The 131,683-nt window shown below is 55.1% G+C and overlaps 11 protein-coding genes, 1 long non-coding RNA gene and 7 other non-coding genes across 35 annotated transcripts; 5 read left to right on the top strand and 14 right to left on the bottom strand.

Annotated features, from left to right (window-relative positions):
* Window positions 1-1,953: 1,953 nt before the first annotated feature.
* RCN3 (reticulocalbin 3) lies at window positions 1,954-14,468 on the bottom strand. Its single transcript, XM_042968717.1, has 7 exons — window positions 14,399-14,468; window positions 13,717-13,964; window positions 11,696-11,898; window positions 10,387-10,559; window positions 5,551-5,611; window positions 2,570-2,769; window positions 1,954-2,339 (listed from the first exon to the last, which is right to left on the bottom strand). Exons 2-7 carry the CDS (start codon window positions 13,956-13,958, stop codon window positions 2,232-2,234), a joined length of 987 nt encoding a protein of 328 aa, XP_042824651.1. The 5' UTR covers window positions 13,959-13,964; window positions 14,399-14,468; the 3' UTR covers window positions 1,954-2,231.
* On the top strand, window positions 9,226-9,310 carry TRNAG-UCC. Its single transcript has one exon. It is a non-coding gene; the product is annotated as a tRNA-Gly (tRNA).
* Window positions 14,469-15,378: 910 nt separating the features above from the next.
* FCGRT (Fc fragment of IgG receptor and transporter) lies at window positions 15,379-25,483 on the bottom strand. 4 transcript variants are annotated; one of them, XM_042970049.1, is made up of 7 exons: window positions 25,465-25,483; window positions 23,893-23,976; window positions 23,120-23,371; window positions 22,126-22,401; window positions 16,871-17,140; window positions 16,027-16,143; window positions 15,379-15,710 (listed from the first exon to the last, which is right to left on the bottom strand). In XM_042970049.1, the coding sequence occupies exons 2-7, from the start codon at window positions 23,960-23,962 to the stop codon at window positions 15,631-15,633; spliced, it is 1,065 nt and encodes a 354-aa protein (XP_042825983.1). In that variant the 5' UTR covers window positions 23,963-23,976; window positions 25,465-25,483; the 3' UTR covers window positions 15,379-15,630. The 4 variants fall into 4 exon arrangements, with proteins under 4 accessions (XP_042825983.1, XP_042825980.1, XP_042825982.1 ...); XM_042970046.1 differs by lacking the exon at window positions 25,465-25,483 and adding an exon at window positions 25,095-25,191; XM_042970048.1 differs by lacking the exon at window positions 25,465-25,483 and adding an exon at window positions 25,038-25,056.
* Window positions 25,484-35,530: 10,047 nt separating this feature from the next.
* Window positions 35,531-37,680, bottom strand: RPS11 (ribosomal protein S11). The gene is made up of 5 exons (XM_007074169.2): window positions 37,574-37,680; window positions 36,791-36,922; window positions 36,537-36,612; window positions 36,145-36,274; window positions 35,531-35,708 (listed from the first exon to the last, which is right to left on the bottom strand). Exons 1-5 carry the CDS (start codon window positions 37,586-37,588, stop codon window positions 35,585-35,587), a joined length of 477 nt encoding a protein of 158 aa, XP_007074231.1. The 5' UTR covers window positions 37,589-37,680; the 3' UTR covers window positions 35,531-35,584.
* Window positions 36,372-36,457, bottom strand: LOC122234403. The gene has a single exon (XR_006212198.1). It is a non-coding gene; the product is annotated as a small nucleolar RNA SNORD35 (small nucleolar RNA).
* Window positions 37,681-44,720: 7,040 nt separating the features above from the next.
* Window positions 44,721-48,493, bottom strand: RPL13A (ribosomal protein L13a). The gene is made up of 8 exons (XM_042968512.1): window positions 48,403-48,493; window positions 46,701-46,773; window positions 46,206-46,271; window positions 45,923-46,024; window positions 45,646-45,731; window positions 45,409-45,468; window positions 45,034-45,156; window positions 44,721-44,836 (listed from the first exon to the last, which is right to left on the bottom strand). Exons 1-8 carry the CDS (start codon window positions 48,415-48,417, stop codon window positions 44,750-44,752), a joined length of 612 nt encoding a protein of 203 aa, XP_042824446.1. The 5' UTR covers window positions 48,418-48,493; the 3' UTR covers window positions 44,721-44,749.
* LOC122234404 lies at window positions 45,254-45,340 on the bottom strand. Its single transcript, XR_006212199.1, has one exon. It is a non-coding gene; the product is annotated as a small nucleolar RNA SNORD35 (small nucleolar RNA).
* Window positions 45,538-45,609, bottom strand: LOC122234401. Its single transcript, XR_006212196.1, has one exon. It is a non-coding gene; the product is annotated as a small nucleolar RNA SNORD34 (small nucleolar RNA).
* LOC122234464 lies at window positions 45,800-45,884 on the bottom strand. Its single transcript, XR_006212246.1, has one exon. It is a non-coding gene; the product is annotated as a small nucleolar RNA Z195/SNORD33/SNORD32 family (small nucleolar RNA).
* Window positions 46,564-46,647, bottom strand: LOC122234400. Its single transcript, XR_006212195.1, has one exon. It is a non-coding gene; the product is annotated as a small nucleolar RNA Z195/SNORD33/SNORD32 family (small nucleolar RNA).
* A 112-nt stretch (window positions 48,494-48,605) lies between the features above and the next one.
* On the bottom strand, window positions 48,606-57,895 carry FLT3LG (fms related receptor tyrosine kinase 3 ligand). Of its 6 annotated transcripts, none has more exons than XM_042968510.1 (8): window positions 57,815-57,895; window positions 57,435-57,501; window positions 56,533-56,643; window positions 56,272-56,325; window positions 55,909-56,052; window positions 55,298-55,436; window positions 52,974-53,161; window positions 48,606-49,651 (listed from the first exon to the last, which is right to left on the bottom strand). In XM_042968510.1, the coding sequence occupies exons 2-8, from the start codon at window positions 57,465-57,467 to the stop codon at window positions 49,439-49,441; spliced, it is 882 nt and encodes a 293-aa protein (XP_042824444.1). In that variant the 5' UTR covers window positions 57,468-57,501; window positions 57,815-57,895; the 3' UTR covers window positions 48,606-49,438. The 6 variants fall into 6 exon arrangements, with proteins under 6 accessions (XP_042824444.1, XP_042824445.1, XP_042824442.1 ...); XM_042968511.1 differs by lacking the exon at window positions 57,815-57,895 and adding an exon at window positions 57,735-57,794; XM_042968508.1 differs by lacking the exon at window positions 57,815-57,895 and having other exon boundaries at window positions 55,298-55,382; window positions 57,435-57,707.
* On the top strand, window positions 56,254-66,526 carry LOC122234036. The gene is made up of 3 exons (XR_006211732.1): window positions 56,254-56,316; window positions 59,804-59,856; window positions 66,501-66,526. It is a non-coding gene; the product is annotated as an uncharacterized LOC122234036 (long non-coding RNA).
* Window positions 63,345-78,658, bottom strand: ALDH16A1 (aldehyde dehydrogenase 16 family member A1). The gene is made up of 17 exons (XM_042968505.1): window positions 78,569-78,658; window positions 73,290-73,392; window positions 72,624-72,750; window positions 71,730-71,908; window positions 71,566-71,643; window positions 70,944-71,125; window positions 70,709-70,861; window positions 70,043-70,228; window positions 69,354-69,449; window positions 69,029-69,165; window positions 68,723-68,828; window positions 68,501-68,631; window positions 68,035-68,202; window positions 67,564-67,765; window positions 64,868-65,053; window positions 64,488-64,610; window positions 63,345-63,937 (listed from the first exon to the last, which is right to left on the bottom strand). The coding sequence occupies exons 1-17, from the start codon at window positions 78,656-78,658 to the stop codon at window positions 63,776-63,778; spliced, it is 2,409 nt and encodes an 802-aa protein (XP_042824439.1). The 3' UTR covers window positions 63,345-63,775.
* On the top strand, window positions 78,635-83,534 carry PIH1D1 (PIH1 domain containing 1). Its single transcript, XM_007074165.3, has 10 exons — window positions 78,635-78,719; window positions 79,595-79,688; window positions 80,047-80,113; window positions 80,459-80,638; window positions 81,752-81,813; window positions 81,902-81,983; window positions 82,429-82,558; window positions 82,804-82,879; window positions 83,166-83,309; window positions 83,412-83,534. The coding sequence occupies exons 2-10, from the start codon at window positions 79,599-79,601 to the stop codon at window positions 83,451-83,453; spliced, it is 873 nt and encodes a 290-aa protein (XP_007074227.1). The 5' UTR covers window positions 78,635-78,719; window positions 79,595-79,598; the 3' UTR covers window positions 83,454-83,534.
* A 3,258-nt stretch (window positions 83,535-86,792) lies between these two features.
* On the top strand, window positions 86,793-97,113 carry SLC17A7 (solute carrier family 17 member 7). Its single transcript, XM_007074168.3, has 12 exons — window positions 86,793-86,854; window positions 90,856-91,108; window positions 92,291-92,409; window positions 92,691-92,805; window positions 92,884-92,971; window positions 93,127-93,213; window positions 93,304-93,446; window positions 94,115-94,264; window positions 94,436-94,568; window positions 95,051-95,161; window positions 95,374-95,501; window positions 95,740-97,113. Exons 1-12 carry the CDS (start codon window positions 86,793-86,795, stop codon window positions 96,031-96,033), a joined length of 1,683 nt encoding a protein of 560 aa, XP_007074230.1. The 3' UTR covers window positions 96,034-97,113.
* Window positions 97,114-97,437: 324 nt separating this feature from the next.
* On the bottom strand, window positions 97,438-100,815 carry GFY (golgi associated olfactory signaling regulator). Its single transcript, XM_042969506.1, has 4 exons — window positions 100,651-100,815; window positions 98,537-99,740; window positions 98,147-98,320; window positions 97,438-97,656 (listed from the first exon to the last, which is right to left on the bottom strand). Exons 2-4 carry the CDS (start codon window positions 99,717-99,719, stop codon window positions 97,457-97,459), a joined length of 1,557 nt encoding a protein of 518 aa, XP_042825440.1. The 5' UTR covers window positions 99,720-99,740; window positions 100,651-100,815; the 3' UTR covers window positions 97,438-97,456.
* Window positions 100,816-102,150: 1,335 nt separating this feature from the next.
* PTH2 (parathyroid hormone 2) lies at window positions 102,151-103,117 on the top strand. Its single transcript, XM_042970083.1, has 2 exons — window positions 102,151-102,272; window positions 102,799-103,117. The coding sequence occupies exons 1-2, from the start codon at window positions 102,151-102,153 to the stop codon at window positions 102,971-102,973; spliced, it is 297 nt and encodes a 98-aa protein (XP_042826017.1). The 3' UTR covers window positions 102,974-103,117.
* Window positions 103,118-103,429: 312 nt separating this feature from the next.
* On the bottom strand, window positions 103,430-103,536 carry LOC122234441. Its single transcript, XR_006212229.1, has one exon. It is a non-coding gene; the product is annotated as a U6 spliceosomal RNA (small nuclear RNA).
* A 380-nt stretch (window positions 103,537-103,916) lies between these two features.
* On the bottom strand, window positions 103,917-131,276 carry KASH5 (KASH domain containing 5). 9 transcript variants are annotated; one of them, XM_042969197.1, is made up of 20 exons: window positions 130,867-131,276; window positions 128,281-128,418; window positions 124,750-124,854; window positions 124,058-124,244; window positions 123,504-123,568; window positions 122,210-122,276; window positions 121,815-121,976; window positions 121,257-121,374; window positions 120,874-120,924; window positions 115,736-115,864; window positions 115,472-115,528; window positions 115,106-115,165; window positions 114,377-114,441; window positions 114,126-114,213; window positions 113,757-113,885; window positions 110,829-110,887; window positions 109,057-109,102; window positions 107,252-107,316; window positions 107,050-107,169; window positions 103,917-106,930 (listed from the first exon to the last, which is right to left on the bottom strand). In XM_042969197.1, the coding sequence occupies exons 2-20, from the start codon at window positions 128,321-128,323 to the stop codon at window positions 106,789-106,791; spliced, it is 1,758 nt and encodes a 585-aa protein (XP_042825131.1). In that variant the 5' UTR covers window positions 128,324-128,418; window positions 130,867-131,276; the 3' UTR covers window positions 103,917-106,788. The 9 variants fall into 9 exon arrangements, with proteins under 9 accessions (XP_042825131.1, XP_042825132.1, XP_042825129.1 ...); XM_042969198.1 differs by lacking the exon at window positions 130,867-131,276 and adding an exon at window positions 129,568-129,599; XM_042969195.1 differs by lacking the exon at window positions 130,867-131,276 and having other exon boundaries at window positions 115,472-115,522; window positions 115,787-115,864.
* Window positions 131,277-131,683: the final 407 nt, after the last annotated feature.

Below are 131,683 nucleotides of genomic sequence, written 5' to 3' on the forward strand. Positions count from 1 at the left end.
TGCCTCAAAAATAAATACACATTCAAAAATAAATAAACATTTTTTAATGTGTATTTATTTTTGAGACAGAGAGAGAAAGGAGGGGAGGGGTTAGAGAGGGAGACAGAGGATCCAAAGCAGGATCTGTGCTGAGAGTGGAGAGCCCAACGTAGGGCTCGAACTCACAAGCCTTGAGATCATGACCTGAGCCAAAGTCAGATGCTCAACCCAACCGATTGAGCCACCCAGGCATCCACCCCCACCCCCGCCTTATTGACATCTTGCATTACTGTGATACTTAGTTATAATCGCTAAGCCAACATTGATACATTATTATTAACTAAAGTGCATTAATACATTAGGGTTCACTCTTTGTGTGGTACATGCTAGGGACTTTGTTGTTGTTTGAGACGGAGGGACAGAGGGACAAAGGTGGAGAGGGAGACAGAGAATCCCAAGCAGGCTCCACACCCAGCGTGGAGCATGACACAGGGCTCACTACCAGGACCCCGGGATCACGACCTGAGTCAAAATCAAGAGTTGGACTCTCAACTAAGCCATTTTGACAAAAGTACAATGACATTTATCCAGCATTAGCATATCATACATAACAGTTTAACTGCCCTAAAAATCCAGGGAATATTTTTTTTTTTTTTTTAGAGGGAGAGAGAGAGTGGGGGACAGAGGATCTGATGCAGGCTCCACACTGACAGCAGACAGCCCGACGCAGGGCTTGAACCCACAAACTGTGAGATCGTGACCTGAGCCTAAGTCAGATGTTCAACCGATGACTGAGCTGCCCAGGTGCCCCAGGAATATATCTTTTTAAGATTTTATTTTTAGGTAATCTCTACTCCCAACATGGGGCTCGAACTTACAACCCCCAAATCAAGAGTCACATGCTCTATCGACTGAGCCAACCAGGTGCCCCACATCATTCTTTTTCCTTGGTGTGACGTCGCCTGGGGGAAGGTTCCACGGCGTATTTACCCCTTCTCCTGTGGATGAGCGCATGGGCTGTTTCTGGCTTGTGGCTCTCCTGGTTAAAGCTGTCACAAACCTTTTGGTGACCTTATTCTTATAGATCCTTTGGGAGCTCTAGAGGAGAATTTAAACCAGTGGGTCACACAGGGCTGCACGAGGAATAAATGCCTGGACCGTCCTGTCCTTCTGCCCCGACTCAGCAGCAAAGACACCGCCGTGTTAGAACCCAAGTCAGCTCACATCTACTCAGGACCCTCCTCGGGCTCCCAGCTCACCGAGTGTAAATTCTGTCCCCGCCTCTCCGGGTCTCTGCCCGTAACTATCTCGTCTCACCGCAAAGCGACCCCGAAGACCTGTCCACGGGACCCTGTACCACCAGATTCCAGCTCTCTGTTTGCTCCTACCTCCCCCGCCTCTCCAGCTCGCTGACCCCATTCCAGCCACACCGGCCTCCTGGCTGATCCACACACACACGGGGCACACTCTGCTGTTCCTGCTGTTCCCTCTGTCTGGCTGGCTCTCCCTCCAGACGTCCCCAGGCCTTACTTCCTCATTCTGTTCACCAGGGAGGCCCCCACCCCCGGGCCACTCAGCCAACAGCACACTGCCGTCCTGTGCTCTCCAGGGGGCTCCAGGAATGCCCTCAAAACCTGCTGACGCCTAGAGCCTCCTCTCCAAACGCCTGTGCCTCCTCCTTCCAGCCCACGGTCCCCCTCCCCCCCAGCTCCCAGGCACAGCCCCCAATTCCTCCCCAAGGCCCCCGTCACCCCCTCAGAGACACACAGACAAGGCCCCGGCACTGGAATTTATTGCCTCCCTGGCAGAGAGGAGGCATTGTGGGGGCCGTGCCGGCCGGCGGGCGAGTCCTGGGGGTGCTGGTGGGGTGCGGGGCGGGGAGTGTTTCTCTGTTGTGGGGTGTGAGGCCCAGATTCGGAGCTGGAATGGTCAGTGGTGGCTCTTGAAGGCTGAGCTTGACACGGGGGGGGGGGGGGGGGCCTGGGCTGGGCTGGGGGGGTTCTGCCAGTGAGAAACGGATGGTCACTCACCCTTTGGGTCTGTGAGACCCCGGGGGAAGGGAGGGGGCAGGGAGGGGCTGCAGCGTCCTGGAGAAGTTTGACCTGGTGGGTCCCTGAGAGCTCAGGGGGACAGGGACACGGGGTGGGTGTGGCCACGTCCCGCAGGTCCAGATGGGGAGGAGGGCCTGGCCACCGGGGCCCCTCCTCCGGTCATCCCACGGGGCCACAAGACTGTAGCGGGCACACTGGGGCTCAGAGCTCATCGTGGTGTCGCGTGAGGTCCTCGCCGTAGTTGGTGGCCTGGCTGCCCACGAACATGTTCCAGTTACTCAGGATCTCGGCCTTGCTCAACCGCCCATCCTGGAGGGAGGGTCAGAGGTCAGCAGGGATGACAAGGGGCCCTGCCTGTGAGACTCCTCTCTGGACCTCTGTGGCCCCCCCAGGTCTCCGTCCCCCTCTCTCTGGCTCTCCGCTCCTCCCTTCCCGCACCCCTCTCAGTCTGTCTGTTGGGGCCCAACAGGGACCCCGGCAGCCCCAAGGCGGGTCTGGTCAGTTCTGCAGAGCCCCCCCCCACCCCCACCCCTGCACACCTTGTCGGTGTCGCTCTCGTGCAGCAAGTGGTTGGCCTCCACCAGTGGCTGGTCCTGGGCGGGGGGCAGCACCCAGTGGCCGACCTCACTGCCGTCCAGCCGCCCGTCCTTGTTCAGGTCGCGGAAGTCCCGGAACTGCTCGCGCTCGGTCCGCACCCAGGCCGGCTCCTCCTCCCCGGGCTCGGCCGAGTACAGGTCCGCTGGGTCGGGCGACAGGGGCGACGTCAGGCGGTTCGGGGCCGTGACCACCGGGGGCTCCGTCCGGTCCCCGACCGCTCCTGACCAAGGGGCCCCGGGCAGCCCCCTTCGCTTTCCCTGGCCTCGGTCTCCTCCTCTGTTTGAATGGGACTAATGGCAACACCCCATTTACAGGTGACAGTCCTGCTACAGGGAAAGTGACTTGACTGATCGATCCTTTCCTCAACTGGCAAACGGTCTGAGGGATACACACGTGAAATGCTGTGTGCCACCCTTAGAACAGCTCACCCCACTTTCAGAACCTCCCTCAAGGGGCACCGGGGTGGCTCCGTTGGGTGAGCGGCGACTCTTAATTTTGGCTCAGGTCATGATCTCCAGGTTTGCAGGTTCGAGCCCCGCACTGAGCTTCGCACAGAGCTGACTTGGGATTCTCCGTCTCCTCTCTGTCCCTTCTCTGTTTACTCTCTCTCTCCCAAAAAATATATCTAAAAAAATTTTTTTTAATTATTAAAAAAAAAAAAAAAAAAAGACTTGGGGCACCTGGGTGGCTCAGTCAGTTAAGCCTCCGACTCTCAGTTTCAGCTCAGGTCATGATCTCGGGGTTCGTGGGTTCAAGCCCCGCATCAGGCTCAGCGCTGACAGCGTGGAGCCTGCTTGGGATTCTCCCTCTCCCTCCCTCTCTGCCCCTCTCCTGGTCACTCTCTGCGTCTCTCTCTCTCAAATAAATAAACTAAAACAATTAAAAAAAAAAAAAGATTTTTTCTCCCTCGCTTGCACAAGCGTGCGCGCTCTCTCTCCAATAAAATAAAATTAAAAAGCAAAAACAAAAAAAGGAGCTGCCTCAAGATTGCTGGAGCCTCTCATTTGTTTCATTTGTTTGGAAATGTTTGAAAAACTTTCCCCCCAGGGGCCGGATTCAGGAAAGTAGTCCACAGATGGATTTGGAAGACATTACAACCGGACAAGTCTTTTTTTTTAAATTTTTTTTTTCCAACGTTTTTTATTTATTTTTGGGACAGAGAGAGACAGAGCATGAACGGGGGAGGGGCAGAGAGAGAGGGAGACACAGAATCGGAAGCAGGCTCCAGGCTCCGAGCCATCAGCCCAGAGCCCGACGCGGGGCTTGAACTCCCGGACCGCGAGATCGTGACCTGAGCTGAAGTCGGACGCTTAACCGACTGAGCCACCCAGGCGCCCCTAAGTCCTTGTTTCTTACAGGGAATGATGACAATGGTAAATGGGAGTTTTGGAGGCATTTTTTGTTTAATTGTGGGGAAAAAATTAAAACTTCAAGAGATTAAAAATATAAACTTAAAAATGCAAAAATAGGGGTGCCTGGGTGGCTCAGTCGGTAGGCATCCGACTTCGGCTCAGGTCATGATCTCCCGGCTCATGAGTTCGAGCCCTGTGTCGGGCTCTGTGCTGACAGCTCGGAGCCTGCTTCGGATTCTGTGTCTCCCTCTCTCTCTGCCCCTCCCCCACTTGCACTCTGTCTCTCTTTCTCTCTCTCTCTCTCTCTCTCTCTCTCTCAGAAATAAATAAAAAGGTCTTGAGAGGCCTGGCTGGCCCAGTCGGTAGAGCATGTGACTCTTCTTGGGGTCGTGAGTTCGAGCCTCATGTTGGGTGTAGAGATTATGAATAAATAAACTTTAAAAAAAAAATGTGTTGGGGCACCTGGGTGGCTCAGTCGGTTCACCGTATGACTCTTGGTTTCGGCTCAGGTAGTGATCAGTTGGTCATGAGATCGAGCCCTGAGTCGGGCTCCGCACTCATGCTGCGGCGTGGAACCTGCTTGGGAGTCTCTGTACGTGCCCCCCAACCACTGCCCCTCCCCCACTCATGCTCTGTCTCTCTCTCAAAAATAAACATTAAGGGGCGCCTGGGTGGCTCAGTCGGTTAAGCGTCCGACTTCAGCTCAGGTCATGATCTCACAGTTCGTGAGTTCGAGCCCCGCATCGGGCTCTGTACTGACAGTGCAGAGCCTGGAGCCTGCTTCGGACTCTGTGGTCTTCCTCTCTCTCTGCCCCTCCCCCATTCATGCTCTGTCTCTCTCTCAAAAATAAATAAACATGAAAAAAACACTTTATAAAAAAATAATAAAATAAACACAAAAAGAATTTTTTTAAAGAAAAAGAAAAATATTTTCAAACTTGAAAAAATATCCATGTTTAACAGCTTTCCCCTCAACTAAATTCTTTGCCCCTCAAGACAGGGGTAGGGGCAGGGCCGAGGGCAAATTTGAGGGTGTCTCAAGACCACCCCCCAAATTCGGAATAACAGGAGACACAGCCTTTGCTGTGCAAATACAAGTTCAAGACAAGCTCCCTGACTTCCCACCCCAACCAATGCAGCCCCTGAGGCCGGATTTTGCAGACTCCAGACCCTCCGAGGAAGGAACCCGGTGTGGGATATTCTCTGCTGTATCCTCAACCGCTACCAGGCAGTAGGTGTTCAATCCACGTTTCCTGGTCCTGGCACACAGTAGGTGCTTGATAAATGCTCTTCTGGTCTGGCACATAGTAGGTGCTTGAGAAAAACTGGGTAGGCCCAGCAAATATGTGTACTCAATAAATGTTTGCTAGGCCTGACACACGGCGGGTGATCGATAAATACATGAGGGGCCCAGCACACAGTAGGTGCCTAATAAATGTCTGGTGGCTACATGAACTCAAGCAGTGCCCCTGCCCCCACTTCAGAGGGCCATGGCTCTCCCACGGGTGGTATACACTGGGCTCTTCGGGAGAAGACAAGCGTCCTCAGGGAGGCGATCAGGTTCAACTCACCAATGTACTCCTCCACTTGGACGTAGCCATCTTTGTTCTTGTCCAGATCTTCCAAGGTTTCCTGGGGAGAGAGGCACTGGGTCAGGCTCTGGGGGAGAGATGTGAGGTTCTCTCCGGGAATTCTGGCTCGGCTGTGCGGCCAGGCATCACAGCAGTCTCGGCACGGTCTACCCGGCCGGGGCTTGGGTGGCTTTCTGGGGTGCACAGTGATGCAGGCCCTACCTGCGAGGGGAGGTGGGGATGGCCAGGGAACCCGGATGTCTTATAACATACAGAACACACAAGGAGATGTGTCCCGCATCGGTAACACTCTTCTCACCCCCGAAGCAGACACTCTCCAAGGGCAGAAGCCTCTTCCCATTTAGCAGAGCCTAGACCCTGGCTCCCTTTTACGTATAAGCAGGACATGGTGGACCGTTGGAACACACAATACCTCAGCTCCTGGTGTTTTTCTCCACTTTGGGTTTTTTTTTTTTTTAGGTTTTACATTTATTTTTGAGAGAGAGAGAGAGCACAAGCAGAGGAAGGGCAGAGAGACAGAAAGAAAGAGAATCCCAAGCAGGTTCCGCACCATCGGCACCAGAGCCCGACGGAGGGCTCGAACCCGGGAACTGTGAGATCATGACCTAAGCGGAAATGAGTCGGACGCTTAACCCACTGAGCCACCCCGGCGCCCCTTTCTCCACTTCTTGAGCAAACAGCTTCTGTTCCCCGCTTTTACATTCAAACTCACTCGCTATAGGACAGTGGCGCGTCCGACACCCCACTACGTTTTCTAGCAGAGACAGCTCCAACATCTTAGGGTGGCCAGAAAAAATATGGGAGGCTCACTTACATTCAACTTTCAGATGAACAAGCAATAATTCTTTAGCATAAGTATCTCCCCACACAGTATTTGGAATATACTTACGCTATAGGACACAGTTACATTTGAACTTCAGATAGGGGCGCCTGGGTGGCTCAGTCGGTTGAGCGTCTGACTTCAGCTCAGTTCATGATCTCGTGGCCCATGGGTTCGAGGCTCACGCCGAGGTTCTGTGCTGACAGCTCAGAGCCTGGAGCCTGCTTCTGATTCTGTGTCTCCCTCTCTCTCTGCCCCTTCCCTGCTTGCACTCTGTCTCTCTCTCTCTCTCTCTCAAAAATAAATAAACACTGAAAAAATTTTGAATGTCAGATAGTTTTTCAACATAAGTATGTCCCAGATATTGTGTAGGACATACTTACGCTAAAAAACGTATTTGTTGTTTACATTATTTGTCATAAGTTCAAGTACAATTGAATGCCCTTTGTTATTTGCTAAATCTAGTAACTCTACGATACGTATATTGAAATTCCTGTTATTTCTTTTTTTAATGTTTATTTAATTTTGAGAGAGAGGGGGATGGAACATGAGTGGGGGAGGGGCAGAGAGAGAGGGAGACACAGAATCCCAAACAGGCTGCAGACTCCGAGCTGTCAGCACAGAGCCCGAATGCGGGGCTCGAACTCGGGACTGGTGAGAGCACGACCTGAGCCAAAGTCAGAGGCCCAACCGACTGGGCCACCCAGGTGCACCTCCTGTTATATCTTATAAGTGACTTTTCTCTGTGTTCCCTTGATATAGTACAGTTGGGGCTAATAGCAATGTTTTGAAATCCTACGTGTGGGGAGGTTACACCTGACATCCGTGAACGTGAAAGATTAAGAGTGGAATTTAGACAGAGGCTTGGCAAACTTTTTCCATAAAGGGCCAGATAGGAACTATTTCTGGCTTTGTGTGCCGGGTAGTCTCTGCTGACCCGACTCAACTCTGGAGCTGTAGCACACGAAGTGTATGGGCCTAGCCTGTTACAATAAAACTTTATTTACAAAAACAAGCTGTGGGCTGGATTCAGCCACAGGTTACATAGTTTGCTGCCCCCTGGTGGGGACCACGGATTCAACTGCTGGGGTTCAAATCCAGGCTGTGCTACTTTCTAGTCTGGGCCATCTCAGGCAAGTCTCACCTCTCTGTGCCTGCGGGTCCTTGTCTGTAAAATGAAGGTGACTGCCCACCCCCACAGGGTTGCCGTGACAATTCAATCAAGGTGATGCTTAGGTAAAGGTGTTTCGACGGTGCCCCTGGCACACAGGACATGGCGATCAGGGTCTGTTAAGTAATCTCAACTCAGGGGCCGCCTGGGTGCCTCAGTCAGTTAAGCGTCCGACTCTTGGTTTCCACTCAGGTCATGATCTCACGGTTTGTGAGATCGAGCCCCACACTGGGTTCTGCACTGACAGCGCAGAGCCTGCTTGGGATTCTCTCTCTCTCCCCACCCTCCCCTCTGCTCTCTGCCTCAATAAATAAATACACGTTAAAAAAATAATCTCAACTTAGGAGAGTAAAGAGGTGTTACAACATTATCTACTAGTGAGTTCCAGAAGGCTGGGTTAACATCTCTCCTCTCTGGATCCTTTTTTTTTTTTTTTTTTTTTGAGAGAGAGAAAGAGAGAAAGAGAGAAAGAACGTGAGTGGGGCAGAGAGACAGAATCCCAAGCAGGCTCTGTGTCATCAGTGCAGAGCCTGACGCGGGACTCGATCTCACGAACCGGGAGATCGAGACCTGAGCTGAAACCAGGAATCAGACGCTTAACCGACTGAGCCACCCAGGTGCCCCTCTCCTCTCTGGATCTTTGTCATCTCCAGAGTGGGCTGGACATCAAGCCAATAAAATGCCCTAGAAATATCTAAAGCCACTGCAAGCACACATCCCAGTGGGTCCAGTGATTCCCTCCAGAAGTTTTATCCCGTAGCTATACTGACGTGTGTGTGTAAAGGGACGTAATGAGCATCTCCCACGGGTCAATTTTGCAGTTTGGCATGTACTAACTCATCTAGTCCCTGTAACCAGCCTTCATGTATGCATATTATCAGTACCACCATTTTATAGATGAGGAAAGGTCTAGAGAGGTTAAATAACTTGCCCAAGATCACACAGCCAGAAAGCTGCAGGGCTGGGATTTGAACCCAGGCCTTCTGGCCTCAGAGCCCTCGGTCCTAACAGGCTTGCCACAGACCCTCAAAACAGCTCTGAAAATGGAAACACAAGACAGGGGTTAGCCGTGGGGACGGGATGGGGAGTAGGGTCGAGGATGACTCACTTTTTTTTTTTTTTTTTTTTTTTAATCTTTTGGGCATTTAAACACATCAGTAAGGTAGCTATTTTAGAAATACACATAATTATATTTGAAAACTAATTTGTGAGGGGTGCCTGGGTGGTTCAGTCTGTTAAGCATCCGACTTCAGCTCAGATCATGGTCTTGTAGTTCGTGAGTTCGAGCCCTGCCTCGGGCTCTGTGCTGTCAGCACGGAGCCTGCTTCAGATTCTCTGTCCTCCATTTTCTCTGCCCCTCCCCAGCTCACGTGCACATGATTGTCTCTCTCAAAAATAAACAAACACTAAAAATAAATACATAAAGGGGTGCCTGGGTGGCTCAGTTGGTTAAGCTCTGACTTCAGCTCAGGTCACGATCTCACGTGGGTTCGAGCCCCACATTGGGCTCTGTGATGACAGCTCAGAGCCTGGAGCCTGCTTTGGATTCCATGTCTTCCTCTTTCTCTGCCCCTCCCCTGCTCACGTTCTGTCTCTCTCTCAAAAATAAATAAACATTTTAAATAAATAAATAAATAAATAAATAAATAAATAAATAAGGGGCGCCTGGGTGGCTCAGTCGGTTGAGCGTCCGACTTCCACTCAGGTCATGATCTCCCGGCTCGTGGGTTCGAGCCCCACGTTGGGCTCTGTGCTCACGGCTCAGAGCCTGGAGCCCGCTTTGGATTCTGGGTCTCCCTCATTCTCTGCCCCTCCCCTGCTCGCGCTCTGGCTCTCTCTCAAAAATAAATAAACGTCAACAACAAAAAAATTAAAGTCTATTAAAGTCTAAAGAAAGATATCCTTCCACTATAAAATGGAGAGGGGATTGGTGAAAAATTACAAATAGAAAGTCCATGTATGGGGGTGTGGTCAGGTTGGGGTTTTCCTGGAGTTCGGCCACAACTGGGGCTCCCAGAGGCATTTCTGGGGAATATGTTTTCTTTCTTTTTTTTTAATGTTTATTTCTTTTTGAGACACACACACACACACACACACACACACACACACACACACACACTACAGCGGGGGAGGGGCAAAGAGACACAGAAGCCAAAGCAGGCTCCAGGCTCCTGTCAGCACAACGCGAGGCTCGAACTCATGAACCGTGAGATCATGACCTGAGCCGAAGTCGAACACTTAACTGACTGAGCCACCCAGGTGCCCCAGTCTGTCTGGGGGATGTGTTTTCTTTAAAAAAAAAAAAAAAAAAAAAAAGTAGTTTTATTTATTTATTTTGAGAGAGACAAAGACGGTGTGAGTGGGGAAGCGGCAGAGAGAGAGAGAGAGAGAGAGAGAGAGAGAGAGAGAGAGAGAGAATCCCAAGCAGGCTCTGCACTGCCTGTGCAGAGCTCGATATGGGGCTCGAACTCATGAAACCGTGAGATCACGACCTGAGCAGAAACCAAGAGTCAGACGCTTAATGGAGCCACCCAGACGCCCCTGGGGGATTCTTCTGATGGCAGGCTGGGGGCCCAGACCCCAAATGTGACCACAGGAAGGGGAAGGCAGAGCCAGGAGAGATTGGACACTGGGAGGTCAGGAGTCGGGCAAGGGAGAAGTTGCCCTCCATTGATCTGTTTGTAGCCTGGGTTCCCTGGGGAAGGTGCTGGACCACCAGGTGACGGGCACTGTTAGGCTGGCCCTGACGTCAAAAGCCTGGGTCTAGGGTGGGGGAGAGGAGAAGATGGGAAGTGGGGAGCGGGCTCCTCGGGCCCTCACTCACAGCAATCACGATGTCCCGCATGTGAGGGAATTCCTCGGGGTGCAAGAAGGCGGTCAGCTCCTCACGAGTGGCCATTGAGTCCCCGTCCTGGTCCGCCACCCGGAAACGCCGCTCATCCCGAGCCATCATCTTCTTGTAGGTTTCGGCGTCCTCTACGTCATGAAACTCTTCACCTGGGGAAGGGGGATATCTCGCTCAGGTGTGCTTTAATGGAGGGAATACGAGGCTGGTTGAGGGAAAAGCCAAAGGGATCCAACTAAGTGGAGTCAGGGCAGGAATACCTCACAGAACCCATAAAAATTAATAGAGATTCATTATGTGTATATAGTATCTACCTTGCGGTGAGAGCTTATTATATGCTCTTTACCTACAAAATCGCATTTAATTCTCACACCCACCCACACACACACAAGTAAAAGGAATTCTTTCATTTATTCTCACTTTGTGAAGGAGAAAATAGATTCCCACAGAGAGGAAATAAGTGGCCCAAAGTCCTAGGGCCAGGAATGATGAACTCTGAGTGGACACTGGCCCTTGGGGCCCCAAGGTCACCCTCTGGTGAAGTAGGTTATACTGACTCGGGCTACAGGACAGAGAGGAGAGGAAGGGCATTTTCAACAAAGGGAACAGTATGAGCAGAATGTGGAGATTTGAAGAGCGTGATGAGTTCAGGGAAACTGAGGGAGATCCACATGGCTGGCCAGAAAATGCAGAAAAAGAAAGCCAGAGCGTTGAGCCAGGCTGGACTGAGTTGCTGGGAATCTCCTTTGGAGGCTCTGGGAAGCCATGAAAGGCTGTGAGCAGGGGAAGGTCAGGGTCAGCCCTGGGTGTGGAAAGCCCCTCTGGGATTTGCATGAGGGACAGGCTGGAGGAGGAGTGTGGAGTGAGGGTCCAGGAGGGAGAGAACATTAGCTGTGGGGGTCACAGGGCTGGGGCATGGCGACAGACAGGAACATTTACCATGTCCCCAGACGGCCAGGGGACAGGGTGAATGGATTTGGGGTTCTCAGGATGAGAGGTCGGAGATCAGTGGTCAGGATGACAGAGTATGACAGGTAGATGTCCCTGGTCAAGGATCCCCCAGTCGCGGGGTTATGGACGTCGCGGATGCCGGAGCGAGAAGCCAGAGATCAGAGACGGGGAGTCTCAGGGTGATGGGGTACTAGAAGTGGGTAGACCCTGCTCAAGGGTCAGAGGTCAAAGATTAGGGATTCTGTTTAATAAGCTAAAGGTTCTTAGGACGAGGCTATCAAAAAAAGTCAGGGTCACGATGTGTGTGGGGAGCGGGAGTCGGGGTCTCGCCGCGTACCGGGCTCGTAGTGGCCATAGGTGGCGTTGCGCAGTTCCTCCCAACCCACACGCCCGTCGCGGTCCGTGTCGTACGTGTTCCAGGCCGCGCTCACCGAGTCCCGTATGTGCCGCTGCTGCGTGTGCGCGATCCAAGCGCGGAGCTCGGCCAGCGACACCCAGCCGTCCCCATCCCCTGCGCGGTCCATGCGGTCCACTATGCGCCTGCGAGTCCGGGCGGGGCACACGTCAGTCCCGGACTCCGCCCCCCAGGAGTCCCGCCCCCACCCAGGCTCCGCCCCTGGAGCAGAGCCACGCCCCCACTCGAGACGCACCCTCAGAGATAGCGCGGTCCCAGAGCCGCCAGCACAGCGAGGGGAGGCACGTGTCAACCCCAGGGCCGCGCCCAGCGCGGGGCTCCGCCCCCTCAATCCAGGCTCGGCTCCCAGAGGCTCTCACGCCCTTTCCGAGGCGCCGCGGTCCCCCACAAGCCCGGGCTGGGGGAAGGACCTACGACAAGCCAGGGTCACACCCTCCACTCCAACTCTGCCCCTAGACCCTCACTGGCTCCATCTGTTTGTCCGAGTCGGGGTGGGGTGAGGGACCGAGGCGCCACACCGCGCCCCTCGCCCGCATGGCCCCTGTCCCAAGACTCTCTCTGAACTCTGATGGCCACGGCCACACTCACCCCTGACCTGTCGCCGTTTTAGGCCCTGCGGGTCTTCGGGGCCATCCCTTCCAACCCGCCCCCTGCCCCGCCCGCCTGGCTGCACCGGCCCATTGCAGGTGCCTCTCCCTACAGCGCCGCCCTGGGCTGCGTCCCGCACCTCTTCCCTACCTCTCCCTGACTGTATCAGGCATTGGCCTAAGACACTCGCCCGCAACCCCGCCGGCTTGGCCTCCATCACTCCCTTCCCGTGCTCCGGCCGGACCACGTGCACCTTGCGGTCTCATATGAAGCCCCTGGAGGCCCTTCCTCACACACCTTCTCTCGGGCCGCTCCAGTCGGATCCCAGGCCCCCGCCACCGGTTTGGGTCCTTGCCCAACCACTCACAGAGCCTACAAGGAGCGCTCCCCTGGGTCTCTGTCCTTTAGCCCCGCAACCCAGCCCCTAGGGTTGACTCCCAGATGGCGATGCCCAGGTCGCCGCCCCCTCCCGATCTGGGCTGTCTCTGCTCTGATCGGTCTGGAGCTGGAGTCCCCAGGACTCACACCCTTCCTCACTGAGGTTCAGGCTATTGTTCAGTCTAGGTGCAAATTCTGCCACCCCCTCTTGCTGTCTGTGTGACCGTGGGCAAGTCACTTAAAAAAAAAAACACAAAACACGAACAAACTCTCTGTGCCTCGGTTTACCCCTGTAAAATGAGGGATAAACACCAGAACCTACCCTACAGCCTGATTGTGGGGATTGCCTAAGTTAACCCTTGTAAAGCACTTAGAAAGGTTCCAGGTACTGTAGCAAGGGCTATTCCAAATGCGTTAGCCTATCGCTGCCTTTCCTCCTCCTACCCTCCTTCACCCAACCCCATCCAAGCACAATCTCCCAGCCAGCAGACCCAGTCACCGCCACTGTCTCCACCCTGGTCTCGTCACCATCGTCTCTTGTCTCCCATGTAGACTACTCTAGTTGATTCCTCACTGGCTCCCTGCTTCTTGCCCCCTACAGCCTGTTCCCCCAAAGGTAACCAGAAGGATTCTGTTGAAACTTAAGTCAGCTCAGGTCCTTCCTCTGCCTAGAGCCCTCCCTTGGCTGTCATCTCATCCAGAGAAAAGGTGAAATCTTCACTGTGGCCCGAAAGGCCCTGGGCTCTTTGTTCTCTCTCTGCCGTGACCTCCCACCTTCTCCTCTTCGGTAGCCTCACTGTTGCTCAAATATCAAGCCTGCTCCTGCCTCAGGGCCTTTGCATTTACAGTTCCCTCTGCCTGGAATGCTATTCCCCCACATACTCACATGGCTCAAATATTACCTTCTCACTGAGGCCTCCCCTGACCTCCCTGTTTAAAAATACAACCCCGAATCCTCCCTTCCATCTCTCTCCTACCCCAGACGGGCTCGGCTTTCCTCTGGGCTGAGCTGGTCGAATTCCTTGGCCACTTCCCGTCCCAGGAAAGCTTCATGGTCGTACTGGAAGTTTCCGTGGGCGTCATCATGAGGGGCCTCGCTCAGGGGGGCCGCCTGGTGCACCCTCCCCTGGCCGTGAGGGCCTGCGTCAGGGGATGGCTTGCCCTGGACCCCACGCCTGAGCAGCAGCAGTAGCAGCAGAAGTGATGGACGCCACATCATCAGTCCCTAGGGAGTGGTGGAGGCTAGGAGTCAGGGGTCACAGGAAAAAGGATAGAGACAGGGCAGAAGAATGTCGGGCCGGCAGGGTGGGGGTGGGGGGGGGGAGTGCGGTGCGTGGAGAGAGCGAAGACAAGACAGATGATAGCAAGCCGCAAAGTTTAGGGCTCAACAAGGGCCGGGGATGGGCAAAAGGGGGGCGGGGTTCTCCGAGGTAGGGACTGACTCTTCTGAGGGAGTCCCAGACTGGTCCCAGAGCCGTTAGTGGGGGTTTCAAGCGGGAGACGTGGCGTACTTCCCACGCCAAGTATGGGATGGGGTCGTGGCCAGAGAGAAATCATGCAGGCTCTCAGGCGTCCTTTGCAGCCTGGACTCGATTCCTCGACCCGAGCGAACCCGAACCGCCCTCCCTGGGCAGGCCACCCGCTCTCGCCTCCCTTTACCAGACAATCCAGCTTCGCTTCCCCCTACACGTTCCGCTCGGCGTTCTCCGTAAAGATGCCCCATTTGGCGGCTCTCCAGCCAGGCCCCGCCTCCAGCAGCTCAGAGGCCCGCCCTCCGACCAATGAGCGCTCACGAAGACCCCCCAAGGGGCGGGGCCCGTGAACTCCGCGGACGCCCCACGCCACGTCCACAGAGAAGAGTGGGGGCCCCCGACGTTCCGCCCGCCAGTTCCCAGGGCCGGCGAGGTGGGCGGCCCCTGGAGAGACGCCAGGCGGGAGGACTACAGCTCCCGGCAGGCCTCGCAGCGACCTGCCCGACCACCCCCAGCTCTTTGATTTCGGGAGCCTCTTGGGAGATTTGCTTTTTCTTTTGGAGGGGGGGAGATGTATTTTTTTAAGTTTTGTTTTGTTTTAAGTAGGCTCCATGCCCAGTATGGGACCCGAGCTCACCACGAAGATCAAGAGTCACATGCTTCATAGACTGAGCCACCCAGACACCCCATGTTTGTTTCTTTGTTTATGTATGTATGTATGTATGTAATCTCAACACCCAAGGTGGGGCCCAAACTCACCACCCGGAGTTCGAGTCTCAAGCTCTCCCAGCTGAGCCAGCCAGGCGCCCCAAGAGATGTATTTTTATCTTTCCCTTTGTCAGCATGGTTTTAGAAAGAAGGGAACCGAGGGGCCAGAGGCATCCATTTCTCTCAAAGAGGAAACAATGTTTCTCTTCCCCTCCACCGAGGAGTCAGGTCAGACTCCAGCCAAGAATTCCTCAAAATGCCTGGTAGAGTGTAGGCATTCAGTATCTGTGAAGCTTATGAATGAAAAAGACATGACTCGGTGTAAAATTGGTATATTCCACGGGGGCAACATGTTGGCATCGAGAGAGTGTGGAAGGTCAGGGCCAACACTGTTTATTCCCCCCACTCATTGTCTTACTACCCCTGGCCTAAAAAGTTGAAATGATAAGAACACAATGATTTGGGCCCAAACTCGCGTTTATATGTGGAGGTGGAAAAGAGTCATAATCATCAGGAGGGGAAACTGAGGCAGACCACAGGAGGAGAAATCCAGAAGGTCATCGGGCCCAGGACTCTTTCTGGAGGCTCAGAAATACCAGGATTCCAGGAGGTCTCACAGCATAAAAGGGGCCTGACTACATTAGCTGGTAGTAGCCAGGATGGGGGGGGAGGGGGGGGTGATCAGGCAGCTGCTGAGAATGCATTTATATCCTAAGAGTCAGCATCCTTGGGCAGGCCAGGAGTGGGCAGGAGGGCCCCTACATCGTCCCCACGGAGAGAGATCCAAGGGGCTGAGGAAAGAGGAAGAGGGGAGGTCATCAGAAGCTCGGAAATCCTCTGGGCTCCTGACTGCCCCTCCCCCACGTGTGTGTATGTGTCCCTCTGTCTGTCTTTCCCAGCCTGTCTTATTCCACAGGTTTCTGTCCCGCTCTGAGTCTCCGTTTCCTCCCTCCAGTCCCCACCTCTCTGAGTCTCTGTTCCTTTCTGTCTACATCTGTTCCCACCCCACCCACCCCACCCCCCCGCCCCCCGCCCAGGACTGCGTCACCCTCTCTTCTGGGGTTTCTGTCCCTGTCTCTGAGGCTCTTCCCTCTTCCTGCTCCACACCTGGCAGCCCCTTTCTCATCCTCCTCCATAGCAGAGCTCCGCCTGCAGCCGCCGCCGTGAGCAGTAAGAGGCCAATGACGATTCCAACCACTGGCATCGAGGATTTGGCTGGTGATTCTGCAGCCAGAGAATGATGTGAGATGCTGAAGGGGCCCTCCAGCCCATCTGCATCAGGCCAGGGGGACTGGGCGGTCTCAGTGCCCCCTCCCCAACCTCAGAGATCCCAGCATCAAGTCCTGGGGGAACGGGTGTGGGGTGTGGGCGGAGGGAAAGCCGGCCAGCTGATGTCCTAGGTCTGTGCAGAACGCCCCCCGTGTTGCCTACAAGAACCGGCCGTAGCGAGAGGGGTCTCCGGCACCCTGGCCAAGGGGACCTGTAGCAGCAGGGCGTGTGTCAGAGAGGCAAAACAAGCACAGGGCAGTAGAAGGTCAGGTTCGTAGAGGACTGGCAGTCGCTGAGCCATAAATGGTCAGCCTCAGTGACGACCGGCAGCAGCAGACAGCAAATGACCAGTCTAGCAGCAGCAGGAGGGAGGGTGGTTCGGCTTCCGGAGGCCCGTCCACACTGGTTAATGAGGGGCAGGACTCGTGAGTTCCACCCAGCAGCAGCAGCAGCAGCAGCAGGCCGGAAGGCAGACAGGCTCGGGGAGGGCAAGCGAGACAGGACAGAAGGCCGCCAGGCTTTGGAGGAACTGGCAGCAGCGGGGCACAAGGCAGTCAGACTCGAGGACGCCGGGCGGCAGCGTGGTGGAAGCCGGTCACCCTCGGGAAGGACCGCGACAGCAGGGGGAGCAGAGGCCACCAGGAGGCGGCAGGCAGCGTCATCGCGCGGCGGGACAGCTCACCCAGCTCCACAGTGAGGGGCTGCGGCAGCCCCGCGTGCTGCACCAGGCAGCGGTAGTGGTGCTCGTCGCCGCTTTTGACTGTCAGTGAAGACCAGGCGTGGAAGGAGCCGTCGCCGTTGGGGCCGAAGTCACCCTCGCCGGAGCCGGCTGCCAGCCCGTTGCGGAGGAACCGCAGTTGGAGCTCCGGGGGGTAGAAGGAGAAGGCGCTGCAGGTGAGCACAGAAAAGCCGGGGCTGCCGGGGCGGGCCTTCAGGCGCATGGAGGGTGGCTCTGCAGACGAACAGGCAGACGGACCTAAGCCTCGAGCCCGGGAGCCCCTAGGGCCAGAGCTGGCGAGGGGCTGGACAGGGACATACCCGGGCCTCCATTCCTTCCAGGACGCCCAGCACGTCCCACCAGGTGCCCTGCCCTGAGCCTGCAGAATATGGTAGGTAAAGGGATCTTCCTGGGGGGGGACCAAGCTATCCACAGTGAAGGTATCCACCTCTCGTCCATGCCTTCCTACACTAGACGCGTACACGACAGGACATCAGTCATGTGCCAGACGCTCTTCTAGGCACTGCGGACACAGCAGTGAACGAGATAGACAAAAGCCCTGGTCTTCGCGGAACTCACGTTCTAAAGGAGGGGAGAGAGGCAAATATGTGTGTGCAAATAAACGAACAGGAAATAGGCTGTGAAAGTGTTGTGATGAGCGAAAAGAAGGCAGATCCTAAGGTCATTAAAAGAGATGAGAGGGGGGCGCCTGGGTGGCTCAGTTGGTTGAGTGTCCGACTTCGGCTCAGGTCGTGATCTCACGGTTCGTGAGTTCGAGCCCCGCATGGGGCTCTGTGCTGACAGCTTGGAGCCTGGAGCCTGCTTTGGCTTGTGTCTCCCTCTCTCTCTGCCCCTCCCCTGCGTGCTCTCTCTCCAAATAAATAAATAAACTTAAAAAAAATTTTTTTTAAGTTGTTAATACAATAAATGAACTGGACAAATTCGTAGGAAATACAACCTTCCAAAACTGACACGAGAAGAAATTAAAAAATTAAGTAGTCCTATAATGATTTCACAATTTTAATCCATAATTTAAACTTTTCAACAAATAAATTTCCAGGTCTACATGACATCATTGGTGGATTCTTCAAAACAACCAAGAAGCAGATCTACATCTAATTTTTTTTTAAGAGTATTTATTTATTTGGAGAGAGAGAGAGCAGGTGTGCAAGCAGGGGAGGGGCAGAAAGAGAGCAAGAGGGAGAGAGGGAGAATCCCAAGCAGGCTCCATGCTGTCAGGGCAGAGCCTGACATGGGCTTCGTCCCACCAACTGTGAGATCATGACCTGAGCTTAAATCAAGAGCTGGACACTTGACTGACTGAGCCACCCAGATGCCCTAGATCCACATCTAATCTAGGAAAAAGGCTCTACTGCAGTTCGGGGAGGTGGGGGGGGGGGGGCAGGGGGACAGGATGGTGGTGGTCTTGCAACAAATTATGCTGGGTCAACTGGAGATCCACCAGGGACAAATGAAACTTGATCCCTTGCCTCACACCATTACCTGCAATCAACTCAAGATGTATCATACAGCTATATATGAAAATTACTTATCAACCAAGCCTCCAGAAGACATAGAATACCTTCATAACTTTGGGAAAAGAAAGACTTCCTAAAGAGAACACACACAAGAGCTATAGATAAAAGATGGATGAGTTGACCTTCATAAAAATGAAGAAATTCTGTTCATCAAAAGGTTTCATCAAGAGAGTGAAAAGACTGGGGCGCCTGGGTGGCTCAGTTGGTTGAGCGTCTGACTTCAGCTCAGGTCATGATCTCACGGTTCGTGAGTTTGAGCCCCGCGTCGGGCTCTGTGCTGACCGCTCGGAGCCCGGAGCCTGCTTCGGATTCTGTGTCTCCCTCTCTCTCTGCCCCTCCCCCGCTCAGTGCTCTGTCTCTCTCTGTCTCAGAAATAATAAATAAACATTACAAAAAAAAAGAGAGAGAATGAAAAGACAAGCCGGACACCGGAAGACACTCTGTTTCCAACAGACCATCTGACAAATCCAAAGGACTCATACCCAGAATATATTAAGAACTCTAATAAGAAAAAAAGATAAAAATTCCAACTTAAAAATGGGCAAAACACTCAAACAGCCCCGCCCAAAGAGCAGACACCTGACTGGCCAGTAATGTGCAAAAGTATACTCAACATCACTAGTCACCACCTCATTTATCTGATTTATAGATATTTATCTGATATATAGAGATACAGATATAGATATATATATATTTTTAGTACGCTTCATACCCAGTGAGGAGCCCAACACAGGGCTTGAACTCATGACCCTGAGATCAAAAACCTGAGCTGAAATGAAGAGTTGGGACGCTCCACCGACCGAAGCACCCCAAATCTGATTTATCTGATTTTGCCAAATCATGTGTAAGATTCTCATTTACCCTGAGAAACATGAAAAACACACCACAATAAGATTCTGCCACACACCCGCCAGAATGGTTACAATTGAAGACAGACAATAGCAAATTCTGGCAAGTCTCTGAAGCTCCTGGAATTCTCATACATAGCTGAGGGGATTATAAAATTGGTTCAACCTCCTTGAGAAAATGTTTAGCACTACCTATTAAGCTAATCCGATGCCTACACTATAATGCAACCATTCCGTGCATGGGTATTCAGTCAAAAGAAATGTAACTACACTTTCGTATCAAAATACATATATAAGAGGGACGCCTGGGGGCGCCTGGGTGGCTCGGTCGGTTGAGCGGCCGACTTCGGCTCGGGTCATGATCTCACGGTCCGTGAGTTCGAGCCCCGCGTCAGGCTCTGTGCTGACCGCTCAGAGCCTGGAGCCTGTTTCAGATTCTGTGTCTCCCTCTCTCTCTGCCCCTCCCCTGTTCACGCTCTGTCTCTCCGTGTCTCAAAAATAAATAAACGTTAAAAAAATATATATATATTTTAAAAAATAATAATAAAAAAAAAGAGGGACGCCTGGGTAGCTCAATCGGTTGAGCATCTGACTCTTGATTGTGGCTCAGGTCATGATCCCAGGGTCGTGGCATGGAGCCCAGCATTGGGCACCACAGTGAGCGTAGAACCTGCTTGGGATTCTCTCTCTCTCCCTTTGCCCCCCCCCCCCAAATAAAGAAAAATAAAAAATAAAAAAAAAAAATTAAAGGCGCATCTGGGTGGCTCAGTCAGTTAAGCATCTGACTTCAGCTCAGGTCATGATCTTGAGGTTCTTGAGTTCAAGTCCCTCACTGGGCTCCACATTCACAATATGGAGCCTGCTTGGGATGCTCTCTCTCTCCCTCACTCTTGCCCCTCCCCTGCTCACACTGTCTCTGTCGCTCTCAAAATAAATAAGTAAACTTAAAAACATTCAGAAAGACATGTACAAGAATGCTCATTACAGCTTCATTCATCAACAGCCCCAAACTGAAAAGAAACCATTCATCGATGAACTGTGGTATGAACCACACAGTGAAATACTACTCAGCAATAAAAAGCCATCAGCTGCTGATACCCAGCAACAGCGAGGAGTCTCATGACACACACACTTGAGTGAAAAAAGCCAGACACAAACGAGCACATGCTCACAGTTCAAATCAGTTCAAAATCAGGCAATGCTATGGTGATAAAAATCAAGTCCGTTGTTACCCTTGGGAGGTATGGAATGGGAGAGGGCACAAAGAAGTGCTGGGGTGCTTCTGAGGTGCTGGGAATGTTCTAGATCTTGGTTCGCAGGTACATGGGCGTCCATAAAGCTTAATCGAGCCATGTACTTGAGGTACGTAAGCTACACCCCAATAAAAAAGAAAAAAAACACTATAGTGAAGTGTTGGACACTGTAGTGATTGAATGGACAAAACAATGGCATGGGGGGACAGTAATGGGGGTGGTATGGGGACACACTTTAACCAGGGTGATAGGGCCCTGCTGAAGGAGCTGAAGTCCAAAATCAAACCGAAAGCATGAGAAGGACCCAGTCATGGCAGGATCCCAAGGAGGAGAAGTGCAAGCAGAGGGCACAGCAGGTGCAAAGGGCCTGAGGAGGAAAAGAACCTGACATTTGGAGGAGGGGGAGAGAAGGCCGCCACGGTTGGGTGTTGTGAAATTACAATGGTGGAAAGCAGCCGGACCCAGCTACCTGCAGAGACTGTAGGCCGTGGAGTAGAGGTTGGATTTTCACGTAAGACGAGAGAAACGCTAATGGACATTTTTAAGCAATGGTGGGCTAGGAGCTCGTTTATGTTTTAAAAAAAAAATTTTTTTAACATTTATTTATTTTTGAGACAGAGACAGACAGAGCATGAACAGGGGAGGGTCAGAGAGAGAGAGAGACACAGAACCTGAAACAGGCTCCAGGCTCTGAGCTGTCGGCACAGAGCCCGACGCGGGGCTCGAACTCACGGACCGTGAGATCGTGACCTGAGCCGAAGTCGGCCGCTTAACCGACTGAGCCACCCAGGCGCCCCTTGTTTATGTTTTAAAACATCATGCCTCCGTCAGTTAAGCAACTGACTCTTGATTTCGGCTCAGGTCAAGATCTCACGGTTTGTGAGATCGAGCCCCAAGTTGGGCTCTGCACTGACTGCGTGGAGCCTGCTTGGGATTCTCTGTCTCCCTCTCTCTCTGCCCCTCCCCTGCACGTTCTCTTTCTCTCTCTCTCTCTCTCTGTCAATAAATAAATAAACAAACTTAAAAAAAAAAAAAGAAAAAGACATTCCTCTGACTGCTCAGGAGACGGTGTACACGGAGGGCCAGGATGGAAGCTGGGATTGCAATATGGGGACACTGACGACGAAAGAGCTCGAATTCCCGCCCTTGAGGATTCCCCAGACATGCGCAGAAGTACAGCTCAGAGTGTGTCTGTGCCCTAACGGGGGTCACACAAGGCATCGTTCGAGTCCAAAGGAAGCAAGTGAAAAGGCTCCTGGGCCACAGGAAAATCTCGCCGGCTGTGACACCAGAGGGACCCAAAGGGCAATGGCAGAGGTGGACCAGATGGAGAAAAGTGAAGCCAAGGAGGACGGAGGAGGCCTGGCCGAAGAGCCTGAGCTGTGGCCAGAGGTCTCTGAGGGCCAGCGGAGTGGGACAGGAGTGGGGAAGGAGTGTGCCATGTAGGGGAGGAGCTGCAATGGGGCGACCGGAGGCTAGGAGGCCAGGGAAGGGGCCGGGGGAGGAAGGGGAGGCCCGAGGTGAGGGTGTGGGGATGGAGAGCTCCGTGGGGGTCAGAGGCGCCCCCGGAGGGTGCTCACCCTTCCACTCCAGGTTTCCGCGGCCTCTCTCCAGATGCCCCAGCAGCCGCTGGGGGCAGGAGTTGAGCAGGAAGGTCCTCTCCTTGCTGACCGCACCCGCCTCCTGCATCCACCTCTTACTGATGGTCTCAGTCTCGGGCCATTCCCCACTCCAGGTGCCCAGCTTGGGGTCAAAATCCATGAAATCCTCGCCATTCAGAGCAAACTTGGCCACGGGCACCGAGGCATTGTCAGGGCCCAACTCACAGCCCAGCAGGCCCTGCAGGGTGTAGGGACCTGGGGTGCCCAAATACAGGTAAGTAGGACCCAGGAGCAGGGGCCCCAGCCCCTCCTCCCTCAGACCCGGGAGTCTAAGCCACCAGCCCCCTCCTCCCTCAGACCCGAGTCCAGACCCCCAGCCCCTCCTCCCTCAGACTGGGGAGTCCAGGCCCCCAGCCCCTCCTCCCTCAGACCCAAGAGTCCAGGCCCCCAGCCCCTCCTCCCTCAGACTGGGGAGTCCTGGCCCCCAGCGCCCTCCTCCCTCAGACCCGGGAGTCTGGGGCCCCAGCGCCCTCCTCCCTCAGACCCAGGAGTCCAGGCCCCCAGCCCCTCCTCCCTCAGACCCAAGAGTCCAGGCCCCCAGCCCCTCCTCCCTCAGACCCGGGAGTCTAAGCCACCAGCCCCCTCCTCCCTCAGACCCGAGTCCAGACCCCCAGCCCCTCCTCCCTCAGACTGGGGAGTCCAGGCCCGCAGCCCCTCCTCCCTCAGACTGGGGAGTCCTGGCCCCCAGCCCCTCCTCCCTCAGACTGGGGAGTCCTGGCCCCCAGCGCCCTCCTCCCTCAGACCCGGGAGTCTGGGGCCCCAGCGCCCTCCTCCCTCAGACCCAGGAGTCCAGGCCCCCAGCGCCCTCCTCCCTCAGACCCAGGAGTCCAGGCCCCCAGCCCCTCCTCCCACAGACCCAGGAGTCCTGGCTCCGGGCCCCCTCCGCCCTCAGACTCGGGGATCCTGGTCTTACCTCCTTCTCCCAAGGCTTTGAGAGCTTCAAGAAAGAGTTCCTGCTTGTTTCTCAGGTCCGTTGTCTCCTTCTCCCAATACCAGGACACCTGGTTTTCCCAGACCCAAGCCCCACACGGCTCGGCCTGGGCCCGCAGGTTATTGTAGCTCAGGTATTGCTGGGGTCCCAGCCAGCCTGATACCCAGAAGGCAGGAGTCCCGGGGGCAGGAGAGGACACAGCGGTGAGGTGGTACAGGAGGGAGAGATGGCTCTCTGCCGGAGAGAGACAGAGGTGAAGAGAGCGTTGGGGGGGATGGACCTAGACTGGGGGCAGGACGGATACCCTGAAAGAAAACAGACTCAACCCCAGAGAGGAGAGACAGACCAGAGAGCGGGGAGACAGAGGCGAGGAGGGCCGGACCCAGAAGAGGGGGGCGGTGGTGAAGACAGATTCGGAGAGAGGGAGACAGACTTGCTGGGGGACAAACTCAGAGTGGAGGACAGATCCAGACCGTGGAGGACAGCCTCAGAAAGAGGAGGATAGACTGGGGGAGGGGGACAGACCGGGGCGGGGAGCAGACCCAGAGGGAGGGCCCCGGTCCCGGCGGGGGGGGGGGGGGGGGGGGGCACAGTCAGAGCGAAGCGAACAGGTGGTTCTCAAACACAGCGACCGAGGGAGGAAGAAAAGTGATACGGTGACAAGTGGCGAGGGGGGTCGTGTCCCGCCCGGGGGAAACCTCAGACTGCTCTTCCTTCGCCCGCTTCCCTCCGACCCGGCAGCCGCGGCCCCTCACCTGCGCGCAGTGTCGGCAGGAGGAAGAGCAGGAACCCGAGCCCCCAGGGCTGAGGCCGGCGGACCCCCATCCTGAGCGGGAGACCTGGGGCGGGAGGGGGCGCGTGACTGCTCCGGACCCCCGCCCCGCCCCGTCCTCCCCCAGCTCCCGAGGGGCTCGGCCACCACGCGCGCCCGCGCCTGTGGGCCCCGGGGCTCCGCGACCGAGCCTGGCCACCGCGCCCTCCTCCTCGGTGAACTTTCACCCTTAATTTGATCCGTTTGGGTTAATTAATTACAGAGCCTGGATAGGCTGAGAGTCCTGTCTCAGAGCTCGGCCCCGCCTCTTCCTCCTCCCCCAGAGCCTGGAGTCCAAACCCCAGCCCCTCCTCCTCAGACTCGGGAATCCCGGCCCCCGGCCCCTCCTCCCTCAGACCCGGGAGTCCAAACCCCAGCCCCCTCCTCCCTCAGACTCGGAATCCCGGCCCCCAGGCCCTCCTCCCTCAGACCCGAGAGTCCGGGCCCCCAGCCCCTCCTCCCTCAGACCCGAGAGTCCGGGCCCCCAGCCCCTCCTCCCTCAGACCCGAGAGTCCGGGCCCCCAGTCCCTCCTCCCTCAGACCCGGGAGTCCTGACCCCCAACCCCTCCTCCCTCAGACCCGAGAGTCCGGGCCCCCACCCCCTCCTCCCTCAGACCCGGGAGTCCAGGCCACCAGCCCCCTCCTCCCTCAGACCCGGGAGTCCAACCCCAGCCCCTCCTCCTCAGACCCGGGCGTCCTTACCCCCAGCCCCTTCCTTTCTGAGACCCAGGGGTCCGCGTCCCAGCCCTTCCTTCCCCAGAACCAGGAGTCCCGGCCCCCAGGCCTTCCTCCCTCGGACTGGGGAGTCCAGGGTCCCCAGCCCCTCCTCCCTCAGACCCGGGAGTCCTCACCCCCAGCCCCCTCCTGAGACCCAGGGGTCCCAGCCCTTCCTTCCCCAGCACCAGGAGTCCCGGCCCGCCAGCCCTTCCTCCCTCGGACCCGGGAGTCCAGGGCCCCGACCCCTCCTCCCTCAGACCCGGGAGCCCCTGCCCTAAGGCCCCCTCCTCCCTCAGACTTAGGAATCCCAGCTCCAGCCCCTCCTCTCTCGGACCCGGGAGTCCAGGGCCCCAGACCGCTCCGCCCTCAGACCCGGCAGTCCCGACCCCCGCCGGTCCTCCCCTGGGCCTGGGCCCCAGCCCTGCTCACGGCAACGAAGTTCCCTTCCCGCCTGCAGCCTTAGCTGGCTCCCGTGACTGGAGACCCCAGTTCCTCTCTCACATCCTGTCCGGAGACTGCTCCCTGACTTCAGGAATATCCAACCCCGCCCCTCAGCTGCCGGGCACACCCCAGGCCCTGGGCCCAGCCTCTGAGTATTTCTCTCTGCCTCTCTCTTGAAACTTTTTTGTTGTTCCCCCCACCCCCCCGCCCCTCTGGGGTCCCTTTCTCTGTCTCTCCCTGTCTTCTTATTTTGAGGTGTCAGCCACCCAGCAGATTCATGACAAAGTTGACGAGCAACACTGTCAGAGTTGCTCCAAACTCTGGAGGTTTCAGTGGGTCCCCTTCTTCCCCTTCTTACCTCCTTGTACAACACCGCCGCTCCCCTCCCCCCCCACCCCCCCCACCTGACTAGCTCTTGCTACAGTGAAAGTTCTCTAAACACTTCTATATTTCCTCCTTGGAACCCGTCGGCGATGTGTCCCCTTAAAGTGGCCCTCCGCTTCTTTCGTATCTTCTGATGGGGCCTCAATAACACAGTCCCAATATACATCGCTGTGGTGCTGAGAGGCCCCCTCCAGTCCCCTGCCCCAGCCCACACTGCCGCTACAATTATACATTGGAATGTCCTCCGCTGTACTGGAATGTTGTGCAGCCTCGGTATGTGTATATGCATACATAGAGAGAGGCTTATTTTAAGGAATTGGCTCATGTGATTGTGCTGGCTTAGCAAGTCTAAAATTTGAGAGGGGTGGCTGGCAGGCTGGGGACTCTGGAAAGAGCTGCAGTTCAAGTCCCAAAGCAGCAGGCTGGAGAGCCGATCTTGCAGATGGAATCCAAAGACAGTCAGCTGGCAGAGATCCCTCTGGCTTGCGAGGGGCGGGGGTCAGTTTTCCAGCTGATTGGATGTAACCCACCCACATTCTGGAGGCAACTCCGCCGTACTCAAAGCCCACTGATTTCAGTGTAAATGTCACCCCAAAACACCCTCACGGAAACATCCAGAGTAATGTCTGACCCAACATCTGGGGCCTGGGGCCCAGCCAAGTGGACACACGAAGTTAACCCGTACACATGGTACATCTGTGTTCAACTTCGCGAGGAAACTGTGTCCGTTTTCCTTTCTCTCCCTGGTCCTGCTAGAAAATCCACTAAAATCCACCCTGAGGGGCTTCCTATGATGCTACTGAAGGATCCTGGTTGCAGGTCCCACGAGAATCCTATTATAGCACCCTTGGTTCTTTCCTAAAATACCCTGAAAAACCCGCCATGCCCAGCTAGCCCCTCTGTGTCCCTAGGGACCTGGCTATGTATCCAGGGGAACATTCCAGCAGTTCCCAGGGCTCTCATTTTAAAGGCCTTGGGACCATGGGGCACCAGGATGGCTCAGTCTGTTCAGTGTCTGACTCTTGATTTCGGCTCAGGTCATGATCTCATGGTTGGTGAGTTTGAGCCCCATGACGGGCTCTGTGCTGACAGCGCGGGGCCTGCTTGGGATTCTCTCTCTCCCTCTCTCTTTCTCTGCCCCTCCCCCACCCCCCTGCGTGCTCTCACTTGCTCTCTCTCAAGCTTACACACACACACACACACACACACACACACACACACAGAATAAAGGCCTTGGGACCAAAAATAAGCAAATTAAATAATAAAATAAAGGCCTCAGGACCATCATGTGATGTTCCTTGGACCCTGATATAAAATGGCCAATGTCTTGGGACAGTGCCCCCCAGGACCTGCTTCACATTTCCTTGGGGCTTGAAAACCTTCGGCCTGGGGTCCTGCTGGTGCCCTACTTTAACACACGCTGGAACTCATGTAAAGGCTCCCTGAGCCCTAACATGATGTCCCTGTAGTCTTACTCTGAGGCCTACTGGGCCATTAAGATGGTCTCGACATCCCATGGCCGTGCCCAGCACCCTGCCACACCGCCACTGGAACCACACAGCCCTGCTACAATAACTCGCTTTAATGCCGTGTCCCTGGCGTCCTGCCGGACCACTGCCAGAGGCCCCTACTTTGCCCCCGGGGTTTCTGATATCTCAGCTCCCCACCCCCATGCTCCCTGGGTCCCCTGATAAAATCCTGAGGCCCAGCAACAACGTCTTCAACAGCCTCTGGCTAATCTCTCCCAGAGTCGGCCACCACCACCCCACCCCCCACCCCAGGGATCCAGCTAAACCAGTCCTGAGCCCTCACCTTGCTGTCATCCACTCCATGAACGCCACAAAGTGCTGTCCGCCCCCGGCCCCTTCTCTCTGCTGCCGGGCCTGTTCTAAGTCCTTCCGTTTCTGTTGTAAGGCTGAGCAGGGCTCCCCGACATCCACTCCTGGATTCTCTCTGTTATTATCTCTCACCAGGCCCTGTCCTATCCAGAACCTCCCCAGAAAGACTGAGATACAGAAATATAGAAAGATGATAGATAGACAGACAGACCCACCAGCAAGAAACGTCCCGCGTTTCCCAGGGACTTCTGTCAAGTCCTTCCCCCACCCCTCCCCCACCCCAACTAGGTGGTGACTCCCCAACCTGGGGAGGGAACCGCCCTCGAGGGACCCGAGATGCCACTCAGAAGGGGCCCTGGGGTCCTGTTACATGGCTGTGTGTCTCCCTTTTAAGTCCCTGGGTCCTACTTTAATGGTTAAAACATCCTTCTAGAGGGGCGCCTGGGTGGCTCGGTCAGTTGAGCGTCCGACTCCGGCTCAGGTCATGATCTCACGGTCCGTGAGTTCGAGCCCCGCGTCGGGTTCTGTGCTGACAGCTCAGAGCCCGGAGTCTGCTTCAGATTCTGTGTCTCCCTCTCTCTCTGACCCTCCCCCGTTCATGCTCTGTCTCTCTCTGTCTCAAAAATAAATAAACATTAAAAATAATAATAAAAATAAATAAATAAATAAATAAATAAATAAATAAATAAATAAATAAATAAAACATCCCTCTAGAGGGGCTCCTGGGTGACTCAGTCCGTGGAGGAGTGGACTTTGGTTCAGGTCATGATCTCGTGGCTCGTGAGTTTGAGCCCCGCATGGGGCTTCCTGGTGTCAGTGCAAAACCCGCTCGGGATCCAATGTCCCCTGTCTCTGTCTCTGCCCCTCCCTCGCTCACTCTCTCTCAAAAATAAATATTAAAAAATTTTTAAAAAATCCTCCTAGAATTCTCTATTGTTTAGGACCCTAAATAATGCCATTAGAGCCCTGGTGACAAGCCCTTGGGCTCCCGCCGCCATGCTCCTGGGGCTCTCCTGCCCTGTCCCTGGGGACTTCCACAATGCCCACACCTTGCTCATCTGCCCTTTAGCTCCTGCTAAATGTCCTATTGATTGTCCCCGTGACACTTCCCAGGGCCCTACTCTAATATTCACTGGGTCCTGTCACAAAAAAGCCGTGGTTCCTGTTCAAATGTCCCTGTGTCCTGCATATTCTCCCCCTGAGCACTCAAAAGGTCCCCTGTGAGTCTTCCCTCATAGGACCATGAGGGTCACCAAAATGGCCTCAAGGTGTCCCCTCTACTTAGGGTCCTTCTAGGACTCTATTAGAATGCCTCATGGGGTGCCCAGGTGGCTCTGTCGCTTGAGCGTCCAACTTCAGCTCAGGTCATGATCTCGTGGTTCGTGAGTTCGAGCCCCGCCTCGGGCTCTGTGCTGACAGCTCGGAGCCTGGAGCCTGCTTCGGATTCTGGGTCTCCCTCCCCTACTCATGCTCTGTCTCTCTCTCTCAAAAATAAATAAACATTAAAAAAATTTTTTAATAAACATTTAAAAAAAGAAGACTCCCTCCATAAAGAGGAAGGAAGGAAGGAAGGAAGGAAGGAAGGAAGGAAGGAAGGAAGGAAGAAAGGAAGAAAGGAAAAAGAATGCCTCATATCTCTACCATTAAGTCTTTAGAGTCCTGCTAAAGCATTCCAAGGGCCTGCTAGTCTGTGTCCCCCAGAACCATCAAAGTGCCCTATGGGCTCTGAGAAAATCCCTGCAGTCTTTCCCCCATGTGTCCCAGCATCCTGCTTCAGTCACCATCCTCAATGGCCCTAGTTCATTGCATTTATTTCCTGCTGCCGCTGTAATTAATAACTCCAAACTCGGTGGCTTAAAACGACACAAAATTTTGATCTTCCACTTCTGGAGGTCAGACGTCTAAAGTGGTCCACGGGACTGGTTCTTTGTTGAGGCTCTGGGAGGGAGAATCCGTTTTCGGGCCTTTTCCAGCTTCTACAAGCTGCCAGCCTTCCCCAGCTCATGGTCCCTTCCTCCAGTTTCAAAGCCAACAATACAGCCATCTTCTCTCCTTTCTGTTACTCTGTGCCTGTCCGTCCATCCACACATCTCTCTGACTCTGATCTCCCCCCTCCCTCTTTTAACAAACTTTTTTATGAATTATTTTTAAGTTTTTTTTTTTTAAGTTTATTTATTTATTTTGAGAGACCGAAAGAGTGTGTGCGAGTAGGGGAGGAGCAGAGAGAGAGGGAGAGAGAGAGAATCCCCAACAGGCTCCACACTGTCGGCGCAGAGCCTGACTCAGGGCTCGAACCCATGAACTGTGAGATCATGACCTGAGCTGAAACCAAGAGTTGGATGCTTAACTGACTGAGCCACCCAGGTGCCCCACGTTTTTTTGTTTTTGTTTGTTTGTTTTTCTTTTTTTAAAAAGTAATCTCTACACCCAACATGGGGCTTGAACTCATGACCTGGAGAACAAGAGTCACATGCTTTTCCGACTTGAGCTAGCCAAACACCCCCTCCTTTTTCTTAAAAAATTAATTGTTATTAAACATGAGAACTAGGGGCGCCTGGGTGGCTCAGTCGGTTAAGCGTCCGACTTCAGCTCAGGTCACGATCTCACGGTCCGTGAGTTCGAGCCCCGCGTCGGGCTCTGGGCTGACAGCTCAGAGCCTGGAGCCTGCTTCCAATTCTGTGTCTCCCTCTCTCTCTGCCCCTCCTCCGTTCATGCTCTGTCTCTCTCGGTCTCAAAAATAAATAAACGTTAAAAACAAAAACAAAAACAAAAACATGAGAACTAATGCTTGTCTCTGCCTGTTTGAGAAACAAACCCGTGACATTGATGTTATTAGTTTCACATTCTACCCAACTGAACTAACCAGCCCCCCAGCCCCCACCAGACCCCTCTTATAAGTAAGTACTCTCCTGATTACATTGGTTCCCCTGGATAATCCCAGGTCATTTCCTCATCTCAAAATCCCAAATTTAGGGGCGCCCGGGTGGCTCAGCTGGTTAAGTAGCCAACTTCAGCTCGGGTCATGATCTCATGGTCCGTGAGTTCGAGCCCCGCATCGGGCTCTGTGCTGACAGCTCAGAGCCTGGAGCCTGCTTCGGATTCTGTGTCTCGCTCTCTCTCTGCCCCTCCCCTGCTCACGCTCTGTCTCTCTCTCGAAAATAAATAAAACATTAAAATTAAAAAAAAAAAATCCCAAATGTAATCATTTCTGCAAAGTCCCATTTATCCTACTGAGGTAACATAATCACAGGTTCTGTGGGATTAGGGCATAGACACCTTTGGGGGACCACTGTCCAGCCTAGCACAGTCACGAAGGATGCCCTTCCTTGCCCCTGCTAAAATATCCTCATTCTGAGCTCCTCCTCCCAGGTTTGGCAGTGAGGTCTCTCAGTTGGCCAGAACATTCCCCATAACGTCCCTGTTTCCTGTTACAACAAAGTCCTCAAGGTCACTTGGTACCCACTGGGAGTCGCTTCTAGGTGTCCCGGGGTCTTGCTGTGTCTTCAGGGGCCATTTACAGCACCTGCTGGCTGTCCCTTCTCATAGTCCCAGGTTCTTGCTCTAATGATCCTGCCTCTATGCCCTCTAGAACCCCTGGGGCCCACTATAAAGAATAGAGTCCCCAGGGGCCCACTATAAAGAATAGAAAGTCCAAGGCAGGACCAGTTACTTAATTTGCGGGGCCCGGGGGCAAATGAAAATGAGGGGCCCCTTGTTCCAAAGTCAAAGACAGCTCAAGCAGAGCATTGAACCCAGTGTGGGTCCCTTCTGAACGATTGCTTCAATCGCGTGGGGAGCTCATCCAGGAGACCTCCTTGGCCCTGGGGACTGTGTCTGCCCCTGCACCGTGGTGCCCCCTACTGACCCCAAGGGACAATCACACATGAGTTCAAAACCAAATGCTGCCTGTTCCAGGTTGGCCTCTCTGAGCCTCCGTTTCTTTATCTATAAAATGGGAACAAGTGTGCCAGCCTCAGAGAGGCTTCAGCGAATCAAGAGTTTCGCATGGGGCACATGGTAGGGCATATGTTCCTAACACTTGTTCCCCCTTTTTGGTTTAAAAATTTTTTTTAAATTTATTTTGAGAGAGAGAGCGAGAGAGAGAGAGCAAGCAGGGGAGGGGCAGAGAGAGGGAGAGAGAGAATCCCAGGCAGGCTCTGGGCTGTCAGCGTAGAGCCCAATGGGGGGGGCTCTAGCTCACGAACTGTGATATCATGAGCTGAGCCGAAACCAAGAGTCAGACGCTTAACCGAGCCACCCGGGTGCCCCACTTGTTCCCCTTAATGTACCCCGCCACCCCACTCCCAGTTGCTGTTAAGGTCCCAGGGATCTCAGACACCAGGCTCAGGATTTGTCTTGCCCACTCTTGCATTCCCAGGGGCCAGCACCGTAAATCTATGTAGAATGAATGGTGGCAGTAACGAATGACCCGGGGCTGATTTGGTCCCTAAGACGTCTGGAATGGCTTTGGTGTCCTGTTAGAATGTTCGAGCAGAAGCTATGCTGTAGGCCTCTGTTATAATATATCATAGAGCTGGGACCTACCAGTATGTTAGATCCCAGGATTTTCCCATGATGGGCTCGGGGCTGTGCTGAAATATGGCAGCGGGGACCGGTCAAACACACCGGGAAGCCACTACAATTCGGTTTCCCTGGACTCCACGCACAGACCTCCGGACCAGTTAAACGAATTCACGAATAACCACCGCTACACAAAGAACGCTCACGGGCTGGCTAGGATATATCCCAGGTGTACTGCAACCATTAACAGGGCCTAGTACAGGACCCCTGAGGTCCTGCTGTTAGAGAATACAAGGGGCTGCAACAGAGTAGCTACCATAGAATATTCCTTGGGGCGCCTGGGTGGCTCAGTCGGTTAAGCGTCCGACTTCGGCTCAGGTCATGATCTCACGGTCTGTGAGTTCGAGCCCCGCGTCGGGCTCTGTGCTGACCGCTCAGATCCCAGAGCCTGCTTCGGATTCTGTGTCTCCCTCTCTCTCTGACCCTCCCCCGTTCTTTCTCTCTCTCTGTCTCAAAAATAAACATTAAAAAAAAAAAAAAAAAAAGACTATTCCAGTGGCCTGCTGCGAGAGTTGCATGGCTATGATACATTGTGATACCGCCAAAAGGTGCCCTGTTTTCCTGTAACAGGCCCGATGCCTGCTGTCATCATAAGCCTAGTACCCTGCTATGAAACTGTGCCTGCAGCTAATTTCTCTGAGAAATGGCTATGCCGTGGGGACCTCCTGCTAAATGCATGCAACAGAGTATTCTAGAAGCATGCTAAAATAGATTCAGGGTCCCATGCCAGCCCTGCTATCATGGGCCTTGGTATCATGGATGCAGGTTGCACAACCATATACTTGATACCTCTGGGGCCCCCTGTCAAAGACTCTTGTCCTTGGACCTTCCTGGAGGGACCCAGGGCCTGCCACCCTAAGATAGCCTGGGGGCCCCTCTCAAATAGGCTCAGGGCTCTGGAATAATTACTTCCGTCACAAGTATGACTTATTAGAATTACTTCTACTCCATTAACACACGTGAGCATGTTTCCTCCTCCAATAGGGGAGAGAGGCAAGAACCCATTTTACAGATTAGCAAGCTGAGGCTCTGTGGTTGCCGGGAAGGGCGAGGTGGATCACCTGCTAACGCGTGGCAGGGCAAGAAATCAGAACAGAGCCTGCGGTCATAATGCTGCCACTTGGAGGCATGTGCTCATGGTCACTTCTTCCGGTTACTCCAGGCCTTGTGACCTTTGAGATTTAAATCCTATAGGATTTAAATCCTTGCGGGATTTAACTTTAATTCGGTTCCTCGACTAGACGTGAATGGAGCGCTTACAGCCTGTCCAGGCGCCGGGGATGCAGAGATCCTTGCCCTCGAGAGTTCACATTCCAGCGGCTACTAGGTAAACAAACATGCAATATCGCACAGGATTTGTACAATAAACATACAAACATGCAAGAAATGGGCCTTATCGGTCTCTGTAGGACAGTGAAGCAGGGAAGGGTGGCTGGGAGGGGACCAGAGGTTTTGCCAGAAGGGACGAGGCTGGTGAGCCTGAGGGCCTATGGTGGAAACCTGAGCTGAGAGCTTCCAGACCCAGGGCACAGTCAATGCAAACGTCCAGGGGAGTGAGCAGGTCTGGCGGAGTGAGGAGGAGGGACAGCGATGGGCACAGGGCAGAGCAGAAGCCCTGAGGCTGTGATGGACTTAGGAGCTGTCTCTGCTTGTCACCCGATTCTAAAAAGGGTAGACGCCGTGGTGACCTCTCTTTGGACACAAGTAGTGCGGATCCAGGGCCTCTCTCCTTGGTCTTTGCCACCTGACCCACCAGGCCCGGCAGCGCTGTCCTTGAACGCACACCAGGCAAGCGCCCCACCTGCAACGATGGCCTCACACGGCGGGGTGCCAAGGAGACACCCCAACGACCGCTGGGAGGGACATGGGAGCGAGGTTGCTGTTGTAAACACGGCAGCCCCACCCCAAACGGAAACACCTGTGGGGGGGGGGGCGGCCTCCGGGAGCAACCTCACCACCCTTTCTGGGTCCCGCCCCCCCCCCCCCCCCCCCCCCCCCCCGCCTCCCCCTCTCCGCAGGGTCTCTGTCCTCCAGCGTGGGGTGGGGCGGGCTCGCAGGCTGAAACTCCGGGGCGGTGCCCCCCTCTGACCTGTCCCTGCCCCTTCCTGCCCTCTTTGATGCGGCCCCACTTCCTCTGGCAGGAACCCCCGCCCTTACTGGGTCTGGGTAAAAAGGAGCCGCTGAGCCGGTCCGGAGAGGCGGCGTCCCTGGAGGCGGCAGCTCCTCTCTGCTCACGGCCCTGTCTCCCAACCCTTGTACCAGTGCTGTGGCTCAGTCCCTGGTACAGGTATGGGGGGCAGGGACGTGTGGACCCCAGCAGCACCGGGCCCCAAGGGGTGAAGCCAGGAGGTGACTCCAGCATCTTCCTCTTCTGTGCCTCCATCCCTGCCTATGATTCGGGTGAGGGTCTCTCCAGATTTGGGAAGTCAATGCCGTCTGCCCCTGCCCCTCCTGCCTCGCTACCCTTAGTTCTATCATCCCTAACTTTGTGTGTTCAAGGTCCGTCTTTTTCTGAAATCTGTCACTACCTGTGGTCTCCGTCCTTGTTCAGAGTTCAGCTGACCCCTGTCCTTATCTCTGCAACTGATGACTCAAGGTCCCTCTCCCTTTTCCCAGTTTTTCTCGATCACAATGCCTTCCACTGCTACCCTCAACCTTTTTCCCTTCCCCGTTTTCCCGATACTCAAGGTCACTGTCTGGCTAGATCTCTTTTCCTGCAATTTTTTTGGTCTTTCCTCGCATTTGCCTGACCCTGTCCCCATTTCTCCCCAACTCCAATTTCTCTCCTTCCCCAAGGCCACCCCAACACGGTCTCACTCCCAGGGGCTCCCTAAGCCATCTCTGAGCGGCCTGCAATTAGGGGCTGCAGAGGTGGGTTCCAGCCTGGCTCCAGCTTGGCCTCACTATACCACATGCCTTCAAAGCCAATTTCCTTGGATTTTCAGGCAAAGGAAGTCTCTAGAACCTTAGGCCTGGAGCTCGGCTACTCACTGAGGGGAGAAACTGCCCCCCTCAGATGAGTTTGCTCATCTGCAAAAGGGGCCTGGTGCTGGCCCAGGAGGGGGCAGTGGGGTGGTGGCGGGGGGGGGGGGGGGGTGGCTGCCAGGCTTCCCTGGGCCACTCCTTCACCCGGGAGACAAGAAATCCCAGGTTGAAGTCAAGACCCCTGCAGTTCAGAAAGAGGCAGCACAGAACTCTGCAAGCCCACCGACCTCCCCCCACCCCACCCAGACCCAAGGGTGGCTGCTTCTTCCTCCCCCCTCCCAAGGAGGCCAGAAAGGGCCCAGACCGGAGTTGAGAACCCAGGGGCCTACGCCCTCACTCACTTCCTCCCCAGAGACTGAGGGGTGAGGGGGGACACGCCCCGACCAGGTAGGAGACTTTACTTACTCCGACACCAAGAGGTGACATGGACCAAAAGGAGGCCCAGAGAGGGAACAACATCTTAACACAGGTTCATATCTTCACCCAGAGAGACGAGAACAGACAGGAAGGATTTGGCTCCCAGTCCCACCCATACATAAGGGGGTCCAGAGGATGAACGAGAACCCCGTGTTCGCATCAACCCCAATTCCCAGGGACAATCCCTCTGGTAAAGGCGCAGATACCCGGAGCCAGGCCCATGATTGGGAAAATAACTTTATTTTCTTCGGGGGTGTGGACAGACATCTAGTCTCAGAACTTCTGGAATTGCTTTTTGGTGCCAGCGGCCTTTGTGACTTTGAGCACGTTGAAGCGCACAGTCTTGCTCAAGGGCCGGCACTCGCCCACTGTGACAATGTCGCCGATCTGGACATCCCTGTGGAGGTGGGCAGGGGCTGTGTCACACGCTGGGCTGCCCCACTCAGGCCATTAGAGGCCAAGGCCTGTCCGCGTGAGCTCCACCAAACCTCATCCCAGTTCCAGCTTCCAATCCCACCTGCCCCCAGTCACTGTTTACGGAACAGAGCGTGCAAGACACTGAACTCAAAGCCGTGCAGAGGACACTCCAGCCCTTCCAAGGAGCCTCTCAGGGCAGAAAATCGCCATCAACCCTCTCCACCTGACACACACAGGGGGTTCCTGAGGACATCTGCTGGCTTCCAGCGGTCTCCTCATACCGTCTCCTATAGTTTCCTGCCCACACGGCAGCCGGAGCGCCCTGTGAGCCCGGGCCAAGTCCCAGGGCCACTCAGACTCGGGTGCAGACCACCCCCGCCTCTCCACCTGGGAATCCGAGGGCCCGCCATGTTCACCTGAAGCAGGGGGACAGGTGCACGGACATGTTCTTGTGGCGTTTCTCAAAGCGGTTGTACTTTCGGATATAATGGAGGTAGTCCCGGCGGATGACAATGGTCCTCTGCATCTTCATCTTGGTCACCACACCTGGGGGGAGGGGACAGATGGTAGGTCAGCCCCCCTGGGAGGGAAGGGGAGCCTTGGGCCGCCCAGAACACGCTGAGAATTGGGATCCCAAACCCTGCTTCTGACATCAGCTGTGCCAAGTGGCTTTCTCAGCAGTGCCCGTGGTGGGCATCTGAAGACCATCGTGAGAAGACATCACCTGCCAGCGCCCCCCTCACCCAGGAATCCAAGCGTCCCCCAAATGCAGAAGTCCTCACCCAAGCCCCCAGAAGTCCTCACTCACCAGACAGAATCCGCCCTCGGATGGAGACGTTACCAGTAAAGGGGCATTTCTTGTCAATATAGGTGCCCTCAATGGCCTGAACAAGGGAGAGAAAGGAGTGAGCCTGGCACATGTAGTTCCTGAACAAAATAGGGGGTGTGGCCTTAGGTACACAAACTACAATTCCCAACGGCCCCGGGGAACTGCCACTCCGTGTGTACCCACGTGGGAGGACACTGGGGTCTCCTTCCTTCTGAGTCTCTCCAACCCCCTACCTCCTTGGGCGTCTTGAAGCCCAAACCGATGTTTTTGTAGTATCGCGGGAGTTTCTCCTTGCCAGTTTCTCCAAGCAGGACCCTCTTCTTATTTTGAAAGATGGTTGGCTGCTTTTGGTAGGCACGCTCAGTCTACGTGGATGAGGAACAAGCTGGTAAGCTCTCGGAGCCAGCAACCTGGCCTGGAAAACCTCCCCAGAAACCCCCAAATCCCACCCTCTCCAGCCTTTACTCCCTAAACGTCAACCTCCAAAACCTGGATAATGACCATCTACAACAGTCACACCAAGAGTTGAGTTCAGACCCAACTCTGAACCGGAGTTACCTCCGTATTTATGCTCCAAAACACTTCCCATCACCCGAATTCATTCCTTAAAACTCAGACAGAAACGGTAATTCCTCTAACAACTTGTACACCTTTTGGCAAAGATTCTCCCAGACACAAGGGCGCCCACTCAGGATTCTCTCCTACGATATACACGACTTCAGAAATAAATACCAAAACGATGGGCTTCCTGGATTAACCCAATGGCCCAAGGCCTCCAGAAATACCTCTCATAAGGCTTGAGCCTCTCCTAAACCCCACGTGGGGGAGACCCTAGTATTTACGCGGCGCTAATTAGATTAATTCACAGACACGCGCCCTCTGCCCGAATTAACGTCTGGAAAATCGAGGCCGCCCTGCATTAACCCCCAAACAGGGGCGCGGGTCCTTCTCTCCAGGACGCGCCCCTGACGCCGGGACTGGACCCCGCCACCTCCGCGGCGGCCCGGAGCCCGCACCTGAATGTCCGCCATCTTCCCGGCCGCCTGGAAAAAGGAAAGCCGCGGCGGCGTCCGGGTTTCCTTATCGACCGCACAGGGGCTAGAGAGGAAGTGACGAAAGGGGGCGGGAGCACGGTTTGGGGCGGTGCCTCGGACGCGACGGTGATTGACAGGAGGCCCAAACACAGCCCGCGATTCGGAGACTGCAGGGACGCCCACAAGATGAAGGGCCGAGGGTCGGGAAGCGGCGGACACTGTCTCGCGAAAGTCAGGCCGCGATTGCGCTGGGCGCCCTAGTTCACGTTGGGAAGGCAAGGCCAGCCTTGAGCCTGCCTACATTATCGCGAGAGTTACAGGGAGGCGGTCAGCGTTCGGCGGGGCTAAAATCACGTGGGATTTGAGGACCGCGTGGCTTCGTTTCTGCAGAATTCAAACGCGATGCGGTGGCGGCCATCTTTTTGCGGGGCACGCGGCTGGAGGGTCTTAGGAGCTTGGGTAAAGGCACCGCCGTCTTTGTGAGGGGCGGGCGTTAACCAAGAGTGGTTTTTTTGTTTGTTCAAATTTAATGAACGTTGTTGTTTCGTTCCCAGGCAATGGTTTCGCGAATAAAAACCCTTCTGCTGATGTACCAGCACTGTCTGTAACAGCACTGTTCAGAACTTTCTGCAATGATGAAAAGGTTCTGTATCTGCACCGCTCAGCACCTGGCCCCTGACACTTGAAATGCGTATGAGACTGAGGACCTGAATTTTTAACTTTGTTTAATGTTATTAGGTTTAAATTTAAATAGCTACTTGGAGCTAAGCCTATGGCATTGGGCAGTGCAGGTCTATAATTGGATACTTGTTATTTATTATTTTTTTCGAGAGTTTATTTTTAAGTAATCTCTAAACCCGCCCAAGGTGGGGCTCAAATTAACAACCTTGAGATCAAGAGTTCCATGTTCTACTGAACCAGCCAGAATCCCCCTTATTTGTTATTTTATATACATTCTTAGAACGCAAAGTCTTACGAAACAGGGTTTTTTTGTTTTTTGTTGTTGTTTTGTTTTTTTAGATTCAACTGACAAAGCATTGCTATCGGGAGAGTCCAAACCCTCCCTTGTCAATTTGTGTACTTATCCTGTAGCGTGGGGCACGGGTGCAGGACATTTGAAGGAGCTAATCCCTTGTGATCTGGCTCTTGTCTCCATTTTACGCTCTTAGAGCCGAATGCTCTTTTCCTCCTCTAATTTACATCTACATCTAATTTTTTAGAAGTTTATTTATCTTGAGAAAGAGAGCATACAAGCACTAGTGGGGGAGAAGCGGAGAAGGAATCCCAGGCAGGCTCTGAGCTGTCAGCACGGAGTCCCATGAGGGGCTCCATCTCACAAACCTTGAGATGATGACCTGAGCCCAAATCAAGAATCAACCTACTGAGCCCCCGGGCGCCCCTGAAGGCAGGAATCTTTATCTGCTTTGTTCTCCAGAGCATCTGGCAGCTGTCTTATACTGGGTGCCTAATTTATACTTGTGGACTAAATCACCAATGAATGAATGGAGGATTGGGGGATGTGTCAAAATGTCCACCATTACAGGCAGCCGTATAAATCACGCCATAGCGCCACCTTGGAATATTCTGCAAGCACTTAATAAACGTGAGGTAGATCAATCGATCCAGAGATGAAAAGATTGCCAGCTATGTTTTGTTTCTAAGTTTGCAATTAGTTCTGAATAGGTATTTCATGTGCGTGGTACAACATTCAGAAAGAACAAAAAGCGAGAGGTGCCTGGGTGGCTCAGTTGGTTAAGCCTCTGACGCTTGATCTTGGCTCAGGTCACCATCTCCTCATTTGTGAGTTTGAGCCCATCGGGCTCTCTGTTGTCAGTGCAGTTCCTGCTTCTGACCCTGTCTCCCTCTGCCCCTCCCACACCCTCTCTCTGTCTCTTTAAAAAACAACAAAACCCACAAAACTGCAAAAATGAATGGCTCTCTCTCCTACTCGTCTCCCCAGACACCCACACCCAGTTTTCCTCTCTAGAAGCAACTGTTGTCATCCTGCTATCAGCTTGCAATGTGTCTTCCAGACTATTTTACCTTCAGGTGAATTTATACACGGACAAAGCAAACTGCAGAGCAAAAGGCATAGTATGACCCACAAAGTCAATAACAAATATGTATTGACAATCTATGGGATGACTGCCTTTTTTACAGCTGGGTACTGTGATATAATTGTGGATTATATATATTTGTGGGTATCACAGACTGCCTTGTTCAGTAATGTAGCCAAGAGTTACATATGGTTATTTACATGTAATCTGAGTGACTGGGGAGGGGGGGGGGTGGGGGGTGCAGCTCAGTGCGAGAGCCAGTGCTTCCAGGTCCTGGGTTCCTGGGTTCCTGGGTTCGAGCCCTGGCAAGTCCAACCACTGGCTCTTCATTCTTTTTTTAATTTTTTTTTTAATGTTTATTTATTTGGGAGAGAGTCAGTCAGAGTGTGAGCGGGGGAGGGGCAGAGAGAGAGGGAGACATAGAATCCAAAGCGGGCTCCAGGCTCTGAGCTGTCAGCACTCGAACTCACACATTACGAGATCATGACCCCAGCCAGAGTCAGAGGCTTAACCAACTGACTGGCTTTTCATTCTTTTTTTAATTTTTTATTATTTCTTTAATATTTACTTATTTTTGACAGAGAGAGACAGAACATGAGTGGGGGAGGGGCAGAGAGAGAGGGAGACACAGAATTTGAAACAGTCTCCAGGCTCTGAGCTGTCAATACAGAGCCTGACACGGGGCTCGAACTCACAGACAGCGAATTTGTGACCTGAGCTGAAGTCGGACACTCAGCCAACTGAGCCACCCAGGCGCCCTTGGCTCTTCATTCTTTAAGAGATACAGATTAGATTTAAATTGAATAGAATTTAAAACTCAGTTCCTCAGCCGCCCTATTCATATGTCAAGTATCCAGAAGCCACATGTGGCTTGCATATTAGAGAAGATTCATAACATTTTTATGAACACAGAAAAGTTTGTTGGACGGCCCTGCTGTAGAGAAATATATGTGTGTGTATATATATATATACATACCTGCACACATATGTGCATATATGTATAAGTATAAATAATAGTCTTATAGTCTTTAAGTTGTTTAATAACTTCAGAGATGTAAACGCTACAAACTTACAAAAACCAATTAAAAAACTTAATTACTTAAATTTCTTTTGCACTTAATAGCTTTGTGAGTTCTGAAACATTTTATTGTTGTGGTCATCCGTACACCCAAGGCGGGGCTCGAACTCACAATCCCAACATCAAGAGTTGCACGCTCCACTGACTGAGCCAGCCAAGCTGTCAGGGCAGAGCTGGATGCGGGGCTGGGGCCCACGAGCTGTGAGATCACGACCTGAGCCAAAGTTGGGCGCTTAACCAACTGAGCCACTCAGGTGCCACTGAGTGAAACTTTTTTTTTAAAGTTTATTTATTTTGAGGGAGGCAGAGAGAGAGGGAGAGAGAACCCGTGGTGGAAGGGCAGAGAGAGAGGGGGACAGAGGATCTGAAGCAGGCTCCACACTGATAGCAGAGAGCCCGATGCGGGGCTCGAACTCATGAACTGTGAGATCATGACCTGAGCCGAAGTAGGACGCTCAATGGACTGAGCCACCCAGGAGCCCCCATATGAAACATTTTTAAATGTAGTTGTTTCAGTCCCTTTGACGGTAGCATTAGAAGGGAGGGACTTTTCATTTTTCTGTTTTAAAACCTTCTATATTCCACCCCACCCCCCTGCAACTGACCTCATAGTAGGTTTATTTTTTTACACTTGATCTTAGCCAAAAGGCCGAGAAGCGATTAGGTTTATTTTTTTAAAGAAAAAAGTAATTTCTGGAGTGTTTGAATAACTTGATAAGGATTTATTATATTTAGTTAAAAAAAAAAAAAAAAAAAAAGCAGGCCTCAGAGTTGTTATCTGCAATGTGTGGTAAACTATGTACAAAAGTGACTTAGAAAAAAGCCTGGAAGGAAATGCACGATGCTGGCCCTGGTGGTTTGCATCTCCAGGTGGTGAGATTAAGTGTGATTTCCTCTGGTTTTTAAAATGCTCAGTATTTTGCAATTTGCTCAGAATAACTGGTGAGATTTTGATGATAAGGGAAAAGGGAAAAAAAATACTGCTTCACCGTGAAGGGGGTGGGGGCAGTTTGGAGATATTTAGCTGCACAGCTTTTAATGACCACAACCCACAGTAGGAAGTACATTCTGCACTGTGACCAAACACCTGTTTCTCTCTCCTCCTCTTCCCTTCCTTCCTCTTGCTTTCTTTTTTTCTGAGTTTATGTATTTAAGTAATCTCTCTACCCAACGTGGGGCTCAAACTCACAGCCCTGAGATCAAGAGCCGCATGCTCTGCGATTGAGCCAGCCAGGCCTCCCCTTCCTCATGCGTTCTAACTTGACTTTCTCTTTTCCTTCCTGCAACTCACTGATTTTTTTTCTGTTTCTATTTCTATATTCATTTTAAGTGTGGTTGGACCACTACACTTGATTTTCAGACCTGCAGTGTCAAAGAGCCTTGATGTCCAATAACCAACTTCAGCCAACCCTAGTTATTACCACTTGAGCGAATATTTCCTGCCCCTGCCGGGTTTCAGGCGTGCTTACCAATGTTTCACAGCGGAAATGCAAGGTCTTCTCCTTGACCTGGAGAAGATCACGTTCTCCAGGGTGCACCCCAATGCCTAGCAAAATAAGACCCTCCCTTGTACCCTGCACATGGCCCAGGATGGGAAAGGTTGCTATTACCTGGCGGAGATGGGCCAGGCGTGCCCACGCGCTGCTTGGGGGGAGCCTTGGTGGTGAGCGTTTGGGCGAGTTGCAAGATCGAGCTCTGAAAATGTTTCTGCTGCTGACCCGGGTGTTGGAGTCTCCGTAATTGCCCTCCAGGAAGGATTAGGGGATATCCAGAAAGTCTATTTTCAAATGGTAAATGATGTCCAGCAGCTTCTCATGTGTTCATTGACCATTTGTAGATCTTTTTGGGTGACATAGTTCTCCAAATTCTTGCTCAAATTTACTTGGTTGTTTCTTTTTTTTCCTTTCTTTATACACACACACACACACACACACACACACACACCTGGGATACAAGTTCTTCAAAAGAGATGATTTGCAAACATTTCCTCCCAGTCTGTGGCTTTTTTTTTTTTTTACAGATGAAAAAAAAAATTTTTTTTAACGTTTGTATTTATTTTTGAGAGAGAGAGCGTGAGTAGGGGAAGGGCAGAGAGAGAGGGAGGCACAGAATCCAAAGCAGGCTCCAGGCTGTCAGCACAGAGCCCTACGTGGGGCTCGCACTCACGAACCTCGAGATCATCTGCACCAAAGTCGGCTGCGTGGCTGAGCCACCCAGGCGCCCCGACGTGGTTGGTTTTTCACGTGGCAAGTTGTACGTGTTTATAAAGCCGAGTGTATCTTTTTAAGGGATCCTGCTTTTGGTGGGACTATACTGTGCTGCTTTAACAGGCAGTTTTGTTAACAGCATTTGAACTCTTGTCGTTTTTGGTCGCTCCTGGAGGCACCTCCTGTGGCGAAGGGGAACCCCGGGAAAGCTAAAGGTACCACTGATTTGTTAAACGATTCTCAGGGAAAACCTAAGCCACTGAGTTTGGACATCTTGGGAAGATTAACCACGACAGGACACGGGAGTTATAACTTGCCCTGCGTATTACACAGTGAAATGTTTAACATATTCAAGTAGTTTTCTTTGTACCGTTAGGCATTTGAATACTGACCGAAATTAGAAAATTTCCAACTATTGGGCACCAGGGTGGCTCAGTTAAGCATCCAGGTCTTGGTCTTGGCCCAGGTCAGTATCTCTCAGTTCGCAGATTTGATCCCCTATGGAGCTCTCTGCTGACAGGGTACAGCCTGCTTGGGATGACGTCTCCCTCTCCGCCTTTCCCCCCACTTGGATCTCCCTCAAAAAAACATTAACGTTTTCAAGCCTTGCCCATTAATCCCTAAGGGCACATTAACAGGTGACAGTTAAGAACTGGGTAGCTGCTAAATGCTCCATGTCTATCCTTCCAGGTCTAAAAGGTCTAGCTTTTGTCTCACAAAGCATCATGGAGGGGCGCCTGGGTGGCTCAGCGATTATGCTTCTGACTTCGGCTCAGGTCATGATCCCGTGGCTTGTGGGTATGAGCCCAGCGTCAGGCTCTGTGCGGACAGCTCGGAGCCTGCTTCAGATGCGGTCTCCCTCTCTCTGCACCTCCCCTGCTCATGCTCACTCCCAAAAATAAACATTAACAACAAAAAAAAGGCATCACGAAATTTAACATTCCTGTTTCCAGTGCATTACTACTTGCAGACCATTCCGTCCCTTTCTTTCCAAAAAAGCCCAGACCCCCTGGTGTGGCACAGACCAGAAGGGCCCATGGGACCGCGAGGACGGGACTGGGTCTGCCATGGTGGCAACTCCATACTTTACAGCTGACTCGACAGCTTCACCCACTAGGCAACCTCAGGCCGTGGCGGTTTTGAGAACTACGCGGGACCCTGGAGGAAATTCCTTGAAGGGCAGGTTACAGGGCAACCGTTGTGACGAGCGACTTTTCTTGCCCAGGGGGCCTCCCTCCACTGGGCCTGCCTCCGCAGCAGACACACACTGCCAAGACACCACATTTCTTTAAAAATAATTTATTGGTTTGGGATCACAAAGTACAGGGAAAGCCAGAGGGCAGTGCCTGTGACCCCCGGCTGTCCTTCCCTGTGTGCGCACCTGGAAATACCTCTGTGGACACCAGGCTTGGCCCTCAGCACCCTCACCCTAACAGCTGCAGCGCTAGCACCTGACCGCGTGGGAAGTTTGGACACACCCCGTGCACAACGCAGGGTCCCCCTCCGATCACTTTCCAGGTATCTTTTTTTGCGAATGGTGAAACTGCCCTAGTTGTCGCAACTGTCAACTTCTTAAAACTTCACGAATGAGGACGTCACGGGCAATCTATGCCTCAAAGCTCTTAGAGCCGTTCGAACATTTTAGGAGGCCTTCCTGAGCAGCAGTGACTAAAGCCCTGTGGTCCCAGTATTCTAAGGCCCAGGCTGCCTGTGGCACCTAAACAGGGGCCCCCGGAGTCCCCCACATCCTAGGGCGGCGATGGAGGAAGCGCAGGCCAGGCCAAGCATGAGGAGTAAACAGTCAATTTTATTGGGCTCAGACTAGGAGTCCGTGGGTCTTGAGGACCTCTGTGTATTTGTTGATTTTCCCCTCCACGTTCTTTTCGGCCTGTTTCCGTAGCCTCTGTGGGGTGAGGAGGACAGATGCCGGTCGGTGGCTGCCGCCTGGGACACTCCTCCCACGACCCCACCGGATCCCACTCCCCTCCCGGAGGTGGGCCTCAGAGAGGCCTCCGGGGCTGAACCACCGCATCCAGACACGCCCCTGCCCCCAAAGGCCCTGCCCGAGCCTGGTGCCCTTAGCTTCCAGCCCATCCTCACCACGAGCTGCTTCTTCTTCCGGTAATGGATCTTGGCCTTCTCCTTCCGCTTCTCCTCCAGGGTGGCCGTTACTGCCTGGTACTTCCAGCCAACCTCGTGAGCCAGGCGCCCCAGGTAAGCAAACTGTGGGGGAAGGGGGAGAAGTAAAGCGGAGCCAGGGTGGCTAGGGGACAGGTGAGCAGCTGTCACAGCAGACCCCGTAAGGGCTCCCCGCCCCCTCCTCCTGGCATCAGCTGAGCCATTGGCGTTGTCGGCACCGCCAGCAGTGGCATCCGCAGACCATCGTGAGAAAGAGACATCATCTGCCAGCCTCCGGGACCTCAAGTTCACCCCCCCCACCCCCGGCGAGACCACTCTGTGTAACCGACAGCTCACCTTCCGTGTAGGCTTCAGCCGCACAACTTTGAGGGCGGCGGGAACCACCATCCGCTTTTTCTGTTAGAGAAGGAGAGGGGCTTAAGAAACCTGGAGTGAGGGACAGACAGGGGACAAGGCTGGCTGGAAGAGCGTCTCAGTCAGTGCTGTTCTCACGAGGGTCAAACAATGTAGGTACAACTGTGCAACATCACGGACGCCGCGCACATGAATGCGGCACGGGAACGTCACGCTCACCTTGTCGTAGGGGGGTGGGATCCCATCAAACACCTTGAGGCGGTCCAGGGCGGCCTGGCCTCGCTTGGTCTTGTGGGGCAGCATGCCTGTGGGCAGAGGGGCGGCAGGCTCGCTCACCGGGGCTCACGAGGACCCCCGCCCCGCCGGCGCACAGGCGGCCTCAGATGGTAGTGCATGTGGAGTCATCTCATGGTTGGGGAACTCGAACACGAGTGGGAGAAGTCCTCATCACTGGCCACCCGGCCGTCCCCGCCTGCGGTCCTCGGGCCCAGCTCACCTCGCACCGTCCGCCAGAAGATGCGGCTGGGCGCGCGGAAGTGGTAGGGGCCTCGGGATGGGTTGGTGTTCATCCGCTTGCGGAGGAAGGCCAAGTACTTCACTGCGGGGAGAGAGCAGCGCGAAGGCTCAGCCCCAGACACACAAACATCCACACTCCCAGGGGCCTTTTAGGAACTCATATGGGCACTTCCCACCACCTGCGGGCTCACTTTTGGAGCCAAGGAAGCCTGAGGCTCTCCCAGGTCAATCCTCTCTAGCCCTCCTCCCACGTCCGAACTTACACTTGTTTCTGTAGAAATTGCCAGAAATGTTGATGCCCTCGCAGCGCACGACGACAACCTTCCGGCCTAGAGAAAAAGGAAAACGAGGTGACGGAGGAGAACAAAAGCTAGGTAGCCAGCCGAAGGCTTTACCTACAAACTGGCCACCACACACCTCTGCCCGGTTACGCCGAGGACCCGGAAACAGGGATCCTCCCCTGTGTGGAACTGACCGTAAGGCACAAGAAACCCAAGACCCTGGCAGGGGATCCCCTTGCCCCACCCAAGTCACAGAGCTAGACTTGTGCTTAAATTAACAGCCAAATGGGAAAAGAATGTTCATGTTGGAGCCCCTGACCCCGGGACAGGGAGGGGCTGGCAGGTCTCAGAGCGGTGCATGGGGTTGATCTCATGGTCGTGAGACTCAAACGAAAGATGGTGATTGTCGCTCATCACAGACCTCTGGTTGGGACTCGGGGCGGGGGGGGGGGGGGGGGGGGGGCAGAGCAGACTTACCCAGCAGCACCTGTTTGGCCACAATAGCCGCCAGGCGGCCCAGGAGATGGCCTCTGCCATCGAGCACCAGAACCTGGTGGAGATGGGGGGAGAGCTTAGACACACCCATGGCACTGACTACCCACCCCCCAAAGCAACCATTGCTTTCTACTTGATTCTTTCACCTTCTCCCCCAGAGCAATTCCTATCCATTAGCACGCCTGGAAACTAGGACCCAAGGCCCGTTTTACAGATGTGGCCAAGCAAGCAAATGGGGGACTCGAGACTTCAGTAAATGGAATAAAACAAAGACCTTGCCTCACATCTCACAGCTGCCTGAAAGGCAGGAATTTTTTAAGCCCAGATTACATTCAAGGCTGAGAGAACGTGCTGGGATTTGAACAAAGACTGGCAACACTCTGTCCACGGACCCAGTTAGAATTTATCATCGGTGACACCAGCTGCGGGAATGCTGACGGATTCACTCTCTCCTGATCTCAAGGGCAAAACCGTTTCCAGCACACACTGAATAGTAAAGGAAACGGGCCCAGTGTGGGTGAGGCTCTGCGGTGTAGACAAGCCTGTGCTGGGTTTTACATGGACTAACTGTGTCCCTGGGCGAACTGCTCAACACTGAATCCTCAGCTTCTTCACCACGAGCAAAGTCCCCACTCTTACCGAGTGCTTGTTATATACTTGTGATTGTTGGAAGGCAGAAGGGTACAGAATCTAAAGCCAGACTTCCTGACAATGTGACTTTGGCTAAAAATCTCCAGCCTCCTCACCTGGAAGATGAGGATAACAGTATCTGCCTCAGGAACGTTATGGGAAGGTCAGGGAATTACACAAAATATAACACAAGCCGTGCCAGGAACACGTGTTCAAAGAACTTCTCTACCACTTTCCCCAGGGCACACACTTGCTTTTTCCTTCCTCAACCACTCAGACTCCTTACATGAAATTCACATGGGGACCACTTCCCCGAGCCATCCCCTCCTTTACAGAAAAGAAATGACAGGAGTGCGGGCACTCAGACCTAAGCTTCTGCTGTGTCCCTCGAGGTCCCCAACCTCCCCCCCCCCCCACCTCCCGTTTAAGAACAGTGTAGGTCCCGGGGTTGTGGAGCCTTTTTATTACAGGTCCCTCCTTTCAGATCTTTAAAATCAACCCCAACGAGCAAGAGAAAAAGAGGAATTCGTTCCTGCACGCCCTGTAGGCGAGAACGCTCTGGACCCACTGCCTAAGGTTCCTACGAAAACGCTCAAAGCTGCAGAACACGGATTAGCAGTCCCACGAGGTTGAAGCAACGCGCGACTGGGGCATGTTGGTCAGTCCTCGGCGTCTCACCGCCGCGAGGCCGCCCACGCGCTTTCTGCGTGCTTCCCCGCCGCTGGGGACACACGGGTCTCATTCGGCCAAGGGACAAAGGCAAACGAGACCTAATTTTAAACTAACTCTTCCCGTGCTGCGAGCCCCCATAATCACCCCTAAGGGAGGAACGATGCCGCATTTTAGCCAGTCACCGACCAAGAAAACCAAAAAAAACCCCCCGTGTATCTATTTCCCCCGTTGCAGACTCTTCTTAGACCAAAAGCTGCCCCGTTTCGCTCAATTACCTAGATTAGATCTCCCAATACACCTACGAGGGGAAAGAGGGTATAACTCGGCCCCGGCCTGGATCCCACCCGGCCCCACGCCTCCCCGGCCCGCGCGGAGCCCGCACCTGAGCCTCCGCCATCTTCGGCAGCCGCCTAGGAAAGGAGGAAGGCTCTGCGCAGGGTTTCTTATCCCTTGAAACAGGGGCGGAGGAAGTGACGCCGCATGGGCTGTGCGGGCAGCTTTCCGTCTTCGCATTGGTTGAAGCGTCTAGCGCGTGCGCAGAGAGGCCCCCGCTAGAAGGCGGGTCGTCTCCCGACTGTCCAATCCGGGTCCAATTCTTCTCGCCGGCGCTTAGATAGCCATTGCTGTGAGGGGCGAGAGATCACGTGGGGGTAGGACGGCTCAGCTGGGGCGGGGCTGGCCAGCCTCGGCCGCCATATTTTTGAGGGGCTGCTAATCTCCCTCTAGGGCGGGGGCTCGCCCGCTAAAGCGAGCGCAGGCTGCAGGGCACGTGGTGGCCCGCAGAGGGCAACGAGGCTTTCTGTTCAGGGCCCAGTCTAGACCGGGTAGGTCTGGGTCCGGTGCCTGGTGTGCCTCCTTATGACCTGGCCAAACCCCTGGCCTGTCTAGACCTCAACGTCCTCATCTGTAAAACAGGTGGAAGTCGTTTTCCCTATGCGATCTGAGAGTGTGTGAGGGAATGACTCCAGATGGCTTCTGCTGCGTCCCTTACCTGCGATGTCCTCCTCTCCAGCCCCACCTTCTAATATCTGGCATGTCACAATCCCAGTGCTTTTTGGCTGGGGTCCTTTCCTCCAGAGAGCGTCCCCGGTATCTGGGGCTGGGCCGGGTACCTCCTCTGGGCTCCCACAGTGCCTGTTCTCCTGACATCAGAACGTGTCACGCTGTACTGACCCCAGAGGGGTCCCGTGTCTTCTCCCCCATAGATCAGGAGCCCTGAGGGGGCTGGGTGGGTTCTGACTCGCATCTGGGTCCCCGCAGTGCCATGCACTGGCTCTGGGCCCCAGGAGGCGTCAGAAAACGGCTACTGAATGAAGCATTGCGTTAACCGAAAAACCGAGACTCGCACGCAAACTGCCCCGTCCACACCGTGTCCCACCTACAGACAGGCCTGGCCAGAGCTGGTAGAAAAGGATGATTTATATACAATTTCCTGGGGACAAGGACTTTGTACAGAGGGGGATAGGTGGGTCTGGGGCTGGCGTTGGGGGCTGGCGTTGCCTCCATCCTGGGGGGAGAGTGAGCGGGGCAGCGTGGTCGAGGAAGGAACCAGTCTCTAGCTGACTTTCTCCGAGTCCCGGCTCTGTGTCCTCGGGCAGGTGATTCCTCTCTCTGGGCCTCAGTGTCTTCCTCTGTAAATGGGATGATACATGTGTCTGTCTCACGGGGCTGCTTGGGGGGTCCGTGGAGAGAGGAGAGGAGAGCATCAAGTGCAGGGCTACTGAAAACCATTCCATTTGCAGTGAGCGCTCGCTGTGTTAGGGCATCGCTGTCCGAGACAAGACGGTTCTCTCAGACAGTGATGGGAGCAGCGGGATCTGAGCTCTCCCATCACAGCCACAAGGCAGCCCCATGGGAAAGTGAGCATTCCAAAGCAACTAAGGAGCTGATTGTTACATTTTGCCTAATTTAAACTTAGGCAATGGTGTGTTTCTTAGGAGAGCAGGAAAGCAGAGTGGATACGAGCAAGGATGGGAGGAAAACTCAATGGATGGCCTTAAAAAAAAAAAATTGTAGGGGCGCCTGGGCGGCTCAGTTGTTGGTTAAGCGTCTAACTTGGGCTCAAGTCATGATCTTTTTTTTTTTTTTTAATTTTTAAAAAATCTTTATTTTTGAAAGAGACAGAGACAGAGCAGGGGAGGAACAGAGAGAGGGAGACCCAGAATCCCAAGCAGGCTCCAGGCTCCACAACCCCCACACCTGTCACCCCCCCCCACCCCCCCCACCCCCCCCACCCCCGCCCCATGCAGGGCTCAAACCCACACCGTGAGGTCATGACCTGAGCCGGTCAGACGCTTAACCGACTGAGCCCCCCAGGCACCCCTACAGATGAAGCATTTCTTATAAAAATTTAGTGTCGCATGCACACTGGATTCTAAAGACTTGGTATGAAAGAATGAGTAAACTATCTTGGGGCACCTGGGTGGCTCAGTGGGTTGAGCGTCCGACTTCAGCTCAGGTCATAATCTCGAAGTTTGGGAGTTCAAGCCCCACACCGGGCTCTGTGCTGACAGCTCGGAGCCTGGAGCCTGCTTCAGATTCTGTGTCTCCTTCTCTCTCTGCCCCTACCCCACTCATGCTCTGTCTCTCTCTCTCTCTCTTAAAAATAAACGTTTAAAAAAATGAGTAAACTACCTCAATAATTTTTAAAAATATTGATTACATGTTGAAATGACAACATCTTGGATACACAGGGTGAGATAAAATATATTAAAGTTACCTGTTTCTTTTTACTTAAAAACATGTGGCTACAGGACGCCTGGGTGTTAAGCGTCTGACTTTTGATTTTAGCTCAGATCGTGATCTCACAGTTTGTGAGATCAAGCCCTGCATGGGGCTCTGCGCTGACAGTGTGGAGCCTGCTTGGGATTCTCTCTCTCTCCCTTTCTCTCTGCCCCTCCCCTCTCCTCTCAAAATGAATAAACGCTAAAAAAAATTAAATTTAATTAAAAAAAAATGTGGCTATTAGAAAGTTTTGTTTTTTTTTTTTAAAGTAATCTACATGCCCAATGTGGGGCTCGAACTCACAACCCTGAGATCGAGAGTTACATGCTCTACTGACTGAGAGAGCCAGGTGCCCCAACTATTAGAAAGTTTTAAATGACATGTGTGGCTTGTGTTCTATTTCTGTTGGACAGCCTTGCTCTGAGGGCTTTGTGTGTGTCACTTAACCTCCAGACAACTCTATGGTAGAAAGAATATTATTAGAGTCTTTTGTACAGATAAGGAAACTGAGGCAGAAGAGGGAAAGGCTTAGATGCCCAGAAAGCCCAGAGTCAAGTCTTGGCTCTGTCACTCATGTGCTGTGTGACTTTTGGCAAATTATTTACCTCTCTGTGCCTTGGTTTCAGCCTCTGTGAAACAAAATAAAAATGACACTAGCTTCTCAATGAAGTAGGTTAATTCGTAGAAAGCCCCAGCATAAGGGCCGTAACTCTAAGGCATTATATGTGTGAACAATTACTGCAAACTGCTTCTTCTTAGAGTCCTCTGGGCCCATCAGGAACCCACTAAGGCTTTCTGTCCTTTCTCCCTCCTGGCCCACCTGCCTCCCGCCCTCGCACCTGTTCTCACCTTCTTTTTTCCATCACTCACCTCCCCTGGTTCCTTGCTACCCTGGACAGGAAGTCCCAGCTCCCTTGCATGGTGTTTGAGGGCTAGATTTTCACACCCACACTCCGCTCACAGCTTTTTCACACCTGGAAGTCTTTGCAAAGATGGTCCCCTCCGCCTGCTTCAGGAGGCTACTCTCTCCTGGCTTGCAGACTCCTGTAGCCAAATGTCTCCCCTGGGGCCCCCTTATGCACCCAGGTCCCCGCTGAGCTCACTCTCTCTCCCTAATCTCCCTTGTCCCTCAGGTTCCCCACTGGGCCAGACCCAGGGTCCTCTGTGCCACCTGCCCAAGCCTGTCAACCTGCAGCCCTGTTCTTTTTGTCTTGTTTTTTAAAGATGTGCTTTTTAGAGAAGATTTTATTTTATTTTTTATTTTTTTTTTACATTTATTTATTTTTGATAGAGAGAGACAGAGCACAGGTGGGGGGTAGGGGCAGAGAGAGAGGGAGACACAGAATCTGACCCAGGCTCCAGGCTCTGAGCTGTCAGCACAGAACCCGAGGCGGGACTTGAACTCACAAACCGTGAGATCATGACCTGAGCCGAAGTCGGACGCTTAACCGACTGAGCCACCCAGGTGCCCCTATTTTATTTTATTTAAACATTTTTTTAATGTTTATTCATTTTTTGAGAGACAGAGTGCCAGTGGGGGAGGGGCAGACACACACACACACACACACACACACACACACACACACACACACACACACACAGAATCCCAAGCAGGCTCCAGGCTCTGAGCTGTCAGCACGCACAGAGCCCGATGCGAGGCTCGAACGCATGAACTGTGAGATCATGACCTGAGCTGAAGTTCGACACGTAACCAACTGAGCAACCCAGGTGCCCCCTAAGACATTCTTTTTAAGTAATCGCTACACCCAACGTGAGGATCGAACTCACAACCTGGGGATCAAGAGTCGCCTGCTCCACTGACTGAGCCACGCAGGTGCCCCCGCCCTGTCCTTCTTGATCCCTGACTCTTGAAACTGCCTGTCCCCTTCTCTCCATCCCCATGGTGCCAGTCCTGGCCCTGACTCAGGCCTTGTCCTCTCTCCTGGGACCCTCGCCCAGCATCCAGTCTGTCCGGTCGTCATGGCCCCAGAGTGGTCTTCCTCATCCAGAGCACACTCCCCCCCCCCCACCCCCCACCCCCCCCCCCGCCCTACACACAAAGTCCAGAGTGCTGGGCTTGGTGAAGGATTCACCGAGCCGAGTCAATGCTCCGCGAGCCACAGGGGCAGCACATCCCAGAGCCTGGAGGCGTAAGCGCCTGTGGCCTCCACAGGGTCAGTGTCATCCCCTCAGACCTCCCCAAGCCCTCTGTCCGTTCTGCTGGCTCACCTGCTCCCTGGGGTAGGGCGTTCTCCATCTCCTCCTTCGCCAGTGCAGGCACCAGGCAGCGGACATCAGCAAGAGAGCCACGGGCAACAGCAGCAGGAGGAGCAGCAGAGGGGCCTGAGCGGCTGGCAGGGCTGTGGCCTCCAAGGCCCTGGGGCTCCTTGGGGGCAGTGGGGTGGTGGAGGAGTCTGCTGGGAGAGAGGAGGCTGGGTGAGTGAGGAGAAGGGCTGGGCCAGAGAAGGGCAGAGCAAGGGAGGGGCCGAGAGAGAGAGAGAGAGAGAGAGAGGGAGACGCAGAATCCAAAGCAGGCTCCAGACTCTGAGCCATTAGCACAGAGCCCAACGCGGGGCTCGAACCCACGAACCGCGAGATCATGACCTGAGCCGAAGTTGGATGCTCAACCGACTGAGCCCCCCAGGAGCCCCTGGAGAAATATATTTCTAGGGCTTATGTATTGATTTGTTTATTCCTCTTTTTCCTCCAATCGGCTGTGAGCTCCATGCGGGTGACAGGAACCTTATCTTATTTATTGCCAGACCCTACTACTTAGTGCTCATTAAGTAATATTATAATAGCTTAATTTCATAAATTAAATATCTGGCCAATTGACAAATGGGCAGATAATAAAACGGTCAAAGACCCTTCCCTGTGCACACTCACCCCATTCTCTCTTCCCTTCACCCACTGGGCTCTAGCCACATGTGTCCCTTCACTCTTCCTTAAACACATAGGCAGGTTTCCGCCTCAGGGCCTTTGCACTGGCCGTTCCCTCATTCTCAACTTTCAGTGACTTTCCAGCCAACCACCTCAGACCATGCTTCCATCACCCTGTTGTAATTTGCCTGCGTAGGGCTCCTTATACTCAGCTGTTTTCCTCTTTAATTATTATCCTTACGTGTTTATCGTCTTTCTCCTCAATTAGTATATCAGCCCCACATGGGCAAGCACTTGGTCTTGCTCTGGGCTGTGTCGTCACCAAGGACATGGTTCATAAAATGTGGTCAAATGAATGAATAGTCATAAATGTAAGTACCAATGACAAATGAAGCTTGATTTAGATGGCAAAATGATTGGAAGTGTGGGGAGAAACTGAGAAAATTAGGATGGAAGGTAGCTTAAAAAAAATTTTTTTTTTTAAATGTTTATTCTAGAGAGGGAGAGAGAGCGTGAGCTGGGAAGGGGCAGAAAGGGAGAGAGAGGGAGACACAGAATCCGAAGCAGGCTCCAGGTTCTGAGCCACCGGTACAGAGCCTGATGAAGGGGCTCAAACTCACAAGCTGTGAGATCATGACCTGAGCCAAAGTCGGACGCTTAACCGAATGAACCACCCAGGCGCCCCAAAAGGTAGTGTTTAACCATCCCTCTCAAGGGCACCAGTCGGGCTCAGCCAGGGGAGCACGTGACTCCTGATCCTGGGGCTGTGAGTTCCAGCCCCGGGTGTGGTACAGAGAATACTAAACGAAAACAGAAATAAAAACCAAACAATCTGACAGATCTAGTAACAAATACCAGGACAGGAACCTCCAAATAATATCACAGTAAGGTGGGGAGAAAATATGTACACACAGATTCAACTCGGATCCTGCCAAAAGATAGTCTATTTTTTTTCCCCCTTTTCCTCCTAAGACAGGGTCAGTTACAGAACGGATTATGTACTTGGCCACAGAGCAAACCTTCCTATGCTGAAGAAGTCATGTTTCCACAGGGCGCAGTCTCTCATTATATTCTGATTATGTGATTTCCCATTGATCCTTTAGTTGGTGAGTCCCTTCCCCCAGCAACTGCTGACACACCTCCTAAGAGAGTCTGAATTCACATGTGTCAGCAGTGTGAAATGCACACTGGTTCCTAAAGATTTAATAGGGGACAAAGGACGTGAAATGTCACACTAAATAATTATTTCTTTATTTTTGTAAGAGCCTATTTATTTATGGGCCTGGGTTCGAGCCCTGAATTGGGCTCCTCGCTGATAGCACGGAGCCTGCTTGGGATTCGCCTCTCCCTCTCTCTGTCCCTCCCCTGCTTGTGCGCTCTCTCGCTCTCTCTCTCTCAAAATAAATAAGTGAAACTTGGAAAAAAAAAACCTGGAAAAAAAGAAAAAAAAGAAAAAAAAAGAAAAAGGCAGGGATGACTGTTCCCTTCTCAGGGATGGGTAAACTGAGGCCTAGAAAGAGGAATGAACTTGGGGGGACATGCCCCAAGGTCACACAGCCAATGGGAGCAGAGCAGGGTCTGGGATGGCCTGAGGGGAAGGGGTGAGGGGCTGTGGGATGCGAGAGGTGAGGGTAGGAGGTGGGGGCTTGGGGGGCTTGGGGGGGGGCCTTTACCGGGCTGACACTGTAGCTCCAGGCACCCCGAGAAATTCCTGCGGGTGATCCAGGGCTTCAAGGCCGCCAGCTGCTCGGAGGTGTCCTGCAGGAGGTGGGAGATGTTGGTCTGGACGAATCGAAGACAGCTGGGGAGGGGCTGGGGGCAGGGGAGGGAGACGTCACCACCGCATCACCCTCCGCTCAGGCCAAGGGCCTTCCCTGCCTGGCCCAGCCTAACAGGGTCCCGTGAGGGTCTCCGAGGGAGAGTTTGGACCCCTGCCCCCAGGATTGCTAAGGGGAGATGTCCTTAGCGATGCACAGCGAGCGGGCCCAGTCAGATCTGGGTCCCGAGGGGGTTTGGATCGCCTCCTTCTGGTCGCTAGGGGAGAGAACCCCTCAGCAACACCCAGTAACGGGCCTGAGAAGTCAACTCAGAACTGGAGCATTAGGCCCAGGACCCTCGCCATCTTTCAGTGCCCAGGGAAGCGTTCTTTTCAGCAGTGGGGCCCCCCAGGGGGACTGGGGTTCCAGCCCCACCACCCGTGGGTTGCTAAAGAAACCTCCAGTAAGTAAGCCCTAGGAAGGCATTTCACGCGCTCCCCTAGCTGTCTCCCAAGTTCAGGGCTAACCTGGAAGGCACACAAGGTGACAAAATGTATCTCGGTGTTGACCGCCTCCAGCAGGCTTTGCATCTGGGACCCAGCCACAGCCTTGAGCCGACCCATCCAGCGCTGGGCCAGGACCAGGTGCCAGAATGGCCCACAGAGCTCGTCCTGGGAGAGAAAACCCAAGTTCGGGGGCCCGCCGGTGGAGGGGGCTGGGGGCCGGTGCTGGTGGGGCTGGAAGGATGAGGGGCCAGGGCCTGGGGTCCTGCATCCCAGGGGAGGAAGGGGCAGGTCGGCCGGCTGGCGAGTTCCTCCGCCCCCCCCCCCCCCCAGGGGTGGTGCTTCCTGAGTCTACCCCCGCCCCAGCCCCTCCCATCTGCGACTCACGTCCTGTAGGTTGGCGGCGACGGTGACTGGGTAATCCTGAAGCAGGTAATCAGACTATGGGAGAAAACAGGGTCAGACCCGGCTGAAGACAGGAGAAAACGGAACTATGGAGACCCAGAGAGAGGGGGATAGGGAGCCACAGAGAGAGAGGGGGACAGAGAGCCAGAGAGAAGGGGACAGAGAGCCAGACACCTAGAGGGGGGAACTTAGCCCCAGTGGGCGCAGAAAGGCGCACCGGAGACGATGGGACCGGGCCCTCACCAGCTTTCGGATGGTGACCTTGAAGGTGGAGGAGATGGGGCTGTGGCTGAAGGAACAGTCGGGGGACCCGCGGAGGCCAGGGCTGAGCAGTAGCAGGAGCAGCAGGGAGGTCTGCGGGCGAGGCACGGGGTGGGGGCGCCCTCTGTCGGCTCCACTCGCACCCCTCACCTGGGCACTCACCCCCCCCACCCCAACCCCGGCCCCCTTCTCTCTGTCTCCCCTCTTTCTCCCCTCCCAGGTCTCCTTCCCTCTCGTCCAGCAGTCGGCCTTCCTGCTTGGGGCTCCCGTGCCCGTCTCGGACCAGCCCCCCGCCCCACGCTTCCTCTCTGCCTGTATCCGATGCTGGCCCCGTCCGTCCCCCCAGCTCCCCATTTCCCCGCTGCGCCCACGGCTCCCCGTGTCTGCTCACCTCAGCCCGGGACTTTCTCTCTCTGTCCACCTACCTGCCCCTCTCCGTCCCGCTCTCCTCTTTCTCCACGTGGGTCCTGCCTTCCCCATTTGTACCTCCATTTCTTCCCCGACCCTGTCCATCTCTCCCGTACCCCTGTCGCTGTCCCCCACGCCTGTCCAAGTCCCCCTCCTCTGTGCATGTCTTCCACCATTGTCCGTCTCTTCCCTGCCCCGTGTCCCCCTCCTCTATACATGTTCCCCACCCCTGTCCGTGTCCCCCACCCCTGTCCGTGTCCCCCACCCCTGTCTGTGTCTCCCACCTCTGTCCGTGTCCCTCTCTTCTGTACATGTCCCCCACCCTTGTCCGTCTCTCCCCTGCCCCTATGTCCCCCCGCTCTGTGCGTGTTCCAACCCCTGTCCAGGTCCCCCACCTCTGTCCATCTCCTCTCTCAGATCTGCCCATTTTGATCCGGCTCTGCCTCTCCCCCAGCTTGCCCCCCAGGTATACGCACAGTTGGGCTCCAGGCTGGCGCCAGCACTATCATCTCGGCCGGAGGCCCCTCATGCCTATGGCCAGATCTTGGAAGGGACAGAAGAGGGAGTCTCAGACCCCCACACCCCAGCCCCTTCCTCACCCGCCCCTTCACCTCCCCACCCCTCCCTCGGCTCCTTGATGTGGCTAAGTTTCCGCCTCCTACTCCCTCGGGCTTCCTGCATGAGCCCCAGTTACGGTGAAAACTCATCTCCCCTTCTAAGAACCCCGACGTCCGGTCCCCGGAACCCTCCCCAGGCCAGGGACCCAGGAACCTGACCCCCATCCCTCCTCCCTCAGCCAGGAGGGGGACCCCGGCCCCGCCCCTCGGGGACCCGGAGTCCATTTCTCCTCACGCACCAGGCTTGCCCCGGCTGGGCGTGGAAGGGGCCAGGCCGGGTGACAGCCAGAGATCGAAAGCGAAAGGAAATTTTGGGGGGCGATAGTGAGCCCGGGGTGGATCGGGCTGAGGCAACGGGCGCCACCTGGTGGTGACAGGTGGCGTCTCACGCGCGCCCCGGAGCACCGAGTTGGGTTGATCCCCCGGTGGGACCCACAGCGAATGGGGAGCGGGCTCCAGCCAGAAGCAATGCACTCGGGGCAAGGAGAAGGTCGCCCTGAGGACTTCATCCTCTCCTTGAATGGGGAGGGCTGGTCCGAGATGCGCACAGGAGTCAGAAGGAGGAGGGCCGAGCGCTGGAAGAGATGGAAGGAGAGCTGGGAGGGGAGAAAGAGGGGAGACAGAGAGAAGGGGGCTGTGTGTGTGTGTGGGGGTCGTCCAGGTGAGGGGTGCGAGTGGAGCCGACAGAGGGCGCCCCCACCCCGTGCGTCGCCCGCAGACCTCCCTGCTGCCGCTGCTACTGCTCAGCCCTGGCCTCCGCGGGGACCCCCGACTGCTTCAGCCACAACCCCATCTCCACCTTGGATGCGTGGCCTAAGCGTAGCTCCTGGGAGCTCCGGGGTTCCTTGGCTTGTGTCTGCGTGTCTCCATCTCTGCCTCTGTCTTCACCTGGCCTTCTCCAGAAGTGTCTCCCCTCTGGGTGTCTCTTATAAGGACACTTGTCATTAGATGTTGGGCCCACTCGGATAACTCAGGATGATTTTTTTTTTTTTAAGTTTATTTATTTTGAGAGCGAGCGAGTGAGAGAGAGGCAAAGAGAGAGGGAGAGAGAGAATCCCAAGCAGGCTCTGGACTGTGATATTATGACCTAAGCTGAAGCCAGACACTTAACCAACCGAGCCACCCAGGTGCCCCAACTCAGGATGTTATCTCGAGATCCTTAAGTTAATTATATCTGCAAGGACTGTTTTTCCAGAGAAGGTCGCATTCATAGGTTCCAGAGGTGAGGACAGGGACGTATCTTTTGGGGCGGGGGGCACTATTCAAACCACTACAGCTCCCCCTTCCCCCCCGCCGGGCTGTTTCCCACCTCTGGGCCTTTGCACATGCTGTTTCTTCTGCTTGGGATTCTCTCTCCCTCTCTGCCCCTCCTGCGTGCGCTCTCTCAAAATAAATAAACTTTCAAAATAAAGAAATAATATGATGTAGCAATGCCACTTCTGTTATTTCTCCAAAGGAAATGAAATCAGTCTCTCAAAGAGATATCTGCACTCACGTGTTCAACGTGGCTTACTCACGATAGCCAAGGTACAACCTAAGCGTCCACTGATGGATGAATGGATGAAGAAAATGTGGTATATATATATATATACACAATAGAATATTATTCAGCTACAGGGGCGCCTGGGTGGCTCAACCGGTGAAGCATCCGACTTCGGCTCGGGTCACGATCTCACGGTTCGTGGGCTCGAGCCCGGAGTCGGGCTCTGTGCTGACAGCTCTGAGCCTGGAGCCTGCTTCGGATTCTGCGTCTCCCTCTCTCTGCCTCTCCCCTCCCTTTGACTCTCTCAAAATAAATAAACATGTTAAAAATTAAAAAAAAAAAAATTACTCAGCTACAAAAACAAGGAAATCCCGCCGTTTGCGACATCACAGGTAATAAATCTGGAAGGCGTTGTGCTACGTGAATTAAGCCAGACAGAGAAAGACAAATCATGGATGGAATCACTTCTACGTGGAATCTAAAAAAACCGATTCATAGAGTCAGAGAGTAGAATGCTGGTTGCCAGGGGCGGGGGAGGGGGGGGCTGCCAGTAGGGGAAATGGGGAGATGTTGGTCCGAAAAGTACAAAGTTTCAGTTTTAAGATGAGTGAAGTTCCGAGGATCTAATACAGCATGGTGCCTATCATTAACAAAACCGTGTGGTACATTTGAAATTTCCTAGGAGAAACGTTTGTTTTGCTTTTGGATATATCGGAATTTTTTTTTTTTTTTTTTTTTTCTCCAGAGGCACTGAGCTAAGAGAGTGGATCTTCAATGTTCTCATCGCACACAGAAAAGGTGACTTTGTGAGGCAATGGATGTGTTCATTAAGTTGATTACGGTTAACTATTTCACGATGTATAGGTATAGTAAACCAACACGTTTTATACACTTAAAAAAATCAGGTCGTATCACCGAAATATATGCAACCTTTGTCAATAATGCCTCAACAAAGCTGGAAAAAAACAAAACAAAACCCTGAACGCACATGGCACCTTCCTTGGGAAGGTGGCCGCCGTCCCTCACCCTCCCCTTGTACATGTGCACTCGGGTTGGATAGGGTGACATCTCTGGGTACCCTGAGCTCCTTCTCATATCATAACACCTGTCACCTCAGGTTATGTGGGATCTTCCAACCAGAGCTGAGCCTACCTACCTCTCTTCTGCTCACACACCTTCTGTGGCTCCCTATTGCCCTTGGAACAGCTTTCTAGCCCTTCTGCCGTGCCACTCACTTCCTCTTTATCTCCTTCCCGTTCGCCCACACCAAAACTCTTATAAGATCCTCAGTCTCCAGGTGGTTCCCCCCCCCCCCCCCCACCGTGTCGCCTCCATAGTCGCACAGATTATGGGTCTCCCTGGCACAGGCCAGGAGCTTGTTGTGTTGCTGGGGTCTGACCGTCCTCTGGGCCTCTGGCTTTGTCCTGCCAGGGCCCGTGACCCAAGGGGACTTGGGGAATAGGTCTTGTTGCATCAGGCCTGGCAAATATCACTTTTAGCTCTGGCTGGGTCATTGTGGGAGCTCGGCCAGCCCCTTATCCTCAATAAGCCTCAGTTTCTTCGACTCCAACCTGGAGGTAAATGAGAAAATAGAAGGTCCCTTCCACATCCGTGCTTCTCTGAAGCTCGTGCTTGGCCCACCCATCCCCGGCAGAATTGTTCACAAACATCCGGGGGCCTTCCTCTGCAGGAGTCTAGGACCATGCGCCCTGTGGAACTCAGGCACAGTCACGTGACTCCCCTTGGCCAATGAAAGGAGGGTGGAGGTGCCGAGTGTCGCTTCTGGATGAGGATTAAGTGGGTCAGGGAGTGGCTCTGTAATGACATAAGCCACTTTGAGATCGGGCCACAGTCAGCCTGGGTCCCTCCCTGCGTGGCTCTGATGAACGGAGGGCCCCTACCGCCCCTCGATGGACAGGTTACCGTGAGCAAGAAACGAACTTTGTGGTTGTCGACCGCAAAGGTCTGGGGGTTGTTACTGCAGCAAAGCCTCACCCAACCTGTGATATCATCCCTCTCTCCTCCTTGCCCTCTTTACCTCGCTTCCTGTTCAGCCTGGCGTAGCTTGTCCCGCCAGGCAGATATTTTCTCGATTATTTAGTTTTGTGTCTCCCCTTGCAGTGGGCAGAATGGCTCTTGAAGATGTCTCCTGGAGGGGCGCCTGGGTGGCTCACTCGGCTGAGAGTCCGATCCTTGGTTTTGGTTTTGGCTCAGGTCGTGAGCTCGGTTTGTGAGATCGAGCCCCGTGTTGGGCTCAGCACTGACAGCTCGGCGCCTGCTTGGGATTCTCTCTCTCCCTGTCTCTCTGCCCCTCCTCTGCTCACACTAGTTCTCTCTCTCTCTCTCAGAATAAATAAACTGGGGCCCCCGGGTGGCTCAGTTCATTAAGCGTTTGATTTTGGCTCAGGTTGTGACCTCATGGTTCGTGGGTTCAAGCCCTGCGTGGGGCTCTGTGCGGACAGCACAGAGCCTGCTTGGGATTCTCTCTCCCTCTCTCTCAAAATAAATAAATAAACTTAAAAAAAAAAAAAAAAAAAGATGTCCAGTGGAACCTGTCAATGTTACCTCACATGGCCAACGGGCCTCTGCAGACAGGACTTGTCTTGAGGCGGGGAGACGATCATGGATTGGGGGGCTACAAAGAGCAGCACGGGGTCACGTGCCAAAGAAAAAGCAGGGAAAACATCCTTCCCTTGAGCTCCAGTCAGGAACGCAGCGCTGCTGACACCCTGAGTTTAGTCTGGTGACGCCCATTTTCAGCCTTCGACACCCAGGGCTGTTAAGATCAAACACTTGTGCTTAAGCCGCTAAAACTTCGTTACAGCGGCGACAGGAGCCTAACACAGCTCTCGCCCGCTAGAACGTCAGCTCCTGAGGCCTAGCTTCTCTTGTTCCTGGCCGTCTCCCCAGCACGTGGAACAGTGACTGGCTCAGAGTAAGGCACTCAGTGGACAGCTTCACAGACTAGGAGCTTCCACCCCTGGCCAGACATGATTGATTGGCCCAGAAGCGTATGCCTGACCCAAACTGGCCAAATTTCCTCTCCCTGGATGCAGCACGGACGCTTGCCAGAGGTCAGGGCTGGGGTTACGTCGACCTGGTAGTTGCCCTTGGCTGGTTAAAGCCACAGGATTAATGGGAAGGACACTGAGGCAGCCCGTGGAATCCCGGAGGGAGTTGTCAAAACACAGACAGAAACCAGAGCCTTCCAGGGACTTTCCTCCAACTCTCTCCAAACGTCCAGATCCTGGGAGAGAGAATGATCCGGTCCAGCTTTAATCAGATACTGACAGGAGGCTTCTTAGTCTCATTTGCCCCATGACAGAATCAACCTCTATTTAACAGCTAACACTGGTGAAGCATGTGCTGTGTACCCGTCACTAAGTTAACCAGTCTGGTTAGAACTATTAGTCCCATTTTACAGATGAGGAAACAGGCTCAGAGCAGTTAAGAAGCTTTCCTAAGATCACATGGCTGAAAGAGTTGATTGAGGCAGACAGGTAGAGATAGAAAACCCCAGAGATGGGGCGCCTGGCTGCCTCAGTGGGAGGAGCATCCAACTCTTGATCTTGTGGTCATGAGTTTGAGCCCTATGTTGGGTACAAATTACTTAAAAAAAAAAAAAAAAAAAATTCCAGTGATCACATGCCCACAGAGAAAGGACCAGCCCTGGTTCCTGCCTGCATCTAGGTTCTCAAGACCTGGGGCACCTCAGATGCATGTCTTGCCCTATTTTCTGTAGGACATCTCTATAGCCTTCTAGAAAATTCCTTCATCCTGAGCTAGCGCGAGTGGGTTCCTTGCATCAAAAAGAATTCTAGGGGTGCCTGGCTGGCTCAGTAGGCAGAACATGTGATTCTGGATCTCCGGGTTGTGAGTGCGAGCCCCACATTGGGGGTAGAAATGACTTAAAAATAAAACCTTTAAAAAAAGAAAAAAAATAATTCTAAAACATGATGTGCTCGAGCCGCTCAGATTCGCTCATGGGAGCGGACTGTTAAAAATTTAGGAATTCTGGGGACGCCTGGGTGGCTCAGTCAGTTGAGTGTCCAACTTCTGGCTCAGGTCTTGATCTCACGGTTCGTGGGTTCGAGCCCCGCATCTGAGCTGTCGGCGCAGAGCCGCTTCGGATTCTGTGTCTCCCTCTCTCTCTGCCCCTCCCCCGCTCATGCTCTGTCTCTCTCTCAAAAATAATGAAACGTTAAAAAATTTAGGAATTCTGTTAGCCTGCTGTTTAGTCATCGGGAACATGGTGGGAGCGTTTACACCATGGGAATTGGCAAAAGTAACTTACCAGCGTTTTTATTATATTCCAGAGAGCCACTGTGTTTTATTGTTTGTCTGCAAGCTATGGGTCCTAAAACAATGCATAGGCAGAGAAAGTCAAAGGGGAAGAGCTACACGATGGAGAAGGCCAAGGGGGAACATGAGGCTCTGAGGGCCTGCCTGGGGCTCTTCAGAGTTCCCTTTATCTGTCTCACAAATACCGGCTTATACTGGAGCCAGCCCACCCAGCTGCTGAGTCTTAGAATTCAAAAGGCCTCAAACAGAACAGAAGTCGCTACTCCCCCACTTCCTCCCCTGAGAGGCACAGCCAAGGTTGGTCAGAGTTTATTGGAGGGCATCGGAGCCATGATAAAAGAAGGCTCCAGGCTTCTGGTGTCTGTCGGGGTCCATCTCTCCTCTGTCCAAGACGGAGTGTGGGGGCACTCAGGCATCAGTCGCCCATGGGCAGCCACAGGGCCTTGGTCCGTGCTGCCCGCAGCCCCAGCTCTGGGCCTGCTCCCTGGGCTTCCTGATCCCAGGCCCGAGGGCGGCCCCTGTTCACCCACACCGGCTTCAGGTTTCCTGCTGAGGCCCACTCCACAAACTGGGAGCCCTGACACAGAAAAGGGAGATCAGCCCTTCCGCCAGCTTGGTTGCCAAGCAGCTGCTTCCTTGGCAACCAGGACTATTACTGCGGAGGGGCCCCAAGGCTTGACCTAGGCTCTGGTGCTACAATGCTCAGCTTGTAGCAGGCAAACCTTCCAGATGCGAGGGCTGGGGAATTTCCTCCCCATTAACAGCCCACATTCAAAGGAATGAGGCCTGAGGTTCTTATTGACAAGGAGTTCCCCTCCGTCACCTTCAGGCTTGAGGGTGGACTGTGGGCTTCTGAGTCTGTTACAGGGTGTGGTCCCTTAGCAACGGGTTGTCCAATGAGATTGGGTCTTTGGGCCGGGCAGGATCTCAGGCCCTTGTTGCTATGCTAAGGAGATCCTCTCCCTTGGCAACAGGGACTCTGGAGGGCGGGATCTCAGGACCCGGTTGCCAAGGAATTTCTCCTCCTTAGCAACGGGAATTCTAAGGGGGCACTGCCAGGTTTCCAGAAAAGGAGGAGACCGTTGGTGAGGTTTAGGACGCTGGAGGGATGGCAAAACAAAGGGTACCTGGGCAGATCCGAAATACCACAGGGCCTGGACGTCCTGGTGCAAGGCCAGGCAGCGGGTCAGGTGGTCCCGGTCTCCAGTCACCACATTCACCAGGCCCGCTGGCAACAAGGTGGCCATATCCTAGCGGATGGGAGAGGGGGTCGGGAGGGAAGGGAGTCAGAGACGCCGAAGGCAGTAGGTTGGGTGAGGAGTGAGCTTCCGGGGAGGGCTCACGGGGTCCATGAGCAGTGCAAGCTTGGATGGAGGGCGGGGGCAATGGGGACTGGGGTTGCCGTGGTTACAAGGGGGTGGGGCTAGTGCAGGCCTTGGGACACCGTCCATCCCTCTGCTGCCCCAGGGGCTGCTGGGAGCAGCGGCAGAAAGGCGGGCAACCGTACCTGGCAGACCTCCAACGCGGGGATGGGGCAGACCCCGCTGGGCACCAAGACCACGGTGTTGCCATGGGCCAGGGCGGCGGCCAGCAGGGACGCAAAGGCAAGCAGGGGCCACTCATCAGGGCACACGATAGCCAGCACGCCCAGCGGCTCCCGCAGTCGGAGCACAGGGCCTCTCAGCTCTGCCACCTGCAGGGGCAGGCAGGAGGTCAGGGGCTGGGTTGAAGAGCCTCATCGTCTGCCCCTTTCCTCCTCTACCTATCTTTGCTTCTCTGTAACGACTCCAACAATAATTAACCAGGTGACGGTTCAGAGCAGACTCGGGCCAGGCAGCTGGGTTGAAGTCCCAGCTCTGCCACTTACCAGCTGTGTGACCTTGGGTGAGTTACTTAACCTCTCTGGGCCTCAGTTTCCCACCTTTCAAATGAGGCTCCTGGTGCTTACCTCGTAGATTTGTTTCTAGAATGAAACAAGTTAATGCGTGTAGAGGGCTCGGAATCTGGCCCATGTTTTGTTTCTGTGTGTGTGTGTGTGTGTGTGTGTGTGTGTGTATGATTAAAAAAAACCCACAAAATTTTATTGAATATAATTGACATTCACTAATCTGCATGCATTTTGAAGGGTACAATTTGATAATTTTTTTTCTTTTTGTTAAGTAAGCTCTACGCCCAACATGGGCTTGAACTCATGACCCTGAGATCAAGAGTTGCATGCTCTAACGACTGAGCTAGCCAGGTGCCCCAATTTGATACATTTTGAGATCTATATGTACTCCTAAAACCGACACTATAATCAAGGTAATGAACTTCACCCTTCAAATCTCCTTGTGCCCCTTTGTGATCCTTCCCTTCTGCCTCCATTTGTTTTTTTTTTTTTAATTTTTAATTTTTTTAACGTTTTATTTATTTTTGAGACAGAGAGAGACAGAGCATGAACGGGGGAGGGGCAGAGAGAGAGGGAGACACAGAATCGGAAGCAGGCTCCAGGCTCTGAGCCATCAGCCCAGAGCCCGACGCGGGGCTTGAACTCACGGACCGCGAGATCGTGACCTGAGCTGAAGTCGGACGCTCAACCGGCTGAGCCACCCAGACGCCCCCCCTCCTGCCTCCATTTGAACCCTCTCTGTCCTCAACCACTTCCTCTCACCATAGTTTGTATTTTTTTTAAAGCTGATTTATTTATTTTGAGAGATTGAGAGAGTGCCAGTGGGGGAAGGGCAGAGAGACAGGGAGAGAATCCCAAGCAGGCTCCATGCTGCCAGTGTAGAGCCTGACATGGGGCTTGAACTCACGAAACTGCGAGATGACCTGAGCCGAAACTAAGAGTCAGATGCTTAACTGACTGAGCCACCCAGGCACCCCTATAATTTGTGCTTTCTAGAATTTTCTAGATTTGCAATTATAGAGTCTATACTATTTATTTTTTTAAATCTGGCTTCTTTCACTTAGTGTAGTAATTCTGAGATTCATCCACCGTGTAGCATGTTCACTCCTGAATGCTGAGTAGGATTCCTTGTAGGGACCTACCACAGTTTATTTATTAACCAGTCCAGGGACATTTGGATTGCTCCCTATTTTTACGTATTTAACTAATTATTTAAATTAAAAAAAATTAATGTTTTTATTTATTTGTGAAGGAGAGAGAGACAGAGCGTGAGTGGGGGAGGAGCAGAGAGAGAAGGAGACACAGAATCCAAAGCAGCCTCCAGGCCCCGAGCCGTCAGCACACAGCCCGACGCGGAGCTCGAACTCACAGACCGTGAGATCATGACCTGAGATGATCTGAGAGCTGGACGCCTAACCGACTGAGCCACCCAGGCGCCCCTCCTCAACCTTTCTTCACGGACTCACTGTATGTTTCCTATCAACCCTGTATTTGGTTGCCTGTCATGTATATAAACAAAACCAAAGTCACACGAAGCAACACTCTGTGTAAGACACTCTATATTTCCTGTTCTATTTTGTTTAAAAAAAAAAAAAAAAAAAAGCTGGGTGGCTCAGTCGGTTGAGCGTCTGACTCTTGATTTCAGTTCAGGTCATGATCCCAGGGATGGGGGATCGAGCCCTGTGTCGGGTTCCATGCTGAGCGTGAAGCCCACTTGGGATTCTCTCTCTCTCTCTGCCCCTCTCCCCTGCGTTCTCTTTCTGAAAAGAAAAGAAAAGAAAAGAAAAGAAAAGAAAAGAGAAGAAAAGAAAAGAAAAAAAGAAAAGAGTAGAGGGGCGCCTGGGCGGCTCAGTCGGTTAAGCGTCCGACTTTGGCTCAGGTCACGGTCTCGCAGTTTGTGGGTTCGAGCCCCGCGTCCGACTCTGTGCTGTCAGCGCAGAACCAGCTTCGGATCCTCTGTCTCCCTCCCTCTCTCTCTCTCTCTCCGCCCCTACCTTGCTCGTGTGCACTCCCTCTCTCTCAAACACAAATAAACATTAAAACAAAAAAAGAGTAGGAAAAAAATCATACTACAACCACTAAACTGATTTTACGGTCCGGAAATGGGTTACTAACGACAATCTGAGGCGCTACACTGTGATGCAGACCATACGCCCATTACACAGATGAGGAAATCGAGGTGCGCAGAGGGGAGGCCACTTGCTGGTGATCGTGTGCAGCTGGGATGCCGTGTGGCTGGGCTCACTCCAAAGTCCTTGCTCTAACCTCTACTGCAGACCGCCCGCCCTGTCTGCTGGCCCCCAGAACCCTCTCACCTGCAAGACGTGGCCTTGGGCCTGGGCGCGGGCCCCCCACGCCCGCAGCCGCCTCACGCTAAGCTCCACCTCCACCTTGGCGGTCTTGAGCTCCACTCCGTGCCTCTCCAGCGCCGAGGCGAGGGCAGGCTCCCGGCGCTCCAGTGCAGATGCCAGGGCCCACAGCAGGGATGCCCGGGCTCCTGGTGGCCGGGTCACCCAGCTGGGGGAGGGCAGTGCACGTTACGGGGCGGCTTCCCGCTCCTGGTTCTTTCCAGGTGCCCCAGCTCTGTCCACAGCCCCTACTGCGGGGCTCCAGGCCCCACGGCCCATCTGCATGGGGAGGGGTGTGACCCATATCCTGTCAGCTTTGGGAGCTCAGCCCTCAGGACCCAGACCCCAGATCCCATCAGCCCTTGCGGGGGGGGGGGTCTCAGGCTACCCTCTGAAAGGCCCCACGACCTCTGGGTTTTCCCACGGGGTTCCCCTTACCCAGGGGCAGCCTGGTGAGCGGCCTCCACGGCACCTCGGATATCCTTGGCTCCGCCCTCAGCCACGTAGGCCTGGAGATTGCCTTTCGAATCCTGGATGCATCTGGAGCTCCGGGCCCCGGGAGCTTGGAAACGGCCCCCGATGAAGAGCCCATAGGGGGCCGCTGGGCTGGAGCAGGGTGAGGCGTAGGGGTGGGTCCCGGGGCCAGGTCTACTCGGACCCCAGGCTCCACCCACTGAGCCTCTGGGAGGGCACTCCTTCATTTAGCAGAACTGAGACTCCCTTCGGGCAGGGGTGAGGGGGGTGGGTGTGAAGCCACAGACTGAGAATGCAATTCTGGGCAGGACTCGGGGACCCCCCTCAAGATGGCTCTAATGAACCCCTCCTCCAGGCCCTGGGCAGCCTGCTACAACTTCCCTTCTCCCCGCCTGCCGTACCCCCAGAGATTCTGGGAGTTGCAGCTCACCTGGGTCCTATTTCAGGCCCAGATGGTAGGGTCAGGGGGACAGCAAGGCCAAAGGTGTCATAGTTCAGATTCTCAGAAAGGGAAGGCAGCCGGGCAGGGGTCCCGGAGGGCCGCAGATACTCGTACAGACCCTGTGAGAGGGGCAGAGTGTCAAAAGGACGCAAGGTGGGCACTGGGTGGTTGAAGGGGGTGCTGCTGGGGGGGCAGGAGGGGGGAACTCACGTCTGGGCCCCCGTGCCAGGAAGACCCACTCTCCTTGCAGCCACCTGTGGGCACTTCGGGGTGTCTAAGGCCGTGGGCGTTGATCCAGACCGTGCCCACCCGGAGCCTGTGCGGGGAGAGACGAGGACATCAGCAAGAACAGAAGGTTGCAGGGGGTAAGTGGTCGGAGGGGCAGGGTGGGGAGAGACCCAGAGACCCCCAGAGAGTGGAATGGAGACCTCAGGACTGAGAGAAAGAGCAGAAGCTTGAGCCTTCCCCTCCCCCCCCCAACAGACTGCCTTTGGGCCCCAGCAGGCGCCAACTGACCCATAGCCCAGCTCCAAGGCCTGCCCTGGTCTCTCGCTCCACACACTGGCACTGCCTCCTCGGGGCGTCCCGTTGGCCACGGCCAGTGCCTCCTTAGCTGTGCGGAAGGGGGAGGCCACGACCACGGGCCAGGGCACCTGGAAGGGGTGACGACGGAGCTCAGGTGGCCCGGCCAGCTCCCCCCACCAACACCCCCCCCATTCAGCAGCCCCCAGACCCGGACCAAATGGTCACTCCAGGGAGCTCTGCAGGTGTAGTGTTGCTGCCCATGTGTGGCTGCAGACGGGTGGATGGAAAAGGATTTCCGGGGCCCTGAAGGGCTCACCTCTGCCTGGGTACATGGGGAGGCTGGGGGCAGGTCAGAGACCAAAGTTGGGGGGAAGAATGGGCTGACTGAGGGAACATCGCCAGCCTGGAACACCTGAGGGGAAAGGAAAGATCTAAGGTACACCCCCAGCCCCTCCTCCCTCAGACCCAGGAGCCCAGGCCCCCAGTCCCTCCTCCCTCAGACCCAGGAGCCCAGGCCCCCAGCCCCTCCTCCCTCAGACCCAGAGTCTGGGACCCCCAGCCCCCTCTTCCCTCAGAACCAGGAGCCCAGGCCCCCAGTCCCTCCTCCCTCAGACCCAGAGTCTGGGCCCCCAGCCCCTTCCTCCCTCAGACCCAGGAGTCCAGACCCCCAGCCCCTCCTCCCTCAGACCCAGAGTCTGGGCCCCCAGCCCCCTCTTCCCTCAGAACCAGGAGCCCAGGCCCCCAGTCCCTCCTCCCTCAGACCCAGAGTCTGGGCCCCCACCCCCTCCTCCCTCAGATTCAGAGTCTCGGCCCCCAGCCCCTCCTCCCTCAGACCTGGGAGACTAGGCCTCTAGCCCCTCTTCCCTCAGACCCAGAGTCTTGGTCCCCACCCCCTCCTCCCTCAGATTCAGAGTCTCGGCCCCCAGCCCCTCCTCCCTCAGACCCAGGAGCTGGGTTTCCAGGTCCCTCCTCCCCTGGCGCCGGGGGTCTGTACGCCTTGCTCACCTGTGCGCCCTGACTCTGGGCCTCGCGCACGTAGCGCTGGGCCAGGTCATGTGCGGCAGCCCCTCGAGCCCCCATGTCCACAGCGCCGTCCAACCCTCGACCGCCCCGAAGCCGCGCCATGCGCTCCTGAAGCCGCCTCATCGTCTCGTCCCACACGGACTCCTGGATGAGGAGCCGGAGTCCCCCCTGTGAGGAAAAGGGATGTCAGGGCAGGCAAGGTCGGGGCTCACGTTGAGGGGACGGGCCCCCAGAGGGTGGAGACTTGGGGATGTACATACACAGATCAGAGGAGGGTCAAGGGGGGGTGGCTGGGGACCCTAGAGACTCACTGAGGCCCCAAACCCGGGCAGGAAGTGAAGTTACAGAAGTTGGTGATTCAGAGTGAAGACAGAGATTGGAAAAGTAGGGACACGGATACTTAGAAAAGTGAAGAGAATCTTAAAGAACGAGAGACGCGAGCCCCCTGCACACACTGGAGAGCCGGGATGTGGAAAGGCAGAAATCCGAGGTGCGGGAGCCCCACACGTGCCACGGTGCGGAGACAGAATCTGAGGCACAAGGAACTGAACTGAAGATTATAATCAGTGGAGACATGAGGCCCTGAGGTCTGGAGACGGACACGCACGATCCCCAGGACTTGGGGGCACACGAGTGCACGGGCCTCACCGCGCTGTGGTCGGACCAGGCTGCATCCACGACGCCCTCCACGGCCGAGTCCACGTCCGCTGCCTCCGTCAGCACCAGCAGCGACTCGGCCCCCAGTGCCAGGCCCAGCTCAGCACCCTGACCCGCCAGGGTCCGCCGAAGGACACGTCCTTCCTGCAGGGCCCCCGCGGGATTCAGCTGAGGGGCCTTTGGGCCTCCCCGCCACGTCCCGTCCCCCTCCCGACCCCGAAGATACCTCGACGGCTCCACAGAAGGTCACCTTCTGGACTCCAGGCTGGGAGGCCAGGATGGGGCCCAGGGAGGCAGGGCCGTTGATCATATTGAGGATTCCTGGGAAGGAGCCTAGCTCCCCTGCCAGCTGTGCCAGGAGGAGGGGTGTTGGAGAGCCTGGGGGCACCAGCACCACCACAGTGCACCCTGGGAAAGGTGGGCAGCGCAGAGATCCTGGAGTCTGGGCTCCCGGCCCCTCCTCCCTCAGACCCACGAGTCCCAGCCCCCTCCTCCCTCAGACCCAGGGGTCAAGGCCCCCACACCCCTCTTCCCTCAGACCCATGAGTCCCAGCCCCCTCCTCCCTCAGACCCAGGAGTCCGGACCCCCAGCCCCCTCCTCCATCAGACCCAGGGGTCAAAGCACCCAGATCCCTCCTCCCTCTGACCCAGGGGATAAGGTCCCCACACCCCTCTTCCCTCAGACCCACGATTCCCAGCCCCCTCCTCCCTCAGACCCAGGAGTCAAGGCCCCCCAGCCCCTCCTCCCTCAGACCCAGGGGTCAAGGCCTCCCAGCCCCTTCCTCCCTCAGACCCAGGGGTCCAGGCCCCATCGGCACCGTCCTTCTCAGACCCGGCCCATCAATTACCCACAGCCAGGGCAGGGCAAATCCTCCACATCATCTCAAGGAAGGAGAACGTGGGTGACAAGATGAGACCAATCACTCCTGTAAAAGTGAATGAGACAATCGGGGCAGGCACTGCTGGTTCACGAGGGAGGAAGGGGCTGGGGACCAGGACTCCTGTGTCTCACCCATGGGCTCCCAGCCTGCCAGCGTCTCCTCCTGGGTGTATGCCTGGACCGCATGGCATTGGAGTAGCTGCTGGGCCAGTGGGATATCCCTGTCTCGAACCTCTCGAACGGCTCTCCCGGTCACCAGGGACTCCAGGGTCCAAAGTAGCCGCTGGTGCTTCTGGATCATCTTGGCCAGCCTGTAGAGAAAGCCAGGGGGAGAGTCATTTCCCATTGCCTCTCAGTCAGAGTCCTGGAACACCCCCTACATACCTGGACTACAATCCCCATGATCGCCGCCACCATTGACCAGAGGTGAAGAGCACCAAAGATTTATGGGAAATGTAGTCCGAGAAACACAAAACCCGAGGGTGCCTTTTGCAGATCTCGGCCGCCCGCAACCCCCAAAGGTGCTGAGAAATTGGAAACTCAACCTTTCATCTCAATTGCATTTTAGAAAATGGAATGTTGGTCTCTAGTTGCTCCAAGAGTATGATGGAAAACGGGTGGCGCTGAGGCTCCAGCAGCCCCAATGAACCGCCAGGAAAATGGGGCCTCGATGAGGCCCGAGGCTATTCTGGGAAACAGAGCTTCGTCATTACTAGTCCTGGTGGACGGATGCTTTAGCTGCTACAGGCTCAAAGCATGCTGGGAATGTGAGCCTTAGCTACGCAATCAATTCCGCGAGACATCGAGACATCGGGAAACAGAGTCTTTGTTCCCAGAGTCTCAAGTGGTTGCTTGAGGCGCTGGCAGGCTGGGAGCCCATGGGTGAGACACAGGAGTCCTGGTCCCCAGCCCCTTCCTCCCTCGTGAACCAGCAGTGCCTGCCCCGACTGTCTCATTCACTTTTACAGGAGTGATTGGTCTCATCTTGTCCCCCGCCTCCCAAGGTCCACACCTCAACCGCATCACCTGGTCAGGTACTGGGCCCGAGAGGCTCCAGGGAGTCTGCTCCAGTCCTCCCACGCAGTCCTTGCTGCCTCCACCGCTGCCGCCACGTCCTCAGCCTGTGCCTGGGGGCAACTGGCCAAGTTCTCTCCTGGGGAGATGAATGGAGGGACCCCAGATGTGCCCCCCCCAGGCAGCAGAGCTGGTCCCCAGCCCCACTCTATTATAAATATTTTGGTTGTAGGGGCGCCCGGGTGGCTCAGCCAGTTGAGCCTCCGACTTCAGCTCAGGTCACGATCTCACGGTTTGTGGGTCGGAGCCCCGCATCGGGCTCGCCGCTGTCCGTGCAGAGCCCGATTCAGATCCTCTGTCCCCCTCTCCCTCTGCCCCTCCCCGGCTCGCACGCTCGCTCGCTCTCTCGACAATAAATAAAACGCTAAAAATATATAAATATATTAATCAAGGAAGGGATCTTGGTAGACACTGACTTCAAAAAGCATCCACAGGCACTTGGAGCTATTATTTGGATGACTTTAACAGGAAGAGCCAGAAATCTTGGGCTTCTCCCCCCACTGGCTACTTCCTGCCTTCAGGGCCCTGAGCAAAGAGGATGGGGTGTTGTTGGTAGATACGGCTGGGGATATGGATGCCTGCCTCTCCCTCCCCGAACAACTGGGGGACGCTTCATACCTGTGATAGGATCCCGGCAAGGTACTGAATTCCTGCGTTCCGGCTTTAGCCACTTTCCATTTACATAGTGACCCAAGTGTCGGTCTTGGGTGTCCAGCCAGGCCTGGGGGAGGCAAAGACACTTTAGAACAACGTCTGAGAGGCAGCTAGGGGAGTTCAGTCCCTACCTAGGGTCCTCTGGGAGGGGGACACTTGCACCCCTTTGCCCCACCTGCCAATTCTTTGCCAGTGTGGCAAGGAAATGCACATAAACATAAAATACATGTAACAAATGGAGCGCCTGGGTGGGCTCAGTCGGTTGAGGGTCCGGCTTCGACCCGAGTCACGATCTCACGGCTCGTGACTTTGAGCCGCGCATCGTGCTCTGCGCTGATGCGAGAAGCCTGCTTTGGGTTCTGTCTCCCCCACCCCCACCTCTCAAAAATAAATAAAGATTAAAAAAAAAACAACAACAACATGGAACACAAAACCCCCCATGTTAACCCTTTCAAAGCGTACAATTCAGCGGCATGTGGTACGTTCACAATGTCGTGCAACCATCACGACCTAGTTTCAGAACATTCTCATCCCCCCAAAACGAAACTCGGCACCCATCAGGCAGGCGCTCTCTCTTCCTCATGCAGCCCCTAACTGCTAATCTGCTTCCTGTTTCTGCGGATTTGCCTTCTCTGGATATTCCACGTGAATCGGGACCCCACAACACGTGGCCTCTTTGGCTGGCTTCTTTCACCCAAGATGGTGGTTTGCTTTTTAAATTTCTTTTTTACTGTTTACTTATTTCTGAGAGAGAGAGAGAGAGAGAGAGAGAGAGAAAGCACAGGCTGGGGAGGGGCAGAGAGAGAGAGAAAGCCCGAGGATCTGAAGCAGGCTCTGAGCTGTCAGCACAGACCCCAATGCAGGGCTCGAACTGATAAACTATGAGATCATGACCTGAGCCGAAGTTGGACGCTTAACCGACTGAGCCACCCAGGCGCCCCCAACATGGGGTTTCTGGAGCTCATCCAAGTTGTAGCACGTATCAATCATTCCTTTTTCGTGGCTGTAGGACATTCCGTTGTCTGGAGAGGCTACGTTTTGTGTCTGTTCATTATCACTTGACACATTCCGTTTGTTTCAGCCTTCTGGTTACTGTGCACAGTGCCGCTGAGGCAGCTTCCCGTACCTGATTTTGTCTGAACACCCGCCTTCACTTCTTTTAGGCGAATGTACCCAGGAGCGGAATGGCTGGGTCATATGGCAACTCTCTGCGTAACCTCTTGACGAACCACCAGACTGTTTGCCATGGTGGTTGTGCCATTTTACGTTCTCACCAGCCACATGTGAGGGCTGTCCTACTGACTTTGACATGCGGCTTCATAAAACCCATTCTGCTGGGGCGACTGGGTGGCTCAGTCGGCTGAGCGTCCAATTTCAGCTCAGGTCGTGATCTTGAGTCCCTGGGTTTGAGCCCCACGTCGGGCTCCGTGCTGACGACTCAGAGCCTGGAGCCTGCTTTGGCTTCCGTGTCCCTCTCTCTCTCCCCGTCTCTCTCTCTCAAAAATAAACAAACATTAAAAAGCAAAACAAAACAAAACGAAGCGAAACAAAACAAAACAATCTGCTCTCCTCCATGCAGAAGTGACCTCAGGTGAACTTTTCTAGTACTCAGGGAACCTGAGACAATTCAGCTGTATTACCAGACAACAATGACCCCTGAATGGTCCACTGCACCTGAACGGGACAACTGGGGACACACCCTAAATATCCAATGGGAAGCCAGGGCACTGAGGCTGTCTGGAGTTGTCTGCATTCCTTTTTTTTTTTTTTTTTTTTTAATGTTTATGTATTTTTGAGAGACAGAGAGAGCATGAGCAGGGGAGGGGCAGAGAGAGAGGGGGACAGAGGATCTGAACTCTGAAGCGGGCTCTGTACTGACAGCAGTGAGCCTGAGGTGGGGCTCGAACTCACGAACCGGGAGATCATGACCTGAACTGAAGTCGGACGCTCAACCCACTGAGCCCCCCGGGTGCCCAGAGTCCTCTGCATTCCTGTGATGGGGCATATACCTTGGGGCGTGCAAGACTCTGGAAGCAACGCCCATGACACTGTATTAGGCACCATCGGGTTCTTTTTGGAAGGTGGGGTTTCTAAGCCGGGTAGCCCCTGCACCCAACCGTGTGATGGCATTCCCTCCCCCCTCGGCGGCCGTCACTTAGAGGAGCAGTGTGGACCCCCACTGAAGACACAGGCCCCACAGGTGCAGCTTCTCGGGCTGAGCCCCAGGCGTGGCACGTAGGCATCGCCAACGGGGCGGCAGCATATGGATTCGAAACCCGGTTCTGGGACTGAGCGGTGCAACCTTAGCCAGGGTGTTACCACACTCTGGTCCCCGCAAGGTCATCTGAAAGATGGGGATAATCCCAGCCCCTCCCTACTTCACAGGGTTGTGTCGAGGATGAAATGGATCAATGCACGTGACACGCTGAGAGCAGCACTGCGTAAGGCTTGCTCTTAATCTCTCCCTCCACGTCTGCTTCAGATTTCTCTCCCTGCTCCTGTCCCCCCCCAAAATCCTCGCTAAATCCGAGTCACGCTTCCCATTTTTTCCTTCCACAGATGTTCTCTCTCTTCTCTTAGCATCCCAAGTGCCACATTCTCCTAATCTTTCTCTTCCCCTGCCAACTGGCTCTTCGTATGGGGCTGGGACACGAACGGTGAGATCACGACCTGAGCCAAAATCAAGAGTCAGACGCTTAACAGACTGAGCCCCCCAGGCACCCTGACATTGGATGATATTAAAGAATGACCCCTAGGGGCACGCCTGGCTGGCTCACTCAGTAGAATGTGGGACTCCTGGTCTCAGGGTTGTGAGTTCCAGCCCCACGTTGAGCGTGGAGCCTCTCTGTCTCAAAAATAAATAAACATTAAAAAAAAAAAATTCAAAAAATTAAAGAATTGGCTGCTAGTGTGAAGTGTGAAAAATGGCCAGGTGGGTTATGTTATCAAGCGAGTTCTTATCAGTTAGAAAAGAGGATTCAAATATTTATGGGAAGATAACATGACATCTGGGATTTAAATCATTCCAGAAAAAAAGAGAAAACAAAAGAGTACAACTCTGGCCCAAATGTTGACGATTCCTGAAGCTGAAGTAAATAACAATTCATAGTATCAAGTTCTCTTTGGAAGTTTGCAAATCCCCCCCTCCCAAAGAAAAACAAAACCCTAAAAGAATGTCTACGGGGTCCTGGCAGGTCACGCTAGTGTGAGAAGAGGGCCCGGTGGAGACTGGGAACTCACAACTTGCCTAGAAAAGACAGTCACTATTGGATCCAGATGATTTTTGTCAGGGAATGTGAGCCAAACATTGCCAAATTTTGGGATTTTATTTTCAAAAGAAGCTGGAATCCTGGGATGTTTCCATGGAATTAGTTGACCACGAATTTACATTTTCAAAAATAAAGTTCGGGCCAAAGAAAACAATTTGTTGGATGAATCGGGCCCACATGTTGTAAGGTTGAGACCTTTGCTTGGGAGGCGGTGGGGGAACCGTGAATCCGAGGGCTCAGGTTCAAATCTCAGCTTTACCTATTTTAAACCGTGTTGGCCGTGGGCAAATTACTTACCCCCTGAAGGCTCCATGTGCTATCACTAAAAGGATGACAATCATCCCCTCCCACAGCTGTTCTGAGGATTAAAGGAGATCACACTGAGCACAGAGGCTGGCACATAGAAAGCACCCAGTAAATATAAGCTATTTCTACATTATTGCTATTTCAGTATATTCCATCTCAAGCCCACCTTCAAGTGTGGGAATTCTGTGTGCTCTGTCCCAGATCATCACTCCCACCGTCCAATGGTCTTACGGTGGTGACTCCCAGGTCCCCGTCTCCAGTCCTGAAAGGCTCAGGCCCAAGTAACATCAGACTCCTGCACATAACTCGAGGCTGTCCCTGGGTCCCTCACACTTTCACCATGCGATAATCACGCTCAGGGTCTTTCCTTGCAACTCTAGTCCTCCTGGGTTCCTCCCTGGCGGTGGTGGTGGAGGGATGGAGACACAGCTGGACCCCAGGCATTGCCCTTGCCCTCTCAACTCCTCAAACGGTTCCCCTGCCTCATCCCCTCCTATCCACCTTATCCATTTTCACAGCGGGCTCCTGGCTCTGACCTCATCTTCTTCCACTTGGACCACGGTTCTAGACTCCTCTTCTCTCCTTGAAGAGAAGCCCAAGCTTCTCATTCCTGGGTGCTAGAAGACCCTGTGCGATCACGAGAGCCCCAATGAGGGAATTCTGAGGGGGCTAGGTAATTACAGGATATTCGAGCCACCCTACTTCTCCCTAAGAACCACAAGAGGTTCTGGGGGACCCTGAGGGATCACAGAAGTCTCATGAGGATTTGAAGAGGCCCTGAAGAATCACGGGAGCCCCACGGGGGGTATTCTGAGATGGGTGAGGGGGTCATGGGAGCCCCATGGGGATATTCTGAGGGGTGTAGGTTAATTACAGTTTAGTTCTGATGTATTCTGGAGTTCTGAGTTCACAAGATTCTAGGAGACCCTCAAGTATTGGTGGGGGCCTTGAGGAATCCCGGGACTCCATGGGAAGGCGGGGGGGTGGGGGGACTCAGGATCATGGGAGCTACAGGATGTTCTGGGGAAGTCTATGGGGCTTCTGAGGGTCCTTGGAAGATCAAGGGAGCCCCACAGGAATTTCGAGTCCCGGGGGATCCCGGGAAGTTCTGAGGGGGCTGGAAGAACCACGGGAGCCTCCGGGGAATCCGAGGCCTGGAAGCAATCGGGGAAACGCCATCCCAAGTAGGTACCAGGGAGGGGCGCCTGGGTGGCTCAGTCGGTTAAGCGGCCGACTTCGGCTGAGGTCACGATCTCGCGCTCCGTGAGTTCGAGCCCCGCGTCGGGCTCTGTGCTGACCGCTCAGAGCCTGGAGCCTGTTTCAGATTCTGTGTCTCCCTGTCTCTGCCCCTCCCCTGTTCATGCTCTGTCTCTCTCTGTCTCAAAAATAAATAAATGTTAAAAAAAAAAAAATAGGTACCAGGGAGCAGGAGAGCTACCACCAAACAACAGAAGAGGATCCAGGGTTAAGAAGAAGCAACCGCAAAGGCTTAAGGGAATGCCCTTCTAGGGTGGGTCCCAAGGGGTGGCGAGAATCACGGGAACCGAGAAGGGCGGAGCTGCTGAGCTGCCGCGGTGGATCACGGGAGTCCGCGCGCTAAACTGGACCTGGATGCCTGGTTCGGGGGGAGGGGGCGGGAATGGGCAGCGCTGAACGGCGGGCCCTCACCAATGCGCATGCGTGGCTCTCAGGCACGGGTCCGTACTCCAGCTTGGTGAAGATCTCTCGGGTGCTGCGCTGTGCGTGCGTCGCAGCCATCACTCGCCCGGACCGCTTTCCACGAAGGAGTGCGGGGCGCTCTGCCCAGAGGAACCTTGAGGTCGAAGGGCGACACCGCCCCCTCCAGCCGAAAGGGCGGGGCTACGGGAGATAGAGCGTAACCCCACCTTAGACCCGGTGGCCCCGCCCATGCCCTCCCAAGCTGGGACGTGTAGTTTGGAGCATGCGCAGTCCTCAAAGTGGGGGCGGCGGGGAACCGAGATGTGGGCGCCTGGCCGGTAGTTAGGGGTGCTCCAGATTTAGAAGAATGACCGTGTGGTTCTTCCCGCCACCCTTTTTATACTGAGGGCAGGAAGTATATTTAGTCCGAAGTGTATTTACTAGAGAATCGAATCTAGCTCTGGGACGAAGCGATAGTTCATAGATCAGAAGGGAATTTTTTAGGATGGACACTGAAATGAAGGTTTTGAAAGTGTGCCAGTCTGGACTGCCCCGTAGTTTGGCTAGATGTTGTTGGGAAGGAGAAATACGGCTTTAATCGGCACAGGAAGTGTGGCATTTAGAGACTAGGTTCAGGATTTAGTTTTGATTGGTTGAGGTGAGAGGCGGGGCTCAATCCTTAGATTATGATTGGTCGGAACGTAATGAGGTTGCAGGATTGGTGAATGAGCTTTTGAGGCAGACGGAAGCGTGGTCGGCAGAAATCCTTGGTTACACAGTGACTAGAAGCGTGGCTGTCATTTACATAGCACGTAGGACGTAGAGAGCTTCTGGAAATATTGGCTCCTAACAGATTTGACAGCCGTATCTGGTCTGAGTGGAATTACAGTTTCAGGACAGGTTCTTAGACTTTCATACGGAATAGTGGGCACCAGGAGCCGGCTGTGGGTCTGGCAGCAGGCTCCACAATTCGCATCCTGGCGAAGGTTCCCGCTCACGTCGGAGTTACTGAGGACGCCTAGGTCTTTTCCCCAGGGCCATGGCGGACTCGAAGCTGCTGGTGCCCGAGCTAAGTGAGGCAGAGAAGATGGGCGCTGAGACCATGCGTTTCGAGGAGCTACTGCGGCAGGTGCGGACTGACCGGCCTCCGGGTCCTGGGTCCCTGGGTATTCTGGGGATGTGTGTGTGTGTGTGTGTGTGTGTGTTGTGTATATGTGTGTACGCCCGCGGGTGCTCTGAGATGGGACTACATTCCCAGAAGGCACTACGTGGGATTGTAGTTGGTTAGCTCCAAGTTTGCTAGGATCTGGAAGAAATGCAGATGGGGTTGGGATTGTTCATAGGGGTCCTCAAAGGAGGAGAGGGACATAGTATGTCTTATTCTGCTCATATCTCACATGCACAAAATTTCTCCATAAACTTTTGAAGAACAAATGAGGGTCTGATAGCATAGACACCGTGACTGGAGGGTGTTTTCCTTCACACAGGCCTCCAAGGAGCTCCAGCAAGCCCAGACAAGCAGACCAGAATCCACACAGATCCAACCTCAACCTGGTAAGAAAGGCAGAAAGCCAGAGAGAGAGGGATTGAGTCTCAGAGAGAGGTGGACAGAGACTGGGGGTAGGGGACACAGACAGAGGAGGCAGGAGGGAGGCAGAATAATGGATTATAGAGGTCTTTGGCAGGGAGAGGGGGAGGGACCAAGAGCTAAAGAGAGAAGGAGGAGGACAGGAGTGACTGGGGGACAGACTCAAAGATAGAAGGAGAGTCATAGATCCCAGGAATGGGGAGGGGAGCAGGCCCAGAAAGCAGAGGACTGAGACCCAAGGCAGGGGCAGATCAAGGGAAGGACAGAGACGCACACAGAGGCAGACATCAGGACAAACCCATTTCCACCAGGTTTCTGCATAAAGACCAACTCCTCTGAAGGGAAGGTTTTCATCAACATCTGTCACTCTCCTTCCATCCCTCCTCCGGCTGATGTGACCGAGGACGAGCTGCTTCAAATGCTGGAGGAAGACCAAGCCGGGTTTCGCATCCCCATGAGCCTGGGAGAGCCTCATGCAGAACTGGACGCAAGTCAGTGCCCTCGGGGGACCCAGGAAGCTAGCTCCCTGGGTCCTTTCTTCCCTAGGATCCAAGATCCAGGGCCCAAGATCCCCCTCCCCCCTTTCCCCCTAGAAATCTGGCCCCCTTTTCCTTGTGACATAAACCTAACCTCCTGGGCCTCCAGTGCCTGCTACACGGGGTAGTTCTGTCCTCGTTCTGCCCACCTGGCCAGGCTGGCACTTCTCCCTGCCCCTCCCCACAGTGAGGGAGAGCTGGGCGGGTGTCCTCATTAGCTGGCCAGACCAGCTCTCAGTCTTGTTCCTGTTTCCTTCTTCACTCTTCTCCCCTGTCTCTGTCTCTCTGCCTTGTCTCACATGTCTCTGTTGAGTTTCTGTGTCTGTATGCTTGCTTTTTCAATTAACGTATGTCCCCTGAAGCCTCCTGGGACCAAGCTTTGGGCAGTGCCCTGGGGAGTAGGGACTGATCAAACCCAGAACTTGCCCTTGAGAGACTCCTAGTCTTAGGTGAGGGCAGAGAAGACAGATGCGATTTCATTATGGTATGATCTTTGCTGCTCTGGAGTTGGAGGGGGGTGGGCTCTTTACCCGAACTGAGGAGTCAAGGAAGGCTTCCTGGAGGAGGTGGCAGATATAAGATGCAAAGGAACCGAAGGAATGTGTCAGGCCAAGACACAGAAGAGGGTTCTAGGCAGAGGGGACCAAGGAATCCAGAGGCTGGAGAGAATGGTTGAATTGGATCGGTCAGTAATTGGAAGAGACTGGAAGAAGTTTAAAGGGACGAGGTCCCCAACAGAGAAGTGAGCTTCTCTTCAGGTGGGAGGAGCTGACCACACAGGGCCTCCAGCGCCAGACTGAAGGACACAAACCTTCGTCTGGGGCACTGGGGAGCCATGGGAGGGCTGTGAGCAGGGAAGGGGCAGGGTCATTGCTGGGATGTGGTGGGAAAGGACCAGAGCAGTAGAGAGGAGGCTGGTATGACTGGCAAGAGCCCTCACTTTCTAACTGTCGCCGGGTCTTAATGGTTCGTGTGGCCGCTGTCCTTTATCGTTTTTGCCTCGTCGGTATCTGGGCGGTGGGATTCCTACCGAGGGCTGGGGGTCTCACCCCCTTTCTCTCCCCACAGAAGGCCAGGGTTGTACCGCCTACGACGTAGCGGTGAACAGCGACTTCTACCGCAGGATGCAGGTTGGGGGCGGGGCTGCGGGTGAGGCCTGGGCTGGGGCCTCTCCCTCCATCCCGAGCCCTCCGGCAAATCTCCCTCTCTCACTTCTAGAACAGCGATTTCTTGCGGGAGCTCGTGGTCACCATCGCCAGGGAGGGCCTTGAGGACAAATACAGTCTTCAGCTGAATCCAGGTGAAGGGCGTGGCCTGCACTAGCGGGGACTCGGGGAGCCAGAGCAGCTCGGGGACAGCCCTTGGAAAAGGTGGTGCTGGTGTGGGCAGGGATTGTTTTGGTCCCCGGGCTGCTGCGGGTTACAGGGAGAAGGCGAGGCTTCCCAAGGTGGGGGTGGGGTGGAGATGGGACTGGCCCTGGAGCCAGATAAGGGGCGGGGTCTGGCTAGCCAGGGGGCGGAGCCAGGAGCACCTCTGGCGACAGATCCCGCCCCCCCATATCCCTAGAAGGGCGGGGCTAAAGTGGGCAGATTTCCTGAAGCCAAGCTCGGGGGTGTGGCCAGATCCCTGTCATCCTTGGGAGGGGCGGAGACTTTCCCCTGAGGCTCTTGCCGCGTGGGGACCGCTAGGAAAGCCAAGGGAACCCGCGCTTGAGCCACCTTTGACCCTGAGCTTCCTACTCACAGAGTGGCGCATGTTGAAGAACCGACCTTTCCTGGGCTCCATCTCCCAGCAAAATATCCGCTCCCAACAGCGTCCTCGGATCCAGGAGCTGGGAAACCTATACACTCCCGACTCCCCGAGACCTGAGGAAGGGTGGGCCTTCGCTGGGTTCTGTCTCTCTCATGTCTCTCCAGTAATTTTGGGGATCCCTCCCTCAATCCTGCCTCCCCATAGGAGGCGGTGTCCTGGGGCCCTGGGAACCCAGAGAGGGGGGAAGCAGGATGGCCACTGAGAAGGCTCCCCGAGGCAGCAGGGTTTGTAGGAGGGAGAAAGGGAAAGAATAGCCTTGGCAGAGACCTAGTGGGCTCTCCTCAGTTTTGGGTCTTGGTCTTTCGCAGCCCTGAGAAGCCTCACCTGAACCTTTGGCTGGAAGCCCCTGACCTCCTCTTGGCTGAAATTGACCTCCCCAAACTGGTGAGTGTACCTCTGGCCAGAGTGGGAGAATGAGGTCTGGAAGGGTTGGGGTCTCCGAGGGAGAGTGAGCTGGGCATATGCAGACAGCGCTGAGCCTGGAGCCTGCTTTGGATTCTGTGTCTCCTCCTTTCTCTGCCCTTACCCTGCTCGCGTGCTGTCTCTGTCTCAAAAATAAATAGACATTAAAACAACAACAACAACACACAAGGCTTTTGTTCCTGGTCCATATTATTATTGGCCTATTGCTGGGAACGGAAGGGTGGGCTCACTCCATTAATATTCCCAGGATGGCGCTCTGGGGCTGTCGCTGGAGATTGGGGAGAACCGGGTAGTGTTGGGGGGCCCCCAGCAGCTGTACCACCTGGATGCCTATATCCCCCTGCGGATCAACTCTGAGGAGAGCAAAGCAGCCTTCCATAGGAAGAGAAAGGTACCTGGGGAGGTAGAGGGAGGTGTGCAGGGGGAGCGGGGACGCTGGGGAGGCCTGGGCTCCTGGTCCTGAATCCTTAATCTGTTTCCTGTCTCTCCTCAGCAATTGATGGTGGCCATGCCCCTCCTGTCGGTGTCTTCTTGACCTGCTTTCTTTCTGTGCTTCTAAGTGGAGAGAAGAGGCTCGTGGCTTCTCTAAAATGGAAATAAAAGATGTTTGCCTTTGTTCTGTGTCTGGCTAGGAATGCACGGGGAGCGGGAGGGAAAAGGGACATTGGACCGTGTCCTGGAGTCACAGAGAAGTCACTGTCCCCGCTGAGGCCTCAGCCTCTCCCCACCAGAGCCCCTCCCTGGCCGCCAGTCTCTCCCGTCGTGTTGCACACGGTCCCGGAGCCGACCCTCCCCTCTCCACTTCAGGGGTCCTCGGCTCCCCAGGGTCCCAGGAGAAGGTCCCAGAGCCCCCTGCAGCGCAGCACTCCAGGCCATGTGTGGTGTGGTCCCCTTTATGCTTCCTTTCCTCCCTGTCCTTCCTGTCACTCAGTCCCAGCACAGTGAATGGTGTCCTGAGCACACCTGTGTTCTGCAACTCCTCTTTAGTTTCTGCTGTACCCGCCCCCCCCCCTTGGTGTGCCTCGTCAATAAAACCAGAATTTTTTTAAATTTTAAATTAAAAATTGTTTGATGTTTATTATTTTTGAGGGAGAGAGAGAAAGAGACGGCGTGAGTGGGGGAGGGACAGAGAGAGAGGGAGACACAGAATCCCAAGCAGGCTCCAGGCTCCGAGCTGTCAGCACAGAGCCCGTCGCGGGGCTCGAATTCACGAATTGTGAGATCGTGACCTGAGCTGAAGTCAGATGCTCAACCAGCTGAGCCACCCAGGCGCCCAAACCCAGGGAATGTCTAATTGTCTTGCCCTCCCAGGGGGCCTTGCCCAAGTCCATCGGTGATCCGATGCATGCCATCATCTCCAGCCTCCCCTGCGTCTCGTCCTGGAACAGTGCTTCATGTCACAATCACACAAAACTGTGTCCCACCTTCCAACTCGGCAAGCACCGTTTCCCGTAGCGCGGACACTCCCAAAGTCGTCCCTTTCAGTGAACTTTCTCTGGGAAGCTTTTCCAACTTCGAGCTGTCTCTGGTCTCCCCTGGCTGAGTTAGAATCCTCCTGTGGCAGTGGCGGTGTCTGGAACCAGTGTTACCTGGTCGTAGCTCCGCCCCTGTGGTGCGGTAACGCTTTACAATGAGCGGGAACTCAAAAAAGGAGTTCATGAACGAATGCTAACTCTCTCCTTCCATAGTGAGTCCTAAGAGGATGGGTAAACGGAGGAGCCTCAGTGGTAAACGTTGGAAGAACGGCGAGACCAGTGCGGTTGGGATGGAGTCAATGAGGTCGGGTGGCAAGGAGCAGATGGTGAGAAGGTGAAAAGGTAGCGGGGATGATCTCGGGTAGGGTCTGTTGGACCGGAAGGAGCGAGCGTGCGCTCCGGCGTCCACCAGGGGGCGCCTCGCAGCCTCAGGCTGTTGTCTCAAAACTACAACTCCCAGCGGCCCTCGGGGAGCGCGGCTCGTCTGAAGCGCACGGTGAGGTCCAGCGACCGCTGGGACTTGTAGTTAGCACGGGGACCCGCCGTGGGAGGCCGAAGAACTCTTTTTCAGGTCCCCCAAAAAGTGTGGAGCTGGGTCCTTTCCGCCTTCTTCGGTCTCCATGGTGACGGTTCCGGCGCAGGCCCGGGATTTGGCAGCGGCCGGGGCCCCCCTCCCACTCCCGCCTCTTCACCATCTGCGCCACCTTCACACCTGGCCCGGAGCCGCGGCCGCCGCCTCCGCACCCGGGCCGGGGATTCTGCCGCCACAGGGTGGCGCTGGTGGACGGCTCCGCGGGCTACTCCTCCCGCAGACCCGGGAGTCCGGGTCTCCAGCCCCTCCTCCCTCAGATCCTGAGGTCCCGGCCCCTAAACCACCACCCCTTACCAGATTGCGGGGGGTTCTCAGACACTGGCAAAACTGTGAGCCCCAGGGACCCAATGGGACAAGGCGATAAACGGGAGGCCGCGGTGGGCAGTGGCTGCCGGGCCACCGGGTCAGTGGCGCCCGCCCGCCGCGCCGGCTGCTCCCTCCCAATCCACTTGAGGGCCTGTGCCACATCATGAAAATTTAATCCCAAACGCATTTGCGGCCCGACTCAGGGAGGCGGAGAGGAAAGGAGCCCCCTCCCGGCGCTTGGATCTGGAAGTGGCCTCAGCATCGGGGAGAAGGGCTGGTCTGGAGAAAGGAGCAGGGGCAGGATCTGCCTGCGGGCCAGGGACCTAGAAATAGTCCGGGTTCAACCCCAGAGGGACAGGGCTGGAAGTCAGAGATGGAGTAAGAGGGCGGGGACAGGTCCTAGCAGGAGGGGGACACAACTCAGGGGGCGGAGAAAGAACTCCGGGTGTGGGTGGGGACAGAACTCAGACGGACAGATTCCAGGGGAAAGGGGCAAAAATTAGGGCAGGGACAGATGTCTGGGGAGGGGACCGAACTCAGGGAGCGGGTAGAGAACTCGGGGGAGTGGGGACAGAACTCAAAGGGCGGGTTGGATTCCAGGCTGGGAGGGAATTATGGGGGTCGCAACTGGGAACTGGCATATAACCGTCAGGGGTTAGGAAACAGAGGATGCAGAAACCATGAGGGGCATGCGCCCCAAAGGGAAATAGAGATGGAAGGGGGTAGAATTTTAAAAAGGAAAGACGGAAACAGGTGGATGGAAGTCCAGAGGGAAGAAACTGGGTGGGGGAAGAACAAGAGGGGACAATGGGTGGATCGAAATGGGGAGTTGGAATTCAGGGGGAAAGAATTCTCTGAATGAGAAAGCACCCTCTGAATGAGGAAGTCGGAGCTGAGGGACGACGCGGGATGGGGGTGGAATTCGGGAGGCGGGATGTGGAACTGGAGGGCACAGAAACTCGGGGGGATAGGGCTGGAGAATGAAACGTAGAAGATGGAACCATAGGGGGCGAAAGCGCCAGGACGAAATTAGGACGAACTAAAAAGGAGAGGGAAACCTCAGGTGGGCAAGAGAACTCGGGAGGAGAGAAAAGAGATAGAAGGAGTTGGGGGGAGGATGGAAACGGGGAGGGGAGTAACTCCGGGAAGGGATAGAATTGGGGCGACGCAACCCGGAGGAGTGAGTTCAGAACCCAGAGGCGTGGTCTTGGAGTGGAAGGGGCAGGCGGAAAGGAGCTGGAGGGCTGCGGGAGGGGGCGGGACTAGAACACAAGAGGCGTGGTCTATCGAGGGTGGGCGGGGCATCGCCACCGCCCGCCCCGCCCCCGACGCTGAGTCCACCGACAGCCCCTAGGCAGCCGGCACACGCAGCCTCCTTCCCCCCGAGCGGAGCTGCGGGGCCGGCCGGGCCGGGGCGGACCCCGGGAACCCGGACGCGGCCGCCCGGGCCCGCGGGCGGGGGGATCGGCGGGGGGGGGGACCGGCGGCAGGGGCAGCCACCATGGAGTTCCGTCAGGAGGAGTTTCGGAAGCTAGCGGGTCGCGCCCTCGGGAGGCTGCACCGGTGAGCGTGGTGAGGGTCCTGGGTGGGGAACAGCCCGAGGGTCCGAGGAGGACGCACATTCCCAGCTGGACAGAGACGGACAGTTGGACGAACGATACCCGTGCATGGGGGTTCCACTCATTTGTTCTATTTTCTCCCTCCTCCAACAGTCCGCTCTCCCTGGTCCAGTCTCGTCCATCATCTCATTCATTTTTCCGTGTCCCACCCCACCCCAGACTCTACCCTTTCCCCTGGGACTGCCTCTTTCCTTCTCTTTGGATCTCTGACCCCCTTCCTCACTTTTGGGTCTCTGTTCACTTATCTTCACTCTGCCTCCTTTCTTAGGATCTTGCCCCCTCTCTGAGTCTCTATTTCCCTTTATCTGCAAGTCTCTGTCCCCCCCTCTCTCCGAGTCTCTGGCCACTGGTCTCAGATCTCTATCAACCCCTCTCTCTTGGGTCTCTGCTCCCCTCTCTCGGGGTCTCTGACCCTCTCCTTTTGGGTGTCTGTCCCCCTCTCTCTGGGTTTTTATCCCCTGCCCTGGGTGTCTCCATCTCCCTGTGTCTTTTTCAGTGTCCATCTCTCAGAGAGTTTAATCTGAAGCTAAAGCGGATTGGGGCGCATTGGTCCTTGTCCTTGGGGAGAGCTAAGCTGGGAGGAGAAGCCAGGGTATCCTGGGTCTCTGGGGGGGAAAGAAGTTGCAGGCCAAAAATTAGGCCCTGGGGTATGGTGGACTTCCCGAAGGATATAGACTAGAGCTAAGAAGGACTTCTCATCATCCAGGGAGATGACCCCAGTGACCTGGGTGTCCCCAGGACAGTCTGCTGGACACCTCCACCCAAATCTCTCACCCCCAACCCCAGCCCTGGCTCCAAGTCAGAGAAATTACTCAGCTGCGGAGAAGCCTAAAAATATCCGGCCACAGTGCGGGGAGGAGATGGCCTCATCAGGACCATGCCCCTGCTGCCATTCCCTTGGACCCTGTCCCCTTGGCCCTGACCCCGTCTTTAGTTGACCCTCAGTGCCTCTCCCTAGGCCATGCAAGTCCTTCTCTAAGACTGAACACCGGTCCTCCTTGCTGCGGATCACTTTCTAGCTCCTAAAGTTCCCCCACCCTCTAGTAACTGGAAAGATGGGAATAAGGCTGGACAGAAGGGAGGGGGCAGGAGGGTGGTGCAATGGGGGGCGGGGGAGCTGAGATAACCTCACCCCTTCTTTCCCCAATCTTCCAGCCCCTCCCCACCCTTTTTCTCGCCTCCTTTCACGAGTTTCTCAAAATACATCAGTGCGAAGTCAGGAGAGGGAGAGAGCCGTGCTGATGGAGGGGGCTGGAAGGAGGGTGGTGGTGGGAGGGATGTGTTGCTCAGGCCCCCTCCCTCAGCCCCTGCGTCTCAGCTTCTCGTGTGTGTCTGCGCTTCTCAGTCTGTCTGTGTCTTACCTTCACCTCCCTGAGCTGCCTCCTGAGCCTCTAGAGACCCCAGAGCTCGGAGCTGCCCCCAAGACAGTCATCAAGGAGCTGGAGTTTGAGAAGAGCTTTGCAGCTGAACCCTGGGCTTTACTTCGATGGCTGGGGAGAGGCAGAATGCCCTGTACTGGACGTAACACCCTGATTCCATTAAATCCTTTAGACAAAGCTGGGGAAACTGAGGCTCAGTTCGAAAAGGGGGGAAAAAATCAACGGATTAATTACAAATGCCGCCATTCGAACCCAGGCCAGCCCCTCCCAAGCCTGGGATGGAGGCTGCAGTTTCCTCGAGATGAGTGATCCTGGAGTGGGTGGGAACTCCCTCAGACCAGGAAACAGACAGTCACCCGGAGCGACTTGTGACAAGGACATGGCAGGGGGAGGGGAATGCAGGAGAGACAGGAGCCAAGGTGCCTCCTTTCTGAGAACCAGGCCTTGGATGGGGCGATGGCAGGGGCCAGGGAACGCTCAGAACCCGTCATCGCACTCTGGCGTGTGACCTTGGACCTGCTACTTCTGCTTTCTGAACCTCAGTTTCCCTAGTTGTGCAATGGCAGGAGGCTACCAAGGGACATAAGGGGACAGAGGCCTGCGAGAGCAGGGGAGCGGACAGAGAACCGGAGAGAAGCAAAGACAGAGACCCAGGGAGAGGGAGATTGTGACACCTTCTTCATTTTGGTGAACTGCTTCCTAAGCGCGGCATTCCGGGCACCCAGGAAGGGGAGGAGGACCTCCCTCCAGGCCCTCCCCCTCTCTGTTCTTGTCTTCTGGGAATCACTCGGGTCACTTCATCTCTGCACCCTGGTTCTCTTATCCTGAGATGATCAGTATCACCTGGCAGTTCCCTCCTTGTAACTTCACATTCTACCCTGGTCCCCATTTTATAGATGTGGGATACTGACACCCCCCCCACCCCCCCACCGCTGCAGCCCATTTAGAAAGCCTTGGTCAGGTATCTGACACATTGGAGTCTCCACAACGGGTATCAAATTTCAGGGGCTGCAATCACATCCTGAGTTTCAGGGTCCAATAGCCTCTGATGGTAACCCGGGTCAAAGTCTACTCGCTATGGCTGGCAGGTTCTGATGCGGGGTGGGGGCAGTCTCTACCAGTCTGAGCTTACATTCTGGGGCATTTATTCCCCGCCCCCCCCCCAATCTGGCTCCCTTTCCTGGTCCCTCCTGGGTACTGTCCACTCCCCCAGTCTCTTTCTCCTACCCCGTTTCTTAGCTGCCCCCCCCCACCTCCTTAAGTTCTAGGATGGGGAGGGTGGCTGTGTTCTCTCATCGCTTCCACCCGCCTCCCCCCAGACCGTCTGGCTGTTCTTTCCTCCCCCGTCCCAGTCTCCCTCGCCTCCATCTGTTCTAGCCCCTTCCTGGGATCCAGCCCGATCCCCTGGCTGCGTACCCGCCTCAGAGAGGGGCCGCATCTCGCAAATCACGTCCCCAGCTTGTTTCTCCTCAGTCCCTTGGTCTCTCCATCTTTCTCTGCATCTATGTGTCCTCTCTTTCAGGTTGCTGTCCTTCTCCATCTCTGAGGTTCTGTCCCCTTCCCTCTCAGGGTCTCTGGTCTGTTCTCCCTTTTCTCTCTGGGTCTCTGTCTCTCCTTCTGTGTCCCTGACCCTCTTTGTTTCAACCTCTGCCCACCCCCACTCCATCTCTGTCGCCCTCCTTTTGGACACCCTGTTTCAGGGCACCTCTCTTTCCCTGCAGCCTCTCTCTGGGTTTGAGGTGGTTCTCCAAATACCCAATCCATCATCACAGACTCAATTCCAGAACGGGCGGGGGCGAGAGCCACACTGGGGACTGAGCCAATCCCCCTACCAGGGCCATCTGTCCCTTGCCAGGACACCACCCGCCACTCCCCCTCCCTACCCCCTAGCAGACAGCCTGAACTCAAGGTTCCCCAGGGATGTCTGGCTGGGCTGCTGGATTCCGGGGACCCTGACTTCTCCCCACCCTCAGGAAATGGGCTTCCGGTGTCTGAAGGGAGTCAGCTGGATGTCGGCCCCACACCTGGGGCCTGGAAGCAGGGAAGGGCATGCCGCAGGGGGCAGGAGAGGAGGGGGTCGGTATATATAGCAGACGTGGCTGAGAAGCATCTGTTCTTTTGACACCTTTGCTGAAGCATCTCCTTAGCGCTTTTTGCTTCCTCAAATAGACTCATATCTGGAAGAGGGGGCTGGAGAATCTCTGGGCCTTAGGGTGGGGGCTGGGGGCACAGGTTCTTGGATCACGAAGCGTACTCTGGGGTCTAAAACTCCTGAGTCGAGAGATAACAGGGCTGGGGGAGAAGGAAACTGAGGACCCCCATATCTGAGTCTGCGAGAGAAGGCAGCTGGCAGTGCGAATTCATGGTCTGTGGGGGATGGAGGGGGGGGTCCAGATTCCTGGATGGGGGGGGGGGCGAAGGGAGTTAGGGCCGGACTCTTGGGGAAGGAGGGAGTGCGGGCTTAGAATCGTGGATCTTGAAAAGCAGGAGGTTTTGCACTGGACTCATGGGGAGGAGGGGGCCGGGGGCCTGGACTTACGAGTCTTTGATTCTTGCTGCCCCGCAGCCTTCTGGAGAAGCGGCAGGAAGGTGCAGAGACGTTAGAGCTGAGTGCGGACGGGCGCCCGGTGACGACGCAGACCCGGGACCCGCCGGTAGTGGACTGCACCTGTTTCGGTCTCCCTCGCCGCTACATTATCGCCATCATGAGCGGTCTGGGCTTCTGCATCAGCTTTGGGATCCGCTGCAACCTGGGCGTGGCCATCGTCTCCATGGTCAACAACAGCACTACCCACCGCGGGGGCCACGTGGTGGTGCAGGTAGTTCAGGGGCGTGCCCCGGCACGCCGGCCCACCTGGCCCTGCCCACGCCCCCTGCTGACGTCACGTTCGTCCACGAGCAATCCTGGCCCAGCCCCTTCCCACCGCAGCCGGAGTAGCCCCGCCCATCTGTGCGTCCCCTACGCCTCCCCTCTGCTCTAGGGGGTCTCCTCTTCCTAAGCCCTGCCCCCAGTTAAATGAAGCTCCGCCCCTATTTTTCTCAGGGTAGACTTTGCGCCAGCATTGGGTTCCCTACGTGTTTTGCCCCTGCCCCATTTTGGGCCTCCTAGCAACTTTGCTCCACCTGCCATCTATGCCTGTCACCAGTGTCACAACTTAATCCCAGCCCCATGGCAGGCTCCACCCTGAGTTTTGATCCTGGCGTTTCTGAAGTTCAGTCGCTGCTAAATCCCGCTTCGTTGACTCCGGCCCTTACCTAAAGCCCGCTTCATCTCAGACTTCCTCCCTATTTTTTAAAAAAAATTCTAAAAAAAACCCATTTATTTTGAGAGACAGAGCATGAGTGGGTGAGGGGCAGAGAGAGAGAGAGAGAGAGAGAGACATACCGAATCCGAAGCAGGCTCCAGGCTCTGAGCACAGAGCCTGATATGGGGCTCGAACCCACGAACCGTGAGATCATGACCTGAGCCAAAGTCAGACGTTTACCAGACAGAGCCACCCAGGCGCCCCAGACATCCTTCCTATTTTAATTCCGGTGTAGATCGTGCCCGTGCCCTGGGAAAAACTCCTGATTTAGGCATTGGCCTGCCTGCCTCGCCTCTTGCTCCCTTCCAGTCAGGCCGCCCCTTTGGCTACTTCCGGTCCCTGGCCAGACCCCACCCAGTCACTCCACAAACAGTTCGTAGGTTGGTTAAGAGGCGTAAGTGGAGAAAGAGTCCCCACCCCATTTATGCGCCCCTAGACAGTCAAAGCTGGGGCACTGAGACAGCGAAGGCTTCTAGGCAGCAGCAGGCCCCGTTGCTAGGGCAGAGCAGCCCCTGGAAGCCTACCCGGAGCAGAGTTGGGAGGAGGACGGCTTGAATTCTGATTGGCAGGTGTTTTGGCGCGAGAGGGGAATCCCTGTTGCTGATTGGCTGAGGGACTAAATCTGTCTGTGCTGATTGGTGGAGGGGCAGAGCCTGGGGGCGGAACAGCTCGTTTGACGTGCCTTTTGGCCCGCAGAAAGCTCAATTTAACTGGGATCCAGAGACTGTTGGCCTCATACACGGCTCCTTTTTCTGGGGCTACATTGTCACCCAGATTCCCGGAGGATTTATTTGCCAGAAATTCGCAGCCAACAGGTACAGGGCTGGGGTCTCGAAGTGGGCGGGAACTACAGTTGTGTGGGTGGACTTAGTGGGTGTGGCCTGGCATTTAGAGACTGACGGGGGGACATGGGAGGAGCCTGTGTTAGGGGCGGGGTCTTGGAGGAAGGCGGGGCGATTGTGGAAGGTGAGACAGTGGTGGGAGCCGGGGGTCTTGGAGAACACAAGGCCTGGCCCGCCGTGGGCAGGAAGAGCGGAATCCTAGCTTTGGCGGGAGAGCTGGACCCTATTCTCGTACTACGGACTCTTCCCACCAGGGTTTTCGGCTTTGCTATTGTGGCTACATCCACTCTAAACATGCTGATCCCCTCGGCTGCCCGAGTCCACTATGGCTGTGTCATCTTCGTGAGGATCCTGCAGGGGTTGGTAGAGGTAAAGCCCTGCTCCACATGACCCTGTGCCTGTTCTGACTCCGCCTCTTCTCGTTGACTTTGGTTTTCTCCTTCCTAGGGGGTCACGTACCCCGCCTGCCACGGGATCTGGAGCAAATGGGCCCCGCCCCTAGAGCGGAGTCGCTTGGCAACAACCGCCTTCTGCGGTGAGAGGAAGGGGCTGGGATCCAGACTTGCGGGTCTGAGGGAGGAGGGGCTGTGGCCTGTACTTCTGTGTCCCAGAAAAGCAGGGGCTGGAAGTCCACATTCCCGGATCTGAGGGTAGATGAGCCTCTTCTACATGTTGCACCCTCCCCCTTAGGTTCCTATGCTGGGGCGGTGGTCGCGATGCCTCTCGCCGGGGTCCTGGTGCAGTACTCAGGATGGAGCTCTGTGTTCTACGTCTACGGTGAGGGTCCGGAGCCTGGGTCCGGGTGGCGCTGGGGCGGAGCGAGGCCGGTCATTGCCTCGCTTCCGTCCCCCTCCTGACCCCCCCCAGGCAGCTTCGGGATCTTTTGGTACCTGTTCTGGCTGCTCGTCTCCTATGAGTCCCCGGCTCTGCACCCCAGCATTTCGGAAGAGGAGCGCAAGTACATCGAGGACGCCATCGGCGAGAGCGCCAAACTCATGAACCCGGTCACGGTCCGGGCCCAAGCCTGTGGCGGGGGGGGGGGGAGCGGTGGGGCAAGAAGAGATATCCAGGCAGGGAGGCAGGAAAAAAGGGGGCTTCGAACCTGCACGCAGTGTAGAGTGTAGATCGTGTTGGGTTGCTGTAGACTCTCAGAGGAGACGGGCTAGGGGACGCACAGTGGGCGGGGCTAGAACCTAGGAGGCGGGGTTAAAGCCCGGGGAAGAAAGGATCAGCAGGTGCTGAGGGCAGGGCTAGGTTGCTAGGTGGACAGAACCAGTATGAGACGTAGTTAAACCGGCAGAGGCGGGATTCGAGTGTGGGGGGTGGGTTGCTTAGACGGGTGAGTGAGGCTAGAATTAGGGGGCATAATGGAAATGGAAAGAGACTCCTGGGCTCACCTTTATGGGTCCCTGAGGGTCATCATGGGGTCCGCACCCCTGCGAACCTGAGGGACACCGTACAGTCGGGACGCCTGCATCTCTGAAGTGTCACTGTGAGGCTAGGATGCCAAGGTCCCCACAGGGACATGGTCAGGCTGGTGCCCCTGCGTCCCCGGAGGTTTTAGTGAAGTCGGGAGACCTGGGTCTCTGTGGGACTATAATAGGGTCCCGGAAGGGACACGGAGAGCACCCAGCCCTGGTCTCGATCTTAGCGGCCGCTCTTCTCCCCCCACCCCCAGAAGTTTAACACACCCTGGCGGCGCTTCTTTACTTCCATGCCAGTCTACGCCATCATCGTGGCTAACTTCTGCCGCAGTTGGACGTTCTACCTGCTCCTTATCTCCCAGCCTGCCTACTTCGAAGAGGTGTTCGGCTTCGAGATCAGCAAGGTTGGGCCCAGGAGGGGAAAGCAGGGGGCGCAGCGGGGGGAGATGAAGCAACCGGGCCCGGATCCCAAGAGGTTGGAACGAGGGACAGGAAGGAGCCAGTGGTGCACTAACCGGGTGGAGATGTCCGGCCAGCAGCCCCTGAGCCCTCGCTCTGTGCGCTCGCTGGTGCAGGTGGGCCTGGTGTCAGCGTTGCCCCATCTGGTCATGACCATCATCGTGCCCATCGGCGGCCAGATCGCGGACTTCCTGAGGAGCCGCCGCATCATGTCCACGACTAACGTGCGCAAGTTGATGAACTGTGGAGGTGAGTGGGGCGGGGCCCCGAGCCGGGTCTGGGACCGCCTGGGCGGGGCGGAACCAGGTGAGGATGGAGGTGGGGCCAGGGGCGTGTCCAAAAAGTCCCGGCGCGGGCGAAGGAGGGCGTGGGTGGAACGGAACCCCTGGCTGCAGTCTCAGGGCTCACCTGGTGGCAGGGGCTGGCGCGTGTGACTATGCAGGGGCCTGGAGCTGAGTCTTTAGGGCGTGGCCTAGTCGGGGCGTGGCCTAGTCGGGGCGTGGGGCCACGGAGGACCCAGCTGGGGCGGGGGGTGCTGGCCCCCGTGCACCTGGTTGAGGACCAGGGAGGTGAGGGTTTGGTTAGGGCGAGCGCGGGCGGAATGAGGGACGAGGCGGGCTGCACAAAGCCGGGGACCGGCATGGAGGCGGCCGGACTGGGGCGGGAACGGGCTGGAGAGGCGGTGTGGGGAGGCCGAGGCTCAGATGAGACGGCCCTCCGGCCCTCCGTAGGCTTCGGCATGGAAGCCACGCTGCTGCTGGTGGTCGGCTACTCGCACTCCAAGGGCGTGGCCATCTCCTTCCTGGTCCTCGCCGTGGGCTTCAGCGGCTTCGCCATCTCTGGTGAGAACCGCGGATCCGCAGCTTGGCGGACTCTGGACAGCTCTGTAGGGAACTCACCGGCTCGGGATAGGGGACCTTCCAGCCTCGCAAAAGGTGGTCTGGAAAGAGCCGGGGTGGGGGTGGGGGGACGTGGGGGGTGGGGCGGCTCAGTAGGAGTCCCTCTGAGTGAGATTCACTGCGTCAGAGTGACGCCTTCTGGCTTGCCTCGCCAGGGTTCAACGTGAACCACCTGGACATCGCCCCGCGCTACGCCAGCATCCTCATGGGCATCTCCAACGGCGTGGGCACGTTGTCAGGCATGGTGTGCCCCATCATCGTGGGTGCCATGACTAAGCACAAGGTCCGTGCACTGGCCCTGACCCACTCGCCCTCCGGGTTTGTGTATGGCACCTTCCTGACGTGCGACAACCTCTCCGGGCTCCATTCCCTGCCCTCTCCTGGGTCTTTCCGCTTCTCTCTGGATCTCTGTCTCCCTTTCTCTGCCCGTCCTCCCCCCCCGCCCCCCCCCCGCCTTCTCTCTCCCCCTCCTGTTTCTCTGTCCTCTGATCTCACCTCTCCATTGTCACCCCCCCCCCCAGACTCGGGAAGAGTGGCAGTACGTATTCCTAATCGCCTCCCTGGTGCACTATGGGGGTGTCATCTTCTACGGGGTCTTCGCTTCTGGAGAGAAGCAGCCGTGGGCGGAGCCTGAGGAGATGAGCGAAGAGAAGTGTGGCTTCGTTGGCCACGACCAGCTGGCTGGCAGTGACGAAAGCGAAATGGAGGATGAGGCTGAACCCCCCGGGGCACCCCCTGCTCCCCCTCCTTCCTATGGGGCCACACACAGCACAGTTCAGCCCCCAAGACCCCCACCCCCTGTCCGGGACTACTGACCATGTGCCTCCCACTGAATGGCAGTTTCCAGGACCTCCATTCCACACGTCACTGGCCGGAGTGACTGTCAAGGAACCCCAGTCCTCTCTGTCCTGCTGCAGGCCTAAGAAGCACTCGCCCTCTTCCCCAGTGCTGTCAAATCCTCTTCCCTTCCCAATTGCCTCTCAGGGGTAGTGAAGCTGCAGACTGGCAGTTTCAAGGATACCCAAATTCCCCTAAAGGTTTCCTTCTCCACTTGTTCTGCCTCAGTGGTTTCAAATCTCTCCTTTCAGGGCTTTATTTGAATGGACAGTTCAATCTTTGACTCTCTCTTGTGGTTTTGAGGCACCCTCCCCACCACCTTCTCTTTAACACCTGGGACTCTCTGGGGTTAAGCCCTGAGATTACTCAGCCTTCCTCTCCTTTCAGAAAAACTGAAGATCTTCCTCTAGAAGTTCCCAACCTCTCCCGATTCTATTTTGCATTTTCCAGGTTGGGTTAACCAATCGCCCATCCCCGCCATTCTAGGGATTGATTCTCACCAGCGTTTCTGAGGGAAAATGGCGGTTTCAAGCCCCCCTCCCCCCTTCACCCCCTCCCTCCACCAGCAGGTTCTGCTGAAGCACCAAATTCCCCAAGACCTCCCTAGCTTAGCACAATGTCTAGGGAAACAAGATGGCGTTTTAACACTATGCCTCTCTCCACCCCCATGCACTTTTTCTGACGTTTTCAGGTCTAAATAGTGGCTGCTCAAGTCCATCCACTCAACGGTGTGAAGCCACCATCACTGAACTTCCCCATGGTGGTTTCAAGATGCCCCTCTTCCCCCAGTTCCTTGCACTTTATTCTCCTGGGTGGTTTCAAACTACCCTCATTTTCTCAGTGGCCATTTGTTGTGTCCCTCAGGGGCTAAATGACTCAGAACCTGGGATCCTTCCCCTCTCAGACTCCCCTCTTTCGGCTTAGAATTTGGGGAACCTATGCAGGAGAAGTCACAGAATCCCAGGAAACGGAATGGGGCTGGGGGAGAGGGGTGTTTTTCCCCGGAGCAGGGTTGTGTCTTTGTGTCTGTCTCTGTGACTGTGAATCCTGCCCTGCCCCACTCCCAATAAAATGCTTTGGTGTTCACACTCAGTCGTCCTTGGCCTTGGCAGTCACAGGAGTCTGGGCCCCCAGCTCCCTCCTATCTCAGACCCGGTATCCTAGGGTCCCAGCCCCCTCCTCTCCCAGGACTCAGGCCAGAGTACGTGCCTAGCTTTGGGAACAGTTGATTTATTCGGCCGCACTCAAGACGGTGTTCTCCGGTCACAGCGAAAGCTTCTCTGTGGGTGGGACTTCCTATCCAGGAGGACTACTAGGTAGCAAAGCATGCCAGGAGGTCAGGACCTCTGGGTCCTTCCTCGGCCTGGGGATGGCGCGGGTCTGGCGGGACGCGAGCGGGGCTCACACGAAGTTGTTGGGGAGCGTGGCGGGGGAGAGCGGCTCCAGGCTCTGGGGGCGCCTCCCGCAGGGCGGCGGGGGCAGCTTGGGCGGCAGCGGGGGGGTGGGCGGCGGCTGTTTGGTGGCGATGTGTGAAGGGACCCAGGCATCCGGCGCGTAAAAGTAGAGGTCGTAGGGGTCCTTCGGGGCTTCCAAATGCATAACTGTGGGAGCGAAGGGGCGAAGTCATCCCCAGGCAGACAAGGGGCCTGTCCCCTCACTGTGCCGCTGGCCAGTGAGAAGGCGGGAGACAGGATTACGACTGTTCTTTAGAACTGGGTTTTCAAATTAAAGGGCGGGTGCCCCATTCCCCAAATGGGAGAGGAGGCGTGGCATCCGCGTAGCAGGGGCGGGGCCCGCAGTGGGGGGGCGGGGAATGCGGGGCTCCGGCCCCGCCCAGGGAGGGGAAAGAGGCGGGGCTTGTAGGGACCCTTGGCTCCCAGCCTGCTGCAATTCCCAGCTGGGCTGGGGGCGGCGCTGGACGTGTGCGCGCGCGCGTGTGTGTGTGTGTGTGTGTGTGTGTAATTTCGGAGAATTGGGGGCAGGATCATGGAGAGGGGTCGGGGCTTCTATGGACCTAGGATGGAGGACCTGTACTTTTTGGCAGGCGAAACCAGGGTAAGGGAGCGTGCCGTCGCTGTAAGGGTCGCTCACCCGGTTCATCTCCGTCGTTTGGAAGCCGGTGATGTGCGAAGGGCCGGTGTCGAGCCGCCCGGCGGTAGAGACACCACAGCAGCAGGAAAATACCGATCAGCAGGCCGATCCCGGCGAGGAATAGGCAGAGGGCCCCTCCCGCCGCGCCCCGGGGGCGCCCCACCAGGGTCACGCCTGAAGGACGAGGGGCCAGGAATTGAGCAATCTAAACCCCTAGCCCCCTTCTTCCTGAGACCCCCCTCTTTCCTCAGTCCCAGCATCCCCGTCCTCAGCACCCTCCCGCCTTAAACTTAGGAGCCAGGTCCCCATCCCGCCCTCCCCGAGACCCAGGAGTCCGGCCTCCAGCCCCTTCTTCCCTCGGACCCAGGAGTCCGGGTCCTGGCCCCTCACCGGTCTCCTCCACTCGTTCCACCACGATGATAGTGTTGACTCTCTCACCTCGGCTGCGCCGCTGGGGGACCCGCGGAGTGGCAGGGGCCAACTGACTGGGGGACCCTGGAGGAGCAGGGGGGCCCGCAATCCGGGCTGAGGGAAGAAGGGCGTCAGGCCCTTTAGGGCTAGAGTCCTGGGAGGCCTTCAACTCAACTGTGCCAGGAGACTCTGAGGTGGGCAATTTAAGGGAGTCAGGCTGGGTGACTGCAGGGGTTTCTGCTTTGGGATTCGGGGGCAGCTCATTTAGGGCAGCTGTTGCTTTGTCCTTGAAAGGTGTAGTGGTTTCTGAGTGAAGACTGGCGGAGATCTCAGGGTCCGAGGTCATGGGGTTCTCTGTTGCATCTTGGTAGTGGGTTGTGGGGGATTCTGTCTGGGGAATTTCAGTGGGGTTGGGGTTGCTGGTTACATGGGATTCTGGGCGGAGGCTTTCAGTAGAGTCAGGATACAGGGTCTGGAGGAATTCAGAGTGGGGGGTTTCAGTGGTGTCAGGGTTTGGGGTTTCTGGAGTTTTGGGGTGAAGACTCTTGGTGGGATCAGGATTTGGCGTCTCAGGGACTTCTGCACGTGAGACTTCGATGGAGTTAAGTTTGGGAATCTCTGGGGATTCTTGGTGTGGAGTTTGTGTAGGGTCAGGGTTTGGGGTTTCAGGAAATTCTGGGTGTGAAGTTTTGGAGGGACTAGGTTTGAGGGTCTCAGGAGATTCTGGGTGTGGGATATCAGTTGGGTCAGGTTTGGGGGCCGCAGAAGGTTCTGGATGTGTTATTTTGGAGGGGTTAATTTGGGATGTCTCCAGGGAGTGTGATATTGAGGTATTGAGTGAGTTAGATGTAGGAGTCTCAGGAGACTCTGGGTGTGGGCTTTCTTGGAGGTCATGGTTGGGAGTCTCAGGGAAGTCAGGGAGGGAGGGTTCAGGGGAAACTGCATGAGGTATTTTGGAGAGCTCAGGATAAGTAGTCACGGGGGAATCTGGGTTAGGCTGGTCTCCAGTGGAATTCTCAGAAGCAGGAGGGGAGGTCTGAGAAGGGTGGCCCATCTCAGAGAGGTCGGAGCCTGTAAGCGGTGAGGCCGAAGGGTCAGCCTTGGAACCCAGCCTGGCGAGGAGGAAGATGAGGACGAAGAGGATGGGACAGAGGGATTTCATAGCTCTGGGAGACGCCTATAGCTGCGGGGAAGCGGGAAGAAAGGGGTTAAAGTTGGAAGCCTCCTGGGAACCCCCGCCCCCGCCCTTGCCCGGAGGCCACGCCCACCGGTCCCCAGGTGGGCCGTGATCCCGCCCAGCTCCGCGCCAGGGAAAGGAGGACCTAACTGCAAAGCCCTGAAGGCTGTGCAGTAGCTAAGGGAGACTGAGACGCGGGGCTTCTTGGGAGTCGTAGTTAATTTCCTTATGTATTTCCCCGAGGCAGGGGGTGGGGGGCAGGAAAATTGGGAAAGAATGACACCTCTCCAAGCCCTCACACCTCCTCAACTTCTATTTCAGAGGATGTAGACCTCCAAGGAGATGCAGGATCCCTTCCTCTCTGAGGGCTCCAGGGACACCATCAGGGCACAGTTGTTTACGCTAAAGCAGGCTCAGAAGGAATGGCTGGGGGTTGGGGGCCCGAATGCCTGGATCTGAGGGAGAAGGGAGACTCCTAGGATCTGGGGGAGAAGGTTGCTGGGGGTTCAGACTCCCTGTTTCCTCAGGGTGGAGGGCACTGTGGGTCTAAATTCCTGGTTCTTTAGAGAGAAGAGGCCTGAAGGTTCACACGCCTAGAATTTTGAAGGGGGGGGGGAGGCTGGATAATGGGGGAGAAAGGAAACAGGAATATCGAACTCTAGGGGACTCGGAACTCTGAGTCCGAGTCTTGGGTCCTCCACAGATAGGTGTGGAGGGTTCTGGATTCCTTAGCCTTCAAGAGGAGAGAGCTGTGGGGCAGGACTCCTCTAGTCCCTCTGTTTATTGGCGATGGAGCTGAGATCCCAGACTCTCAGGACTGGTCTGAGGCAGAGACACCTAGGTCTGTGCCCAGCGGGAGGTGGAGGCAGCAGATACCCGGAGAGGACAGGGCCACTCGGGGCCTGGGGTCTCTTACCTGCTCAGTGGGGTCCAAGATAACAGCAGGTGAGCAGAGCTGGATGCAGAGATGGGTGAATGTTGCAGAATGGCTCTGGGCGGGGCAGCAGGAGGTAGGGTCCCAGGGGCGCAGATGACGCACCTGACCCCCTCCCTGGGGAGCCTGGGAGCCTGGCGACAGGCTTGTTCTCTTAAAGGGACAGAGATAAAGAACATTGTTTCTGGAATGGGGAAGGGAGTTAGGGACTGGATCATCTATCCAGTGGAGGGATGTGGCCCAACCAAGCTATCTTTTCTTTGAAACCAGGCGTCCAGGCCATCTTGTGTCTCCTACATGCAAACCCAAGAGTCTAGGTCCCTGGTGCCCTTATACTTCAAGACCCAGGAGTCTGGGCCTCCAGGTGCCTCCCCTCAGATCCAGGAATCCAGGTTCCCAGGCCCCTCCTGCCTGGGAGAATTAGGAGTCCAGGTTCCCATGTCTTGCCATTCAGATACCCAGATGGCTGCCGCCCTTTGGGACTTCCCAACCTTGGCCTACCTCCTCACTGTGTAGAAAGCACCCTCTTAAGAGCCAGTGTGAGAGGACTGGGCCTTTACAGCACCCCCAAACTCCTCCCCAAGAAGGCTTAAAACCGATGCACGGGGTCACTCTTGTCTCTTTCCCCTCTTTGCGGTTTTTCTGACTCCTGATTTTGCTCATCATTTTACCAGCCTTCCTCCCCGCCCCCCCACCCCATACCCTTTGCCTTCTTCTGCCTTCCCTTCCCTGCCCTCTATCTCTCACTCTATCTTTCTGGTTCTCTCCCACCTGGATTTATCTCCAGGCATCCCTGTCCGGGCTGGCTGTCCTTCCATCTCCTGTCGTTCTCAGAGCCTCCTCCCTCCACCCTCCATCTCTAGCTGGCTCTTTGTCTTCTTCCCTGTTCCCCCTTTCTTTCCTTCTTCCTCTGTTGCTCCCTTTCTTCCTCTCTGTCCTTTCCTCTGTCACCCTGTCTTTGTCCTTCCATCTCATGGTTACTTCATCTACGTGTCTCTGCTTCTCTCCATCAGTCCCTCTTCTGTTGCCTTCCCTGTCTCTTTCTCTGTGTCTCTGGCTTCTGCTCTGATGGTCCCTCTGCTGGTCTCTATTTTTATCCCTGTGACACACCTCCCGTGTCCACTTCTCTGTCTGTCTGTCTCTCCCCCTCCTGCTTCCCCTCGGGTCCCAGCTCCTGGTCCCAATTAGTTGGTGGCTGCCAAGGCAGAGGCAGGGCCCCCACTCCTGGCTCCTCATTACCGCTGGCGGCTCCTAATGAGCCTGGTGGAGGGGCTGACCCTGTGCCCCCAGCCCCCTGGTCTGCGTCACTACCCGCTGCGGGGGCTGTGGAGGCGATATAAGGGGGCCGAAGCCTCGCTGTCCGAGCCCACTGCGCGGTATCGGGCCCTGCAACCGGGCGCAGGAGGTGGGTGGGTGGTGGGGTCCGGGGTTCTGGGCCAGGACGTGGGCCTCACTGAGCTCTTCCGTGTCTTTCCACAGGTGATGGAGACCCGCCAGGTGCCCAGGAGCCCCCGAGTGCGGCTGCTGCTGCTGATTCTGCTGCTTGTGCCCTGGGGCGACCACACTGCCTCGGGAGTCGCCCTGCCCCCCGCGGGGGTCCTCAGGTACCTGCGTCGCCCCGACTCCCGACTCCCAGGGAGGGGCGGGGGTTCCGAGAGGTGGGAATAGACCCAAAGAGAAAGGCGCACAGAGACTCTAGAGAGAGGAGGACAAGAGACTAGGGGTGGAGAGAGGTGGAGTGTGGACAGGGAATCAGCCCGAGAAAGAGATACAAGATTATTCAGAGAATGGCGTTGGGAGATTTGAAAGGAGTCCAACAAGCAGCGGCGGATTCATTGCTTGAGCAAAGTTTACTGGGTTCTCAGTGTGTGCCAGGCCGTGCGCTGAGCGCTGGGGGTGGACACATGCATCAGACTCGGTCTCCGTACTCAGGAAGTTTCGAACCCGGTGAGCAGAGAGACAGAGACCCACACAGAGAAGAGAGACGGGGGACTGAGGACAGACAGCGAGCCACTCCACAGGACGGTGCAGGGACAGGGCTTCGAATTAGACCGTGGGGGGCGGGGGGTACAGGCGGCGGCTGGCGGGGGCCTGGACCCGCGGTAACCGCATCTCTTGGTCTCCTGGCAGCCTCCGGCCCCCCGGGCGGGCCCGGGAGGGCCCCGCCCCCCCGCTGTCGCGGCGGAGCCTGGCGTTGGCTGACGACGCGGCCTTCCGGGAGCGCGCGCGGCTGCTGGCCGCCCTCGAGCGCCGCCACTGGCTGAACTCGTACATGCACAAGCTGCTGGTGCTGGACGCGCCCTGAGCGCGGTGCCCGCCCAACCTCAATAAAGATCCTCCCAATGCCTCGGGTCTGCGCCTCCTTCCTGCGCCCTCCGGGTGCTCGCGCGGGGTCTGGGGGCGGGGCTTGCGTCGCTACTCCAGCGGACCTCTTCCCCGGTTCACTCTCTTTGCTCTCCCCACTTTTTTTTTTTTTTTTTTTTTTTTTTGGTTTTTTATATCATCTTTCCAACCACCCATAGTCCCTCTCCCTCTGGATTTCTGCTCTGCCCTCCCTCCATGCCCCAGCTCTGTCCCCTCCTCTCTGTGCCTCTGTCTCTCCCCACCCACGGGTCTCTGTCCTCCTCTCTGGGTTTCTGTCCCTTTCTGTTTCCCTCTGAGTCTCTGCCCCCTTCTCTTATCTAGGCCTCTGTCACTCTCTGGGTATCAGTTCGCCTTCTCTGAGTCTCTGTACTTCTGTCTCTCTCTCTCTCTCTCTCTTTTTTTAATGGAACGCTTCACGAATTTGCGTGTCATCCTTACGCAGGGGCCATGCTAATCTTCTCTGTATCGTTCCAATTTTAGTATATGTGCTGCCGAAGCGAGCACATGTCTCTTTTCACCCTCCTGGCTTGCTAACCCTTTGCCTCGTCTCTCTACTCTTCTTTCTGCTTCTAAAACTCTTCCTTCCATTCCAAATCACTTTCTTTTTTCTCTGCCTGATTCCCTCATGTCTTTTCTTTCCTCTGTTGTTTCCGTCTCACCTTCTTCCAGTTCTCATTTTCTCATTTCCGCTCTCCCATCACTTCCTGACTTCTGTTTGGGCGCAGTGGAAAGATCGGGGGCTCTGGTGTGAAGAGGTACCTGCCATTCAAGACCAAGTTCCCCCAAACCTAGCTGTGTGGTATGGGAAGGACCACTTAATCTCAGCCTTTTCCCCCCCTCATTTGAGGATTAACCCAGATACACCATGAGAAAACATCACAGCACCCGCGAAGCAAAGCGCTTTTGTTGGAGACGGGTTTCTGCCTCTCTAGCAGCAGCTTCCCGAAGTTTGTTCAGGGTTTTCTGACTGCGCCCTTCCCGGGAGATCATCAGGGCGCCGCGTTGGGGCGGGAGGAGAGAGCAGAGGGTACCAGGCGTCAGGCTTCACAGGCACAGGGTGCGGGCTCAGGTGAAGCGAAGCAGCAGCCAATCACAATCTGTCTCTATCTCTGTTCCCGTCTCTCTCACCGGCGGCTCGGCCAACCCTTCATCCCAACCCTCAATGGTAACCATGGCAACCTCGTTCAGCTGCACAGACGGCTCTAAGGCGCGTCCCGGGGGCGCGGCTCGTGCGGACCGCGCGTTGATTGGCCTACACAAGAGGGCGGGGCTGGGAGCGTGGGCTCGCGGGGAAGGGGGCGCGGCTGGCGCTTGGTAACTGGCAAGCTCTCCCACAATTTATTTCTGGGAGGCGGACCGCGCCCTAATTGGCCCTTAGACTGCAGGGGTGGGGCTGCTTCTCTGATTCAGAAAGATTGAATAATGAATGAATAACTATACTCCTCAACACCAACCCGGGTTGGCCAAATTTCACAAATAAGACTCTAAAAGTCAAGAGTAATTCCCCCAAGTTATCAGCGACAGTAAAGGACAGAAGGGTAACTGGAACCCAAATCTGTAAAGTCTAGACCTTTCCATAACTCTCATGGAGAAATGGGATTAAAGTTATGGGCAGTTACCATATGCCGGGCACTCCTGTAAATATTGCACCCGCATTGGCTCTTTGAAACTCACAACCCTGGGAGGAGCTTTACAGGCTTTTGGCTGGAGGGCCTGGTGGTTGGGTCTTGGCCTGCGCTCCTTCCATACCTTACTTCCTCTCTAGATGTCTTGACTAGCATTTGAGGCTTTTCATGAAATGGTGCCTGGAAGTCTTCCCCTCTCCCCTCTCTTTTCCCCAGGAAATTTCAGCAATTCCCCCAAATGTCAATCACCATCCACAGGGAATAACACCTACACCCCCATCTCCAGACTGCGGGTTCAAGGCTGAGGGCTCCAGCCACATCTTGGAACCCTGACACTCACCCCATCCCACAGGGGCTGGGTGTTCCCCCAAACCCACTCTTCCTCCTGGTTTCCTGTTTTGGAGATGCTTCACTGTCTACCAGTCACTGGGTCAGACCCTCGTGCTGTCCTTGCCCCTTCCTTCTTCATCCTCCTTCACAGCCATCAGTCTCTGTCTCCATCCTTGCCACTCTGCCTCTCTGCCCTTCCCCTTCTTTCCATCCACATCCCCAGTGCAGCTCAGGCTTCGTCCTCTGCCGCCTGGACCACGGCTCTAGCCTTCTCCCCACCTCCTGCCTCCAGCCTCACTTCTATTCATCCCCTGTGCAGGATCGAAGCTCTGTCCCCCACCCATCATTGATTCTGCCCTTTCCCTGCTCACAGCCCTTTCTTGGGCACTTGGGCTGGTGTTCAAAACCCTTCATGGGCTCTTGCCTCTCTCTCTCTCTCTCCTCACCACCTCTGTAGCTTCTTTCCTGGCTCCAAATTCCCCCCCCCCTTTTTTTTTTAAATCCCAGCAACATAGTGCTTTCTATAGCTCTCTACACACTGAGGCGCTTTCCCACCACCTGGTCTGCACACACACTGTTCCCTCTGCCTGTGACACCTTCGGTCGGTCCCTGCTCACTGCAACAAACCTTACTCATCTTTCAAGACTTACACACAGATGCCACCTAACTGGGACAGATTCTCTATCCTCCTGGGAGGGCGTAAGTGCATTTTGTGGGCTCACATGGAACCTACCGTTACCTCTATCACTATCTGCCTTTAAATAGGGGTGACTCTGACCCTCCCTTGCTCGGAACTCTCCTCATGAAGCCTCTGCAGTGCTGAAACTGTTCTATATGTTGACCCAGATTTTGCTTTCATGGGTGTTTACATATGCAAAAATTCATGCACCTGAGACTTTAAGATTTTGTCCATTTATCTGTATGGTTCCAACTTTAGTATATGTGCTGCCAAAGAGAGCACATCCATTTATGTGTACATAAGTTACGTCTCAGTTAAAACATAAGTAACCAAAAACAAGCAATAAAATCTCCCAGAGCTCCCATCATCCTTAGGAGCAAACCAGCACTCCCCAGCCTGGCATTGGAGGGCCTGTTTTTCTACAGCTTTATCTTCGAAGGTCTAATTGTGGCAAACAAATGAGCAGGAAGTGATGAGTGAACAAATGGCACACTGGTCCATTTCCCATGGGCTGTTTGCACCGCACAGGACATCTGTGGGGTGAGCCCGGCCCACATCTCTTTCTCCCCCTGTCTGCCAGGAGGGTGCTCGGTCTCCGAGCCTCTCTTGCAGCTAAGAGTGGTCACAACAAGAGATTTTGGCCAGTGAGACATAAACACAGGTCTGCTGCTGGCCCTGAGAAGGCTACCGCTTCTTCTTTAAAAAAGGTGCACCCTTCCTGCAGGTGTGACGTGTGAAGCTATGCCTGCCATCTCCTGAGCAAAAAGGAAGGGCCAAGAGAATCATAGAGAATCACAGCCCTCCTGGCCCCCAAGTTGTGGAGACTCTGAGCTGTGGGCCCACAGCTGTCCTTCTCCAGACTTGTTTCATGAGAAAAATACCCACCTAGTATTTAGTCCATTATTGGATATGTTTGCTATTAAGAAATGTAGTCACCAATATCAAAAAACCAAACCAAAACAAAAGACATCACCTAAAAACCCAGTATGGGGGTGCGGATCCTGGAGTACTGTATCTGGGGTCCCCGAACTGGGGTGCTCCCAGGTAACGATGGCACAACAATGGTAATAACAGTAGAAAGAGTCCCGGGGCGGTCATTGACTAGACCTTACTCAGGGTGTCTCACACTGGGGGCGGCTGAAGGTAGCAGAGCTGAAGGTGGGGCCAGGTCGGAGGTGGGGACTGGCCCAGCAGCAAGACAGAGAGAAACAGCAGCAGCAGCAGCCCCAGGACTGGAGCGGGGATCAGCGGGTGCCGGGTGACCCTGGTGGGGGGGCAGTACAGAGTTTAGGGAGGGGCCAGGGAGCTGCCAGAGTCTCAGCGGTGGGCAATGTCCCCGTGTGTGACCATCACCCTCCCTTCTGGGACTGCCTTGGGGCACACCTGAGCGGCTGGGGGTGCAGGGGGGCCAGGCAGAGCTGGCCCCAGTCTGGCCTGCTGACTGGGACCAGCTCTTTCACCACAGGCACCAGGGCTCGCTGCAGATCTGGCTTGGCAGGGCTACTAGGCAGAAAAAAGGATGGGGCAATCATGCCGGACTTTCCCCTACCTCCAGGTCCCTTCCAGTCCCCGTGGGTCCTGTTACCTCTCAGGAAGGCGTCCTGGAATGTCTCCAGGGTGAGGGTCTCCCAGAGGGATGGGGAGATTGGCCTGAAAGGACAAAGGAAACGGACTTGAGACACTGGCTCCTGGATTAGGAGAGGCCCTTGGTTTAGCCCAGTGGACAGAAGTGACTGCGTGGAAGGGGTTGGAACACAGTGGCTCAGTGCCGTGAGATACACCACCAGGTGGGCTTCCCAGCTCTGCCAGCTTCCACTGCGTGTCCTCTGGAATGTCACCCCACGTCTCCATGCCCCACTTTCCCCATCTGGGCACAGGGTCGTTGACATGTACCCACCTCACAGGGCTGAAGGAGAGTCTGCCTGAGGGAACACAGGTAAAAAGCAAAATAGCGAAGGGTGCTTGGAACAGTTTCTGGCACTGAGTGAGCACTGGGTAATTGCGTGTGCTGTTCAATATTGCTAGCTCCATTTGCATCTGATTCTGGAAGGATCCAAGTTCCCAGAGGGCAGAGACCTCATCTTCTCCAGGAGTCCAACATTGTGCTGGGCCTAGTCCAGTGTGGGCACTCTCTTTGGGTCTGTCTCCCTGCCTGTATCAGAACCTGCAGGTGCCTTAAGATTAAAGCCCCAAAGGGGAGTCTGGGTGGCTCAACTGGTTAAGTGTCCAACTTCAGCTCAGGTCATGATCTCGTGGTTCGTGAGTTTGAGCCCCTTGTTGGGCTCTGTGCTGACAGCTTAGAGCCTGGAGCCTGCCTGGAGCCTGCTTCTGATTCTGTGTCTCCCTCTTTGTGCCCCTCCTCCACTTGCTTGCATTTCCTCTCTCTCTCTCTCTGTCTCTCTCTCTCTGTCTCTCTCTCTCAAAAATAAACTTAAAAAAAAAAAGCCCCAAATATTTGTCCAGGGGCCATCTCATCCCCTCTGTTGCTCTCAGGCTTTCACACCCACACTTTTGTTCCATGGATGATGCTGATGGCAATAGTAACAATAATAAGGAATAACAGGAACACCAGTCTCAGCCACCACCTTGACCACTGCCACCTAATGTACACCTGTTCTGTGCCAGGCCCTTTACACATGGTCCTTAACCCTCACCCCACCCTGACAGCTAGGTAAAGATCATTGTCAAGTCAGCTGTGAGGATAACTGAGGAGGGTACCAGTCTCCATGGAAGGGAGTAGGAGGTGGCTTTGGGGTCAGGCTGTTCAGAGAGACCACGTTGGATGGTCTGGAGCCTGAAAGAGCTCAGATACCAGGTGTACATTTGGGCTCTCACATTCCTAACCTGAGGACCCAGGCTCCTCACCCCTCCTCTCCAGGCTTCCTTCCTTCCCTTTCCTTGCCAGAGAATGGGGACTGTCACCCGCACCTCACCCTGTCCCCTGCCACTTTGAGGAACAAAGTAGCGGGTGTGTGTGGTGATAGGCAAGGGGGCTGTGACAGGCGCTGTGCCCCAGGGAGTTCTGGGGCTGGCTGGGGAGGGCCCGGCCCCTTCCTGTGTGTGGGCGCATGTGCGTGTGCATTTTCGCATTCTGGGGGTGTAGCCACGTCTGTGAGGCCTGTGGCTTAGCGGCTGCAGCCCTGTGTATGTGCTTGGGGGGTCCCCTGGGAACATTCTGGCCGCCCACTGGCCTGCAGGCCTCCCCCCACAGCACCGTCCGCTCTCATTAGCTATAGCAAGGGCCTTGTTATCTCTTGGCCAAATGATTTTTCTGTCTGCTCAGGAGAAGTGGGGGTGTGGGGTGAAGGCTGGGAGGAGCTGCCCGTACAGCAACCTCCTCCAGGGCCTGGAGTAGGTAGGGGCTGGGGAGGGGTGCTGGGGACTGCCTACCCTGACCTGGGTCTCTGCTTCCTCCTCTTCCTGTCTTCTGGGTAACCTGAGAAGACAAAAAAGTCACTGCAAGCATCTTCCCTCTGCCTAGCTTCCCTTTGCCCACTATGGAGCTGGATGAACCTTTAAAGCAGGGGTCTTAATGCAGACCGGGCATCATGGATGAGCGTGGGGGTGTCCTGGGGCCCCAAGAGCAAACTGCTGTGTGTAGGTCAGCGTATGTATTTTGCAGGGGAATTTTCAACACGCTCTTCATACAACTGGCTTTCTCAGCTGCTATGTTTCCAGTTGATGCCTTAGCTGGGAGCCACAGCTCTTCTCCTACTCTCCCAACACCAGAGACTCCGGGCTCTCCCAGACTCCGGGGCAGTCCAGACCCCACCCCCCACTTTGTGCCTGGTGGGCCGTGCCACTTTTAGTGAGTCTCAGTCTTACTGGATCTACTTTTAGGACTGAGATTCCAGAAGCCAACTGTGTGAGCAATTCTCCCCACCCCACAAGTCATTCTCTGGGGTGGGCGAGCATCCACCCTCTGCTCCCCCGAGGGCTACAGCTCTCTGAAGTGCCTCTTTGGAGACTCAGACCTCAAGCTGAGTCCACACCACCAGCTACCACCTTCATCTGGGTTCAGGGATCCATCCTCCAGCTACTACCACTTTGACAACCTCAGGACACAGCTGTTTCTTCAATTAGCACCCCAAAGTCAGCTAGGCTGGTAAGCCCCCAGTCAGACACAGAGGTGTCTCATCCCCTGGGACTTCTACTTGGGACCCAGGTGGCTCCTCCCCCAGCTCCTCTCGGATCGAGCCTTCACCCCTACCCATTGTTAGGGACCACAGGATTCACTACCTCCCTTGCTTCCCAATCTGTGAGTCACACTGTCCTGCTCCTGGGAAACTCAGATGGCCAGCCCCCGCCCCTGTCGCTGCTCAGCCCCTTCTCCCCTCCCTCCCCTCCCTGGTGACGCTAGGGAAGGTCATAGCTCTGGAGCCCCCCTCCCGCCCAATCTCAGCTTTCTCAGAGGAGCCCAATTAGAGGCTGGTGGCAGGAAGCCTCATTAGCTGCCTCAGCGGAGAGCCTGAAAAAGAGGAGGGGGTGTGGAAGGCCCCAAGGCCAGGGCCCCGGAGGAGAGTGGGCCCAGACATCTAGTGCTTTATCTCTCCTTGGAGGCCTGCATCTAAGCTTCGGAACAATCACAAGGCTGGGGTTCCATGGCCCACCACCCCATCACTAAGTCACCAAGCTGGGATTTGAACTCAGGCTGTCTGATTCTAGAGTCCCCGATTGTCTTGTAACTACATGGGTGTTCGCCCTTGACCCAATGGGTTTCATTCATCCCAGGGTTCCCTGGAGGCCTTGGGAGAAGTGTGTTCAGTGACCTAGTGACTGAGCTGTCCCATCTGCCTGACAACTGTCTTTTTGTCTGAGAGTCTCCTAGATGAAAATTGCTCCTACAGGACTCCATTCAAGCATTACCTCCCAGGGAAGCCTCCCCCGAAGGTGGAGTGAAGTGTCAGATGTTCTCACAGAGCCAGCCAGGTCAGAGTCTGTGTCCCTCTAGGCTAAGAGATGCTGAAGGCAGGGCTGGGTGTGACTCATCCTGGGTCACAGGCCCAGGATGGCCTCAGTGTGAAGGAATGAGTGAATGAATGAATGAATGATGAGCAGCTCCCCCAGGGCTCTTCCAGTCCTTGTATGCTATTCAAATTCATCCAAGAATTTGGTGTTACCTCAACGCAGGGGGATGGCTCTGGAAGGAACAAGCTTCTTACCACATCGATTGCTCCTTCCTTCCTCCTTGAGGGTGCGCTGGCTCTCCCTGGAAGTTTCTCTGTGGGAAAAGAACAGGTTAGGTCTCCCAGGCTGCGACACCTGCAAGAATTCACCACCTTGGGGCGCCTGGGTGGCTCAGTTGGTTGAGTGTCTGACTTTGGCTCAAGTCATGATCTTGCAGCTTGTGAGTTTGAGCCCCGCGTTGGGCTCTGTGCTGACAGCTTGGAGCCTGGAGCCTGCTTTGGATTCTGTGTCTCCCTCTCTCTCTGCCCCTAACCCACTCGCATTCTGTCTCTGTCTCTCTCAAAAATAAACAAACATTAAAAAAAAAAAAAAAAAAAAAAGAATTCACCTCCTGCATCTAGGACCTGCCCTCCTCTTGGGCTCTGTCACTGAGGCTGGCTCTGCATCCCTCTCAGAGCAGAAGCCAGAAACAGGAGAGTTGTTCTGGACCCCTTTCTATTCAGGACCCAGGAGTCCAGGTCCCCCAAACCTCTCGTACTCCCACAAACTTCTCACACTCACGTGGACCCAAAGGAGGCTCAGTGTTTCCCTTCAGATCCCCTTTCCCTCCCAGGTTCCTGGTCTTGGGCAGCTCCACAGCTGTTCTCCTTCAGGATCCAGGTCCTGTTTTCTCCGGAGACATCTCCGTGTGTGGCCCGGACCACCGACTTGATATTGTTTTCTAAATACATTCCTGAGCTCCAGCCTTGTGTACCCATTGACCTCAGGTAGCCCCCCAAATGCCCCTCAGGATCTGCATCTCACTAGGTCGCAGTATAAGTTTGGCATCTTTCTGGCTTCTCCCTTCCCAGCACTCTGCGTGCCCAGCCCACTTGCCTGCAGCTGTGTCCCCCCGCCCTACTTTTCTCTGCCCATCATTCCTCTTTCTCCATCCCAGGGCCCTGGCCTGGCTCAGACTTCATCCTCTGGACTCTTGCCCCAGCCTCCTCCCTGGCCTCCTGGCCTCTAATCAGAATCCATGTGGCCCGCAAGGAGTCTTTCTACATTCAGAGCTGACCTCGTCCCTCCCCGCTCTCAGCCCTCCTGTGCCTCCTGTGGCTCCTGTGGCTCGATGGAGAAAAGTAGAGTCTCCCAGCCTGATTTTCAGGGAATCCCTGTCGTGATATGGCCTCCCGGCTCACTAGACACCTCAACTCCCTCTGCTTTCCGAGCATGTTACATGCTTTTGTGCTGCCAGGAAGGCATCTCTTTCCTCACACCACTTCTCCCTCTTGTTTTCCCCAAATAAGCTCAAGTGTCAGTTTCCCTGTGACACCTCTCCAGTCTCCCACCTGACACAGGTGCCCCCTTTGCTGGGCTCCCTCAGGGCCTGCCGCCCACCTCTGCACACCCATCGTCCTGCATTAGGATGGCCGCTCTGCACAATCTCTCCCTCTGGCCCCAAGCGGCTCCACGTGGTAGCTCCAGGACCCAGAGCAGGTGGCGGCCAGAAGCCTGGGTCTCCGTGCCCCTGGATGGGGCATCAGAGAGCTCACAGCAGAATCCACTCTAACTTACACCTCCTCTGAGGGCTGTGACTCTGCTGCCCATAGGCTGTGTGACTGGGGATGTGTGACCTATCTGAGCCTCAGTTTCCCATACGTGACAGGATGAGGGATGAGGATGTCTACCTCACAGAGATGCTGGGGGAGGTAAATGAAAAATCAAACAGCACTGGTGTCGAAGGGAAACACAGAAGCATCTCTCAATCCAGGGAAAACGTGAGCAGAGAGACAAGTTTCTCCTTTAAGAATGGTAAACAGGGGCACCTGGGTAGCTCAGTTGGTTAAGTGTCCCGACTTACTCTTGACTCTTGATTTCAGCTCAGGTCACAATCTCATGGTTCGGTTCATAAGTTCGAGCCCTGCACCAGGCTCTGTGCTGCTGGTGCAGACTCTGCTTGGGATTCTCTCTCTCCCTCTCTCTCTGCCCCTCCCCACTCGTTCTCTTTCTCTCTCTCTCTTAAAAATATAAATAAACCTAAAAAATTAAAAAAAAAACCCAAAGAATGGTAGGCACACCTGGGTGGCTAAGTCGGTTAAGCGTCCGATTCCAGCTCAGGCCATGATCTCACAGTTTGTGAGACGGAGCCCTGTGTCAGGCTCTGTGCTGATGACTTGGAGCCTGCTTCAGATTCTGTCTCCCTCTCTCTCTCTCTGCCCCACCCCTGCTGTTCTCTTTCTCTCTTTCAAAAATAAATAAGAATAAACATTAAAAAACCCAATGGTAAACAGGTAATTCTGAAGCAGTATAATTCTCAAGATGATGCAGTTACAGAGCTGTGAGCAATATTTTCTCTGGAAAAAAACAAAAAACAAAAAACAAAGACTTCTGGCACGAATGGATTAAAATCTCACTTTTCTGTTGTGGACACTGAAGATGAGCTGTGCCAGTTGTTTCAAAGGGTGTTGAAATACTGTTCAGGCAATTACAGAAGTCCTAAAACAACAGCTATTGGTTGAGTTCAAGATTTCACAGTGGGCTTGCTAAGCTTTTCCTAAAGGTGCTTGCATCCAAAAAGTAAAAGTTTTAGAAAAATAAAACCAACAAAAAAACACACATGCAAAAACCACCCCCCAAAAAACCCAAAAGTAAAAGCTTAACGTATCTTTCCGGTGTCTGGAAGAACGCTTCACGTCTTACCTTCCCCCTGCAGACCCTGGTAAATAATGATTCCTGACAGTGTTTTCCACCTGACAAAAACTACCAGCAGGCAATTTGTGTTTGCTTTGTTTACGGTCTATTGCACTCCCGAGCTGGTCTCTAGGGGGCAGGGATGGTGTCCTGTCTGGCTTGGGCTCTGTGTCCAGCAGGCCCTTCAACACTTGCCTGTGGGATGGGCAACAAGCTGGTGGCACGTGGAGCCCCAGGCCCCTTTCCCAGGTCCCGGACGCCGGTGGCCTCTGAGCCCCTCCCATGCTCACCTCTGCCCCAGCTGGGGCTTCAGGTGGAAACTCAGCTTCCTCGTCTGTCTCAGTCTCGATGATGACCTCCTCCCACTGCCACACTCCACAGAGAGGGCTGGAGAGAGCGGAGTCTGCCACTTCTTGTTTCTGGGAGGGAAGGCATTTCTGAGACCAGGGATGCCAGGGTGAAGGCAGATGATGGGGATGGAGATGGGCTGAGGCATGGGGTGGGGGAGGGCAGGGGGCTGGCGTGAGGCTGGGTCGGGGTAGGGATGGGGTTGAGGACGGAGATGGTCCTGGGGGGCAGATGGGGTGGGGTGAGAATCAGGGCTGGGTCAGAGCCGTGGCCGGCTGGGGGTTGGGGTGTTTCCATGGAGCTGGGCCCACCTGCCGAATGGCCTGGATCTCCACGCCCAGTGACGGGGGCAGCACCTGGGTCCAGCCCGCTCTTCTCACCTGGGCCCCTTCCGGTAGCCTGGTGACACCGTCAGGAGGGACAAGGCTCTCTCTGTGCCTGCCTACTACCTCTCGGTCCACCTACTCTGGGGTCGTGGCCCTGCCCACCTTGTGGCTGGAGGCCGGGGGTCCCTGCCTTTGGGCTCTCCTCCTGCCTCCTCCACCCCTGACGTTCCACTCACTCATCCGGCCCCTCATGGATCTGACTCAGCTGCTCCTCCAGGTGTGAGATTTCCAGCCTCAGTTCCTGCAAAGGGGGCAGTGGGGGACCCTGGCCTCTCTGTCCTTCTCTACCTCCCAGCCTTGGGCTCCCCTTACCGTCACTTCTACTTCCCCAACTTTTTTGAGCTCTCCAGAGACATATTCCCAAGAGACAAGGAGAAGAAACTTAGGAAGCCAACAAGAGACAGAGAGCAGCAGGAACCTAGAAGGTAACCTACTGGCCAGGAAAATTAAGAAAAGGAAGGCAGAGATGGAGACGCACAGAACAAAAGACATGGATGGACACAGATTCACAGGGGGGCAAAAGACACGCAGGGTGTAAGAGACTCATAACAACCAGGGACCAACAGAGAGTAGTGACCCCTGGAGACGGACAGACTAGATCAAAGAAAGGCAGACACAGAGCAAGATGAGCAGGGGAGATGCGGTGAGGAGACCCCCACAAAGAATGAAAGTGGACCCAAGATGGAGATACACAGAGTGAGAGAGAAAGGAAGGAGCAGAGAACAAGAGAAAAGGCAGAGAGAGATGGAAACAGAGAGGGAGAGACACACAGTAGTAGAGATGGAAGAAACCAGGTATAGAGACTCCACAAAAGATGGGCAGGAACAGAGAGAGGCAGCAGATCCCAGAGACGGCAAAAGAGCGGGGCTGGGCAGGGGGCCGAGGGTGGGAGGGCAGCCGCCTACCTGGGTCATCGTTCTGTACTCCTCCAAGGTCTTGGCCAGACTCTCTGCATGTTGAGTACGCTGGGAAGGCCCAAAGGTAACTGAGACTGGGCCCAGCCCCAGAGAGACACTGAGGCAAGGGGTAGGGGAGACTGGAAGGGTGAGCTTGGGGGGAAGAGCTAGGGCCTGAGGGAAAGCACCAGGTTTCTAGATCCTGCAGGGTCATGCTTGTGAGCCTGGTGTTGGGAGCAGGGAACCCTCTGACCTCTCCAGGCTGCATATCCATTGAGGAGATCCTGGCGGGACCTCCCTTTCTAGACTAGGGGCGGGAGATGGCCAGGCACATATGGAAGGTGAATGTCCCCTTACCACCCTAGGGCCCCTCACCTCAGAGAGGACAGCATCTCGTTGGCAAATGAGGCGTTCACACTCAAAGAGCTGCCGCTGCCAAGGAAGGAGCCCGTCCATCTGTCCGGCCTTCCGGGACTTGCCTCAGCAGGCGCTGCCCTCCCCGGCCCACCCAGCTCTCTCGAGCCCCTCTCCTCAACCTCCCATGATGTCTCTGGACATCAGCTATCCCGAGAGGGATTTCAGCCAAGCTGCCCGGAGCCCTGGGAGCCTGATGGCTTGATGGAAGTCCCCGGTTCTCACTAGGCCAGAGTGGCTGAAACTGGTAAAAATGGCAGGAGGAAGAGGTTCCACCTTCAAAGCGTCCTTTTCTGTGGCCAGCTCCTCACTTCTCCTCTTCACTCTGTCCCGCTCAGCCAGTAGTTTCCCGTTCTGGAAGAACGAACAACCGGTCATGTCCCCTCCGGCACATGTTAGTACTCACAGCTGACATTTCCTGAACAGCTGATATGCAATAGGCCTCATGCTAAGCACTTTCTATGTTTTGGCCCATTTAATCCCTCCAACCATCCCGTAAGATCTCAGTTTTGATTTCTCTGTGCATCACTGGGTGCTCGTCTGTAAAAACAGAGATGAGAGCTGCCTGGGTGGCTCAGTCATTTCAATCTCCGACTTCGGCTCAGGTCATGATCTCAAATTCATGAGTTTGAGCCCCGCGTTGGGCTCTGTGCTGACAGCTCAGAGCCTGGAGCCTGCCTCAGTTTCTGCGTCTCCCTCTTTCTCTACCCCTCCCTCACTCACGTTCTCTCTCTCTCTCAAAAGTAAATAAACGTTAAAACAACTTATTAAAAAAATGGAGATGAGATAGACCTACTTCATAGGGTTGCTGTGTGGATTAAATGAGCTAATGGTGACTGCTAACCTGTACTGAGTGCTTTGCAAGTGTTAACTCATTTCTTATCCCCCATTGTTTTTTTTTTTTTTTTAAGTTTATTTCTTTTGAGAGAGAGAGAGAGAAATAGTGGGAGAGGGGCAGACAGAGGGAGAGAGAGAATCCTAAGCAGGCTCCACACTGTTAGCGTGGAGCCTGACGCAGGGCTCAAACTCATGAACTGTGAGATCATGACCTGAGCTGAAATCAAGAGTCTGTCGCTGAACTAACTGAGCCATCCAGATACCCCTTTACTACCTCATTGTAAAGATGAAGGCAAGTCTAGCACAGAACAGTTGTGCAACTTGCCCCGGGTTATACAGGTGATAATTCATGCAAACACATGTCACTACATATAATAAGCACAAAACATATATGGTATATGGTAATTGCCTGGCATATACCAACATGTTCAGGAAATGTAAAATGCATAATTTTAAAGATATCTTCAAAACTTTGTAAGTGCTTTTCACACACATATGTGAAAATAACAGTACAATGAATGTGCACGGCCCATCACCCAACTTTGATAATTATATACATTTCCCCAGTTTCTTCCCTATCCTCCAAGGCTTTTGTTTTGTTTACCAGATGATTCAAAAGCAAATGCCAGATATCACATTATTTCACCTATAACTACTCTGGCATTTTTGTTTCCTACTTGAGGAATTTTCACTTTAGTAAACTCACAATACCACCATCATCTTAAAATGGATCATTCCCTACTGTTGTCTCATACTGAATTGGTGATTTAAAAAAAAAAAAGTTTATTTATTTAAGTAATCTCTCTACTCAACATGGGGCTCGAACTCACAACCCTGAGATCAAGAGTTGCACGCTCCTCCAAGTAAGCCAGCCAGGCACTCCCTATGTTTTTGTTTCGTTTTTTCATTTTAGTTATCTCACAAATGTCTTTTCACATTTATTTAGTTTGTATGAGGATCTAAATGAGGTCCACCGTGGCTTTTAGTTGAAATGTCTCCTTTTCATCTGACAGTGGTCACCCACCTCCCCAACCATGGCATTTTTGAGGGCCCTTCTTTTGTGGAAGAAATCAGGTTATTTGTCCTGTAGAACAGGGGCATTTGGATTTGACTTACTGAGTTCTCATTCCCTGTGCGGGATGTTCACCCCGTTCCTCCAACCTCTTTATTTCCTCTAAACTGGTGAGTAGATCCAGGGCCCTGGCCAAGCTCCTGTTCCATTTTTTGGCAGGAAGATTTCACGGGTGCTGCTAAACGTGTCCTCTTGCACCATTCAGGAAGAATGTAACGTCTGGTTGTCCCAAGTGTTAATGTTTTTATTGGGATCACCTCCCCTGTCCCAATTTTGCAGAGGAAATTGAGGAGTGGAGGGACTAAGAAACTTTAAATGGTGAGTGAGTGGATTCAAACCCAAATCTGACTCTAAATGCTGCAATTATAACCCCCAGATTCTCTGAGCCAGACATAGCCCTGGGTGAGAACGGGGAACCAGCTTCGTCTCTCCCCTCAGGGGAGCTCATTGCTAGAGGTGGAGACCGGTGCAGAAGTAGATGATGACAACATGGGAGGCAGACTCTGATGAAGCTTAGCCCCTGGGCCTTGTGGGAGCCCGGATGAGGGGGTTCCTGAAGAAGCAGTGTTGGGGCACCCTGAGTCCTCCAGGGTGAGGAGAATGATCTGAGAGAAAAAGGGGGCTGGGAGAGGGCAGCACAGGCCAGCCATGCTGTGAGATCTGAGAATAAAATGGCCCCAAATCCAGTCTGCAGTTTCCAGGCACCAGTACTATAGCAACTTGCACGGACTTCGATGGGAAGCAGCCACGGGCAAAAAGCATTTCAGCGCAAAGAGGCAGGTGGACTTCCCTCGCCACACCCCTCCTCTCAGTGCCCCTGGGGATACCCAGGCCAACTCCTCCTTCTCTCCAGCTGGCTCGGCTCCAAATCCTCCATCAGTGGGCCCTCACGTTCAGTCTCAGCCTCAGCAGCCTGGGCTGCCAGGTGAAGGGCAGAGGAAGGACGGACCAGGAATGCTGTGTCAACATCTGTCCACCTGGTAGGGGATTTGCAGGCTGGATCCTGGGCCACTCGGCAGGGAACCTGGTTACTCAGCCTCTCCCGCCTTCTTCTGCAGTAACCTGAGCCCTGCTCTGTAGATTCTCTGTAGGAAAACCGAGTGTCTGAGTGTCCCCTACTCTAGCATTATTCTACTGTAACTTGAGAAGTCGATCTATAGATGCTCTGTAGGCTGCCGCGGGGAGGGGTAGGTGGAGGGGTAGGTGGAGGGGAAGCAACCAAGAATAGCTCTGGTTTATCGAGCGCCTAGGATGCCCCAGGCACCGCTCAAGGCACTTGACCTGGCAGTGGGCCTTCTGGGCTGGGAGGAGGCCCAGACTTCTGGCTGCAATTCACCCTGCTTATTCTTTCTTCTGCTTTCATTGGGGGTCCACTCTCCACGTGGGCAGGTGGGTCCTGGTCTGGGGTGAATGAGATGGAAATCTCGGAGGATTCAGAAGTGGCTTGTTAGCTAACCCAGCAGCCATTCTCACCCCCTCTGACTTGTTCATCTCCCACTCCAGAGGCTGAGCCTCCCTCACAGCTGGGGGTGTCACGCGGTCCAGTTCTTGCCAGCGAGATGGAAGAGAGGTATGCTGGGGTGGTGGGTACAGTGGGGGTGCTCCTGGGAAGCCTTTTCCTTCTGATGAAAAGAGAGCTATGCGAGAAGCATTAGCTGGGCTCCCCTGTCCCTCTTTGTCCTGATTTGGATGAGACCGTGAGGGCAGAGCTGCTGCAGCCATCTGTGATCACGAGGCCACAAGCAGATGAACAAACCTGAATCACCAAACCAATCCAGAGACCTTCAAAGCCTCTTGTTACAGAAATGAGTGCCCTTTGGATTGAAGCCACCATTTCTTCTGTGTTCTCTTCCTTGGAGCTGTAAGTATTCTGGCCCATCAGCGGTTGGATTACCCATGCCAGGGAGTGGTGTGGCTATAATCATATGATATCACTTTGTCCAGTAACATAGAAGAGGGAGGTTCTGCCATGGGGCTTTAGGGAGAATTTCTCCCTGTTCTTAAAAAGTGATGTTCTGGAAGAAACAGTTACTTCCTGGCTACACCCCATGCCTCACATTGTGGCAGCCATTTGTGGCAATTCCCATTGTTCCAAATGATGGAACTCTCATGGAAGAGCCAGAGAACAATAGTGGAAAAGTTTCGGATTTGAATACAAAAGCTACAATACAGATGTAGGACAAAGAGATTTGGGGGGATCGGGCAGAATCAATATCATTGCCTGGACTCAGCAAAGATCTTTAGGTCAGGGGAGGGGTGCAGGAGGGTCAAAAAAGAGAGCAGTAGAGGGGAAACATGCCCTGAGCCAGCCCCCAGCCCCGGGTTAGCTAAGGTGGGGGGTGAAGAGGAAGGATGCTATTGAACAACACAACCCCTGGGAGGTCTGGGAATCAGAGAACATTTCTCAGCTCAGTCTCAGCCCCAACAAGGCCTGTGAATAACAGAGTAGAGATAGCTGTGTGAGAAGCAGAGGCTGAGAGAGACCCACGAGGCCCCCTATGGCCACAAAGAGTCTCAGGGAAGTAGCCAAGCCTCCTCTTTGGCCCCTGAAGGGTATGGAAGTGGCTGAGGGAGAGCCCCAGAGGCCCCCGTGTGCTGGGGGGTCCAGAGGGCCACCACCAGCAGGTGCAGTGAGGACTGTACATCCAGACACCAGAGGCAATGCCCGCCTCCCAGTGGATGCCAGCGTGTGGTGGTGACTAAGGACGAGGACCAGATGGGATGAGGAACATCAATCTTGTGACCAGCAGAGAGAGCAGATGTTGAGCGAGGACCGCCACCTCCTGGAGCACTGAGATGCGGTGTGGGTCTCCAGCAACTTAGATGCCACCTTGTGGGGGGTAGTGACGATTTTCATTATCAATTGATGAGTTTAATTTCCATCTAAGATGACTAGATGGATCTGGATTTAACAAAGGCTCGGGAAGGAGAAGTCACATGCCTAAAGGTGGCCCATCTTGTAAGTGGCAGTGATGGGATTTGAACTCACTGCTTTCAAGGCCTGTATTCTTCCCACCATAAAAATGCTAATATATGAACAATACTGGTTAACTTTCAGTGAACACTTCCAATGGTCCTGCCTCATACCTAATACTCTATAAGCATCCTTTTGTTTAAATCTCACACAACCCAGTGAGGGAGATTCTATTATTTTGCCCATTGTTACAGGTGAGGACACTGAGGTACAGAGAAGCAATAGACTGACCCATGCTTATGGAGGCAGCTCCAGCATGGACCCAGGCAGTCTGCCCCACGCCCCTCACTCTTACTAACCACAGCTGTCCTCACATGCAGTGATGTGACCTTCAGAAACATTCATATGTTATTGGGATTCTGGGGTCTCCCTCTACAGAGTGGGTGCAGGCTACTGAGGATGTTTGGGGCAGACAGGGCGGGGAGGGGAAGATCCTGAGGACGGGGGAAGGGATGGGGTGGGCACTGGGCCTCAGCTCACCTCCTCCTGCAGAGTCTCCATCTCGGCCACCAGATGCTGCTGTTCCTTTTCCTGAGCAGCCGCGAAAGAGGACAAAGGCTTTCTTAGGACCTCCTTGCCCCCATATTGCCCTTCTCCCCGACCTGGGAACACATCTCGGGTCTGGGTCATTAAGGAGCAAGGCTGGGAGAAGGGGTCTGGGAGCCCTGATGGCTCCTGCTGTCCCCTTTGTCATAAAAGGGATGGCAAATCGATCTGAGCCCTAAGTCAGGAGCAAGCAGGACCTGGAGGAAGGGAGGAAGCCAGGGTAACCTCTGCACCTTCCCATTTCACAGTCAGACACCGCTGCTCAGACTCTTTAAGAAAGGGAGAAGGCACCTTCGTGCCCCTTGCCCAGAACCCACCGTCTGTCGGGCCTGGGCCAGGAGGCTGCGATTCTGCTCCTCCAGGCTCTTGGCCAGAGTCTTCAGATCCTCCAGCTCCTCATCCACAGCCTTGGCACACTGCAGAGCCTGCTGGGTACTGAGTGGGGGCGGGGCAGATGGGCCACGCAGGAGGGAAACAGAGACCATAGAGATAGATCCACTCAGAGCTGGAAGTGACAGAGACCTGGGGGTGGGGCACAGAGACCCAGTTTCTACCTAAAAGACTAAGGGGGTGGGACAGAGACCCAGAGAAAGCAGGAGGACTAAAATAGGGGAATCATGATGGACAGGAGCATAGAGAAAGGGATAGGCTGCTGACACGGAGACTCAGAGAAAAATGAAGAGGGAAGTCTGAACCCAAGAGACCAAGAGACAAGAACTAGGGAGACACAAAAGAAAAAGAGCAAAAGAGAAAGGGACAGTGCAGGGTTGAAGACAGGGCAGGAGGTGCAGAGAGAGCATGCGGAGAGGAGAGTGACGGGGGTGAGGGTGGGGGAGGAAAGCCTGGTCAGGAGGGACACAGGTGCACCGGCCCACCTGCGAAGCTGCTTGCGCAGGGCTGCAATCTCCTCCCCGAGGCGCGCAGATCCCTCCTCCGCTGTCTCCACGCTGCGCTGGAGCTTGGCGTTCTCCCCGGCCAGCCTGCGGTTGCTGAGCTCCAGGTCCTCCAGGCTGCTCAGCAGGTCAGCTGTGGCGGGCCTGGGGTCAGGGAGGGGCAGGTCACTGGCCACAGCTCCGACCTCCTTTCCCAGGTTGGGGTGGGGGTGGTGGGGACCTGAGGTTCTTCTGGAGAGAGAGAGACAGGAGAGAGACTGCCCCGCTCTCCTGGAGCCATCAGCACAGCACCCCTTCCCCCATCCCTCACCCACTCCCGAAGGACCCCAAGCCCTATGACATGGAGGCTGGAGGGCAGCGGGGGAGAGAATAGGTACAGCTCAGGTCTGGGGTCTTCGCCTCCAAAGCTCTCCAGGTTGGCTGGCTCCTCAGCTTCTGGGCATCCTGGGGAAGACAGACAGGGTGGTGGGCTCCCCGGTGACCTTAGGTGTTGGGCCACCCCAGAACTCGGGCTTGGCCTCCGCTAGCCTCGCCCTCACATTTGTTGTGGGTCATGTCATCTACTCCTGGGGCTACAATTACATCCACCAAGTGAAAGGCCTTTTGCTCACTGGCACCTTGAGCAAAAGCTGGCCCTCACTCATAGCCCCGATTCCGTCACATCCAAGATGAGGCAGCACCTTAGCTGCCCCCAAACCTGTTCTTCCTCCCAGTATCCCTCCCTCCCGGCCACTGGGCTGTCCTGGCTCATCCCCACAGTCCACTGGAGCCCAGGCCCTCCTGCCCTCCTCCCCCATTCTCTGTCCTCCTCTCCTCTCTGTGTCAGCCAGTCCTGGCTCAGGCTTCGCCCTCTCCTCTTCCTCGCCCTCTCCTCACCACAACCTCATCCCCAGCCTCCTGGCCTCCAGCCTTCCCCCACCCAGAGGGGTGTTTCCTCAACAGGAGCTGACCTGACCCTCCCCTGGCCCCCAAGCCCAACTGGAGAAAGTTTAAGGGAATGTCCAGGAAGCTGTATTTTTTTTTTTTTTTTTTTTTTTTTTTTGCTTTTGTTTGGTTTTATAAGGTATAATGGGAACACTTTTTACGGCACGCCTCCTGTGTGTGAGGTCCCAGGGATAAAATGGTGAGCGAATCAACTAACCAAATAGCACGGCAGGTAACTTAATCGGTTAATCATGTTTTTACAGGATAGGAGGGCTGTGAGTGAGCCTGGACTGCCAGGGACCTTAGCCTGGGCCTCCCAGGGCTTCCCCACAGAGGGTTCCCCAGGTGTGGGAAGTTTAGGGGGAATAACCTGAGGGGAGGACCGTGGTGGGCAGGCACTGAGTGCATTAGAGGCTGAGCCAGGAGGCCCAAGGGAGCAGGGACTAGAGAGCAGGCGGAGCTGGAGAGAGCTGACAAGGAGAGGTGGGCAGGGCCTTACAGGCCTCTGTGATAGGCTGGAGTTAGGAGGAGGACTCGGAACCAACCCCTGAAGAAAAAAACCCCAAAAGGTCAAGAAAGGAGGGAAGGCAGTCATGGAGGTGCCTAGAAAGCCAAACTCACAGCTCCAGGATGGAGCTAAGGTTCCAAGGGTCCCACCCTATGCCCCTGGCTCTGTCTCCAGGTGGGAAGTCCCCCCACTGTCTGACCCCGGGCCTTCCTGCTTCATTCTATATATAGTAGTCTCACCAGATGGCGGTTGCTGGGAGGTCAGGGCCCCCTCGAAGGCTGTCTCCTCTTCCAGCTCTAATCCCCTGTATCAAAGGGATGAGGCTTAGAGCCCCCTGCAGCCACCCCCAATCCTGACCAGCCACGAAGGGGGATTGCCGGTGGCAGGAGGAGGGGCCGGGTCAGGTGAGAGCCAGAGAGCATGGACAGCACCACCGTGGGGAGGAAGGTAAGGCCAGATGGCAAGAGCCCTGGGCCAGATGGAAAAGCAGGAGAGGCAAGGCCTGCGTTTGGAGAAGGGATGGGGAGGGGCCTCAGTCAGCCCCCTAACACCCCAACTTTTCCTTCCAGCCCCTTTTATTTCTGCTTCCCCATCCCAGGAACTTTGTCTTCAGACTTTCCACCCCATTCCCCCCAACCCCATCTCTTTACTTTTCGCTCCTCCTCAGCCTCCTCCAAACCACAGTAGGTCCCTGTGCCCAAAGGGTGCTGGCTGCAGTAAGCAGGTATGAATGAGGTTAGATCTCAGGAAGGACTTCCGGGGGGGGGGGGAGGGGAGAGGTGCAGAGACCCACCCATCCAACTGACAGGCAGCAATCCAGTCCCGCATGACGACCAGGAAGGTGTCCAAGTCCACAGTGGCCTGAGGGCCCTCCCCATTGGGGTCCAGGTTGCAGGCCAGTGTTTGGAGGCGTGCATCCTGGGAGCCCCGTCCTGTCACAGCCTCCAGGTAGGCTAGTACGTGGGTCACAGTCACGATACCTGGGGACAAAGCATGCCGTGAGGGAGTCTAGGGCAAGTGGGGGGGAGGGGAGTAGGGACAGGCAATGGCTTGAAAGCAGGATGCCAATGGCTGGGCTGGCAGCACCTCTGCATCATGGCTTAACTGAGACACTTTGGGCAAGTCCTTTCCCCTCCTCTAAGTTGAACTCTTCACCTGGAAATGGAGCCCAGTCATCACCACTCACAGGGTGGACCCAAGAGGACCTGCTATGCCCCATCAGGCCCTCAGTGGCTGCCCTCCCTCCCTCTCCCTAGGCCCTACCCTCTTCCATTAATGTCCTCACCCTGAAAGGCCTCGGTCCCTTTATCCAATCCTGCCAGAAGCTTCCTACAATCACCCATTTTTCTGTAGGACCCCCAAGAAAGGGCCCTAGCCCATCCCTCTCTTTACAGCTTCCCAGTTTCCAGCCTCCCCATCTCTGTCCCTTATTATTCCTTGTGTCTCCCAGGTCCAGGGCTGCCAGGCTCTCATCCTGTCCCCCACCTGTCCTCTGGGGGTCACAAGCTTCGAACGTCGAGTTGAGTATTTGCTCCTCTAAGCTCCGCAGCGTCCCCAGGCTCCCCTCCTCCAGCTGGTCCCAGAGATACACTGAGGAGACAAGAGGGTCAGCCCGCCCATGAGAAGGGGAACAAGATGAGGAGTGACCCCAGGTCCTGTGCTCCTGCAGAGGGGAGTGAATTCATCCTGAGCTACCTGGAGTTAGGGCTGGTGGGGAACAGCAGGAAGCTCGGGCTGGGGACAGCAACAGTAAGGGCCTCCTTGGTCCCCATCCTGAGGATATGGGCCCCTCTTTCAGGCCAGGAAGTACCCCCTGCTTCTAATCCTTTGTGTCTGAGCAGCTCAGGAGCCCAGATAACAAACAAGGCTCTGAAATCACCCTTTCCTCCTTTCTTCCCTGGCCTCCCAGGCTCTGCTCAGAGGGGGCTGGGGCAGAGGAGGGCAAAGAAGAGAGGATTCTGGGAGGAGCTGAGGGTGAAGGGGGGCCCAGGAGCCAGGAACAATCCAATAAGGCGAGGGCAGCCTGGATCGATTCTGCCGGCCACGTCTCCGGTTTCCCAGCCTGCCTGGGGGGCCGGTTGTCTTTCCTACCTGAATCCCCAGGCGGGGCTGGCGTCATTGCAGCCCACAGCCAGGGGCCCGAGATGAGAGGGGATGGGTGAGCTAGGTAGGGTGAGTGGTGGGGGAGTGGTTAGGAGCTCATAGCTCAGCTACGTGACTATGGGCAAGTCCATTCTCCTTTCGAAGCCTCAGTTTCTCCACCAGTAAAATGGGCAGGTAGTGATTCCTCCTTACCAGGGCTGGGAGGGTTAGGTTTGTGTGTGGGAAGAGACCTCCCAGCACAGACACACAATGTAAACGCCCCCACGTCTGTTTGTCCACGGCTGTATCAACAGTGCCTGCATATATAGGCACTCAATAAATTCTCCACGATACAGGGGAAGATCCTCTACCCCAGGGATTACTGGGGTCCACTTCTCTGGGACTGGAAGTGACCTGCAAGGGTCCCCACCCTTGAACAACTGGGTATAGCGGCAGGCCTGGCACAGGCTGCTGGGTTTGGCTGACCCAAGGGGCAACCCGAGCAAGGAACGCAGACTCTCTGAGCCTCAGTTTCTTCCTCTGGAAAATGGGGCTGGTGTTCCCTCCCTCCTAGAGAAGAAATGAGAAAATCTGGAAAGGCTCTGGGCAGAAGGAAGGCCTGGCGCATGGTGGAGGCTCGATAACAGAATTGAACATTCATTTAGCAAATAAGTAGGTGCCCTTCCTCTTCTGAGGGTTTTGTATGGACCACGGCCACTGCTATTTTTAGCCCCACTTTACAGATGAGGTGAGTGAGACACAGAGTAGTTAGGAACTTGCCCTGGCTCTTTTTTTTTTTTTTTTTTTTTTTTTTAAGTAGTCTCCATGCCCAATGTGGGCCTTGAACTCACGACCCTGAGCCAGCCAGGCACCCATGGGAGCTCTAATTCCTTTTAATCTCCAGGGTTCATTGTAGACAGCTAACATTCAGCCCCCGCAGGTTTGAACCCATGCTATTAGGGAAGGGGAGAAGGAACCCACAATTAGAGGAGACACCAGGGCCCATGCTGGGGCTTTACCTGAATTTGCAGTGTTCGCCTCTCACTGTGCTCCCCAGGTTATGAAGGAGGACCCTGAGGTCCAGCGAGGTCACTCCCCAGGGCTGCTCAGCCAGAGTCAACCCAGGACGTCTGGCTCAGAGGACCCCCACGTGTCTATCTGGGGCCCCTCAGGAAGATGTCACTCTGCCTGTGCTGTTCTGTTCCTTTCCCTTCATTTCCATCCTCCGTGTCTCTACCTCTCTCTGTGTCTCTGTCTCTGCCCTTCTCTAGTTTTCTCTCTGGCTCTTTCTTTCCATCTTCCTCCCCATCTCTCTCTTCCTGGGGCCCTGCCTCTCTGTCTCTGTATTCCTTGCCCCCATTTTCTTCCCCGTGTCTCCAGCTCTGGGCTTCTTTTCCCATATCTCAGTGATTCTCCATTCCCCAAGCCTTCTCTCTCCTTGCCCTGCTGTCTCTCTGGCTTTTTCCCCCCAGCCTTCCTCTGTCTCCATCTCTCCTGGGTGTGGCCTTCCCTTTCCTTCAGGAGCCTCCCAAAGGCGGCTCAGCCCCGGCCCAAGGGATCCTCTGGGCCCGCACGCCCTCTGCTGGTGCCGGAGAAGTTTTGATGTCGGTCACTCGGTCCGCCAGCCCTGGAGCTGCCTCCCGCACCCAGGTGTCTGCCTCCTACCTTCCCCTCTGGAAAGACTCCTGAGGCCAGAGTCCAGGCCTGCGGCTTTGAGAAAAGACGCAGGCTCTGCTGCTGGATGCTGGGAGCCTCTAAGAAAGCGGCCCTGCCTCTCCCCAAGGGTGGGAGCCTCCTCCCCCATCACATCGGGCTCTCCCACTTAGCAGATGAATTTCAGAGAGGGCAACCCAGCGTCTTCCTCCCCAAGCCGGCTTTCACACCCCCTTGGTTTGCATCCATCCAAACAAATCAAGAACAATAATTGAGCTCCTACATGTCAGACATTGTTCTAGGGCGGCGCTAACCAATAGGGCAGCCACTTGCCACATAAGTTTCTTGAGTGCTTGAACTGTGGCGAGTGTGAATTGAGATGCTCTATTAGTGTAAACCACACACCAGATCTTGAAGTCCTAGTGTGAGAAAAAAAGAATATCCCTAATACATTTTTATATTAATTACATGCTGAAAGGATACCATTTTGGACACATCAGGTTAAGTAAAATCTATTATTCCCATTCCATTTTGCCTGTTTCTTTTTACCTTTAAATGTGGCTAGTAACAAAATTTAAAATTACATTTATGGCTCACATGTTGGTCAGCACAGCTCTAGGGACCAGGAATGCCAGAGTGAATAAAACAGACAGACCCCCATGTCGGGACGCCCGGGTGGGTCAGTCGGTTGAGCTTCTGACTTTGGCTCAGGTCATGATCTCACAGTCTGTAAGTTCAAGCCCCGCATCAGGCTTGGGCTCACTGCTGTCAATGCACAGCCCACTTCAGATCCTCTGTCCTCCTCCCCCTCTGCCCCTCTCCTGCTCCCACTCTCTCTCTCAAAATTAAATAAACATTAAAAAACAAACCAAAAAAAAAAAACCCAAAACAAAAAAAGACCCAACTCATGTCCCAGTGGGAGAGACAGAGACTAAGCAGTGCTATGAAGAGAAGCAGGAGACGGGAGGGAATGTGAAAGGCTTTTCAGAAAGCAGAGATCTGAATGACTAGTGAGGGGTGACCCAGCAGGTCATTAGGGAGGAAGGAACAGAGCTTGCTAAGGTTTCTGCTGTAGTTTCCCCAGAGCAAAGGAGATACGGTATCCAGACAGGTGGGCGCACATCAGCACTTCATCAAAGATAGCTCCCTCCCTCCCACCCGGCACCAAAGTGGAGGCTCAGTCACCCTAAGCCACCTCTCTCAAGTCCCCAAGCTGGCACTCACTCACCCACTGCCCCCTCCTCATCCTCCCTTGGGGTGAACAGGGGCCCAGCCACCTACTTTTTGCAGCGGGGCCACCCGCCCGGCCCTCTGGGACATCCATGGGCCACCCTGGTCGCTCCACAGCTGCTGGAGAAACTAACAGCCTGCCCCCATCACTGGGAGGGACTGGTAAAGGATGGTCTGCTCCAAGAGCTCCTGGAAGGACAAAGGGGAATGGCCTCCTCAGACCAGCCACCCTGCCCCACCTGTGCCCCAGGCCGCTCTGGGTTCTCAGAACCTGTTTGCCCACCCCTGCCTCAACCGGAGCAGCTCCCGCTCAGACCTGTTTTATGAATTGGAGGTGTGGGCTGGGAAAATGGGGGGCCAAGGAGTGGGCAGCAGAGATCAAAGAGGGGGCTGGTGGGTGGGGGTCACTGCCTCCTTGCTTCCCTCCCCCACCTCCTCCCCACAGCCTGTCAAGTCCCTAGCCTTGTCCCTCTTGCCCTATGATTCTAACTTGACCCCTCCTCTCCTTCCCTACAGCTCTGGGTTCCATCCTCTCCCCCTGGGCCCTGGGCCCACCCTCCTCCCGGCCTCCCAGTCTCTAGTCTTTCCCTCCCCGTCCATCCCCAGCAGCGCCCCAGAGCTGACCTGCCCAGTGTTCTCCCGTGGCTCCCCAGTACCCCAGGGACAGAGCCTAGACCCTGGACCTGGCATTGAAGGCCTTGCACAGCCTGGCCCTGCCCGCCTCCCTACCCCAAATCACACTTGCTGTTCCAGCAAATCTGAACTGCGTGCTCTCCCCCAAACTGGACTGGCTGTCCCCACCTTGGGGTATCTGACTGGGACGCCTTCCTTTCCAGCCCTTCCTGCCTTGGCTTATCTATCTCCTCCTCTGGGAAAATGTTTCTGAACCAGCTGCCGTCTCTGGGTTCCCACACCACCCTGGGCTACCGACATTCTGCCGTATCAGTCTGTATTTGGAACTACTGGCCTCCCGTGCGAGTTGGACCCCATCTCTCTCCTGCGCCAATCCCTGCCATGGATCCCTAGTGCCCTCAGGGCTAAGTCCTAGCCCCTCTGGCTGGTGTGGGACAGAGTCGTCGTCCCTGCAATTCCTGGCCCCTTTTTGTCACTTTTCTGTCCACTGGCTGACCTCTAGGCCCCTCCCGCTCATCACAGCCGTGGGAGTTCTGCACCTTTGCGTGGTCTTCCCAGGCCCAGGTGGTACGACACGCACCATCCTCACATGTGGCCCCTGCCCTGGCTCACAGCCTCCCTGGGAAGCCTTCCCTGAGTCCCTGGGGTCCCCTAGGGACCAGTGAGGGCCTCCCTCCTCTGTGCCCTGACAATGCCCTGCCCTACCTCCATTATAACCAGGTTGACCACCTGTACGACTTATCGTCCCAATCCCAGGACACTGTCAAGAGTGAGAAGAGTCTTGGGGCACTCGGGTGGCTCAGTCGGTTAAGCGTCTGACTCTTGGTTTTGGCTCAGGTCAGGATCTCACAGTTTCGTGAGTTCAAGCTCCACATCGGGCTCTGTGCCGACAGTGAGGGGCCTGCTTGGGATTCTCTCTCTGTCCCTCCCTAGCTCACACTGTCTGTCTCAACTTCAAAAAAAAAAAAAAAACTTAAAAAACTTACAAACTTAAAAAAACTTTAAAATCTTAAAAAAAAAGTAAAAGAGTGAGAAGGGTGCTATTAATAATTACGCTGGACAACTATGCCCATCGGGGCTACACTGGGCACACTGGGGCAAATGGCCCACATAGGGTCACCTGGGGTCTGTCTGTCCTCACCCCACCTGCTCGTCATGCCTTTCCTCACCAAGTACTCCCCACACCCTGCTCTCCCTGGCGCCAGCCGGGTCCACAGCCATGGAGTGCACGCTTCTTGGCAGCTTTTAGAATGTTCTAGAAAAAGCAGCCTTTGAAGAGAGAGCCTTCCAGGGTTTGGACAATGCTGGGGGGTGCAGAAGGGGGGTGATGGCTGTGGGATCTGGGGGGGGGGGAAGGGTCTGGCACCGGGTGCTTCTGACAGGGACTGGGGGATAAACTCCCAGTGAGGGGCTGAGGGAGGCTCTCGTCAATCACGGAGGGTCTTCCACAGGGAGGCTGGAGCAGGGGGAGGACACAGGCAGGAATTAAAGGGGTTCGGATTTTAAAGGGGTCTCTGGGTTCCAAGAGGGTCTCTGACCAGATTTCCGGGGCGTCTCTGGAGTTCTGGGGGTGTCTGGATTTGGGAGGGGAACCTGACAGGATTTTTGGTGGGTTTGACAAGATTTCCGGGAATCTCTGACAGGATTTCGGCGGGGCGCGGGGAGGGGCGGGGGTTCTCTGATTTGGGAAGGGAGCGTAACAGGATTTTTGCGGGGTAGTCGGGCAGGGTCCGAGGGAGAAGTCTGGCAGAATCTCTAGAAGATTCTGACAAGATTTCAGGGCTCATCTATCACATTTCCTAGGGGTCCTTCTCAGTATTTCCGAGGGGTTTCCATCAGGATTTCACGAAAACTTTTAACAAGGTTTGGAAGGCCTTGATATTGGGGACCGTGCCCTGGGATTTGGGGGGCTCTGGCGGGGCTTCTCTGGGGAACCCCACCACATCCCGGGCGTCCCTGAGCCCACGTCCCGCTCTCAGGACACAGCCGGGGCCCACGACCTACCAACGGCAGTTGCTCGGGAAGAAGGTACACGTGCGCCGTTCCCGCCAGAAAAACGTTGGGGCGAGACCGAGGGCGCGCGCGGCGCCTAAGCCCCGCCCCACCTGGGCGCCTCCCCACGACGCAGGCGCACACCGGGGGAAGGCTCGCTCTAGTCTTGTGGGTTACCTGCACCCGGGACGCCGCGCATGCGCAAGACTGTCCGGGCGCGCACCCAGCCTGGCCGGGCGGGTGCGCGCGTATTGGCCGGGAGGGCCAAAGCTGGAGGGAGGGCGGCAGGCAGCGGAAGCGAGGGGCGCCTGCGTCCCCTACGTTGGGGTCCTCTCTCCGGCCTCAAGCTTGGGTGCCATGGGCCAGTTGGATTGAGGGACCCCTTGTCCATCCCCCACTTTTCATCAGCTGCTAAGTCACGCCCTTTTTGCCCTCTCTTCCGTGCAAGGCTGCCCATCGCCGTCACAATGATGTTCCTACCCCGTCTTGCCTCACCACTGCCGCGCCCTTTGTGGCTCTGGTCACGATGTATTAACAGATCCCTGAAAGACTTTCTCAAACAGTTTCATTCATTCCCTATAGGGGGGAGTGGGAAAAAGTATTCTCAGCCTTTCCGGCTAGAGAGAAGAGAATTACATCCAAACTTGGCTCCCAGGAATGGGGATTTGGGACAAAGATGCCCCATCCGCTCCTCCTTTCTGCTAGCGGAGACACAGGAAAGGAATTCTTTTGCATCCTCCGGTTCACCCCACCATCATTCATTTCTCAGAGCGAACTTTCCCTGCCACGCTGCCTCTATTAGGCCCTCATGTCACTAACCACTGTTAGA

This window comes from Panthera tigris, chromosome E2 (assembly GCF_018350195.1).
Source record: "Panthera tigris isolate Pti1 chromosome E2, P.tigris_Pti1_mat1.1, whole genome shotgun sequence".
In the NCBI taxonomy this organism is placed as follows: Eukaryota; Metazoa; Chordata; class Mammalia; order Carnivora; family Felidae; genus Panthera; species Panthera tigris.

What these genes read in the sequence shown, in the direction of transcription:
- ALDH16A1 (XM_042968505.1), bottom strand. Translation starts at nt 78,658, where the DNA reads ATGGCTGCGACGCACGCACAGCGCAGCACCCGAGAGATCTTCACCAAG. An exon ending in TTGCCCTGCCCTGGCTGTGG is followed by an intron (nt 71,126 to 71,565) that starts GTAATTGATGGG and finishes CACCTTTCCCAG; the next exon opens with GGTGCACTGTGGTGGTGCTG. An exon ending in CCTTCTGTGGAGCCGTCGAG is followed by an intron (nt 70,862 to 70,943) that starts GTATCTTCGGGG and finishes GGGGCCCTGCAG; the next exon opens with GAAGGACGTGTCCTTCGGCG.
- KASH5 (XM_042969197.1), bottom strand. Translation starts at nt 128,323, where the DNA reads ATGGATGTCCCAGAGGGCCGGGCGGGTGGCCCCGCTGCAAAAA. An exon ending in CTGCGCAAGCAGCTTCGCAG is followed by an intron (nt 121,375 to 121,814) that starts GTGGGCCGGTGC and finishes GCCCCCACTCAG; the next exon opens with TACCCAGCAGGCTCTGCAGT. An exon ending in CCAGGACGCCTTCCTGAGAG is followed by an intron (nt 107,170 to 107,251) that starts GTAACAGGACCC and finishes TTTTCTGCCTAG; the next exon opens with TAGCCCTGCCAAGCCAGATC.
- PIH1D1 (XM_007074165.3), top strand. Translation starts at nt 79,599, where the DNA reads ATGGCGGACTCGAAGCTGCTGGTGCCCGAGCTAAGTGAGGCAGAGAAG. An exon ending in TCGAGGAGCTACTGCGGCAG is followed by an intron (nt 79,689 to 80,046) that starts GTGCGGACTGAC and finishes TCCTTCACACAG; the next exon opens with GCCTCCAAGGAGCTCCAGCA. An exon ending in CAGTCTTCAGCTGAATCCAG is followed by an intron (nt 81,984 to 82,428) that starts GTGAAGGGCGTG and finishes TCCTACTCACAG; the next exon opens with AGTGGCGCATGTTGAAGAAC.
- FLT3LG (XM_042968508.1), bottom strand. Translation starts at nt 57,665, where the DNA reads ATGAGTTTTCACCGTAACTGGGGCTCATGCAGGAAGCCCGAGGGAGTA. An exon ending in AGGTCACCATCCGAAAGCTG is followed by an intron (nt 56,326 to 56,532) that starts GTGAGGGCCCGG and finishes TTTCTCCCATAG; the next exon opens with TCTGATTACCTGCTTCAGGA. An exon ending in CGCCCTACCCCAGGGAGCAG is followed by an intron (nt 49,652 to 52,973) that starts GTGAGCCAGCAG and finishes TCCCATTTACAG; the next exon opens with AGGAAGACACTGAGGCCCAG.
- GFY (XM_042969506.1), bottom strand. Translation starts at nt 99,719, where the DNA reads ATGAAATCCCTCTGTCCCATCCTCTTCGTCCTCATCTTCCTCCTCGCC. An exon ending in GGAACGAGTGGAGGAGACCG is followed by an intron (nt 98,321 to 98,536) that starts GTGAGGGGCCAG and finishes CTCGTCCTTCAG; the next exon opens with GCGTGACCCTGGTGGGGCGC. An exon ending in AAACGACGGAGATGAACCGG is followed by an intron (nt 97,657 to 98,146) that starts GTGAGCGACCCT and finishes TCGCTCCCACAG; the next exon opens with TTATGCATTTGGAAGCCCCG.
- RPS11 (XM_007074169.2), bottom strand. An exon ending in CCGAGGGCGGATTCTGTCTG is followed by an intron (nt 36,275 to 36,536) that starts GTGAGTGAGGAC and finishes CCCTCCCCCCAG; the next exon opens with GTGTGGTGACCAAGATGAAG. An exon ending in CACCTGTCCCCCTGCTTCAG is followed by an intron (nt 35,709 to 36,144) that starts GTGAACATGGCG and finishes CCACCTCCACAG; the next exon opens with GGATGTCCAGATCGGCGACA.
- FCGRT (XM_042970049.1), bottom strand. Translation starts at nt 23,962, where the DNA reads ATGGGGGTCCGCCGGCCTCAGCCCTGGGGGCTCGGGTTCCTGCTCTTC. An exon ending in CCTGCCGACACTGCGCGCAG is followed by an intron (nt 23,372 to 23,892) that starts GTGAGGGGCCGC and finishes TCTCTCCGGCAG; the next exon opens with AGAGCCATCTCTCCCTCCTG. An exon ending in GATGAGAAAGGGGCTGCCAG is followed by an intron (nt 15,711 to 16,026) that starts GTGTGGAGCAGG and finishes CTCTTTCCTCAG; the next exon opens with CCCCTTGGATCTCTCTCCGT.
- RCN3 (XM_042968717.1), bottom strand. Translation starts at nt 13,958, where the DNA reads ATGATGTGGCGTCCATCACTTCTGCTGCTACTGCTGCTGCTCAGGCGT. An exon ending in GAAAGCCGAGCCCGTCTGGG is followed by an intron (nt 11,899 to 13,716) that starts GTAGGAGAGAGA and finishes CCGGACTCGCAG; the next exon opens with GCGCATAGTGGACCGCATGG. An exon ending in CTATGGCCACTACGAGCCCG is followed by an intron (nt 10,560 to 11,695) that starts GTACGCGGCGAG and finishes CCCCTTCCCCAG; the next exon opens with GTGAAGAGTTTCATGACGTA.
- PTH2 (XM_042970083.1), top strand. Translation starts at nt 102,151, where the DNA reads ATGGAGACCCGCCAGGTGCCCAGGAGCCCCCGAGTGCGGCTGCTGCTG. An exon ending in CCCCCCGCGGGGGTCCTCAG is followed by an intron (nt 102,273 to 102,798) that starts GTACCTGCGTCG and finishes GTCTCCTGGCAG; the next exon opens with CCTCCGGCCCCCCGGGCGGG.
- RPL13A (XM_042968512.1), bottom strand. An exon ending in GGCTGAAGCCTACACGGAAG is followed by an intron (nt 45,157 to 45,408) that starts GTGAGCTGTCGG and finishes CTTCCCCCACAG; the next exon opens with TTTGCTTACCTGGGGCGCCT. An exon ending in GGAAGAAGAAGCAGCTCGTG is followed by an intron (nt 44,837 to 45,033) that starts GTGAGGATGGGC and finishes CTCACCCCACAG; the next exon opens with AGGCTACGGAAACAGGCCGA.
- SLC17A7 (XM_007074168.3), top strand. Translation starts at nt 86,793, where the DNA reads ATGGAGTTCCGTCAGGAGGAGTTTCGGAAGCTAGCGGGTCGCGCCCTC. An exon ending in GCCCTCGGGAGGCTGCACCG is followed by an intron (nt 86,855 to 90,855) that starts GTGAGCGTGGTG and finishes GCTGCCCCGCAG; the next exon opens with CCTTCTGGAGAAGCGGCAGG. An exon ending in TCGGCTTCGAGATCAGCAAG is followed by an intron (nt 94,265 to 94,435) that starts GTTGGGCCCAGG and finishes TCGCTGGTGCAG; the next exon opens with GTGGGCCTGGTGTCAGCGTT.